Here is a 144,179-nt window from a genome sequence, read left to right as displayed (position 1 = left end):
GAAAAAAGAAAAAAAGAAAAAAAAAAGTGATAGTTTAAATTTGAAGGTTTGGCTGGAGATATAGAGCTAAAAAATAAAAAATAACCAAACCAAGCCTTAAGTCCTATCAAATGGGGTCGGCTACATGAATTCTTCTTCTCCACGCGGCCTTATCAAAGGCTATTTCATTAGTCTTTTTTTCATTTTCATAAGGGATCCGAGCGGCTTTTTTATGTGTTGGCTGTCGGCTACCTAACACACAACCCTCCTCCTTAACGCCTTAGCTCCCCACCCTCACTTCCACTCCTGCTCCCCTCCCTGCCCATGCTCCGCTTCATACAACTGAGGAATAAATTTGGATGAAGAGAATTCAAGCAAGCAGCTAATGATGTTAAGATTTTTTTTCAAAATGACAAAGTGGCACCAAGGTGTTCAAAAATTTTTGAGAGATGACAAGTGGTACATAAGGTATTCAAAACATTTTAAAAAAATGACAAATACCATCCAAAAAATATATTATTACTAGCATTCTTTTTTCTTTTTTCTTTTTTCAGGGTATGCAAGTGAATACCCTGACTTCCTAGTGGTGCCGCTGCTGGGTCTATGGCAAAAAGAATATAGTCAAAAGGAAAGGGAATAGGAAAGGAGGAAATAGCACACTGAAACTCTTAATCTTTCTAGGTTTATGTTGAGGATTGCTATTAAATGCATCCATAATCTGTGGTAAAGCCAAAAGCAATCAAGTGTATGTAAGCTGGCTTAATGCAGCCATGCAGTAATTACCAAATTATAGTTCCGCCATAAGAGGTGCAATCTAAAACATTTTTCCCTTGATGCTGTCTTTGGAGGCATTTCTTCAACTCTTGCCGGTTCTAGTGGGTGTTAGGAGTATGGTAACAAATAAGTGCCAATTGGAGCAGGCATGGCATGTTTCCTAGCTAGCCAAGGAAGCTTGCTCAATACTGCACTTATCTTGTCTAGATGGTAAATTAGGGTAGCCATTGAATGGACAAAGTGAGTTTTAATTTTATTTCATTTATTATTATTTTTTCCTCCTTTTATATATACATTTTTCCATAGGAGGGTTGTTCAGTCTATGATGGAAACTCATGAAAAAGTAAACCTGTTGGATCCATAATTTTACTGCACAGTTAATTGTGAACATTGTTTGTCCATTGTCTCTACTAAGCAGGAATTGCAAAAGAGTTCTCTAAAAGTTATAACTGAGAATGTTTTTCTTTTCAGTAAATTGTAGAAGTGTATCCGAGATCGGGACATATGTTTGAGATTGTGTGCATGTGCATGCATATTGGCATGTATGTGTTTTTGAAGGCCACAAGGCAAATTATAAAAGTTCTTTTGTTTTATTTTGGAGCATCTTCGTTAACTTGGGGCAATTTTCCTTAAGTTAAGCCATTGCTGAGTATTGGTTCCAGCCATGCTGGATGGTAAGGTAGATTCGGTGCATACCTTAACTGTGGCAATTTTTGCATGAAGTGGCTAATGTCAGGGCCAAATGTTTATTCTCATGCTTTCCAGCCATGCTTTTGCACTACACCAAGTATTGCTTACTCGATAAATTTTTGTTGAAATGAAAAAATATATATTTAAATTGCTACTGTAAACCATAACAGAAGGAATTTTTTTTTCCTTGCTTTCAATATTTTGCAAGTATTTTTTGGTGTCTAAATTAGCATTGTTACTTTGTTTCCATGTGGTTTCTGGACCTCTGCTGAGTAAACTGATGACATTGAATAAACTGCCGTTGGTTTGATCACAGGATGTGTGTCCTTCAAAGACAAGCAATCTGATGCTATTGCCTCATTTTTGTGCAGGGCAATGGGGAGGGATGTTGGAGGTATACGCATTGACAAGAAGGCTAATGCTGCCAAATTGAACTCTGATGATGTTTCAGGGATAAGTGGTGAAGAAAAGGACTACGAGGCAGAGGATCATCATACCATGGAGGACTCAGTCACCCAAGAATGTCATGAGAAGCCAGATGCACTAGGTGCCAAAAGTACGAATCATGATGCTGGGATACCTGAAGGGAAAACCTTGAAACCAGAGGATCAAAATTTGAGTGACCAGAATTCGAGCTCACCTGTCAAGGGAAATGTGCAAACGCAGGACACTGTTTTGCAACCCTCTGCTCTTGTGGCAGAGAAGCAAATTTCAATTGAAACTCATCCTATTGGGGCTGAAACTGTTGATGCTGGTGGGAATTCTTCTTCGAACACTAGTGATTTCCACTCCTCCGGCACTGAAGAAAAATCACAGGTAAGTGAATTCGTTAATGGCGTTAGGTAGCGATGCTATCATTGTTTCCCTCCTTTATAAACTATGGTTGGCAAGTTTTGAACTGTTAGGCCCTCATATAACTCCAATGAGCAACTTGATAATTCCACCCATTCAAGGTTGGTTTAAGGTAAAAGAAACTCAGTTTATTTGCAAAGCAGTGTAGCTCCATGATGAGAACCAAACCTGACTAAAAAGTTATATAAGTGAGACATTTATTTGTTCTTATGTTAATGCACGTTGCCAGTTATGGTTTATTAATTCTTAAAGTTGAAGTTAACACAAAACAGGTGAATGGCCATAGGGATTGGATTTGCTTGGTAATCTGATGGATTGGATGAGGATTGAGACTTCTAAATTAATCAAAAATGTGTCACCAAAGGAAAAAAATTATAGTAACTGTCTTACTTAAGTCCTTTGCTGGTATCTTCACGCTTGTCAATTCTGCCTTAGTAAATTAAGTTGTGTTCAAATTCTGATTTCCTTGAACACTTGTTACACTTCTTATGAAGCTTTGGTTTGCTATTCTCATAAGCAAACAAGAAATTTGCATAATAAAGTGCTGTTGTAAACTGGGATGAAAGAGGCAGACACCATTGTCTGATATAATTGTACATTTGGGAAAAAAAAAAATTATCTTGAGAATTTTGCATTTGTACCAGCCAAACTCTCCTCAGGTATCAAGGAAGCCCCTGCAACCTGATATCAAGAAGCATGTCGATGAGGATGATAATTCATCTATCGCGTCCTCGTATCCTCTGTTGCAATTTAGATTTGAACGTATTTTTTATTTTCATATATTTTCTTTGGGTAAATTACGCTAACTTCCCTTCAGATTTGGAGAAAATAGATTGAGCCCCACAAGTTTGACATTACATTGGGCTCCCTTAAGTTTTTAATTCATCTGACACTTAGCCTCTTTTTCATCAATAACTCGTTAGTAATATTGATGGAAAAATGATTTTGTCATCTCTTTTTATTCTAATATACTAAAACATATACCCTGTGATAACCACACATCACCTGCCTTAGTTTTAGTTGTTTTAGCCTTACTAAAAGGGAGGTCAATGTAATTATGCTAAATTTGTGGGTTTATTGTATTTTTTCTAAACCTCAGTGGCGGTCAATTTAATTTACTCCTTTTCTTTTCATCTGTTACCATTTATGATTCCAAGTGTCCTTAGCCTTGCATAGTACTGCAACATCTGTCCGGTCAGCAAAATCTAGGACCACTGTCCCAGTAGCTCCTGTATTTAGATGTGTTGAACGTGCAGAGAAACGTAAAGAGGTATTTCTTATTCAAACATTGAATGGAAGAGTGTTTTGTAAAAGTTTTCTTAGCTTTTTTGATTTGCTGCTTGGGATATTCTTCTCTTCATTAATTATCCATTTTCTAGTTTTACTCGAAGATGGAGGAAAAACAACATGCTCTAGAGGCGGAGAAAACAGAACATGAAGCTCGGACCAAGGTACTTTCAGTAGTGTGAATGTATCGTTTTGTTTCCTTATGCTTCAATTTCATTTCCTTTCATCTATTCTTTTTTTGTTAGGAGCAAGAAAAGAAAGTTGTAAAGCAGCTTAGAAAGAACATGGTGTTCAAAGCAAAACCAATGCCTGGATTTTACCAGGAAGGACCTCCACCTAAGGCTGAACTTAAAAAGGTAATCAGTTTGGGCTTATTTTTGAGTTGTTCATGAGTAATAAAGGAGTTGAGATTATAAGATGTTATTTATTTGGCAAAATGATTCACAGTTCACTTATAATGACATAAACATTGAAATTGGGAAGAAAACTGGAAATTCATGGACACTAAAAGGCGTCATTAGTTATGCGAGGTTGTAATTGATGTGAGTGTCAATTGGGCTGTTCAACCTTTGATTTTTAGTTATGGCCGAGCTCAACACAGTTTTCAGTAGCAGAATCAGTCTTGTTTATTTGTACTCTACTAACTTTAGCTCTTTCCATGGGATTTTACAAGCTTGTCAAGTAGATAGATAATCTTACTCTGGCCTTTATGCTAAAATCTAATGTTTTTATCATGGATGCTGTAAATTAGTGATCACGAGGTTATTACATGTTAGAGAATAAAAAAAAAAGTACTATTATTATCTTATAATTCATTTTATTTATATTACTAGTTAACAATTTGTTTATTCTATTTTATTTATGTGGTTTTAGAGATTTTATTAGTACATACCATAAGAATGGTTTTTTCATGTAGAATGAGGAAGACCAGTAGATGAAACAGTAAGGAAGACTGGAAGAATGATATGATCACTCTTAATGGAAATGCTAGAGGGAGGGGAGAAAATAAATTGACATGAGATGTTATAGAAAAAAAAAATGTGAATTTATTTAATTTAAATGACCATATAACCTTTGATGGAGTAGATTGATAAAAAGTGATTCATGTAGCCTTTGGTTCAACGTGTTTCAGTGGAAGCATCAGAATTTCGATGTTCTACAAATATTTCGTTTCATTCATTTCAATGGAAAAGAAACAAAATTTTGCTCCTTTATCCTAGCTGCACTAGTTAAAATCTTGGTTTTAGCTTTAAGGAGCTTTGTGACTTTTTTAGCTCATCCAAAACAGACCCTAAGGTAATGTTTGGTTCATTGAAATGAAGTGGAATGGAATGATCATTTTATCAAAATATCCATTCTCATGTTTGGTTGACTAAAAACATAATGAAAAATGCATTGCAAATGGAATCATTACTCACCATTGTAAATGAATGATCATTCCATATGAGAGTTTAAGGAATGAGCATCCCATATTGTTCCAATGAACCAAACATAGAATAATTACCTAGTTTGGTATTTCTTATGTTGCACCATTAGTGTACTCTTCTATACAATTCAACAGTGCAAAGTGCAAACATTTCTACGCTTGCTTCTATTGTGCAAGAACAATATGATTTACTTGAATTGGATGCCAGCCTCCTCCGACTCGTGCCAAATCACCAAAATTGAACCGGAGAAAGAGCTGTGGCGATGCAGCTAGCTCATCTTTGGAGAAAAAGGGAGTTTCCACCGGGACAATTAGCCGCCACTTTAGCAGCCACAAAGATCGTGGTAGTACTACCACCACTGACAGCCCTATGAAAAACAAGGACCAGGTCAACGGAAAGAGTGGTAATGATACTAGCAAAATTAAGGATCGTTCTAAAACAGTGAAGGAGACCACGACTGAAACAACCCCTCATGCAAGGGCCGAGCAGACTGCAGACATCACTGTCAATGGCTAGTTTTTTTCTATGTTGAATAGGAGAAGAAGTTGGAGAATTTCTTTGTTGGGCCATTTGGGTGTTGTATGAGGAAACAACTCATTATCTCTTGTTGTTTGCAATGACTTGTTCAAGTAGTACATATCTCATAAATGAATTGTATATTTTCTGTAACTTACACCATTACATGTATATTATCTATAAGAGATACTCTTATAATGTACGCACAAATTGTTTGTTTACATTTTATCTTGTTGTATACATTTGCTTAATACAGTTTGAATTCACAATGTTTGTTAAAAGAGCTGTTGCAATTGCAAGTTATTCACAAGTTCCATGCCTCTCTTCTTTTTATTTTCTTTTCATTTATTTATTTTAAAAACCAAGTTCCACATTCCATGTAGCATATCTTAAGTGTTTGCTTGCTTGGTTACAGTTTACACCAATTTTAAAAATCTCAAACCTTTTAGTTTTAGCAAGCTCACCATACATTCCATGGGAATTACAAATCAATGTAAAAGACCAAAAATAATTACAAATACAGGGGTGCAACTTTTTCTGTGAAAAGTATATATATATACAACAAAAATTGTACCCCACCTTTTGGTAAATAATTTTCCTATTTCCACTATCTTCTATTTTCCCCTAAATTCACTTTTTGATCTGAAGTTCAATGACTTTTTATTTGGATAAAAAAGGATGCTAACAATCTAGACTCTTATGAAACCAGATTTATGAAAATACTTGTTTGTTTTCAAAGATTCTGTTTTTGCAGATACTTCAAAGTAACCATAATAGAGCTGGAATAGTTCATCACCCTGGCTTTAGTTGTGACTTGACCATTAGACAAGTAAGGCTTATTACCCAAGGTCTCACATTGGAAAAAGACCTCAATTTTTAATGAGTACTACATTTAAATTTGTTAGACAATTGTCATGGTAGTTAGGAATAATGTTATAACACTAAAAGTTATATACAAAACATACAAATACACTGGCAAATTTTGGATAGGCCTCATACCAAGTGGTGATAAGGCGAAGACTTGTGAGTACTTAATAAGATTTCAAGTGACGTATTAAATTGTATAACATGATTAGATTGTTTCTGTTATAAAAATTAAGAAAATGTAAAGTAGATAAAGTAATAAATTGAATACAAGATATAGATAGAATTAAGTTCTTCTAAAACTTTTATTTGGCCTTTCAAAAACCTTTGAATATAAATATTTAGAATGTAGGTATGTTATTTTATTCAATAATTTAACTAGACATTTTAATATAGTGTTCATCATTTCTTTACTTCTTTTCTGACATCTATTCTTTCTTTATGCTTCACTGTTCTTTATTTTTTAGACGAATGGATCGCATCATTTTTTATAGAGAAATACATATGATGTGGAATAGTAAGAAATTGTAAAAGCATTTACTGCCGTAAAAGCCTAATTGAGTGATTCTACTTGTAACACTCTGTACTTCTTGAACACATGGGATTGCTTTTGATACTGTTATTATTGTACTTGGAGCCTTTTTGGTTCATTTTGAAATATTGATTGATGTGGTATCATAATGGTAAAGTAAGGTTGGACCAAAAACATTAATTTGGATAATTGTTCCATGAATAGTCTTCACTCTTTTGCCCTTTTCTCTTTCCACACTTTGAATTTGGATGTGAGGCTAGAACCATTTGAAAGCTTGTTTCTGAGGGCTTCGATTTGGACACAAGAACGACCTAAAACGGGGTCTGGACAAGAGAGTTATGCCTGTTTGAATTTTGAGTATTTGTGCTGGAAGCAAGTCTGCTCGAGGGAACTTTTCACTGCTTGAGCAGTCTACGCGAATTTCAGAGATTCTGGGAGCTCTTTTTCACCGCTTGAGCCAGGTTTTGACCGCTCAAGCGATCTGGTCGATATCAGGCACTTTAAAATGAGTTTTTGGCCCAAAATCTTTATTCTTTCTTTCTCTTTTCTCTCCCTCTCCTCCATACTCGAAACCATAGCCCTCAAAACCTTGATTTCATCCATTTTTTACCAGCAATCCACCATGAATCTTGCATTAAAGATGAAGAAAAAGTGAAGATCAACATTTTTAACCGATTGGATTTTGGATTTTGGAAGGAATCCTCTTGATTTAGCTTCTCTACTCTCATCTTGGAGGTAGGATTACTTTTAACTTGGTATCTCTTTACTTTGAGGATGTTTATTGGTTTTATTGTGACATTGGTTTTGTGATTGATGTTTGAGTTTGCAAAGAAGTGGGTTTTGACTTCAAAAATGGAATTTCTCATATATTTTCTCAAAATTTATATTGATGTTCATGGATTATGAAGATTTTAGTTGAAAAATAGCATTTTACATTATGGAGGGAAAAAGTCCCAAATTTAATGGAAACCCTAATTTTTGAAATTGAACAATGATATGCTCAAATGGAATTAACCTTCAATTCTTTAAATTTATGATTGAATTATGAAAATGAGATGTCTTTTTACTTGAGATTCATGAAATTGAAAGCTTTTGAGATTTTTCTTTGGAAATATGAAGATTATGTCTCCATAATAGTTCAATTATTTGGATGGTGATATTTACCTTTGTTCTCATGGATATATAAATTATTGGAATTTGGGAAAATCTTGGAAAAAGTTGTTTAAGGGGGTGGTAAATAGCATGGGAGTCCGGGTAGTGAGTCAGGTTTGGTTTAAGTTGTGTTATATTTGGTACTCGCGCGTGTAGTCAAGATGTCCAATTGTCCTGTCTTGAGCTTATCGCCAGACAAATGAGGAAAAAAGTTTTTGGGTGTCCACTAGTCCTGTTAGATTGTAGTCGGTAAAAGTGAAAAACTGGATGATTTTGGGGGCCCACGTCCTGCCGTATAATAGTCGGTAAATGTGGGGATAGTTTTAATGGGAAATGGCTTGTATATGTGGTTTGGGACTCTCTATAGGGACTTCATGGTTTATTTACCCCCCGATGTTGAAATGTGATTTTCATGAAAATTATAAAATGGTTTTGTGCTTAAACCTTTAACATGAGTTAAACAAGAAAATGATTTGGTTGTGATAATGCCGTATGGATTTTCAAATAATTAGATACTTTGTTAAAAGTATTTCTATTGGGCATCTAGCTCATCACTATCTAACAATTTCAAGAATTGATGATGCGCAATCACCCCTATGAGAATGAGGTGGATTTCTTTGTTTTGTTGGGGCACGAAGGCTCATGGATGTGTTATGTGGAAGCTTCAAGCACATGTGGTTGGGGCCATGTGTCCATTTTGTTGTAACAAGGACTTGCCTTGATGATTGTATGCCATTAAGACATTATTTTTTTATTCTCTAGTTTCTTGAACTATGTAAATGTTATTATTACTAAGACAAGAATATGAAAATTATAATATTTGGTATGTAGTTCAATAGAAAAGAGGACTTTTGAGATTAATGTTATTGTTTGGTTGGGAAGCATCTCGGATTCATTAGGTTATAAGAAATGTTTTAATTTGATCAATTTGGGGGCGTTACATTACTTATACCACTACTTTACTTCTTTACACCCTTTATATTAGATGTTTTGTTTTTCCAATTTTATCCATGTATGAAATTACCTTTAAGGACAAAACACTAAAATTAAATATATTTTATTATCTCCTTACACCCCTTAGTCTTCAATCCCTACTCCTCTTCTTCCTTTCTCAATTTTTCTTTTCTCTTATGCATCTCTTTTTAAAAAGTGAGAATTATAGTGTTTTGATCATAGAAGAAAGCAGTGGATGAAGAAACAGTTGTGAAGAACCATCAAAAAAGTGAAATGGTGTGTGAGACCCCTAACTTTAGTAAACGCTATTACGTCCCTAAATTTTGAGTTATTATAATAAAGGCCTTAGTTCGTTGAGTTATTATAATAGTTGTAGTTACCTTGAAAGTATTTTAGAAGAAGTTATTTGATGGACACCATGTCGGGAAATAATTGATACAAAGTACTTTGTTATTTGGTTAGTCATGGAGATTGTTTTGGAATGACCGTTGTTGGCAAAGAAAATTTCGTAGAGTGAACGAGTGGTATTATAGTTTGTGGTTATATCTTTAGAGTTTGAGTAGGAGGGAGCTGACTAGAGACTTTGGAAGAAATTTCAAGGTAACTATAACTATAAGCATTTGTTGGTATAACCTCGCGTCTTGAGTTGCGTAGACATTTGTGGTGGGTTTGATATGGTAGTTGGTGTCGTTGTTTTGTGACTTGAGCAGTTGTGAGAATTATATTTTATTTTCATTTTGAAAAGTTGGGGTGAATGACTTTTTGAGTTAAATTAATTTTCAGGGGTAGAGTAGCTTTAGTAGTGATTGGACTGAAGTACTGAAGATATGATTTTGTTAGAATGCGGTACTAGACGCATAGTATATTGTTTTGGTGAGAGATGTATATTGAATTTCACTTGGAGAGATTTGATTGTAATATGAGATTGATTTATTTATTAACGATGTAAATGTTTGTCATTGAGTAGGTTCGCATTATAGAAGGTATTGAATTCAGGTTGATTTTGTGGGACATCATAATCTTAGTGTGGTGTGGAGTCGTGTCACAACGTTAGAATTAGTATCATGGCTTTGATTCCAAGGAATGTAGTGTGTTGTGCGAGTATAGGTAGATGATGCAAGTGTAAAAGGTTTGCTTAGGTAGTGATAAGGTGAAGACTTGTGAGTACTTAATAAGATTTCAAGTGATGTATTGAATTGTATAACATGATTAGATTGTTTCTATTATAAAAATTAAGAAAATGTAAAGCACATAAAGTAATAAATTGAACACAAGATATAGATAGAATTAAGTTATTCTGGAACTTTTATTTGGCTTTTTAGAAACCTTTGAATATAAATCTTTAGAATGTAGGTATGTTATTTTATTCAATAATTTAACTAGACATTTTAGTATGATGTTCATCGTTTCTCTACTTCTTTTCTGACATCTACTCTTTCTTTATGCTTCACTTTTCTTTATTTTTCAGACTAATGGATCGCATCATTTTTTATAGAAAAATGCATACGATGTGGAATAGTAAGAAATAGTAAAAGCATTTACTGCCCTAAAAGCCTAATTGAGTAATTTTACTTGCACCGCTACTTTATCTCTTTACACCTTTCATATAAGATTATTTTTTTTTTTCCAAATTTTATCCATGTGTGAAATTACCTTTAAAGACAAAACGCTAAAATTAAATATATTTTATTATCTCCTTACACCCTTTAGCCTTCAATCCCCACTCCTCTTATTCCTTTCTCAATTTTTTTTCTCTCTCTTACGCATCTCTTTTTAAAAAGTGAGAATCATAGTATTTTGATCATAGAAGAAAGCAATGGATGGAGAAAAGGTTGTGAAGAACCATCAAAAAAGTGAAATGGTTAGGTTTTTTATTTGTTTGGTAGGTTTTTGTTTCATTTTTTTAGATTGTTCTTCGACTTTTGTTCGGTGTTTTGAAATCAAAGAAAATGAAATAGTCCGGCATCACATTTTTGAACAAAAAATATATGTCTGGTAACCAGCTGCCAAATAAAAGATACATTTCCGGTAATCCAAGGCCAAATTTTTTTAATTTGTTCGGCTATTCATTATCATGTATCTCCAGTTTCATTTTTTTATATTTTTGCTTGGAATGATTATACTTCTACTCATTGCAACAATGCAAGTACTGCATTATTAGTGAACTCTAGTAATATGAAATCCTTACAAGGGAGGTTTGTTAAGTTTTCTTATGAAAACGATTTTTTCTTATTTTTAATTTGTACTGAGTTTTATTAATAATTTGACGTATAAATGTATTTATTATCTTTAGATTTTTAGTAGTCGTCAAGCATTAATTAAATGGGTTTCTGACGTTGGGAAGAAGACTAGATTTGTCATTTTTATAAAGACATCAGATGCGGAAGGTAATGGTAGAAAATCAGGACTTACACTTGAGGCGCATTTGAATGTAGCGCACTACGTGCAACTAAGAAATGGTTGATGACCTTACCTCTATCTTATCCTACTTTGAACCTGGCTCTAGATTTAATCATTGGATGACTATGCCCGACATGGGCCATTTGATAGCATCATACTACCGAGCTGCTCTTTATCATTTATCCATGCAACAGTGCTTAACGTTTCTACCACTTAGATCAGTACCGATTGTAACACCGGATCGAAAAGATATCTGCATAGGATTTGTAAATGGAAACCATTTCATGCAGGTATAAACTACCGAGCCTGCTTAGATCATTGCCATGTCTTATTTTGTAATTCTATTTATTGATGTCTTTGTTATAGGTTTATCTGTAACCTAGTCATCTAGTACCTCCGATAGCAAATAATTGGATTCGTTTTCATCATCCGTGTGCTAGTAGATGGAAGAAAACATATACTACTCGTATTCATTAATTCCGTATGCTTGTAAGCTCTGATGTAGTAACTACTGAAACTATCGATATAGACGAATTGTGATAACATGTTTGATTGATAGATGCAAACAATGATAGATTTTTATGGATGCTTTTATGGATGTTCTTACACTTGATGTTTTTGTGAATATTTTTATGGATGCATGTTTGATTTATGGATGTTTTTTATGGATGCTTGAAGGAAAAAGTAAAATTTTCAATGTACAGCGACAAGTGGCTAGACAAATCTATTATAGTTTGGCATAATGACGCTAGAGTAATCTAATTTGTATAATGATGTATCACCAAACAGGCACTTCACAAGTGGCTCCGATTAATTTCTTGTTATCATCCAATCGAACGCAACATGTTGGGGAAAAAAAAGTTTGTCTGGTAACATGGCACTGGATTAATTCAAATTCATTAGCATTGTATTACCAAATAGGCCTGGCACAAATTTAAAAATCATTATTTGGAAGAAAAGTGGCTCTGTAAATGTATAGCAATAAAATGCTAGAGAAATCTATTTTTTCTAGCAACATAATACCAGATGAATGTAAATTATTTAGCACTATGTGACTGAATAGGCACTTCACTATGGGCTCCACTCATTGTCTTCCCTACGTCTTTCTGTTTCCCCTTGCTGCGTCTTTCTCTGTTCTCTTATTTTCCCTCCAAAAACTATTGTTGTATAGAGATAAAAGGGTTTTGAAGAGTTTTACTTTAGGGTTAGTTTTGGTAATATAATAGGTGTAATGAGAATCATATTTTTGTTTTTTATGGTGTGATGAGATGGAGGACGTAAAGAGGTAAAATAGTGATGTAAGTAGAATCACTTGCCAAATTTTGTAAAGGCTATTCTAAATCATTAAATGTGGTCATTAATGTTTCATGCATATGAAACACGTATTATTTAAATTGACAATATATTATTTGCATAAAGAAATTTCTCAAAATGAAAATTCATAAAATCTTACTTAAGATAGACTAAAAGCATAAAATGGATTCATAATACCAATTAAAAAAATATGTTATAAAATTTGAATATGAAAACTTGATTAATAGTTTTGTATATTAAAAAGTAAGAATATAGTGATCCCGATTTTGACACGACTCTTGTGATGTTCCGGACTCGTGTTTAATGCTTTTATATTGTTGTCTATCTCTTTCTTCCCTTGTATACCTTTGAAATTGGTCTTTGGGTTGTTGTGGTTGTGTTTGAAACAGGTTGGTTACTTACTTTCAAACCTTGTGTTGCCCAGATTTTTGGTCCTCCGCTCGAGCGGCCATTCTTGCGCTCGAGTGGGAGTTGCAAACACTCAGTACTTTGCACGTCTGCAAAATACTGGATGAATGTTTTTCACGCTCGAGCGGCGTATCCTACGCTCGAGCGGCTTCTCTTGCACTCGAACGGTTTGTTTGTTGTCTGCCAAAGTACTAGAGGTGTGCATTCTACGCTCGAGCAGGACTTTTTGCGCTCAAGCGGAACAAAACTTTGTGTCTGACGCTCGAGCGTCAAATTCTCAGCTCGAGCGGACTGCGTGTATATCAGATCGTAAAAATGACATTTTATATCACTTTTTCATATATCTCTCTCTCTAAAACTCTCCAAAACCCTAAATCTTGAGGTTCTCTCTCTAAAATACTCTTTCTCTCTCTCTCTACATTTTGACCTAGATTCTTTGATCTCTTCACCCTACTTCCTTTGTTAAAAAGGTGGAGCTTCTCAAGATCTTCATTTTTATCCTATTGAAAGTTGGTTTCGACGTTGTTGGGGTTTCACCCTTGCCTTGCTTGGTCTTCTAGCTCACCTTAATATGATCTTTAATCTAGCTATTTGTGGTTATGTATAAATGGTGAGATTTGGGAGTAACTTGGGTAAACCTAGGGTTTGGATTCAAATTGAAAAGAGGGATTTCTATGTTGTGGTCTATAAATGAATATGGGGTTATTTGGGTTAAAATGATAGATTTTAACCTTTGGATTGATATTTGAAAAAGAGGGGAATTTCCCCTAGTATGTGTTAAATAATTAGTTTGTATAAATAATGGAATTGAGATGAGAAATGTGAAATTAGGAGGATGTATAAATGAATGGTGTAGTTGGATTTGTTTAATCACTCACCTATAGAAATTTGATAAATTATCTGTTATAAAGGTTATATATTTGTTTAGTAGGGTTGTTCACGGATCGGTTTCGTGCGGTTCGGATGACGGGTTGGACTCGCCCGATGGGGTGCGGGTTGGGAAAAAATGGAACCGCGTCCGCCGCAGTGCGGGTTGCGGATTGAACGGGTGGGTCATGTGGTTGCGCAGGCGGTTGCGGGCGGTTTGTGAATTATTTTTTATTTTATTTCTTACTTCAATAGGGTGCACAATTGCAAATGAGAGAGGTTTTTTCTTTTGAGAGTTTTTTTCGATAGTTTTTTTTTCTAAACGGATTATTATTATTATTATTATTATTCAAATTATTAAACAGATTATTATTATTATTCAGATTATTATTAAACAGATTATTTTTTTCAACAGTTTTTTTTAAACCGATTATTATTATTATTATTATTATTATTATTATTATTATTATTCAACAATAAAAACATTTTCTTTTATTAAATAATCAACGCAAAATGTTAACCCACCACACAACAACACAACCAAAAGTATATTCTTGTATTAAATAAAATAAGCAAAAAGTTACAAACCCACAACAAAACAAGTCTGCAAACCATAAATAAATGGAGGAGATGAGAGATCTGGGCGATGTAGGTACCTTCGGGTTTTTTTTTTTTTTGCTGTAGATCTTCCAAATCTGCCATCTCTAGATCTGGTTTGGGGCAACGGCGACACTACGATAGGGAGAAGATGAGGGGATGGAGAGATGACGGCGACGGTAGAGGACAGGAGAGGAGAGGAGAGGAGAGCGACGGCAACGGGAAGGAGATGAAAAGAGAGGTAGGCGAGAGAGAGAGAGAGAGTAAGAGACATAGCAGATGAGAGAAAAAGAGAGACAGCTAGGTAGAGAGAGAAAGGACGATAAAAAAATGAATTTGAGTGAGACATACCCAGATTTCTTTTTCTTTTAAACATAAGCTGCGGATCATGCAGGCGGGTTGCGGAGTTGCACGGGTAGGGTCAGGTCTGACCCGAATCCGATTTTGTATGAAAAAATAGACCTGCACCCGCCCTATTTATGCATGCGGGTAGGGTCGGATTTGTGCAAATAGAGTCGGTTTGGGCGGGTTGGGCGGGTCGGATAAACCGTTGCCCACCCCTACAGTTTAGAAATATCTGTATTGGACTATCGGTGGAGGATAGCTATGATTATTGTAGAAATTGCATGAAGATTAGGTGAATTGAAACTAATCATTTAACTATGTCATTGCATATGGCGATGTGTTAAGACATTGAATATGTGTAATTGAATGTCATTGAATATGACGGTGTCTTTAAATACATTGTATATGTATAATGTTTTGAGAGGAGAAAGGAGATGTACTTCATGTTTTGGGAGGAGATAGGGGATGAACTCCATTAAAAACTAAGTTGGCCGGAGTGTCCAGGGTAAAAGTCCTGAAATCTTAAGTATACATGGGTGCCGATCCCGCAAACGAAATTTTCGTAAAATGACAAGATTGAAGTGTTTATATGATTGTTATGTTTATTGAAAACCATTAAGTTGTAGTCTCAGTTGGGTTATTTGGAAAATTATACTTGGCATATGAATTGAAGTGAAACGAATTATCTTGAGATGAATTAATGGAAATGGATTATGATGTGACTATCAATATTGAATGTTCATGAGGAGAATGTACGTTGGTCATAAATATTGAATGTATAATTGACACTTATATCTTAGTTAAACCTCATATATTGTGCTAGACTGTTCCTATTGGGCTTTGGCTCATCCTACTTGGGAAACCATTTTCAGGTACAGGTGATATGCTTCCTCCAAGGATGTAGCTTGGGAGGACTTAGGAGCTGGAAGCTCTCTTTTGTTATTTTATGGTTAAATGTTTATTCAAGCAGAGGGCTTTACATGTATAGAGCTTATGACTCTCTTTTGTTTTAACCAAGTATTACCTTAGAAAGATGTAAGTTCATAGGGCATTTATTTTGTTGTTATTAACTAGTGTTACATGTTGTAGTTTGAAAATGAACATTTATGAAAGTATAATGCATGTGATATCTTTTGTATTATAAACTCTGATATATGAAAGTATACTAATTATGTTATATTCGCATCGCTTATGAGTTGGATTATTTGTATTATTTTTGGGGGTGTTACAAAGAAAAAATAACTTTAAATAAAAAAATTATAGCAGTAAAATGTGGAAAAAATGGTCTCGTTTAGGTTTTTTGCAATGGGCCCAAATAAAATCCTTGTTTTAGCTATCCAAGGTATCCTCCTACATTGCATGTCCATGATTAGGGACTGTGGATGCCTTGTGGAGGCTGCATCCCATCTTGGGACTATCATGCATGTAGAGGAGTCAGGAGAATGAGGGGCTCTAGGAGGAGTCAGGATAAAGATTACCATATAAAGTATTAGAACCAATCATATGAGAATTATGGAATAAAGAGACTCCATTATTTCCAAACTTAAATTTATAACCACAGGAATCAAGTTGTGAAATAGAAATTAGGTTTAGTAAAAATAGGAACATAAATTGTGTTTACTAAATCTAAAATGAAACAAAAGTCTAAAATTAGATGGAGGGTGCCAATAACCTCAGCATCCATTTCTATTCCATTCCCGACCATAATGGTTCGTTCTCCTTTATTTAGTTTCCAACTTGTAAGGTATCCATGCATGGAATTTGTTATGTGAATATTTGCACCAGAGTCAATCCACCAAGAATTTGGTGGAACATCTAACAAAAAGGATTCATAAGACACAAAGCATTGAGTGTTACCTTTCTTGTCCAACCAACCTTTAAAATGTAGACAAACTTTTCTTATGTGACCTTTCTTTCGACAGAAATGGAATCGAATCTTATTTTCTTCATTACCCTTGTGAGTTTTATCATTTGCATTCTTCTTCTTCTTACTTTTGCCTTTCTTGAAAATCTTTTTGGTTGGACCCAAGGTGGTAAGGTGAGCCATATCAGGCTTTTCAGCTTTAAGCCTCTCTTCTTCTTGAACACACATGGTAATTAACTTGCTCATCTTCCACTTTTCTTTTTGTGTATTATAATTGATCTTGAAAGGATCAAATTGAGCAGGAAGAGAAGTCATAATGAAATGAACAAGAAAAACCTTCAGAAATTTCCATGTCCATTCCCTTTAATTGAGAGGCCATGTCATTCATCTTTAAGATATGTTTCCGAACACCACTCAAACCATCATATTTCATTGTCATCATTTTAATCATGAGAGTACTAGCAAGGGATTTGGAAGTTCCAATGAATTGTTCTTTAATAGATTTTATATAGCCCATTGCAATTTCAGAAGCAGGGATTGCTCCTCGAATTACAGGCGTAATTGAGCCTTTCATAATCATTAGACTTAAACGATTAGAGTGTTCACATTTTTCATATAAAGTCGTGTGTTCCTTAGAACTTGTATCATTAGACTTTGTAGGTGCTAGCTCTCCTAATGCATAATCTAAATCCATAATTCCCAAAACAATTCCAACTTGTTTCTTTCATTTCTTAAAATTAGTTCCCCTCAAAACTTCAATACCAGACAAGTAACTATTAATTGCAGTAGGATTTAATGCTGCAAATACATAATATCCATTACATGACTTAATATAATCAAGAAAAACTACTTTTCACTTGTCATGAATAAAAAATAACACCACAAGTTAAATATATCTAACTAGAAAACATAATTAGTTAGATAGAAAATCAAGTTATCCTTCCGTTGGGCCGAATAACAATATATTTTAACAATTTTATAAAAGTAAATGAGATGACTAATAAAAATAAATAACATAAAATAAAATATTCATTAAGACCGTAACGAGATTATCACTATTGGGCAGAAAAAACTCAATGTCTTATATTATTTTATTAACTAAAGCACGTGAGAAGTTTATCACCGTTGGGCAAAAAAACTCATTACTATATTTATTATACTAATCATCTCGGTTGTTCAAACATACATAGTGTTAAACCTCTGTTGGGCTGATCAACAATGTTTCAACTCATAAGGTGTGTAACAAAACATTGTAAGTGCATAAGGCATTATCTTAATTACCACTTGTTCAATAATTTACAATTTTTTTTTAATTTTAATATCAATTAAATAAAAGATTGACCAAAAGTAAAGATAAAATTGGACAAGTGTAAATCAAGGCTATGCACTGGTTATACAAAACATCATCATAAAATGAAATTCATACTTGTACGTTTCATGCATCGGAATTGAAAACCAAGCTTTGATACTAATTGATAGAAAACTTTGTGGAACATAAACTAAAAACCATTAAGGATTCAATTCTATACATGAATACTATATGAATTTCTACTATACAAAATAAGTGTATACGTACCTTGATCCATGATAGTATGAAAACCTCTTTTGAAAAAGAGAAACCTTGAATAGAAGACCTTGATCTTCAAGTTCTTTATTTGTCTAAGATCTTCAAATTACTTCTCTCTCTCTAGGCGATGAGAGCCTTCTTGTGGTGACAACTTGAGTTTTGTGTTAGAGAGTGTGGTTTGGGATCTTACACTATTTATACTAGTAATCTTTCTATCAAAGAATTCATTCAATCAATGAATCTCATTAGATAGATTAATGTATCTTCTACATTCATAATAAATACATATACATAATGAATCTATCACATTCAATGCATTGACACTGTCTCTATTAGTCTTCAATGCACTCACCAATGATTAGTCACCATCTAATTGATGTACATGTATCTTGCTTACTGAGATGAATCTAGTATAATCATGTATAAGCCACATTAAGCCATATTCAGGAAAAATTCTTACAACATGTATATATATAAACTGGTTATATAGAGAATAATAGAATATGGAGGGGTGGGATTGGAAAGAATCAAAGTTGATGGTGAGAGAAGAGGAGATCGCTGGCCGAGATGGATCCGTGTGAGAGTGAGAGTGAGAGTGAGACAAGCGGTGAGGTGGTGGTGGCGACAACCTCCTCTTCGATCGGGAAATGAAGAGAGAGAGAGGATGAAGAGATAAAGAGTGAGAGAGATGAGGGTTTGGTTTGGTCCTTTCCACCGTGTATACCATATATATAATATATATACCTTGGTAGTTTGGTTATTTTGTTGGAGTATGTCTTTATAGATAAAGTATTTTAGAGGGTGGGCCTTCAGATAAAAAAAAAATTTAAATTGGATTTATAGACCAAATGCCTTTATGTAAATTATTTGTTTTGACGTTATTAATGATTTTATAAATAAAAAAAAATTGCAAATAGTTTTATTTTTACAAATTAATTAATTTAGCTGCACTAAAAAAAACTAAAATTTATGTGCAATTCGGGCAACTCGGGCAACTCGAGCAATTCGGGCAACTCGAACAATTCGAGTTTAACTCGAGTCAGGCTTGGGCAGACAATCTTGGATCACAATTTGGGCTTGGACAGCTCTCAGTACAACTCAGGTTAGGTTTTGAACTTTCAACTCGCTTGAGTTGCATCTTTACATATCATTGTGGAGATTTTTTTGGGTAGTGATTCTATTTACACCACTAGTTTATCTCTTTTCACCCTCCATATGAGATGTTGGTTTGTTTGCTTGTTTTTTTTCTTAATTTTACCCATGTGTGAAATTACTTTTAAGGATAAAATACTAAAATTAAATATATTTTATTATTTCGTTACACTCATTGTTCTTCAATCCTTACTTCTCTTCTTTCCTTCTTAGTTTTTTTTTGTTTGTTTGTTAGATATCTCTTTTCAAAAATTAAGAATCAATTATTATGTTTGGTTTTAATTTTCTGAAAAATGTATTTTTTATTTTTCATGTTTTTTATTTTTGGTGAATATTTTTAAAATTTTAAGCAATTTTTTTTTTTTTTAGTTTTTTAGATGCACCTAAATGTATCTAAAAATTAAAATATTTGTAAAAAAATATTTTAAAAAAATCAATAAACAAGAATAAGAAAAATATACTGAATTTTCATATTATTTTTGGTATTTTGTGATTTTTTAAAAGATTTTTTTCACAAATATTATACCTTTTAAGTGTATTTATGTTAAGTGTATCTAAAAATTTAAAAAATTACTCAAAATATTAAAAACATTCAGTAAAAACAAAAAAATACGGAAAACAAAAAAAAAGTAATTTTCTAAAAAGTGAATCCTGAGTTATGAAACCAAACAAGCTGAGTGAATTGGATGAAGAAACGGTGGTGAAGAAACATAAAAAAAGTGAAATAGTGAGTTTTTTTTATTTATTTGTTTGTTAGGTTTTTGTTTTGTTTTTTGAGAGAGTTCTTTGGCTTTTGTTCGGTGTGACAAAATTGAACAAAATAAAATCAGATTCACATTGCTGAACAAAAAATATATGTTCAGTAACCAACTACCAAATAAAAGATATATTTCCAGTAACCGAAGCCCAAACTTTTTTTTTTATTTGTTTACTCATTATTGTGCATTTCCAGTTTCATTTTTTTTTATTTATATTTTTTGTTTTTTTGTTTGGAAGGATTATACTTCTATTCATTGCAGCAATGCAAGTACAATCATCTAGTTGCTCAACATCTTGTAGGGCATTTATTTGCTAGTAGGTTATTTGAGGAGGAAACATCCTTGTTAGTTGACATGTCAAAGAGTATAATGCGACTAAAAGAGATATTGATTACATTGAAACGAAGGGTTGCCTTTAATGCAACAAACAATAAAGACAATTTACAATGCACATAAAGTGACAGGTGGCTGGACAAATTTATTTTAGTTCGGCAACATAACATTAGAGTAATCTAATTTGTATAGCAATATATCACCGAACATGCACTTCACAAATGGGTTCTAACTAATTTATTGTTAAAATAAAGTACAATCATCTAATTGAACGGCAACAAATGGCTAGAAAAAAATTAGTTTGTTTGGTAATACGGAACTGGAATGATTCAATTTCTTTAGCATTATATTACAAAAAACTATTGGTGTAAAGAGACAAAACTAAAGGGCTTTGAAGAGTTTTTAGTTTAGGGTTAGTTTTGATAGTATAAGACCATCTCCAATTCAACACCTTTGCTTTCATCAAATTTAAATTTGATGAAAAAGTAACTTTTTGTTGCTCCAATGGTTTCATCAAACAAATATCAAATCCAAGTTATGTTACAGTTTTTATCAAATTGAGGATGGTGTTGGTTTTCACTAATTTACTATTCAGAGTTGTTGGAGCTGTAGATAGTACAACACTATCGGTCGACCACTTCTGTGAAAAATTGCCTATGACATATTTCAAATTTTAGTGAAAATTATACTAGTCGGTCAACCAGCTGGGCATCTGCCTGGTCGACTGGTGATTTGATGACTGCCCATTGGAGTGTGTGATATCATATGAGGTTTTACTCAATTTTTTAGTCGAATTTAGGGGAAAAAAAAATACAATGTTGGAGATACTCTAATGGGTGTAATGAGAATCACTTTTTTTTAGTGATGTAATATAACGGTTTCGGTTTAGACCTGACCTTTTTCATACTCTTAGATCCGGGATTCCGTACCTTTAATTGTTGTTCATGCCCTTTATCATCTTGTTGCTAGTTGAGTTGAGTTGTTAATTGTGTTTGAAATAGGTTGGGAGTTTGTTTTTTTTAAAAAGAGTTGCTGTCTGTTTCACTTTGGGTTCGCTCGAGCGATTCTTTGGTCGCTTGAGCGGTCTTTGAGATCTCTCAATATTTTTGCAGACCTGTAAAATTTCTGGGAATAGGTAATCTTCGCTTGAGCGGTCTTTTGCAGGTCTGAACTTCTTGGAGGGGATCATTGTGAGCTCGAGCGGTGTTTTTGATTGCTTGAGTGGTGTCACTTATTGTGTCTGACGCTTGACCGGTGGTTTGGTAGCTCAAGCGGTCTGTGCGTATATCAGTTTGGGAAAAAGGAGTTTTTTTCACTTTTTCACACACACACTCTCTCTCTCTTTCTCTCTCTAAAACACTTTAAACCCTAATTTCTTCATCCTCTCACTCTAGTTCTTGCCTTAAAACCCTAAATACTCCCTAATTCATTGATTTCTCCACCATAGTTCCTTGGAGAAAAAGGTAGAGCTTGTTGAAAGCTTTATTTTAGTTGGAGAGGATCACGTTTTCGGTCTTGTCAAACTTTTACTCTTACTCCCTTCCTCTACTACTCGTAAGGTAGGGATTTCTTCAACCTTGATGTGATTCTTAGCTTAGTTGTTTGCTTTTTGAAAAAGTTTACTGATTTAAGGAATTTGGGTTAAACCTAGGGTTTGATTTTAAAATATAAAAGAGGGGTTTTTCAAATAAATTTTTGAAAAAGGTTATGGGAGTGTATACAATGTTGGGTTGTGTTAAAATGTTGGAATTTCCTTACTTAAAAGTGATTTTGAAAGTAAATGGCGTTTTGTTTGAAAATCATTAATGTTTGATTTACGAAAAAAAAGGAAAAGGATGTTGGGTTTGAAAAGATAAGAGAAATGTACCTGTTAATGATGAAAGTGGAGTTAGATATGCATTATTACTCCCATTTTGAAAATTTTGAGATTGTATCTGTAGTTGAAAATTATCTGTTGAATAAAAATATATGTTTTAGGCTATTAGTGAATGATAATTTTGATTGTTGTAGAAATTACATGAGGATTAGATCAATAGAAACTAATTACTCATATATTTCGCATTGAGCATTATTTCATAACTAAATATTGAAAATGTATTATTTTGAGAAAAATGGGTATATACCTTGGTGAATCTGGTTAGGGGATGTGGTTGTGATTATTATGTTGGCCTGTGTGTCATTGGTGAAAGTCTAGAAACCCGACGATTGGGTGTTGATCCTTCCGATTAGTATCGGTAAAATGACTTTGGTAGTGTTTGTATCAACCAACTAGCAGACACATACCTAGAGATTTCCAGTGTTTTGTATTCACTACTATGTTTTCTGATATAAAAGTATATATTTTTTTTCTTGAATTGAGATATAATATTGGCATTGCATTATTTTGAGATGAAAAAGTATAATGCTTGGTAAATGGCACACATATGTATTCATTTTATGACTTCGTTAAGTTTCATACGTTGTGTTTGAGTATCTCTATTGGGCTTTAACTCACCCTTCGCAGAAAATAACTTTCAGGTACTGATGATATGCCTCCCCCAAGGATAAAGCTTGGGAGGACTTGGAGCCAAGAACTTTTTTTGTTTATTTGTGTAATTATTTTTGTACAATCCTTGAGCTTTATTTATATTCAGTTAAACTCACTTTTATTGTATCCAAGTATTGACTTGGAAAGATATAGCCATTAGGACATAAATTTACATGTACCTTCTCTTATTTCAATTTCATTTACGCATATCATATGCTATAAATTCAAGATTTAAGATTTATAAATGTATATACGTATGTCATTTTTTGTACGGCAAATGAATATAAAGGATAGGTTGACATTTTTCAAGCTTGTGGTTTCTATTGAATATCATGAGATGGGTCGTCATTATTATTTTTGGGCGTTACGTGTAATGAGATAGAAGGTGTAAAATGATAAATTAATGGGTTAAAAAAATCACTTTTTTTGGGTCTCAAACATTTTTTCCACTATTAATTAGGTGGTATTTAATAAAACTGAAAATTGAAAATTGAAAACTAAAAATTAAGTATTGAAAATTGAATACTAAATTTTTTAAGTTGAAAACATGATTGACAAAATTTTAAGTGCTAAATTGAAAATAAATTGTTTGATATGTGTAAGATAAACTTTAACATGTATTATTTTTAAATTGTGTATTTTAATTTTTATATTGTAATGATGGTAATGGTGGTGGTGGAGGAGTAGCATAGTGGTGGTAGTTGTAGTGGTGGCGGTGGCGTCGTGGTGGTAGTGATGATAATAGTAGTAAAATGATAGTGATATTCATAGCAATAATAACAATGGTGATGAATGAGATGATAATAGTAGTGACAGTGATGGTGGTGGCGATGGTGCTAGTGATAGTGGTAACAGTGACATAGTGGTGGTGGTAATGATAGCGATAGTGATGGTGGTGGTGTTGGTAGCGACGACATGATGGTGGCGACGGTGATGATAGTGGTAGCGGTGGCATAATGGTAGTAATAATGATAGCAGTAACGATGATGGTGGTAGTGGTAACGATAGCGATAGCAATAGCGATGGAGATGGCGGTGGTATAGTGATAGTGGTGGCAGTGGCATGATGGTTATGGTGGCGGTAGTAGTAACAATAGTGATAGTAAATTTATAATAATATATATCGATATTTATATTTAATATTTTTAAGTTTGGTTAGAATTAAATAAATTTTATATAGCTTATATTTTTTTTAAAAAATTTAACTTATATATGAAGAGATACTTAAAATTTTAAATCATATCAATTATAATTATCAAACAGCCTCATTTGATTTTAGGTAGGAAATGATGTTATCAGCCACCCCGATAATTTTTCTATTAATTCGTTTCCAATATTTTAGGTAAGAGAGTGGATATGGTTGGTTGGCGCACGGCGAGCGGATCCTCTAGAGTTGATTCTCTAGAGTGATCTCCTAAAGTAGCAGATCGAACGGTTCAGAACAAAACTCACCAAAACGACGTCGTTTTGGTGAGTATTTTGAAAAAAAAAAAAAAAAAAAAAATCAGATTTTTTGAAGCAAAGGTTTGCAGATCAACAATGGCGTTGCTTCATCATCATCATCACAACCCAACAACCCAATCAAACTCTCTTTCAACTCCATATCACAGCAATAACTCTCTCTCAAATCCATTCTCTCCATCACCCTCCTCCCCCACTGGTGAGTATTTTGAAAAAAAAAAAAAAAAATTCAAATTTTTTGAAGCTTTTTTTGCAGACAGCATCTTCGTTGACAGGATCTTCGTTGACAATCCGTAACCTTCCGTTGAAACCAGAACAGGCCATTGTTGATCTGCAAAAAAAGCTTCAAAATCTGATTTTTTTTTTTTTTTTTTTTTTTTCAAAATACTGATGAAGCAACGCCATTGTTGATCTGCAAACCTTTGCTTCAAAAAATCTGATTTTTTTTTTTTTTTTTTTTTTTCAAAATACTCACCAAAACGACGTCGTTTTGATGAGTTTTGTTCTGAACCGTTCGATCTGCTACTTTAGGAGATCACTCTAGAGAATCAACTCTAGAGGATCCGCTCGCTGAAGGCCGGCCTATCTATTCTCTCCTCCACTGTCTTCTTTTTTCCCTCCAAAAACCATGAGGAGCACCAGCAGCAGTCGACTGATTGCTTCACCACTCATTCTTCAACCCATCACGTCTCCAAAACACACACCCTCCAAACACATTTTCGTCACAAATACCACTCCCAAAACCCTAACCCTGATTTGCAGAATCGAAAACAGACCCACCACCAACAAAACCACCATGGATAACCCCAAACCCAACAAACCCACTCGCACTAGAAACCCTAGAAAATCATCCTACGGTACCTCTAGGAGGTCTATTATCAAGAAGTCCTTCAGCCAAGAACAGGTAATGTTCACTGGTCCACTCTCCGATGATCCTATCATTGCTATAATTGGCGGAGGGATGTCAGGTCTTGTTTGTGCTCTCAATTTGGAAAAGAGAGGGATTCGCTCTACAGTTTTCGACACGGTTGGTCAGTTCTTCCTTTTTTTTTTTTGTATTGTTCTTGATGTACTCAACTTTTTGAATGTTTTGGCACACGAGATGTGTGTACAATTTAAATTAAGTAAAAATAAAATATTTGTTATATATTGTTTGCTACGTAGTAGTAAGTGTGTTTGTTAAATTAAAATTGAGGACATGCTACGTAAGGAGAAGCAATCAAAATTTTGGACACCAAGTCCAGCCTTTATTTAATATAATAGTATAGATAATATAGATGAATCAATTGACACATAGTATTCCTAAACAGTTAAGTGCACTATACGTGCAGTTGAAAAGATCATGGGGCATTACGAGGTAGTTGTGAATTGATCTGTATGTCAGACTTTGTGGGTCTCTCTATATCAGTCACTCCGTAAATGCTCTTGTGGGTATATATAATTAGTATATATAGAGGTAATTATAAGGGAGTAATTTAGGAATAGGGAAAAACTGTATCAATCCACACCAATTCAAGCCTTTGCTTTATATAACATAAGAGAATAGATAAAGACTTATATGGATTCCAATGGTTTAGGATTCATGAAGGTATTTACACTTCATGAATTAAGATTGGAACAACAAAATTCAAGCATTGCATCATATAACTAACTGAGTTGTATTAGATTGGGTTACAGTTTATTTCCCTATGAAGGATGGTGGTTTCATTACAGAAAGTTATAGCTTTTTAAGTTTTAACCAAGGTTTGTGGGTTTAGTATCGTGGAGTTATGCTCTAAATGAGGACGGTTTATGAAAGAGAGTAGTGAGGATGGATCTTCCGCACCCCTAAAAATTTGAAAAATATCAATTAATTTAAAATTATAGGGGTTTTCACCCCCAAACATACTTTCGCACCCATAGTGATAATCTTGGATCTGTTTGTGGAGGCAAAATTTAGGTTTCATAGGGGTGGCTTAACTTTGAAAGGGTTGGAACAATGCATTGGTTTTTTGTTGAGATATAATCGGATGGTGCAGTTTTGGCATGAAGATGGTGTGAAGATGCCCCCTTAAGAGGAATAATAAAGGAGGCCTACATAGAAGATCATTTGGGTGTGCTCATAATGATGTTGTGTTAGTCTGAATTTGTCAGGATGTTATGAATGGAAGTTAGAATTGGTCGATGCTTTCTTTGATATGTTGTATGAAGCATCTGAATAGGGGAATATGGAGTTCCCCAACCTTTTAGATTCTCATGTTGATTTCGTAGTTATTTTGAAATATTTTTGGTGAGATATTGGTTCTTTATGCTCATACTTTCCTACATACTTCACATGTTCGTTAGTTGTGCCCTCTTGTCACCTTTACTGTTATAACCCTTAGTTGTCAATCAAGGTTTAGAAACATAGACACATTGTTCATGCCAAAATTGTTTCTACCATTTTTCTTCTCTTACCTTGTTTTGTTTCTATAGAAAACTAAAGAAGAGGAAGAGAGCAGAAAGCTTCTCACCTAGAAGAGACAATACCTAAAAGGGGAACATTAACTTTGATTAAGAGTACTGCTGTGAGTATGTCTCTCGAATTCAACTCGGATTGTGCTTATTACGTGTTGGCAACTTGAACGACCCAACAAATGCGCAATTAGTGATGTTTCTTTGCATTTTGCATGGTCTCAAGGTGAAACTAGGGGTTGCTTGATTTGACCTAGTTTGGTATTATTATAGTTGTATATTTAAGGTCTAGGCTTTTATGGTCTTTTGTACATAGATAGTTGTAGTGAGAGAGTCGGCTCATCGTATGTTCTACATTCATAGCGAAATTCCTTTGTAGTTCTTTGCTCATGGAGCCGATCCCATTTGATTGGGACTTAATGCTTCGTTTGGTTTGGTTTCTTTGCTTGTGGATGTGGGCTTATAGCTGAACCACAACAAACTAGGATAAAAGCTCAAAGTTGTTGATTTGGGGTGTTGATATGGCGACTAAATATGATTTTAAGGAATTTGATAGGCAAAGTAGCAGCTTCAGTTCATGCGATCATGCCTGCTATGTTGGTTCGATAGGGGTACACAGACCTTTGCTGGGAAAGGATAAGTTGCTAGAGACGATGTTGACTAAGCAAAAAAGAGGAACTTGCTCTAAAGCACTTAGTGTGATTGAGTTGTGTTTGGTTGATAATGTGCTTCGAGAGGTTGTAGAGACTTCAACTACTTCATTAAACGGGAAACCATCTACATGACCAAATCACTTAGGGGCATGTTGTATTTGAAATCTCTATACGTTTTTGGATGAAGGAACATGCACTTGTTAAGATTCATCTTCATGAATTCAATGAAATTATTATGGATTTGAAAAACGTTGATATTAAAATTGAGGATGAAAGATCAAGCCCTAATTGTTTCTTTTTTCCCCCTTGGCCTCTATCATATGAGCATTTTGTTATTAACTTGCTCTATGGAAAGAATACCATCTCTATGGAGGATATCAAATCAACTCTACACTCAAGAGAATTGAGAAAGAAGGTGTTTGGTGATAGTGAGGACCAATCTAAAGGTGCTAGAGGAAGAACGATAGAGAATGTAACCAACAATAGAGGGAAGTCTAGATCAAAGAAAGTCAAATGTAATTACTATCGTCAACTTGGGCATTTTAAGAAAGAGTGACCAAAACTTATGAAGAATACCAAAGAGAAGGAGTTTGTTGGTGCTGCTGAAGATAATTCCAATGACCCTAAAATTGTTCTCCTAGTGACTTTTCGATGATGTATGCTCGGAAAATGAGTGGATTTTGGATTCGTGGTGTTACTACGACATGTTCCTAAATAATAATTGGTTTAGTTGATTAAGGGTGGCATATTTTTGAGAGGGAATAGCATGCCTTGTAAAACTGTTGGCATTTTGAACAATTTGGGTCAAAATGCATGATGGCAGTGTAAGGACATCATTTGATGTTCGACATGTACCAAAATTTATGGAAAACTACTTCTCTTTGGGTACTATGGACTCCCAACGGTGCAAGTAGACAATTGAAGGTGGAGTTATGAAAGTTTATAAAGGTGTATTAGTGTTGATGAAAGACAAGAAAATGGGCAACCTCCATGTGATTCAAGGTAGCACAATTTTGGGTGTTGTAACAAAATCTTCATCTCCAAATTCATATTCTAAGATTACACAGTTATGGCATATGTAGCATGGGCATATTAGTGAGAAGGGAAAAACAATGTTAAGAAAGTAGGATTTGCTTAGTGGCTAACAAGCAAGAAAGTTGGAATTTTATGAGCATGTGTCTACGGGAAGTAGTGCAGGGTCAAGTTCAAAATGGCTGTTCACAGGACCAAGGGTAACATTGTCATGACCCTATCCTTCCCCAAACAGGATAGTAGCTATGACCGGCTAGTAGCGTCTGACTACCAAAGGCTTAACAAGACGAGACAAGATTGAACTATAATCTTGGGGCTTATGTGGAATAACCTGTTCATTATATTAATCAAAATCCATTTCGAGCATGTGTAGAAGTAAAATGAGAACAAAACAAGCACACTTCTTATTTATTTATCTCGATATTTACATGCCCAAATAACACAACAAAAGAGTACAACCCCAAAGACATCCTCACAAAAATCAAAACATATGAACAAGGTTTGCGTTCCAAGGTTACATTTTCCCAAAAGAAACAAAGAAAAGAAAAAGGTTCTAGTGTGACTCATTCTCGTTTCCTTGCTCTTCATCTTCACCTACATACATATAAGGGAGAGGGGTGAGCTATTGCCCAGTGAATAGCGGTAAATGAATGAACATTGAAAGCTTTAAACATTCCTTCAAAGTAACATATTAACTTGTACAAGACAAAACATAGCTTGACTTGCAAACAAAATACATAGTGATGAACATTTCAAGGATTACAAGGTGCTTAATCGGCCCAGGTACTGGCTAAACGCAATGAAGTGAGCTCGGCCATCATACATGATTGGATATTCCCCCAATAGTGGGCCTGATTGGATATTCCCCCAATCGTGGGCCTAATCCATGAATGTTATCTAAATACATGATAAGAGAGTATAGAATGTTCATTCATAACATAACAGATCAAAGCTTGTAAACATAATCAGGTTTTGCATTGAAAGCATAATTTGATAAACATAGCGTTGCTGAATTATTACTCACAAATGGCTCGGTTAGACAAATGGTTCCTCCTTCCAAAGCTTGACCTATACAAAACAATAGCATACATTGAAAACTTGCCTACTTGAATAAGCTTAACAAGTCGAATGCTTAACTTTGTTTAATGTTTCATAAATTTTTTTCGTCTCTTCATTGTTTTCCTAAGCTTACTTTCATATTTCTTAATTATTTTCTTAGCAAGAAATGAAAGGAAACTAAGTTAGGAAATGAATTAGAATGAAACGGTTAGAAAGAAAGTGAGCAGCCTTCACCAATTTAAATATATCTTTTTCTGTACTTAGAATTTGAATGAGAGACCACCATCATTGGAAACTAGACTTCCGGGGCTTGAATTTAAACTCTAGAATCACCTAAACCGAGTCCGGATGAGAGAGACTGAAACAGCGCTGGCCGTACGTGCACCCATCTTGGCCTCTTGTGCCGTGGCTAGGCCACTCGAGCGGTGGGTCAAGACAGGCAAAATGTATTCTGCACGCTCGTGCGCCCAGTGAAGGCCGCGCAAGCGCCCAGCGAGCAGGAACGAAACCCGGGACTGTTCTTTGAGTTCTAAAGCTTTTTAACTTGATTTTCTTCATTTTCAAGCCCCAAAACATGATGTCTAAGGTCCAAATATATAGATAAATAATGCATAACTTGTGGAAAAATAGGTTTTTACATTGAATTCAAAGTTTCATGAAACAATTCATAGATTTTGTTAAGAAATTCAACACCTCTTCTCCTTACTACAATCCTCTATTTCCATCTTTTCAAACATGGATTAAACTCTCAAAAATCATCAAAACTAAAGGGAAACATGGAATTTTTACTTTCTATGCTTCAAAATTATCAAGAACAAGATCAAATCAATCAAACCTAGAAGTCTCATGCTTGTTCTTTCTCCTAGTTCCATTCTTTTCCATTTCTAGTCCAAATTAATCCTAGTTTCTTCTTAATTTTTGATGCTAGGGAGGTCTATTATGAGTTTTGGGTAGAATCTTACCTGCTTTTAAGGATTGAGTTTTGAGTACAAATCTTGAGCCTCTCTTCTTTCTCTCCTCCTTTCTTTCCTTCACTTTTCCTCTAGGTGGTCCTCAAAATTTCCAGCAGATTTTCCTTAGCCTTGTTTGGTTTTGATGACTTGAAGAAAGACAAAAAGTGTGTAGGACAAATAGGTAAGGCTTAAGCTAATTAGTCTATGTTAAGGCTAACTAAACAAGGTTTAATTCTAATCTTTCTTAACATAATTAACCTAAATTAAAGTTCACTAATCCTACTTAATTAGTACTAATCCAAATTAACAAAACAACAAATAACACCAAAAGAACAAGCACATTAGACCAAAGTCTTTCAGTTCCTCAATTAAGACATAGGAACATCCTATGGTTTTCAAATTCTAGTTTAAACCATTCCATAACTTAAAGCATGAAACAAACAATTCTCTAGACTTCAAGTCTTAACTAACTTCACCTTCTCTAATAATCCCTATCAAGCACTAGTTCAAACAAGTTGACATGTAACACAAGTTTAATATGCATGAATGACATGATATGCTTTATGCATGAATGGTTGGTTGTCACAAAAGTGGACTATATATAATTCACCTTGATCTTTGGTTTCCTCTCAGGTTAAGTGGGTGGTTCCTTAGTTGCATGAAGCGGGGCGGGAGGGAGCGGGGGCGGAGAAGTGAGGGCATATAGAAGTTTCTTAGGTTGGGAGTGCCTATGGGAGCACGTGTATATATTAATTTAATAAATATAATTAAAGATATTCTAACAATTATTTTTGTTGCTTAGTTGTAATATATAAGAATAAATATTAGAAATTCATGTCAATTGCAAATTATCTTTATTAAGTATAAATAAACATTATATAAATAGAAACTACTAAAATAAGTTTGAGTTATTTTTCTTTTGTTTCTATGAGATTTACATGTTTGATCTTACTTGAGAGTGAGTTTCTTACATGTTTCTTACTTGGGAGCTTGGAATCTAGTTTCTTAGTAAAAAAACACCACTTGAGTATAAGGTTCCTGCTACTGAGGGTGGTTCTCGCTATTTTCTGACCTTTATTAATGATTACTCTTGGTTAGGAAGGTTTAGGGGTAATGTTGAAACGCAAGGATGATGTATTGACAACTTTCAAGCAGTGGAAAGTCATGATTGAGTAGCAAATAAGGAGGAAAATTAGAAGGCTAAGAATTTATAATGGTTGTCTTTTTGTTTTGTGACTTTGATCTCTTATGCAAGAATAAGGGTATCGTGAGGGTACAAGGAAAAAATCTGTGTACTTGATCTCAACTTTGTTTCCAAGAAGAAATGAGTTTGCCAAGCTTCCTAGCTACTTCCCAAGCTGCTGTGCTTCCGGCCAGAGGTGGTTGGCTGAAGGGTACATTGTTGTTAAGTCAACGACTGTCGTAAAGAAACAAAAAGAGAATACAAGTGCTGGTATGCATATGAATTTGTGTACCTGACCCCTAGAGGTCGATGTCTATTATAGTGTTAAGTGACTTGCTTGTGTATGATTCCTTTTCCAATTGGGAATGGACATACGAGAGTTTGAATTCCGCATCATTTATGATAGGGGATAATGCTTATCCCTAAGAGTCAATCTTAGAGACACGCTCAACCATGATGCGTCCAATGTTTTAAAAAGCTCCAGGCACACCGAGGCAATAAAATCTCCTATAGCCTAAGCGTGTGGCGTGAGGTGAGGTGTGCGCCTCCCTTTGGAGGGAGGTGCAAGTTGAGAAGATGAGCAAAATTTTAAAATAGGCAACGTTTTCAACATAAACAAATATATATAGAATTCTAAAAATCATAAAGCAAGTTTCACTATTTCAAGTAATCTTTAAACACAACATTCAATCTTCTAAAAATCAGAAATATAATATCCAACGGAAGATATAAAGTATCACCTTCACATCTAACAAAAACCTCAAATTTTAAGATTATCCAACAGAAAAAGGCAATTAGAAAAAACAAAGGAAAATAATATGAAGGTTAATAACAAGCCATTTCTTGCATGCACAAGCATAGTTGAGAAGAGAGAACACAACAAAAGAAAGAAAAAAGAGGACCCAGTGAAGAAGAAGAGAAGAAGAGAACCCAGCGACCCAGCGATGAAAAGAAGAAAACCTAGCGAAGAGGAAGAAGAGAAGAAGAACCTGAAGAAGCTGATGTCTTTTCATTTTTTGATCAATTTTTTTAATCGTTCCCCACCTAGTTTTTTTTGTTTTGTTTTGTTTTTTTGTTTTTGTTTATCACTTTTTGATCTCTTTTCAACACATTTGGTCATATTATATTGAAGGGTTTTAATTCCCTGTGGGTAGGCCTATAAATGGATTAGATTCGGATCAGATCTGTCAAAATCTGGATCCGAATATGATCCGATTAAGGCAAACCCCGAATCCGATCTGAATCTGTTTAGCCCATATCCGATTATAGTTCATCTGAATCCGAATTCGATAATTTTCGATAATCTGATCCAATCCGATCTGTTCCATTTATTGTTGAGCTACAATTTTATATAATTTGATTTTTTTTTTTCTTTCATTTTGTCTTTTCTTTATTCAAATTGATAATATTCGGATCAGATTTTTACATATTCAATCTGTTTAATAAATGGATTAAACGGATTATCGGATTATTGGATTGATAGATCGGATTTTTTGTAAATGGATTCGGATTTTCGGATTGGATTTGGGTCGGATTCGGATTACATCCAATCCATTGACAGCCCTACCTGTGGGTATGCACACAGAAATATCATTTAATCAATAGTTGGAGTAAAAAAGCCCATGAAGCCCATGAAGCCCACGCCTCGCGCATTGCAATAAAGCCCTCACCTCAGTGCCTAAGCTGTGCCTTGCACATGTCTCCTCGCCTCGCTTCAACCTGTTCGAAGCGCAGGGCTGCACCTCATTGCGCCTTGCGCTTAGGCACGTGTGTAAGTGCGCTTTTTAAAACACTGGATGTGGTGTTTGATGAAAAATTCATGCTTCATGGGAGGGTACATCTTGATGATGTAGACAGATGCCGGGGAATTAGTAAGCATGTGGATCTTTAGTGCGAGACTTTTGATAAAGTGCATGACGATACTTCTGATTAGCCTATTGAGGAGAATGCTCAACAGCCTACTGACGAGGAAAATGCACTATAGGAACAACAACACAACCTTACAAGAGACGGGATCAGAAGGAACATTCGACCATATCAGAAATTTGGTTATGCAAACAGTTACTTATGTGTTGTCAGTGGCAAAAACAATTGAGTTTCGTGAGGCTGTCATAGGTCATGAGTTTGCATAATGAATTGTTGATGAGTTAAGGAGACTCATTCTCTTCACAAGAATCATACATAGGAGTTAATAAAACTGCAAAAAGGTAGGAGGATTGTTGGATGCAAATGGGTCTTCAAGTGAAAAGAAGGAATTCTAGGAGCATAAAATGCAAGGTATAAGGCTCGATTAGTTGCAAAGGGCTATAGCTAGAAACTGGGTGGAGACTTCAATGAGGTTGTTGGATCACCATAGTTTTAAGTTGTTTGGAAATAAGCTTGACAATGAATATCAAGCTCTCCAACACCCTTCCTCACATCCAACCCCATCTTGCATGTGGAGATGCAAACATCCACATAGAGAAATGAAATGCAAATGAAGAGATTTAAACCAAAGATCTCTCTTAACCTAAGATATGATACCATGTTAGATCACCAATTGTCCCTAAAGCTAAAGTCGTTAGGAAGGGGCCCTAACAATGCTTATCAAGCTCTTCAACACTGGTATTCTCAATGGTTGTGAAACGTAGCTCTTGTGTGTGTTGTTTTTCATTGTTCAAGTTTTGACTTGGAGGTTGATGTTAAGACTACTTTCCTATATTGTGAGCTTGGGGAGTAAATTTACATGCATTAGCTAGAGATATTTGTCCTTTTAGGTAAGGAAGAACATGTTTGTTGAGGAAATCATTGTATTACCTACAACAGTCTTGTAGCAGTTGGATAAATTCATGGTGAGTTATAGATACTCTAGGAGTGAGCGTGACAATTGAGGAAATCTGTAAGATGTACTTCTCCTTGGGTTGACAACTCGGGAAAGTTTGAATGTAACCAAAGGATACTCAAATGCTGGGTATTTTGCATTATGAAGCATTCAAACACCTTCTAAGGATAATGTTTCTTAGACAAGTATAACTTGACCACTCTCCTGTCCCTGCGAATCTCCATACCTAAAATTTTCTTTGTTGCACCCAAGTCATTCATCTCAATTTCACCATTGAGTTAACTTCTCAATATGTTGATTTCAGACATGTTCATCATAGCAATAAGCATGACGTCAAACATATAGCAAGTATACAAAAGAAATATCTAAGAGTTTCGAGCTTTATGTATGAGATGGTATGTACTTGTCTTGATATTTTACTTCTTGTTAGTGTTGTGGGTAGGCTTATGGGATTCTAGGCAAAGCACACTGGTAGGCTATGAATTGGATGTTTTGGATTTGAGGGGCATGCAGATGTTGGATTGATGTTTTTAGAGGTACTGATATTGATGGTTCTGTTGTTGGATTTGTGGATTCTGATTTTGTTGGTGATTGTGATAGGAGATCTGTGACAGGTTAAGTCTCAGTTCTCTGAAGTTGTAACATTAATTGGAAGGCTACTTTAGATGCCACAGCTATCTTGTCCAGTACTGAGGCAGAATACCAGGCAATGACTGCCGCTGTGAAGGGGGCATTATGGTTGAGAGTTTTTCTTAGTGAGCTAGGTCTTGAGTAGGGTTAGACTAGCATACATTGTGATAGTCAGAGTGCTATACATTTGACAAAAAATCAAAAGTATTATGAGAGGGTCAAGCATATTGATGTCAGGCATAATTTCCATTCAGGATATCATGTCTTAGAGCATCTACAATCCTTAACCTTTTTTCTTGGTCAAATTTAAATTTGATGAGTAAGTGTTGAAAAATCATCTCCAATTCTTTCATCAAATATTTATCAAATCATGAGAAACATTTTTTCATCAAACTGAGAGTTCATCAAATCCTTCATCACATTTGAATTTGATGAAAATTTAAAAGAAAAAGCATTGTTGGAGATGATTTTTTTTTTCTCATCAAATTTGATGAGAAGGGAAATTCGGGAGAAGAGGGGAATTTTTAAAAAGATTTTGATGAAAATTTGATAAAAGGGTTGGAGTAGTTCATATAAAATCCAACTTTTTACTCAAATTTGAAATCAAATTAGATGAAAAAAAGTAGTAAAGGGTTGGAGATGCTCTTATAGACAAAGGTCGAGAAGGGAGAAAACCTGGGGAATTGTTGATTGCGTCTCGAATTCAACTTATATTGTGCTTATTACTCTTCGACGACCCGCATGACCCACCAAATGGGTAAATCATGATAATGTTTTTGTTGATATCAAATCCACTCCTACCAATGCTATTGTGGTGAGACTAATATTGGATACTTGCCTATTATTTTAAGGGAATTGTTTTGTTTTCTATTAGTGGTATGTGTTTTGTTGTGGTTTAATTATATGAATTTGGGTGTTGTGTTAGGCACCCTGCTCAGAGCACTTTTGGTTGGCTGCCATCTACATGACCGAAACAATTTGATAGGCAATATGCTTTAAAGGTTACCATTTGCTGAAATTTTGCATAGGATCTAAAAAATTGTTCTTGTTCTGAAATTTTGCTTTATTGAAATGTATGTTGAAAAGAAAACTTGAAATTTAGTAGCAACTTAGAGTTGTGGGCATTTGTAACGTCCTAATATTTGGTGTACTTAAATTGTTTAGAACTTATTTCAACTAAATGCATATCATATAATTCAAATGGGGGTTAAGAATAATTTCATATGCTAAATTATTTAATGTTGCGCAGTGTGAAGGATATTTTTGCAGGGTTCTTGACTTTGTTTAGTTATTATAGGGGCTCCATGGGTTGGGAGGAAGAATGGGAACTAGAATAATTGATCCACAACCTTTGATATTTGACCATGCGGCTCAGTTCTTTACTGTCAGTGATCCTCAATTTGCTAAGTTGGTCGATGGATGGTCCGAGAAAGGTCAGGTTCAACAGTGGGAGGGTACAATTGGAGAGCTTGAAGTGGGTGGTCGGTTTGTTCCACTTCCTTCTTCTCCCCCAAGATATATAGGTGTTAATGGGATGCGCCCCCTTGCAGATTCTATACTGTCTCAGGTGATTACTCTTGCTTTTGTTATATATTCTTATTTATCACTATATTATTTTGTTTGTGGTGTTAGAGAACCACTAATCCCAAAAACTTAAGATATTCAGAAATGGGCCCATATAAAGTATATCAAGCTTTTCAACATCCTTCCTCATGTGCAACTCAACCTTGCATGTGGAGATGCAAATATTCAAACATGTAGAGAACATTATGCAAATAGGGAAACAAATGCAAACAAAGAGACTTGAACCCAAGACTTTTCCTAACCAGAGCTCTAATAACAAGGAGCAAAATTTTGTTACGTTGGCCGAAACATTTCTGTATCCTAAGAAACTGACACAAAATATTATTGACAAACCAAAATCCTAGTGTTTCTACCGAAACATACTGAAATGTGCCAAAACTCACTAATACTCTATGAAACATTTCAAAATAATGAGTTGTTTCAATACTTAACCAAACCAAACCAAACCAAGCCTTAAGTCCCATCAGTTGTTTCAATACTTATTAGGAAATATTTAACAAGATCTACTTTTGCTACCCATTTTTTGTTTTTAAAAAAATATTTGAAACAAAGAAAAATCTTATTTTTTTTAGAGAATTTGTGGAAGTAGAAAGTAGAAAATGAGAAATAAAGAGTTGAAGAGAAATGGAATGGTTAAGTCACTTATTTTCTTTCTTAGTTTTTTAGATACACATATTTTTATCAACACCATCATTGTTTCCTTTTTTTTCTCTTCCATCCTTGCAACTACTAAGATTTTGCATTTTTTTTAATGTTTTATCTTATGATCACAATCGACATTCCTCACTCTTTCCCACACTTTCATTGTGTGACACATTAACTTGATTCCTCCATAGTAGTTATAATTCTGAACAACTCCTTTATTCTTATATATTGGCACTAAAATACTCTTCCTCCACACCTCTGGCATTTTCCTAGTCAACAAAATCTTGCTAAAAAACCTAGTCAACCAAACAACCCCCTTCTTATCCAAACATTCAATAGGTATATCATCAGGTCTTAAAGCCTTATTCAATTTTATCTTCTTAAGTGCAAACTCTACTTCAAAGTCCCTAATTTTACCCTAGAACTTATAGTCTCGGTTTTCCTTATTGTTGCCTACTTCCTCCCCTTTTGACCTACCTCCATGTTCCTCATTTAACAACTTCTCAAAATAGTTCTTCCACCTCTCTTTAATCTCTTCATCCTTCATCAACACTTTAAAGTCCTCACCCTTGATGCACTTAACTTGATTAAAATTTTTTGTTTCCTTTCTCTTATTTTGGCAAGTTTGCTTATCCTCTTCTCTCCTTCTTTATTATCTTGTCTAGTGTATAGGTCATCATAGGCTTTGGATTTATGCTTGGTAGGTCAACAACGGAAGCGATCTATCTTTTGAGGAGAGTAACAGAAAAGTATAGAGAAAAGAAAAGAGATATTCATATGGTTTTTATCGATCTTGAGAAAGCATATGATAGAGTGCCTCAAGATATAATCTGGTGGATGTTAGAGAAGAAATGGATGGCAAAAGGTTATATTGATGTGATTAGGGATATGTGTGAAGGTATGGTAACCACTATTAGATTGCCTGTCGGAGAGACGAGTGAATTTTCAATTTCTGTAGGGTTATACCAAGGATCAACCTTAAGTCTTTATCTTTTTGCTTTAGTTATGGATGAGTTGACGCGCGATATTGAGGATGATGTGCCATGATGTATGCTTTTTGCAGATGATATTGTGTTAGTGGATGAGACTAGAGAATGCGTTAATACTAAGTTGGAGATTTAAAGAAAAGCACTTGAAGCTAAAGGATTTAGGATAAGCAGAATTAGGACAGAGTATATGGAGTGTAATTTTAGTAACAGTCACAATGGAAGCAGAGAAGTGAAGATTGAGAACCAAGAATTACCTAAGAGTGAACATTTTCGTTATTTAGGATCTATTATCACAACGACTGGGGAGATTGGAGCAGATGTGGTCCACAGAATTAAGGCGGGGTGGCTTAAGTGGAGGAGTTCATCTGGAGCATTATGCGATAAACGAGTACCCATTAGACTAAAAGGGAAATTATATAGAACGGCTATTAGACCGGTGATATTGTATGTGACTGACGGAATGTTGGGCAACTAAGAAACATGTGGAGAAGATGAGTATTGTTGAGATGAGAATGCTAAGGTGGATGTGTGGCAAGATTAGGGAAGACAAAGTTAGGAATGAGTTTATTTGAGAATGGGTAGGAGTAGTATCGATAGAAAATAAGTTGAGAGAGAATAGATTGAGATGGTTTGATCATATACAACGGAGACCAACAATGGCAGCAGTGAAGAGATGCGATACAGTGACGGTAGGTGGTAGTGTTAGGGGAAGGGTAAACCTAGATTGATGTGGACCAGTGTAGTAAATAGAGATATGAATCTTTTTAATTTGACTAACGAAATGGTCTTGGATAGAGTCGAGTAGAAAAGAAGGATTCATGTAGCCGATCCCATTTGATGAGATTTAAGGCTTGGTTTGGTATCCTATGATTGCAAATCCCTTTCACTAGTTAACCCTTTGAAACTTTTGTTATAAACTTCTTATATTCATTGACCTTAGGATATGATACATGGATTCGTATCAGGATGTGACAACACCATTTGTAATAAAGTTTAGCTTTGGACTTCTTAGTAATCCAAGGTTTTTTTTTTTTTGATCAACAACAAAAGATTTGATTGATAAATCAAAAAAGGAACGAGGATAAGGCATTCTCTTATAGAAAGAAAATGAAAGTAAGAAATACATAACCCAAACAAAGACTATCTCAAGCAAAAATCTACATGTCACACACTGACAACCAATCTCTAGCTGACAAAAATAGTGGAACCCCCTTAAAGAGAGAATTCACCGAAGCCCAAAAGGAAGTTATGGGACAAACTTTATCCCACAACTAGTCCACTTCCTGAGATTTATCTTCGAACAACCGCACATTTCTTTCCAACCATAGAATCCAAAAAGTTGAAAAAACGGCACAAGACAATAGCACTTTGGCCCTCTTCGAACCTCCCATAGCACGAAAGTCAATAATTAGTAGCATTTGCGCACTACCTTTGGTGCCACCCACATAACATTCTGCAAAAGAAACAATCCGTGCCATAGACTCAAAGCAAATGGACAGTGCAAAAATAAATGATCCAAGGATTCACCATTTTTCCAACACACAATACACCACTGAAGATTTAGAAAATGATTAGGTCTTTTTTTGCAATGTATCATTTGTCAAGATGCCTCCATAAATCAAGGTCCACATAATTGCTTTCACCTTCAGAGGAACACAAGCTTTTCAAATTCTTAGCAAAAGGGAAACTGAGGAACATGAGAAATATCAATGATTTTTATCAAAAAAGAACTTATAAGAAAAGATACCCGATGAATGAAGAGCCCAAACTCACTTATCCTCCAAAAGAGGATCCAAAGAAAGATGATCAAGTCTTGACAACAAAGAAATCAACTGTGTAGCCTCCCTATCATTAAGATTCCTAGAAAAATTGAAATTTCAAGAAATTAGTGCCAAAAGTAAATCAGCCATTATGAGACCGAGCCACACTATATAAATGTGAAAAATTCGAAGCAAAGGAAGTGTGGCCCATCCAAACATTCTCCTAGAAGCGAACAAGCTCCCCATTACCCACCCTCACTGACAGATAACGAGACCAAGATCTATAGATTTGAGAAACTGATTTCCAAGGAACACAACAGTTACCCCTCATAATCACCTATGAATCGCTACCATTATCTTGAGTACCATACTTGCTTCTAATAACAGAATGCCATAGTGAATCACTCTCAATTAGAAATCTCCATAATCATTTGCCAAGAAGAGCCATGTTCCTACCACAATGTTACCAATGGCCAAATGTTCATTTATCAACTCCTAAAATAAGTTGATATCCGAATGGAAAACATTGTGAACCAAGAATTTTGTGGTGTATGAATTTATGTTACTAGAAAACGCTAATACCCTAGCGAATAACATATTGGTATGCATGTTTCGAAATATGGTACACTTCTGTTTTAAAACGGTAAATTTAGTGATTCAAAACGATCCAAAGGGTTTTTTTTGTTTTTATTTTTATTTTTTTTCAATATATGTCCTTAAATGTTACTTTAGGAGGAAAAAAATCAAATATAATGACTATAATCTAAGGTGAGTTAAGTTTTAACGAGACAAAAATATCAACAAATGGGTCACAATGCTCATAGAAAATATTACATTTTATTGGAGGTCTAATAGTTAAAAAAAAAAAATTACTCTAGAATTACCTTAAGTTCTTAAGTTTAATATATATACAAGTCTACCCCATCGTACCACATTTTAGAGCATGTGGCGTACTATGTTTCCGTTTCCGTTTCCGTTTCCGTTTTCGTTTTCGTTTCACATACCGGAATGATCCATTTTCCAGGTAACATAGGTATGAATAGAACCTCCCTAGCTTTGTTTACCTATTGTCTAATTAATTTGAAGTAGATGAGACTTAGCTATTTTGTAGTTTATTTGGCTTCTTATTGATCTGATGATCTCTTTTCATTTTTAGGTTTAACTGAAATTTAATATGTGGTGTAGACTCGTATGATTGATGTAGTTCGACCTTGCTGGATCAGCAAACTTGAGCCATGTAATGGGATGTGGCACTTGAGTGAAAATGGTAAACCTCGCGGGCAGTTTGATGCCCTTGTCATTGCACATAATGGTGAGTTTTTTGCTTCAATCTTATATATTACAATTTATTTTTGTTGTTGATATTTGTATAGATCTTATTTTGTGTGATGCTTTCTTAAGTTTTTCAAGAGCATGACACTTTCATGATAGGTAGAGTGATTTTCAAGTTAAGATAATAGAAAATGTTCAAATAATAATGAAGAATATACATGAAGTGAAATGATTAGAAATAAGTAGAAATTGATTTTATCTCTTCTGAACACATAAGAAATTTGACAAAAATATGATGCATCATAAATTCCAGAAGTTCATCACATTTGATGGACCGAGTTAGGGGGTTTGGAGATTCCGATCAAGGAGATTACCGTGGTTAAGGAGTTAGGCTATCAAATTGTTAATCTAGCAACGGTGAATGGTTCTAAGAAAAAGAGGTCTTGTGATGGTGATAAAGTAGAACTCAAAGGCACGAGAGGTGGACGAAGGAGGTGCATGCCGTTCACTGGCTTGGGGTTCATGATTGTGAGTCCCCGAGGTTTGCAAGAGGTGGGACATGTGGCCTTGGGTGAGAAAACGATTCAGTCCTCTTTGGGAGGTGGAAGACGGTTTGGAAAAGGGGAATTTGATTTAGGGCTTGCCATGTGATCCAGAAGGTATGGTGCATAACTTAAGAGGTCCTGCGTTGGGTCTTGCTCATGAGTCGGGTCAGAGCAAGAATGGAGGTTGGAAGTTGATTTTCTCTTGGTCTTGTCAAGAGGAGAGGGCCAAGTATGGGCCCAAATGCTTGGGCACAGTCCAAGAGGTGATTCTAACAGATTGCTAGTTGGGTCTAGTTCTTTCTGTTTAGCATTGATTAATAAGGGGTCTTCTACTGAGCCATTGGATTTCAATTTCTCTACTGATAAGAAGGCTGATCACGCTAGGACAATGATAGTTTCAGTTGTTGGGAAGAGTTCTAGTCAGCAAAGGGGATGGCTTCTATGGTGATGCTAGATAGTTTGGAGGTCTAAGCTCTTGGTCAGAGATGGAGGTCCTGTCCAATAAGGGGAATGTACAATTCGGTGTGTGAGAGTATGTTGATGTATCTGATGCCAGTTATGTGGATTCTTGTAATCACTTCTCTGGGGATGGAGCATATTATTCACAATCCACACAGAAAAAAGATTTTTCTTCATCAACAGTCACAGTAGAGGTGGCGGTAAAGGGAGGAATCATCATAGGGGAATGGTGTTTGGTAAGGGAAATGTGGAAGTGGGGGAGGTGGATGCAAAATTGGATGAGATGGTTTAGCATGTCAAGCACTGGAATGGAAAAGAAAGCTTGGGGGTTTTATGTAGATTAGAAGTAAGGAGGAAGGTTTCTAAGTTAAAGGAAGACGGTGTTCATAAAAGTTATTGTGTGGATAATGGGGAGTCAACAAGGATGTCTGATAAGATATCCAATTTGGATGTGGGAGAGGCATGGGTTGATCTAGTGTAAGGTAATTCTATGTTCAATATCAGTCATGTGGAGGGAGTAACACTTGTTTAACAACTAAGAAACATTGATACTTCTAAAAAGGTGGTGTGTCTGTGTTGGACACTCGTCGGACGTTGAGACTCGTTGGATTCTTCCTGACACATTTTAGACATTTCTAGCTTGGGGTGTTGATGTAGAGGTTAGGGGGCTGGTTTTTGAGTTAGGGGAAGACGGTGTTCATAAACATTCTTGTGTGGATAATGGGTAGTCAATAATGATGTCTCAGAAGGTATCCAACTTGGATGTTGGGGAGGCATGGTTTAAAGTAATTCTATTTTCAATATCACTCATGGGGAGGGAGCAAAGTTTAACAACTTAGAAGCACATATACTTCTAAAAGGTGGTGGGTTTTTGTCTGACACCAACATTCGTTGGACACTTCCCAACATGTTTTGGACATGTCCAAACGTGTCTTATTATTTTTAACAAAATTTAAATCTAGACACGTGTCAATTACTTAGACATACATGAAACAAATGTTGATTTATATCCAATTATAAAAAAAATGTCGATTTATATCTAATAATTTCTACTTTAAACTTTAAAAATTGTATGATTTTGTAATTTGAGTGTGTTTCACACATGTTATGTTCAATTTTTAAAAATTGCCTTGTCAGCCTTTCCATCTTTGTGTTAGTGCTTCTTAGGTCAGCTAGGAGGAAGGATTGATGGATATTAGTTGTGTAGGGAAATGGAGGGGAGTCAGAGTTGTGAAATGGCGCTAGGAATTGGGGAGGATGTTGTTTCAAGGGGTTCTCATTTTGAAGTTTCATTTGAACTTGACAATAATGATTCCTTATTTCTCAAGAAAACAAAGGAGTAGGTAATTGTTAGATGTTTTTAGAGGGTGTTTGGGAATTGACTTTCGTAGTGGCTTTTTGGCTTTCTACGAAAAGACGTGCAGAAAAGAAGAGACAATGATTTGACAGCTTGTAGTGACTTTTTGGTTAAAAACTCACCTTCCCAAACAAGGCTTTGCTCACTAGTAATAAGGGTGGTAGCTTGAGCCAATATGGAATCAAACAAGCGGCTAGGATGGTGATGAATTGAAAAGAGAGGGCTATAAGGTGGAAGATAAGTTTGATCGTTGTGGTAGTTTGAAGTTAATGGACCAAATTTGTACAAGGATAAGAAAGAGAAGGGAAAGGGGAAAAAGTTCTCTTGGAAGGGAGCTGAAGGAGAAGTGTCTTGAACTTAAATTTGTTGTGGTTATTGGAAAGGCTTGAGGAGAAAAGTGGAAGTCAACGACAGAAGATACAAAACACCTTTTGTGAAATTGGCACAAGTTTGAATTTTATTTGAGGGTAGCTGATGTAATTGGTAATATATTTGGGGTTTTGTTCTATGATTGTACCTTTTTCTTAGGGATTCATATTGTTTCTTGTTTTATTTTATTTGGAGGTTGTGCCCCTTAAGCACATTCTCTAATGCAATTTCTTTGCTTCTGTTAAAAAAAAAAAAAAACACTTTACCCTTTTTGAATATGACCACTGAAGACTCACTGCAATGCCTTGGGTTGGGTCAACTCTGTTGAGATTGTTTGTAAGCATGAAAGAAAAAACACAACCAAAGAGTCTAGGAACAAGAGAGAAAATAAGAGGAGCGCCGGGAAGAGACTCAAAAGGAGTCTTAAACTGAAGGATGCTAGAGGGCATCTAGTTCATGAGATAAGCAACAGTAAGGATGGTATTACCCCAAAAGGATTTGGTAACATTTATAGTGAACAAAAAAGAATAATAGTGAACAAAAAAGAATAAGCAACCTCAAAAAGCTGGTGATTTTTCCTGCGTAGCAGCTCCATTATGTTTAGGAGTACTAACACAAGAAGTTTGATAAAGAATGTCAGGCTTATTGAGCTAGACTCTAAAACATATTCCAGTTCCATTCTCACTTCAAATGATTTTGATTTTGGCATCAAATTGATTAGCAACCATTTTATGAAAAGTTCTGAAGTGAAGTAAACCCAATACGAGGACAACAAGTAATAAAGGTGACTTTGGCAAGTCTTGAGGTGTGCCTTGCAGAGATCTTCTAGACTATTGTATTGTCATGTCTTTTATGCATGTATGTGGATTTCAAGAGGAGCAACATAAGGATTTCAAGGGGAATGATATATTACCCACTCATACCCATGCAGTGTCTTCTAAAAATATTTCAAGCACTTTAAAGTGTCTCTTTTACCGGCTAATATAATATAGGGCAAATTACACAAATAGTCCCTATAGTTTGGGGCTTGTGTCACTTTGGTTCCTGACTTTTCAATTGTGACACATTTGACCCTGAATTTTGAATTTTGTTTCAAATAAGGACAATTGAATATATAATTAGATTTTTCAAGGGTAAAATTGTCAATTTGATAAAATATAAATTAATTTGACAAAAATAAATGTCAAACAAATATTTTTGAATTTTTAAAAATTATTTCTACCTGCTAAAAATAAAATTATGTAAAATTGATAAATCTTTTAGAGATTTATTTATTTTTTTTACCAAATTAATTTTTATTATGTGTTTGGATGATGATCATGTAAAATTAATTTAAAAAAATTAATCATGTAATTTTTATTAATTTTACATAATTTTATCATTGGTGGATAAAAATAATTTTAAAAAAATTAAATATATTTTTTTGACATTTATTTTTGTCAAATTAGTTTGTATTTTATCAAATTGACGATTTTACCCTTGAAAAATATAATGATATTTTCAATTGTCCTTATTTTGAACAAGATTCAAAATTCAAGGTCAAATGTGTCACAATTGAAAAGTCAGGGACTAAAGTGACACAAGTCCCAAACTATAAAGTTCCTATAATATAAAGTTCCTCATGCACCTTGAGTCCATGAGTTTTTCCTGGTGTTGATAATTCCCAGACCCAGTCCATTCCTCATTACTAGATTCCTTTTCTCAATCAATCCCGAAATAAAATGAGTTTGCATATCGAAATTTCTCAAAGATTGCTAGGCCAAGAGTATCTGGAAAGAAGCAAATAAGCCTCAAGAAGTTCATGAATCTTTTAAATGTTTAGCCTTGTATGGCAAAAAGGAGTGATGCTTACATCTATGATAATCATCTACCTTGGATTTGGGTCACAAAGACAAGCCAAGTTTGTTATTACAGAGGCTTCCTGTCCTGTTCTTTAAGCACTCAAACTGACACATTATTGAATTTTGAGTTGCATAAAAAGCTGAATACGGAGCATAACCCAAAAACATGGGTTTAAAGAACTTATACATACCGAGTTCTACAACTTTGGACAAGTTCTGTATGCAGTTGTACATATCATATTAATCTTTACATGTTTTTATGATTTTTTGTCTTGATTTGTTTTCAAGACTTGGCTTAAATATTAGCAACTTCATTTATTTTTCAGTATTTAGGTAAATAACATGCTTCATGGGCAGAAGAAGCCCAAACAAACTTTTCTCCTATTGAATATTTTTTGGGAATGCTTGGGAGCAAAAATGATCTTAACTCTTAGGTTTTGGAGGAGTGGCTACTCATAAGGCTCATTAGGGCAGGAGTCACTCGATGTGGGAAAAGCAACAAAATTTTCTTTCTTTCGATCTTTTTAGGGAAAATAGTGATGGCAACAGGTTGGGGTTTTTAAGTTTGCGTGTGGATTCTTTATTTTAAACTCCACACGTCACCCTAACGCTAGTAGTTTTGACTTACCTTTTGACTCTGCCCTACCCGATCAATGCTCTCCCAAACCTTTTCTACTTGAATCAGGTTGGGTAAAAACAATCAGGTTGGGTAATCACATAAACCTGCACATGATGATGCCCAGGCCCTAGAAGTCCAAACCCACATGCTTTCTCTGAAAATGTTTTGGGGAATGATGGAAATTTATAGGGCTCACTAGGATGGGACACAAACCAGATGTTTCTTTCTTTTGATCTTTAGAAACTGACTCTCACACACTGGGGCCTGAGAATCCCAAAACCACACTTTCTTCATAAAGGCGTAACTTTAGGAGTGATGAAGACTTTTGAGGTAGAAACATCAAATTGATGGATGTTACCTTATCAACAGTATATCAATCACTTCTACTTGAGTTATGCAACCACTAATTTTTGTACATCGTTGTATACTTAATGACCTTGTTTCATATTTATCTAGGACTCATTCTTTATGTATATATTTTTCTGTATAATCACCACTAGGAAAGTGTGCGAATCGGTTGCTTGCTTCATCAGGCTTACCACTTATTGCAAGACAAATGAAGGTACATCAAGAACCTTTTGTTTGTGTATATGAATTGTGGTATTTATTTATTTATGTCCTCATGTGTGTTTAGGATCAAAGATTTATTTTGGGAATTTGACAGTGTTGCAGGTGAATACTATACTGTTCCGGGATAATTATTATTTAGTGAGTTGTAGGATTTGAGAAGGGGGGGGGGGGGGGGAGAAAGTTTTTAGTTTAAAATGTGATAAAGAGTCAGGTAAAAGATTAAAATATAAAAAGTGATTAATATATTATTTCTACTTCAAATCATTGAGTATAAAAGAGTAACATATTTTATAAAAACTAATTGTATATTTATATTATTTTTTTGGTACATTATGTACCATGAAATATTACAAAAAGTGGTATGTTTTTAAAAGTACTAGTATATTTTGTAAAAAATGATAAAACGTAGTTCATAAGTAACTAATTTATTTAGGAATAATTGAATTTTTCATTATTTTATTAAATGATTCCTATAAATCTAGAATATTTGATAAATTAATAATATTTATATCGATACTTCTGGAACGATACACCGAACCAATGACAAAAATGATACACTGGCCAGTATGATATTTTTTTTTTGGGATAAATGATACACTGACCAGTATGATATTAACAAACATTGGTATTTTGAAGAATTATTCATTGGGCTTCAAAAAAGGAAGGCTGATTTTATTTAATTTAGCATATCTAAGTTTTAAAGCTTTCTAGTAAATGATTATGTGTGGCATCAGGTTGGGATTGTGTCTTTTCCCCCCTTCTTTTTCTATTGTAATGCATTTATTTTAGTGGATATAGGTTTTCTTTAGATACAAGAAGTTTCTGTATCACTTGAGGGGTCAAACAAGGTTAAAATCTATATAAATCTGCTATATTTATTTATTTATCAAAAAAAAAAAAAAAAAATTCTATATAAATCTTCTGTATTAGAAGATTTGTGAATGGTTTGGAGAGAGCAGAAGTCAGGTTATATTTTCCCTTTGAGTTTTTATATTCTACCTTCTGAAGGTTTCTTTTAGAACCCAAAGCTCGTGGATTTGAAGTAGCAGATTTCTGAATGTCAGATTCTTTGCATGTTTCTGGTAGTTTACTTGGGCCAGCTTTCCATTGTAGTTGGCGGAGACATCGACTGGCAACATCAATTTTGGTGTCACAGCATCAAGATGTGTTGAATATGTTTTTTCTTTTCCCTCTCTTCAACATGGTGACTAATGTTAACATGACGCAAAAATTCAAAATCAAGATTGAAAGATTGAACCCATCTTGAATGTGGGGTAGTAGATCTACGAAAAAAACATGGTAATTTTTTGTTTTCACAAGTGAGCTGTGTACACTTTTGAGAGAAGTTCTTCGTGAAGATTATATTGAAACTTATCATGCAGAGCAACAAGGTACTATTAAATAAACACCTTTTGTGATTTATGTACTTGAGAACAATATAAATGAACAAAATGAACATAACACCATACCTAGGGATGTCAAGACACTAGATGTGAGCTCAATTGATTTCCATCTTCTAGAGAAGTCAATGACCCTTTTATGTCAATGAGTGCATAAGCTATTGACTTGATTTGTCACGCCCCCAAACCGCCCCCAGTGGTTCGGCGCCGTGATGGCCAGTAACCCGAGGTTACCGAAGGCCGACTTACAAAGAATCACACACAATCAGAGTATGAATTAAGGGGCTCACAAGTGCGGAAGCATAGTATATACAAAAATGTCTAAATAGTCCATGAGAGCCGTGCATAAGTCCAATGGAATGACATACATTTCTACAAGCCTGAAAGCTTAAATACAATAAGGAAATGATATACAAAATACATCTTGACCAAAAGGCTTCTCAAGCCGACATATACAAGTTACACTTGACATAAAGCTAAGAAGCATAATCTTCAAGACGTCACAAAATGCAAGTCCAAAACACGTCGGCACAGCATTCACAACACATCGGCAACACATCTAGGCCTCAATGCCTTCTTGTTCGTCACCTACATATATATAGAGAGGGTGAGCTTGGATACTCAGTGAATGATATTAGAAATAAAGGTTTTGCATGATTGATATCCAAGATTTCTTTCAAAACAATACATAGCATACTTTACAATCAAGGGAAAAATCAAGTTCATTGCCGGCCTTTCAAGTTCCTTGGATGTTAATAACATCTACATATTACAAGTGCGATGACATATCAAGACAAGAGTGCAGTTGCATTATAGTCCCCTGCAACTAAGGACTTTCAAGACAAGAGTGCAGTTGCATTATAGTCCCCTGCAACTAAGGACTTTCAAGACATGTCATCAAAACAAGATAATATTTGATATACAAGTAGGGACAGTCATTCATGCTAGATCAAATACTTTTCATCAAAACAAGCAAAACGAGATTTATCAAAACAAGTATAACATAGCTTTATCAATAACACCACTCACCTAGCTTTTCAACGTCGGGATCGAGACAAGTCCAAGTCCTACAAACACATGGCAAGGCCTATTGAATGCACTTTCAAACAAGCTTTATATGTATACAAATGATTTTGGAAAACATGCTCGGCACTAACCAGGTCTAGGCCGAGGTTCCACACCCCCTTGCCGAGGTGTGTCCCTGAGGGCCACATGCAAGAGAAAGAGGCCGGGAAGTTCTGGGTATCCCCCTGCTGATGAACATGAAGAACATGGGTGCGAAAACATGAAAAATATGAATGTTCAATCGCAAATCTGTTATCACAAATCTGGGATTTTCATGCTACGAGTTGAAAATATGGACCTGGGTACCCATAGTTGAAAATCATGCAAGAACAAACACAAAACATGAGTCTAGGCAAAAAGCTTTCGGATCAAAACATGACTTTCTTGAAGAACACATGAATGTCATTTTCTCTTTTCTAAAACCGAATTTCAAAACGATGCATGGCTTACAAATCATATTCAATCATGCAATGCAATATTATAAACATATAGAACGACAAGAGCGGAGCAAGAATCTAACCTTAGAACACGAATCTAACGGTTCGATCTCAAGGAATCAAGCTTGAAGACTTACTTCTCACTCTAAAACTCCTTCTTCTTCCTAGAGCTTCTCTCTCTAAAAGGCAAGGTTAAGATACCAAATGATGAGTGCTCTCACTCGGTTCTGGCTTAATCCCTCTGCTGGGACACGTGGCAGCGACTGGTTGGGTTTTCCCTGCAAAGGTGACTGACAGACCAGACAAAGCATGGTGGAAGGGTGTTTAACAAGTAAAGCGGTATGGGCTATCTGACGAGGCAATGACATCGGCTAATAACAAGGCGTATCTAACAAGCTACTCGGTACGGCACTCCGGCAAGGGTGACATCGGCTAACGAAGGGCTTTGGCAACTAAGGTGACAGTGACCTCGGCTAGGAAGGACAACGCTTGACTAAGCTGTGCCACATCTTGGCCTAGATGCGCCACACCTCGGCCTAGGTCATACCACTCCAGGACGAGATCACTTGGGTGCAAGATAACATCTCGGCTAATGTGGCAAGGTAAGGACGGGGTCAACAAGGGGTTCCAAGACACTTCTAGACTGAGGATGACCTCGGCTTGGAATGGCGTCGGCTAATCACAACCTGGGCAAGCACATAACACTTAAACAAATCACAAAGGTATCAAATCAAGGCATGGATCTCACTCACTTAAGCGGGACAAGTCACGAACATACACATGCAAGCTTAATAAACCATAATCATACATATGCTCATAAACATGATTAAGACATAAAATGTGGGTTCTTACATGATTACCCCAAAAAAATTGACAAATCAATTTACAAGACAAATCAACCAATCTATTGACTAATGTTGAACATGATTCAAGAATTCAAAATCATGGTTAAAAGATTGAACATCTTGAATGTTGGGTTGTACATCCACAAAAAGAACATGGTACTTGCTTGTGAAGAATCAAAGTTATTCTTCATGTACTTACAAAGTTTTGTGTGTGAAGATTATAGCTAAACTCTCATGCAGAGTAGCAAGGTGCTATCAAAGAAACACCTTTTGTGCTTTGTGTACGTAAAAACAATATAAATGAACATGATGAAGATAACACCATACCTAGTGATGCCAATGTGACAAAGGAGAGAGCAAAAAGAGATATACGTATATTGAATAAATAGTGGAAAGGCATCGGTACAATAAAATTAGGTAAAAGCTAAAACCCTAAAGTTCTAATTACAATCTACCCTTAAGTGTAATATAAAATAACAAGAATATGAAATAAACATCTTATCTTTAACATCCCTCCTCAAACTAAGGATGCGACTGCAGAAAGTATTGAAAGTTTGCCAAGAAAAAAACGAAAGCGAGCAGTAATGTGAGTTTTGTAAAGAAATTGGCCAACTGGAGAGAAGAGGGAAAAAAGGGAAGAGTAATAGTGCCAGCTTGAAGATGCTGTCGAAGAAAGTGACAATCTATCTCAATATGCTTCCTACGCTCATGGAAAACTAAGTTATAACCAATCTAAACAACACTCTGATTGTCACAATATAAAGGAGTCGGGGAAGAGAGTGAAATACCCATATCAAAAAGAAGCCAACAAAGCCAAACTATCTCAGAAGTAGCTGAGCCATAGCACGATATTCACAATCAACGGTGGAGCAACCAACAGACTGTTTTTTACTTTTCCAAGAGATGAGAGAATTGCCTAGAAAAACACAAAGGCCGGAGGTAGATCTGTGATCGGAGATATCATTGGCCCAATTAGCACCAACAACAAAACAGAGCAACAAAAGGAAAGATGAAGAGAGCAGTGAGAACTGAAGCACTTACTGAAGTTGAATGGTCTAGGGATTGAACCTGCTCTAGTCTAATGGTTCAGGGAATGAACCTTCTTCAGTCAAATGGTTCAAAGAAGAACCCACAAACAATGGTCTGCAACAAACGAGAGAGAGACCTCTGTGAGACGAGAAGATGGACTCTTGCGAAGAGAGAGAGCACTTGTGAAGGCTTGCAAAGAGGATGTGATGGCCTGTGAATGCAGAAGACGAAGTGTAAAAGCTAGGTCAGCGGCCGTTTGTATGTCTCTGATATCATGTTATATGGTCTTGGGTATAACTCAACCCCAAAAGCTAGCTATTGAGGTGAGGGTGCCCTTATGCTTATGTGCTTAACATTACTTTAGTACTTGAGCGATGTGAGACTTCGCTTTACACCCTCGCTCATGCCCAGTTGTGGCGTGCAGTCCAGGGACACACACCCTACCCATTTCCAAGTACTCCTGCTCTAATACCATGTAACAAAGAAGAGAGCAAAAATATATACATATATTGAATAAATAATGCAAAGGCAACATTACAATATAAATAGGTAAAAGCCAATAACTCTAAAGTCCTATTTATAGAGACAAAAATTAATCTACCCTTAAGTGTAATCTAAAATAACAAGAATATAAAATACCCATCTTATCTTTCACAGTCAAGAAATGTGAGGTTGATTGATTTTTATCTTCTAGAAAAGTCAATGAATTTTCATATCAAAGAGTGTGTGATCTATTGACTTTATTATGCCCAAAAAATTGGGGCTTTTCCCAAATTAAGCCCCTATACTAATTTATTTCCCAAACTAAGTGTAGTTTGGTCGAATTTCCCAAACTAAGTTGAACACGCTTTCAGCATGTTTCTGGCCCAAGCAGTGGAATTATGAATGCGTGGTTAGAAAACACTCCTTTACTTAAGAAAGCGCTGTTACTATTAGCGCTTTTAGGTAATGATCGCGCGATTTGGAAACACGCTTTTAACAGAAAGCCGTTATGAAATGGCCCACCCCCCCTTATTTGCAACTATGCTTTCTACCTCCTCTCTTTCTTTTCCCCCAAAACCCTAACCAGAGGCAACCTTCCTCCCTCTCTGTCGCTCTCTGCGCTCTCTCTCTCTGGGTCGCTTATAGTCACTCTCTCTCTCTCTGTCGCTCTCTGCTTTCTCTCTCTCTGGGTTGCTCACAATGACTCTCCCTCTCTGTCGCTCGCTGCACCTTCCTCCCTTTCTTTGAGCTCGTCTCTCTCGTAGGTATGTTGGCACTCTCTCTCTCTCTCTCAGTTTGAATTTTATTTATGTTGATTTTGTTTGTGAAAATGCGAATGTGTGTAGAATAGTGGGGGAGGAAGTTTGGAAGATACCAATGTGGGTTGCGGCTAGGGTTCTGTGAATTCAAATTGGGGTTTTGAGAGGGTTAGGGATAGGGTTCTGTGAATTCAATCCAGTGGTACATAGCTTTTGCCAAAGTGATAATCAATTTTTTCCAAAGGAATGAGAATTCAATCCAGTGGTACCCTATTTTTTTGAGATGTATTGTAAAAATTTTCTCAATTATTTATATATTATATTTTTTTTTTCAAATGTTTGCATCGCTTATAATGTATTTTGAATAATGATATTGCTATGTGATATTATCATTTCTTCCAATATTTTATACTTCAATATTTTGCTTGATTATAACAAAGGCCTAGAGAGATTCAAGTGCCATTTTTTGGGGTATTGTCCCAGCAAATACTAGAGTTTTTCTTAACTCACAAATGAACATAAATTAAGAGATCAAATCCCTTAATTACGGACATACATTGTCTTAGCCCGTAAGTAGCATTTGATTTTTCCTTTTGATAACTTTGAAAGTTTGGAAATAATTAGGCTTATTAATTTAATTGTCTGTGCTGTTTAAGTTGTTGAATCGTAAATTTCATAGGTTTACGTGTATTTAAATTATTCTTTTTGGGGTGCTGTAGGACATCAAATCTTGTCTTGACTCATTAATTATTTAGGTTTACTTAAAAAATTCTTTTTAAGTAATCATTATTATTTATTAAGACATGCACAAAATGGATGAACAAATCAAATGACATTAACATTTGATATGTTATCACATGTAATCTAAATTAATTTTTTGAGAAATCGATACACAAATTTTGAAAATTGTACAAACAAACTTGTTAGTCACCAGGAAGATTGGTGAATCAGTGAAATGAAATCTAAAAATTCCATAAACCAAACATTATGTAGAAAACAAAAATCAAATTAATAAAATATAACAATCTGTATATATAATTTCACTTTCACTAAACCTGAAACACACTTGTGTATATATAATTTAGACACACACATCACACTTATATTGCAATAACAAAGTATTAATCACAAACTAATCAATCCAATGTTATTGTAATAAAACCAATGCATTTGATTTGAAGAATAAACCAAAAAATAAAAAAAACAAAAACCACACTCACAAACATCTAAACACATAAAAAGAAGATCAAATTGACTCATTTCAGTAAACCCAAAACATGCGTAAGAATAATGAGTTAATATTGTTCATTAATAATATTATTTAATGAGTTAATTAACAATATGAAATAATATTAACTAATTAATATTATTGTTAATATTATTAATATTGTTAATTAACGTGTAAGAATAATGAGTTAATTTTTAACTCATTTAATGAGTTAGCAATATTATTTAGGACATCATTAAAAGAACAATATTATTTAATGAGTTAATTAACAATATTATTTAATGAGTTCATTAATTAATGAGTTAATTAACAATATTAACTCATTTAATGAGTTCACAATATTATTTAGGACATTATTAAAAGAACAATATTATTTAATGAGTTAATTAACAATATTATTTAATGAGTTAATTAAAAAATTAATCATTAATTAACAATGTTAATTTTATTAACTCTTGTATTAACTCATTAATTAATTATTTAGGACATCAACAATTATTACTTAAAAAATTATTCTTTTATTAATTATTTAGGTTGACTTGTATTATTGTTGGATTACAATTAATGATTACTTAAATAAAATTCTTGACTCACAAGTAATTGTAATTGAATGAGTTAAAATCCATATAATTCTTTTAGAAGTAAAATCCAATATAAGTATATTGTTGATATTTTAAGTATTTTGTTTCATTGAAGCGAGTGTATGGAGAGTGTTCTAATTATCTTCTACTGGGGGAAAACATAATTAGGGATCCCGATGAAGGTGTCATATGATGCTGAGCCGAAAGGGATATATGGGGTGCAACTTGACACCACGCTTAACAATTTGGAGGAGATGTTCATCTCCAAGGTGGCAAGTTATGGCGAAAGTGTCCGATTGAACTTCAAATGTAGATATCCTTATCGCAAGTGGCAAGCAATCAGCAGATACAAGACATTACCGATCAATGACGAAGAGACGTTGAACACCGTATTAAGTATCGGTGCAAGTTTCCAACCACCAAATTATTTGGAAGTGTACATTGATAAAGAGGTTGTACGCAATGTCCCGAATATGAGACAGATGGATTCTCGTCCTTTCACTACATTGCTTACACAAGGGATTGACACGACAGCGTTTCGGTCTCCTATGTATGCATCAGATCAACGTTATTCAGTGGTCTACACACAACAGACATTTGAGATCCATGGTGTGGAATCAAGTTCGCGTGGTGGATATGATTATGAATTTCACAATGACACAGAAGATGTTCCCACCTGCAGCCATCATACCACTCCAGTTGAAGTTGATGGGAGTATGGCGAAAACGGTGAATTATGTGCAGTTTGCGGACACTATTGCTGACAATGAGTTGTATGGTCCTGATGTCACCCTAGACGACGATGAAAATGAAATGCTTGATGAAGAAAATTTATTGGCCGGATCAAACGATGATGATAAAGAAGATTATGCGACGGCTACGTTGGCCCTGAAAATGTCCGCATCCCACCTAGAGCTGAAATCCCTTTCTATGAGAACATTCACACGTGTGGTGATTTAGACATGAGTAGCCGTGATGTCGGACCCCATAACTGGATCTGGAACGCTGAAAATGCAGAGTTAGACTAAGGGATGGTTTTCGTCGATAAGAAGCAACTTGTACATGATGTGAAATTGTACCACGCAAGAAATAATCGAGAGCATTAGGTCGTAACCTCCAAGCAAGACCTTTGGGGGTTTGCTTGCAAGCACGATTGCAGTTGGTGGTTCCGTGCATCTCTTAATAAGAAACACGGTCTTTTTGAAATAAAGTAGTACAGGAGTCTGCACCATTGTTTATACCTAAGGATGAACAGGGACCACATTAATATTGACTCCAGCTACATTGCTTCTTATCTTTTGGAACAAGTTGCGGTGAGTAGAAAAAATATATATATATATATATATATTTGTTTGTTTATAGTGTTCACACCCAAATAATCCAACTCATATTTGATTGTCGTATGCAGAATGAACCTCATATGCCAATTAAGAATGTCTTCGAAGATATCAAAAAGACCACGAACTACAGTATATCATACAAGAAGGCGTGGCATGTAAGGTCAAAGGCAATTAGAATGGTATTTGGGGATTGGGATGAATCGTATAGGCAGTTGCCTAAATTCATGCATGCATTATAGACATCTAATCTTGCCACCATCGTTAAATGGAAAGCATAAATATACCGGAGGTACAACCATCATGCCCGTCTTCCACTTTGTTTTCTGGTCTTTCAAACCCGTCATCGATGGATTCAGATATTGTAGGCCTGTTATAACCATAGATGGTACATTCTTATACGGCAAATACACTGGTATGTTGCTTGTAGCAACGATCGTCACTGCCAATGGCAAAGTATTACCGCTTGCATTCGCTGCGGTCGACACGAAGAGTTTAGAGTCTTGGTCGTTCTTCATTTCAAATATCAGGGAACATATTGTCATGAACCGACAAGGAGTGACTTTGATATCTGATCGAGCTGAGAGTATTTTAGCTGCTGTGAGGCGGCATTGGCTGAATCCCTCGCTCCAATTTGTTGGATATCATTGGCACTGCCTTCGACATGTTTGTCGTAACTTCAACACAAAGTTTAAAAATAAGGAGCTGAAACAACTTCTATGGAAAGCAGGGAGTGCTCATCAACGACTAAAGTGTAATGCCTACTTAGAACAAATACAGGCCATTAACCAAGATGCCGTCAATTGGGTCCGCAAGATGAATCCTGTGGAGTGGGCCCTTGCATATGACGGTGGATATCGGTGGGGGGTATTGACCAGCAATGACGTAGAGTGCTTCAACAGTGTCTTGAAAGGTGCAAGGAACCTACCTATTTCAGCTATGGTTGAGTTTACATTTCGACTGCTCGTAAAATATTTTGACGAGATGGGAGCCCAAGCAGAAATAGATGCACGGAATGAGTTCTAATACCCTAGAGAGATGCAAAAAATGATCGAGGAGGGCATCGCAAGGGGAAATACTTTCCAGTTGATGTCGTACGATAGGTTAAGTTGTAATGTAAACTAAATTGTGCATATTATGTTGTGAAGTTAGTTACACCTACAAGCATGACAATTAGTTTGTATCAATAATGTCGGATGGGCCCCGCGGCGTCTTTGAGGTGCAAACATCTTTTCGCCATGGACGAGGTTGATGCTCGCTGTTATGTCTAAATGTGGTGACAATCCATTCAAGTACGTTGATCCAGTATGTAAGCTTCCTGTATACATGAGGGTTTGGGAAACTAAATTCAACCCAATACCGCATCTAGATTATTAGGATGATCCGCCGTGGACCTTAATGCCTAATGCATTTCGTCTGCGAGAAGTAAAACGGGGTCGTAAATCTATGTCCCGTATTCCGAATGAGGTGGATATATCAGATAGGCGTTTGACCGCTCGTTGCAGTGAGTGCCAGCAGTCAGGTCATGATTGGCGGACATGTCCAGTGAGGCTTGGTCGATGAAGATTATGTAATGCTTACCAGAGTGTCGTGAATTGTGAAATTGTAAAATGGTCACCCTTTTTAATTGTGAGATTGTAATTAGACAGCCCATGTGAATTCTTAGCTTGTAATGCAAATAACCCCATGTTAAACTATTAATTAATTATATTTGCTAATGTTTTAGAGGTTAGACCAATTGAACATTTTTCAAACCCTAAAGCCAGTTTCTTAATTTGAACTCTAAATAGATCTTTTTTAATTTTTAATTTTTTATATATTTTAATTGTTTTATTATAAAAAAATTTTACAACTAATATACTAAACAAATAAATTAAACTGAATATGTATGTAAAACAATTTAACTCTTGCACATAGACCTAAGTTTTTTATTGTGTATTTGATTGAAAATGTGTATTAAAAAATTCTATACTTAATCAAGTAGTTCTTCTACCATTTGAAAATTTAATATTTATATTTAATATTTTCAAATACTCCAAGCATTTTTCACATTTAAAATTTATGAATAAATGTATGTAATTTAAAAATTTTATATTTTATTGAAACTTTTAGCATTACAAAATCAATAATTAAGTTTTGTCAAATATGCTATAAATCTAATCATTAACCTATTTTTTAAACAATTTTCTCATTCAAAATTTTGGCAAATATTTATGTAGGAAAACTATCCACATGTTACTGCACTATGTTCATGGTCATTATTAAGCTTATGTAACTTAGGCCCTAAAATAATTTTGAAAAAGATTTCTATATTAGTTATAGCACAGATAACGTGACCATTTGAAAGGTTTTTTATAAATTTTGAGATTTATATATATTTATATTTTTAAAAATCATAAATTATAGAATAATTAGAATTTTTTTATTTTTTATTTTTTATGATTATAATTAGATTTTAGTGAATTGCTTCCATATTAGTGGCACACAAATTTATAATTTTAAAATAGCTGAGCATATTTTTCTTTTAGAAGTCGTAATTTATGGAATAATTATAGTTTATTAGTTATAGTTAAATTAGGGTTAGCCAATAGACTTTTTTAAAATAAAAAATAGTTAGATTTTAGTGAATTGCTTCCATATATAAGTCATAGAACTTGATCAAGCTTATGTACTTGCCACTGCTGAGAGACATCGACGAGATCGGCGAGTACAGCTAGGGTGGCGCGGCTTTGGCATGCTTGTATAGGATGCTGTGTCGAGCGGCTTAGGTGGGTGCGAAGGAGCTCGGCGGACCACTTGTATTGCTACAGGTTAGTAAGAATTTAGTATATATCAATTCATGTTGTATGACATATATCAGTTTTGTAATTGGGTCCAAACTATTGCAAATTTGGGCGTGGGAGAGATTCATTCGCTTTGCCCTGTCTAGGCAGCAAGTGGTTGCGGCTTGGGAGCTTCCCATGGGGCAGGGAGAGCAGCAGTTGCCATCCGGACCTTAAGGTAGTTGGTGGAGGGTTGACTTCGGCCACGAGATCGTATCGACGACTACATGGGTCTCTATGAACAACAACTACATGGGCAATTGTTGAAGTCATATATCATATAGATCTGGGTGGCAACTGTTGCTCTCCCTGCCCCATGGGAAGCTCCCCAGGCGCAACCACTTGCTGCCTAGACGGGCAATGCGAATGAATCTCTCCCACGCCCAAATTTGCAATAGTTTGGACCCAATTACAATACTGATATATGTCATGCAACATGAATTGATATGTACTAAAATTCTTACTAACCTGTAGCAATACAAGTGGTCCTCCGATCTCCTTTGCACCCACCTGAGCCGCTTGACACAGCATCCTATACAAGCATGCCAAAGCCGCGCCACCCCAGCTTTACTCGCCAATCTCGTCGATGTCTCTCAGCAGTGGCAAGTACATAAGCTTGATCAGGTTCTATGACTTATATATGGAAACAATTCACTAAAATCTAATTATTTTTTATTTTAAAAGTCTATTGGTTAACTCTAATTTAACTATAACTATTAAACTCTAATTATTCCATAAATTACGATTTCTAAAAGAAAAATAGGCTCAGCTATTTTAAAATTATAAATTTGTGTGCCACTAATATGGAAGCAATTCACTAAAATCTAATTATAATCATAAAAAAAAAAAAAAAACTCTAATTATTCTATAATTTATGATTTTTAAAAATATATATATGAATCTCAAAATTTATAAAAACCTTTCAAATGGTCACGTTATCTATGCTATAATTAATATAGAAATCTTTTTCAAAATTATTTTAGGGCCTAAGTTACATAAGCTTAATAATGACCATGAACATAGTGCAGTAACATGTGGATAGTTTTCCTACATAAATATTTGCCAAAACTTTGAATAAGAAAATTTTGTTTAAAAAATAGGTTGATGATTAGATTTATAGCATATTTGACAAAACTTAATTATTGATTTTGTAATGCTAAAAGTTTCAATAAAGTATAAATTTTTTAAATTACATACATTTATTCATAAATTTTAAATGTGAAAAATGCTAGGAGTATATGAAAATATTAAATTTTCAAATGGTAGAAGAATTATTTGATTAAGTATAGAATTTTTTAATACACATTTTCAATCAAATACACAATAAAAAACTTAGGCCTATGTACTAGAGTTAAATTGTTTTACATACATATTCAGTTTAATTTACTTGTTTAGTATATTGTAATTTTTTTTTTATAATAAAACAATTAAAATATATAAAAAATTAAAAATTAAAAATGATCATTTAGAGTTCAAATTAAGAAAATGACTTTAGGGTTTGCAAAATGTTCAATTGGTCTAACCTCTAAAACATTAGTAAATATAATTAATTAATAGTTTAACATGGGGTTATTTGCATTACAAGCTAAGAATTCACATGGACTGTCCAATTACAATCTCACAATTAAAAGGGCGCCCATTTTACAATTTCACAATTCACGACACTTTGGTAAGCATTATATAATCTTCATCGACCAAGCGTCCCTAGACATGTCCGCCTATCATGACCTGTCTGCTGGCACTCACTGCAACGAGCGTTCAAACACCTATCTGATATATCCATCTCATTCGGAATTAGGGGTGCAACTCGGGCGGGTTCGGTCGGGTTGGGGGTTTTCCCAAGCCTAAGCCCAGCTCGAATTGTATTTGGCAGTGTCCAAGCCCGCCCAAGCCCGACCATGAACCCGAGCATTGCTGCCGAAGCCCGGACCAAGCTTTGTATTTTGAACTCGGGTTAGTCCGAATTGCCCGAAATTCACAAGTCCAAAAACCTGTAGGTAGACCAAATAAAACTCTCTGCTTGTGTCCACCAGACAATTGAGTCCCATGCTCACCTACCATGGTGTCCAGTCCCTAAATCCAATATTTAAAATACAAAGGTAAAATAAAGAATTAACAAGCTTATGAAAGTTAATAGATAGAATACATAAGAAAGAATGTAATCAAAAGGGCAAAAAAACTTCAAACCTGAGGCAATTATATATATAAGATATAGTTGGGTTAATTTAATTTAATTTATTAAACCTCTTTTATTTAATTTATATATATTATATAATTTATATAATATATTAAATTCAATTCGGGTTCGGGTTCGAGTTGCTCGGGTTGGCCATTGATTCTGCCCAAGTCCGGCCTGAATTACAATTCGGGGCATCAAAAATCTGCCCAGGCCCGTCCAGATTACAAGATATAGTTGCCCAAGCCCTAAAAAAACTCGGGCTGGGCTCAGGTTGCTCGGGTTGAGCCTGCCCGAATTGCACCCCTATTCGGAATATGGGACATAGATTTACTACCCCGTTTTACTTCTCACAGACGAAATGCATTAGGCATTAAGGTCTACTGCGGATCATCCTAATAATCTAGATGCGGTATTGGGTTGAATTTAGTTTCCCAAACCCTCATGTATACAGGAAGCCTATATACTGGATCAACGTACTTGAATGGATTGTCACCACATTCAGACATAACAGCGAGCATATGGCAACATGGATAGTGTCTTATCTCGTACTTGCCATAACTGTACGTGGGTTGATTCATGCGCACAATCTGTGTATTGCGACCTCGTCCATGGCGAAAAGATGTTTGCACCTCAAAGACGCCGCGGGGCCCATTCGACATTATTGATACAAATTAATTGTCATGCTTGTAGGTGTAACTAACTTCACAACATAATATGTACAATTTAGTTTACATTACAACTTAACCTATCGTACGACATCAACTGGAAAGTATTTCCCCTTGCGATGCCCTCCTCGATCATTTTTTGCATCTCTCTAGGGTATTAGAACTCATTCCGTGCATCTATTTCTGCTTGGGCTCCCATCTCGTCAAAATATTTTACGAGCCGTCGAAATGTAAACTCAACCATAGCTGAGATAGGTAGGTTCCTTGCACCTTTCAAGACACTGTTGAAGCACTCTACGTCATTGCTGGTCAATACCCCCCACCGATATCCACCGTCATATGCAAGGGCCCACTTCACAGGATTCATCTTGCGGACCCAATTGACGGCATCTTGGTTAATGGCCTGTATTTGTTCTAAGTAGGTATTACACTTTAGTCGTTGATGAGCACTCCCTGCTTTCCATAGAAGTTGTTTCAGCTCCTTATTTTTAAACTTTGTGTTGAAGTTACGACAAACATGTCGAAGGCAGTGCCAATGATATCCAACAAATTGGAGCGAGGGATTCAGCCAATGCCGCCTCACAGCAGCTAAAATACTCTCAGCTCGATCAGATATCAAAGTCACTCCCTGTCGGTTCATGACAATATGTTCCCTGATATTTGAAATGAAGAACGACCAAGACTCTAAACTCTTCGTGTCGACCGCAGCGAATGCAAGCGGTAATACTTTGCCATTGGCAGTGACGATCGTTGCTACAAGCAACATACCAGTGTATTTGCCGTATAAGAATGTACCATCTATGGTTATAACAGGCCTACAATATCTGAATCCATCGATGACGGGTTTGAAAGACCAGAAAACAAAGTGGAAGACGGGCATGATGGTTGTACCTCCGGTATATTTATGCTTTCCATTTAACAATGGTGGCAAGATTAGATGTCTATAATGCATGCATGAATTTAGGCAACTGCCTATACGATTCATCCCAATCCCCAAATACCATTCTAATTGCCTTTGACCTTACATGCCACGCCTTCTTGTATGATATACTGTAGTTCGTGGTCTTTTTGATATCTTCGAAGACATTCTTAATTGGCATATGAGGTTCATTTTGTATACGACAATCAAATATGAGTTGGATTATTTGGGTGTGAACACTATAAACAAACAAATATATATATATATATATATTTTTTATACTCACCGCAACTTGTCCCAAAAGATGAGAAGCAATGTAACTGAAGTCAATATTAATGTGGTCCCTGTTCATCCTTAGGTATAAACAATGGTGCAGACCCCTATACTACTTTATTTCAAAAAGACCGTGTTTCTTATTAAGAGATGCACGGAACCACCAACTGCAATCGTGCTTGCAAGCAAACCCCCAAAGGTCTTGCTTGGAGGTTACGACCTTATGCTTTCGATTATTTCTTGCGTGGTACAGTTTCACAGCATGTACAAGTCGTTTCTTATCGACGAAAACCATCCCTTAGTCCAACTCTGCATATTCAGCGTTCCAGATCCGGCTATGGGTTTCGACATCACGACTACTCATGTCAAAATCACCACACGTGTGAATGTTCTCATAGAAAGGGATTTCAGCTCTAGGTGGGATGCGGACATTTTCAGGGCCAACGGAGCCATCAGCATCATCTTCTTTATCATCATCATCTGATCTGGCTAATAAATTTTCTTCATCAAACATTTCATTTTCATCGTCGTCTAGGGTGACATCAGCACCATACAAGTCATTGTCAGCAATAGTGTCCGCAAACTGCACATTGGTCACCGTTTCCGCCATACTCCCATCAACTTCAACTGGAGTGGTATGATGACTGCAGGTGGGAACATCTTCTGTGTTATTGTGAAATTCATAATCATATCCACCATGCGAACTTGATTCCACACCATGGATCTCAAATGTCTGTTGTGTGTAGACCACTGAATAACGTTGATCTGATGCATACATAGGAGACCGAAACGCTGTCGTGTCAATCCCTTGTGTAAGCAATGTAGTGAAAGGACGAGAATCCATCTGTCTCATATTCGGGACATTGCATACAACCTCTTTATCAATGTACACTTCCAAATAATTTGGTGGTTGGAAACTTGCACTGATACTTAATACGGTGTTCAACGTCTCATCGTCATTGATCGGTAATGTCTTGTATCTGCTGATTGCTTGCCACTGGCGATAAGGATACCTACATTTGAAGTTCAATCGGACACTTTCGCCATAACTTGGCACCTTGGAGATGAACATCTCCTCCAAATTGTTAAGCGTGGTGTCAAGTTGCACCCCATATATCCCTTTCAGCTCAGCATCATATGACACCTTCATCGGGATCCCAAATTATGTTTTCCCCCAGTAGAAGATAATTAGAACACTCTCCATACACTCGCTTCTATGAAACAAAAAACTTAAAACATCAACAATATACTTATATTGGATTTTACTTCTAAAAGAATTATATGGATTTTAACTCATTCAATTACAATTACTTGTGAGTCAAGAATTTTATTTGAGTATTCATTAATTGTAATCCAACAATAATACAAGTCAACCTAAATAATTAATAAAAAAATATTTTTTTAAGTAATAATTGTTGATGTCCTAAATAATTAATTAATGAGTTAATACAAGAGTTAATAAAATTAATATTGTTAATTAATGTTTAATTTGTTAATTAACTCATTAAATAATATTGTTAATTAACTCATTAAATAATATTGTTCTTTTAATGATGTCCTAAATAATATTGTGAACTCATTAAATGAGTTAAAAATTAATGAGTTAATATTGTTAATTAAGTCATTAATTAATGAACTCATTAAATAATATTGTTAATTAACTCATTAATTAAATTAACAACAATATTGTTAATTAACTCATTAAATAATATTTTAACTCGTTATTGATTTAATCAGTAGAGTGGTGTTTGGTTGAATAAGTTGTAAAATAACTTTTTGCTGTGTAATGTTCATGTTGCCTTTTTTTTCCTTGTATTTTTTTTATATTCATATTAATTATTTGTTTCTATATTTCTTTTCTTTATTAGTAATTGTTTTTTTTTTCTTTTATTCATTTTATTTTATTTTCATTTTCTCCTTATTTTTTTATTTTATTTTATTTTTTTTTAATTTTGTTTAATTTATTAATTCATTACAATTAATACCAATTAATATTCATGTTCTAATTTATATTAATGTTGTGATTTCATTACATTCTATTTTTTTATATTCATTTAATTATTTATTTGTATATTTCTTTTCTTTATTTTTATTATTTATTTTTTTCTTTTTCTTTTTCTTTTTCTTTTTCTCCGCATTTTCTTTTCTCTCCTTTCTTTTTTTCCTTCTTCTCTTCTTTTCTTCTCTTAATTGTTTTTTTTTCTCTTTTTTCCTTATTTCTTTTTTTTTTTCTTTTTTTCTCTTAATTTTTTTTCTTTTTCTTCATTTTATTTTATTTTCTTTTCTTCTCTTCTTACATATTAATTATTTCCTTTCTTTTTTCTTATCTTTTTTTAATTTTTTAATTTTTTTTTCCTTCTGTGCTCTCCTCTTTCACCCACGATGGTTGAAACCCTAGAAATGGCTTGATTTCTGGCGATGAGCTCAAGTCCAATAATCGCACCAACACCCGAACAACCCCTTGAGCCACCGTGATCAACACGAAAGAGAGAGCTCTGGTTCTGGTTCTGGTTCGTGAGAGAGAGAGAGAGAGAGAAGAGATCACGACGGAGTAGATCGCGATCGCGGCGGCGCTAGGGTTTCAGATCGATTGATCAATCGATCGATCGATCGATCGAGAGAAGACAGATCGTGACGGAGCATATCGCGATTGTGGTGGTGCTAGGGTTTTAGATTGATCGCGGTAGTTAGGTTTTACCCCTCAATTGAGAGAGAGAGAGAGATGTTGATTAGCTCCTTGTTGTGTTGGGTTACATGGTGAAGGCTCAGACATGGATGATGTGCTGTGTTGACCCCTCATCGTCGCTCTTTCCACCTCTGGAAATCGCTTCTCTCCACTGGAAATCACCTCTCTTCTTTCGTGAGAGGGAGAGAATGAGTGTGTTTTGTTTATATACCTGGTACACTTGTAATAACTTGAAGGTGTGAAGGGCATTTAAGTCTTTGATATTCAGCTTGCCGCTTAAGCTGTAAAAATAAGCACCTCCTCCCCCACTCAACCAAAAAGCTCATTTTCCACTTATAAAAAGCTATAATCTACATCCATTAAGCTACACCAAACACTTAGAAACAGTTTAATTTAAGCCAAAAGCTGAGTTAAGATGTTTTTAAGCTGTGCCAAACAGGCACATTAATAGTTCCCTTGGTGCTTTATATACCAAACTAAGGTTTCATATTCCATCGACGTAGGATGCAGGTTATCACCTCAACTTTTTCCCATCGTTGGAGGAATTGATGCGTTCAAGACCAAAGATTTATTGAATGAAAAAGATATTCATTGGGCTTGAAAATAGTTTCATTTAATTTAGTTTAGTATATCTACGATTTTTTGTTTTGTTTTGTTTTGTTTTGCTTTTTGCCTTTTGCTTTCTAGTATTATGGTTGTCCTTAGGATTGGTTGAGTTTATTCCTTAATCATTTGGCAGTGTGTTTATTTTAGTGGGTATTAGTTAGAAGCAGTTTCCATATTATATGGATGTGCTGGAGAATAGAAGATTTGGAGAGGTAACAATTCAGTTTTATATTTTCTCTTTGAATCCTTCTAATCTATCGTTTATAGGGTTTCTTTTAGACACCAAAGCATGTTGATTTGAGCCCTATATATGTGGGAAATTGCAGATTTCTGAAAAAGAAGTCGGATTCTTTGCATGTTTTCAGCCTTGATCTGAGTTTATTCTAGTATGCTTTTGGTTATGGTTGGTGGAGATGCCTAGGGGCTGCACCAAACAAGCTATTATTACATATGGTTTATTTGTGTTGTTGATTGCTTCATGTTTGTGTCTTCTCTTTTCTTTCTCTTATTCAACCATTTGCAGAGGCTGGAACTGAGTTCTATATGGGCTCTTCTTGCTGCATTTGAGGATCCTCTTCCCAACCCTGCCAATGCAGTTACATTTCCTTTTGAAGGAGCTTTTGTAAAAGGAGTTGACTCTGTCTCTTGGATGGCTAATAATGCAAAGAAATTATTGTGTTCCCAGAACACTGGCCCTCACTGTTGGACCTTTTTCAGTACAGCAACTTTTGGAAAGAGGAATAAGGTTCCACAGGTTAGTCAAATTCTTATTTATCAATTTTTATGCAAATATGCATGCTTGTGCGTGCACACACGCAGAGGCTTCGACCAAACCAAATATTGGATTAAAGTTTTTGGGTTCTCTTTGGGTTGACAACTAGCATGAAACCTCTAGTCAAACCAACGTGGGTGCCTTGGCGAAGCGACCTTGGCGAACACTAGTTGGTAGGGAGGGAATTTACCTATGCGCAGAGAGTTTAGATGACATGCACTAACCCTTGCCAATTTGTTGAGACTGGTGAAGAGTCTAGAAGTAGGCAGGTGGCTTATTTTTGGGGTTTGAGTTACTTGTTAGATACTTATGAATGATTCATTTTTGTGCATTACAGGAAAATATTCCAACTGCCACGGCAGAGAGGGTGAAGGAGGCAATGCTGGAGGGTGTTGAGAATGCACTAGGACTATCCAAAAGCTCACTTAAGAGACCATTTTATACCCGATTGCAATTGTGGTACGATTTCAGCTTCTTAGATATGCCTAACCGTTAGGGTGAAAGTAATGAAGTTTGGATTCATTCGGAATCTGTTGTATATTTGTGGTTGAGAGTGACTAGGGATTAGTAAGTAATCAAGGCACAGTATTAATGTAGGGAAGCTGTAAAATCAAAATTTACTAATAGTTTCTCACGCGTCTCTTTGGTCTTCTTCTTTCCAAATCCATGGGTTGCCTTTCTTTCATTTGATGGACTACTATGCATATAATCTGGTTTCTGAGAACATGGGTTCTGTTTGAAGACTCTCTCTCGATTGATGGAATAAATAATATCAATTTATAGTGTTTTGATGAATTTAAGCAATTATGGTCAATGTCATGAGCACAACTGGGGCAATCGTATTCCCAGGATTTTTCCTCTTCTACAACGATATTTTGAAATATGGAAGGCTAAGTTATGTAAAGCTGTTCTATAATCAGTCATTTTTGCCTTTACAGTGATTTAAGGGGTTATTATTCAGTTATTTCTTTGGTTAGGGCTGCTTTCCATGCAATTTTGATTTTTCTATTTTTTTTCTCTTTTCTTTTCTGATGTTGAAAAACAAACAATTGAGAGAGATTTTTGGGTCACTGATCTCACTCCTGCTGGCTGCTGCAGTTGGCTTAGGATTGGTTAACTCTAAATTAAGCCTTTTCCCTAGTTTCTTTGTTTTTTCATGAATAATTATCTTGATTATGAACCTACAAAAATAACAATTTTGCAGAAAGATGAACAATGATTTTGAGTCAGATGAAGAACAGTGCATATTAAGACTTCATTTGTGTATTGTGGTGCTGTTGGATATGTTATGAGTGGTTGAATTGTAATGCTGCTATACACTGATCATTTTATTAGTTTTAAGGGACAGAAATTAGACATATTTCTACCTGCCTTTTTGCTTTGAACATAGTGTCCGCATCCTACATTGCAAGAAAAAGGGTACTAGTGAATAAATGATATAGAGTCAGATAATGCACATTAGAAGTAATAGTTGTTTATTATTTGAGAACATTTATTTATTATTTTTATATGGCTATTTTCTAGTACTTTACATTTTTACTCTTTTTATTTTTATTTTTATATTTTGGCATTCAATAAGATTAGTTTGACATTCCCTAAATATGTAGGGGTGCTGCTCTTCCCACTAATACTCCAGGTATCCCCTGCATCTTTGATCCTCATGGAAGGGCTGGCATATGTGGTGATTGGCTATTGGGTTCAAGTTTAGAGGCAGCAGCCATAAGTGGCATAGCTCTTGCTAATCATGCAAGTTCCTTTTATCCCTCTTTCTACTCTTTTTTCTTGTTGGTTTATATGTTTATATAAATTACAGGAAGCATGAAACTTTGAAATCATAATGTCTATTTCTATAAAGCATCTCCATCACGAATACTCCATTTTAGTCACTGTACCCATTACAAACATGCCTCAGACATGCCGGAACATGGACTTGTCCAATTTTGTTTTGCTGGATACGTTGGGCGCACTGGACATCAAGGCGTGTCTTGTGTCTGGACACGCCACAGGACACATTTGGGGTTTTATTTTAGAAAGGTGATTAGTGGTCAAAGTAGAATAATTGGGAACAAAAGGGTGGAGCTTCAAAAATAAAAACAAAAGCTTTCCCCTAGTTTGTTCAATCTTCAATGTCTTAATCTCTGCCCTAAATTTCATTTGAGGGATAGAGAGCATATCTCATTGAAAAATTAGTTTTCCCTCTCATCTTTCTAGTGTTATTATCAGCTTTCATTTACATTGGTTGTGGAATTTTCTGTGTTTTGATAAATGTTTGACACCATATTATTGCTTAAAATATAGTGGGAATTTATTTATTTTTGTTGGAAAACCACTTCATTATTTAACTTGAATGATTTTGACTTATGTCATGTAATGAGTATTTTGTATGTTTGATGTTTAAATTATAGATCAAGTGGTTTTTTCATGTTGAATTAGTGTGAATTTTCATTATTCTTGGTTTTTGTAGATAAAACCTAACAAGATAACAACATGAAATGTGTATTTTTATTTTCTTTTTGTTGGATCTCTACCATGTCTGTTCTTTTTGTCGTATCTCCACCATGGCCATGTGTCACTGTCCCAATTTAGGTTTTTTCCTTTTACTTCCATTTCTGGTGGAAGTTTCTATAATTATGTAACTATTGAATTGAACATGGTCTTGCAATGCAGATTGCAGATTACTTCCAAAGTGGTGGAGCTCGTCCAGATGAATTTGCTGTTGGTTTACATAATGAATTTCAACCACTTATCGGACATGATATTGGACAATTTCCTGGCCTAGAATCTGAGGAACAAACAGTTATGGCTCAGTCTATTCAACTTAGCACTTGAGGTAGAAATATATACACATTTTTTGTTTCCTGAACTTGAATGTGATTTTTTTTCATTATGCCATGTAAATGATCCATCATGTTCTGATTTATGTTATCTCATGCTAACTTTTAGTTTGATTTTGAAGCTTGATTAGGTGGTTGTTGAAGTTCTATAAACATATAATTGCGACAGCTGTTTCAAAGGGAGACCTCAGGATTAGGCAGTGGAATCATCTGAAGGAATGTTTTATGGTGAGTTTTCTTATGATAATTTGTATGCTTTGAGATAAATGTCGAGACATGTGCCTTTCGCAGCATCATGCTTAAAATGGATTAGATTTGTCATTGGCAGCTGCCTGTCTTGAGCCTACCTGCTCCCTGCTTTTGTAATCTATTCCCACACTTAAGGGTGAGTTTCAGGAGGCATCTCTAATGTTTTTAACAGTATAACTGGGCTTCCTCCATGTTGTCCCTGAAATATTTACATCTCGTGTGTGGGCTGTAGTCCATTTGAGAGTAATGTACCCTTGATAAAAAAACTGTAGATAAGGATTGTTAAATGGAGGATAAAGTGTAATGTTAGGTTGAGTTTGAGTTAACGAATGGACATTGAAAGGGGAGGTTATTGTTATGCTATGTGTTATTTTCCCTTATGGGTATTTTTGTACTTCGAGCACTTTTAATATAAGTATGATTGTATGATGGAGAAAACCCTAAGTTACTCGCTTCTCTTTTTCTCACACCATTCTCTCTATTCATCTCAACTGGTGGCTTCTATTTACATCACAATTATAGCTCATTACACCTCCCATTTTTTTTTATTACAATATTGTCCTTCTGCAAAATTACTTCAGGGACTAATAACATAACAAAATGTTAATAGAATTTTCATTTATTCGCCTTTTCAACCGTCACCACCCCTTCTCCGCCACCAACCACTAGCATTTCCCCTCTCTCTCCCTCCCCACCCTTGTGCAACTCCCACACATCCACCATTAGAAAAGGCAACTCACAATCCATAGCATCACTAGCCCAAACAGCATCAGAAAACAACAAACTTTGATGCAAAGAGCCCTAAAGACAATGCAAAATCCGAAGACCAACCAGTTGGAGTAGAAAGAAATTGATTGACTATATGTACTGCAGAAGCAATATCAAGGCGAGTAAGGGTAAGATAGACAAGACTATCCACTAGAACACGATACAATGTGGGATCAAATAAAAGGAACACCATCAACAGAAGTATAATGCACATTAAGTTCAAGAGAAGTATTCACAATGACATTAGTTGGTACCCCTTAGGAGAAGAAGCCATCTCAATTCCCAAAAAATAACGAGGCAAGCTAAGGTCCTTCATCTCAAAATGATGGTGCAATTGAGTCTTGTGCACAAAAATATCGTTAAGATCATCATCAGTGATGATTGTGTCATCAATATATAACAGAAGATAGTCTATCCCGCATAATAGAATGAATACAATGAGCCGAATTATAATCATCGGTACGACTGCCCAAGTCAACCACAGTAGAAATTTTTTCAAACCAAGCTCGAGGAGTTTGTTTGAGACCATATAAAGCTTTATGAGAAGTTTGCTAACTTCACCCAAATTATATGGAAACCTAAGAGAAACCATAAAAATTTTGTCAGCTAAATCACCATTAAGAAAGGCATTCTTGACATCCATCTAGAAAAGATGACAGTGACGCACAACTACAACGATCAAAGTATGGGGAGAGTAGTCATCTTGGCAATAGGAACAAAGGTTTTCTCATAATCAATTTCGTGTTTTTGAGTAAACCTTTTAGCCACAAGTCTGGCTCTGTATCTTTCCACAGAGCCATCCGCTTTGATTTTAATCTTGTACACCCATCAACAACCGACATGTTTACCAAAGGGTAAAGAGACAAGATTGCAAGTACCATTCTTGTGCAAAGTAGAAAGCTCCTCATTCATAACCTATTGTCAAAGAGAGTTAGAAAGAACCTCCTTATAGGAGGTTGGCTCAGAAAGAGAATGAATAGATGACAAAAAGGAACAAAATTCAGAGGTATAATAGGAGTTAAAGAAACCAAAACGATAAGGACACTTACGAGGCTATTGAATACTGAGAATCGGGAGGAGCCTCATTGTCCATAGGCAATGGAGACAGCCGGAGGAGGTAGGGAAGTTATACCTCTAGGCAAATCATGCATTTTTTCGACAAGCATAAGTATGAACAATATGAGGAACATCAAAAAAGAGCAGACAAGGAGAAGAGGGAATTTTTAAAAGAGAGAAATCACGAACATAAGGATCATAAGGAATATCATCAAGAAAGTATCTAGATAAATAATATCAGGTTTAGAGGCAGAAGCAGAGTGAATGGAGAAGAAGGGTATATGTTCTAGAAAGACAGATACTCTCCTCTTTTTCCCCTCAAAAAATTGGTTAATCTAATAGGTTAGTCAAAGCATAATTTAACCTATATAAGCACAAAGAAAATAATGCATTGAGGATTCGTACTCTAAATATAGTAAAAATTAACTGTGGGTAAATGTCAGAGGTCTTTCCCTTTAAAAACAAGTCATTTTAGGAAAACTGTAGTTTTATTAGGCATACTTTTTTTAATTAGTTGTTCTTGCTATGTGCATGTATGTTATGCTATTTGTATGATTTTATTTTTAGAAACAAGTGGCAACCAAGAGTCGTGTAGAGTTGCTCTTTTTCTCATAACCTAATTAGTAATTAGTGAGAATGGGCTTGAATTTGATCCATGAGTTGGTTTGTGGTATCAAACGCAATTGATTGGCTGAATGGAATTGGCCTTTTTAGTAGATTTTTAATGTTGTTTGGTCTCCGTGTATGTTCTCAATTACACATTATACTTTTTATATTCTATACATTTTTTTGTAAAATTTACACTTTTACCCCCCTACTTTATGTAAATTTTCTATATTTTATATTTTATGTACATTTTTATATTTTAATTCTGTACAATTATTATTTCTCATTTATGTAATTGCAAGTTAAAATTCCAAAATTTCATGTATTATGTTATTTTCATATGTGAAGCATGCACCAAGTTATGGTCGTCTGTCAAAATTTCGCAAGGATCCATTATTGTTGTGCGGTTTAATTTCTCAAAACTTTAATGCACTATTTGTTAGGTTTATATCATATCTCACCAACACAAATGGAAGTACACTCACGCACATACCAAAAAGAAAAATAATCACACATATTTATATGGTTAAGTCCAAATTGCCTACATCTATAAGAGAGAATTTTCACTATAAATAAAATAGAAAATATATGTGCGAGGCCAAAGTACGCAAAATCCACACCATCACGCAAACCCCATGTTCAAGGGTAATTTGAGCCCTTGCTCACCCTCATTTTGGTGCTCTCAATATTTTTTTTCATCCCTTACATCTCTATTTTTTCTCCACCACCCTTTTAATTTCTCTCAGAGAAATCCAATAGTCTACATGACTACTTATAATAGTCTACCCATGAAAATCTTAGGGGTTGTTTGTGATGACCTAAATAAGTGCACTTTTTATCTTTTTACGAAAAGATGTACAGAAAAGTAAAGAGGTGATGTAATGAAAAAAAGATAAAAAGATAGATTATATTGGATTTGTCAAACTTGGCCTTAGTTCTATACAATTAAATTATCAAATCCTACATATATTAAGTTTTTCAGTAAATTTTGAATTCTAATATTTTAACCCAAATACATGTATAAACCAACTTAATAACTAGTAAGATTTACCTTTATCACATGAGTGGACTAATCCTAACACTATCTTTTACTTTTCTTTTAGAAGGTTTTCTTGGAGTTGATCACAATCAACTCAAGGCAAATAATGATCTATATTGCTCACAGTAATTAGAAAATAATCAACAAAAGTCTCGATTTTAGTTCGTAGCTATTATGATTGCAAACTTCCCCAAGGTATGGGCCACATTAAAAAAACCTCTACAAAGTAAATCCTAAATACTTGTAAACACTCGCAAATTATATGTATCAACTAAGATTAGATGCAATAAGAAGAGATGTCATACTTCAGACATTTGAGTTTACAGTTCATCGCAAAAAACCTTGCGCCCAAAATATGTCCAACTGTCCATATTTTATGAAAACAATGAGGGAAAAATGTAGGACACAATCTAAACACGTCTCAAAAGTTTCCTATATATCCCCCCACAACATATCCCAATTAAAACCAAACCAAACAAAACAAACTCCAGCAATTCTAAATAAAGATCTAATATCCCAAACCTTTTAAACAAACTAATTACAAGGAAACAAGGTGGTGTTGGTGGTTGAAGAGGATGGCGATGACGATGAAGGGGAAGGAGGAGGAGGTGAAGTCAATCCTGCACGCTCTTTTTCCTCCATAACCCATAAAATATCATTATCAACCAAGTTGGTTGCAGTGTCAATGAACAGGCTATCGAGGTTGAACTCAAAATTTTCATTGGATGGTCCATCAAAGATGAATTCAATATTATCCTCAAAACCTGTGTCATTAAACAAGTCTGGTAGCTCACCTACTTTCTCGAGGGGAATGTCAGGAACTGGAAGCATATTGAATCCAGTATCCAAGCAGAGACTCCAAGGGTGATCATGCTCGTTGGTGGAATCCGTCACCACCATGTGATCAGCCGAGTCAATGGCAGGAGGGAACTCTAAGTTTAGAGGTTGGGGTTGGGGTACCATCAATATTTTCTCCTTTTCATCTTCTCGGTGGAGGCGGCGGTGGTGTTGATGTTGAAGTTGTTGTTGATCTCCCCACTCTTCTATGGAGGAATTGGGATTTGGTTGTTGGGGTTGTTCATCTAAAAGAGCTTTGTTCTTCTTCAAGCGGCCTGCATAGATGCTGATGTCAAAGTTGGTAACTGCATTTGGACCTCTGTACTCTATGGCTGCCATGTCATATGCTGCTGCTGCTTCTTCTTGGGTGCCTTCAACAACCATTGAAATTGAAAGATTAAAAACAAACAACTACAAAAAAATAATAATAAAATAACTATATACATACTTTCCCTTAGAAACCAATTTCTCCGAGCATTTGGAGAGAGGGGGGTTGGGAGGGGGTGGGAAAGAAAAGAACAGAAAAGAAAAAGAGCAAATGGGTATCTTCTTTATGTTGAAGTTGACAATGGTAGAAGAAATCTAATAATTTTTTAATTAATAGAAACGACAAATAATATAAAATATATATTAAGCTAGTAAAATATATTTTTGAAAAGAAAACTCACGAACTGCAGCATTGTTTTTATATTTTACAGTTGTTAAAAAGTGGAGCAGTTGGTATCTAAATCTCATACCCTTGTTTTTTTAATTTTTTTAATTTTTTTTTTATAGCAACAGTAGTACTACTAAAGTGTTACATGGTAGAGTGAGTTAGACACATGCAAAATAATGTGACATTTTATGATCTTTTCAATTCAAGCCAAAACATTCATTAGAATCGTAAAAATGTCACTATCACATCATTTTGTACGAGTTATATATATAAAAACATTATATGTAAATCATTTTTTCATACAAATATGTTTGGTTTGAAACTTTGCCCAAAACATAAATACTTGTCGCCTTATAGTGGCTCATGGGGGACCCACTAAGAAAATAAATTTATTTTTGTCTTATTCGTTTTTTCTTTTAAAAGTTTGTCTTTTTTGTTCTTTCTTTTTAAATTAAAAGAAAGAAAACACGGTAATGACAATACAAGGGGTGTCATGCTAGTTTGAAGACTACTTGCTATGATTTTAAATAGAAAATAATGATATTTTTCACCCAAAATGAGAAAAAAACAAAGAAAACAGGGAAAGGCCATGATACACTCCCAAAACATTATCTAGGCATGGTGATCCTATTGCCAAAACAATTTTGATTTGTACACCATGTTTTGTACAACATGTTTTGAACTAATCAAAATTGTTTTGGCAATAGGATCACCATAGTGTGTGTAGGTGAGAGAGAGAGAGATTCATTCAATAGTAAATAATCCGGTACTACTTAAATGCTTTTCATTTATGAACTGTTGAAGTTAATATGAGAAACTTATTGATACATCAAATACAAGGTAGCAATTTTACACTTTAATTATAATTTTAACAATTTAAAATCTTCCAACTTCTTAATTTTTTTTTTTTATTTATTAGCAAAACGAAAGACTTAATTGATGATAAGCCCATACAAAATATGAAAAGCTCCAACCTCCTATTCCAACTTTTTAACTACGTCAAACAACCCCAAATAGTATAGTATGCATTGTAAACACGATGGCATCATTGAATTGGAAGGACTCCACAGCTCAATGGGCATTCGATGGATTGTATCGTTGAAAAAAGTTTATGAAAATTTGTGGGATCACTAGTTAGAAATACAAGAAATCCTTTGTCAAATCTCGTATCGGCCACCACACAATCAAAGCTAAAAACACTCACTATAGTGGCAGTGTTTGGGACAAGGGGCATGGGAGAAATATGACGGGATCCTATGGGCTATAGAAACTATTTGTTAGTTAATTTTACCTGTAAATAGACTCTTGGGAGCTGTTTCATTTGGGCATACAGTTTCATTTGGATAGACAGAGGGAGATATTTTCCTTTGATTGGATGTAGGGAGCATAGAAAAACATGTGCATCCCTACGGCTCCTCAGCAATTTTATTTTATTTATTTATTTTTTTGTACCATTCGTTTGGTGACTAGATATAAAATTCGATGATATATTACATCCTCTACAAATACAGGATTTGTAATACCACCCCACGGTATTGCATATCCCCCCGCCACATGACAGGTCATCCTTCATACAACTGTCGAAATAATCTCTCCCCTTTGTCAAAAAGGCCCTAGTGCAAATATATGGACAAAGGGGTTCAACAAATGGACATAAAAGTGTCACAATAACCACTCACGACATTGTAATAGCAAAAAGGGCAAAAAAAAAATAGGAAAAAAAAAGGTGTAATTGTGGGTACCACTTTAATATTATCATATATACATAATATGAGTAGAAGCAAGTGGAGGAGCTCTTACTGTAAGTTCCCAAATATAAATATTTGTTTCCGAAAACCCGCCCAATTCGTGCCTCCCATCGCCCATTGTGATGGTGCCTGTCAAATGTGATAAAAGCTTTATAATCTTTCCGAGGAAAAGATACTAATACTAAAAGTGCCTTTTATATATAGAACCAACTGTATACAATTTTGTATTAGATGTGTGTGTGTGTTTTCTTGGAAATTTTCACAACAATAACTTTAAGGACACAAGACTAACCACAAAACCAACCATAGAAAAAAATAGTGGGCCCCATAAGAGCATAATTGGAGTAATTAATTAGCATTTTGTGAGACCCATTTTCTATTCCATCCATGTACCTTGTAAATGGAATACAAAATGGGTCTACACCATTGATCTCCGTGGAACTAATGGTTTAGATGATATGTGTAGTTTAGGATATAATTAGAACAAGTGATGTGTGGATTGAGAACAAAAATATAAAATCAATTTCCTAAGTATATGCATTGAAAAATTATGTACACAGAGATAAAAGAGTTTGTGAAAATAGAATTTTTCCAAGGTTTTGGTGGTGGGTTACCTTGCCACACCACGGTACTTAGAAACACCCCTGGAAAATCCACTGCTTTGGCGTCGTAGGGAAGCTAAATACTCTTCCTTGGACTGCTTTTGCATTTCCCCAAGTTCCTTGGTGTATGTATCAATCTGTATTTTAAGCAAATATTTTATAATAAAAAAATAAATAAATTGTTAGCTGAAAATAATTCATGCATAACTAAAATTAATTACAAACTTCAAGGAAGTGGAAGAAAAATAGTACCGGAAAATTTAATACAGTGTTGGCCCCCCAATACTTAAGGGCCGCGAGGTCGTAGGTATGAGCAGCTGCTTCCTCATTATCATATGCTCCTACATTCAAAAGAGAAATAAATTAAGTGACAACAAATCACAATACTGATATTGAAAATTTTAAAAGATTGTTCAAAGGGAATGGCTCTCATACACAATATATGCATTGGTTGAGGCAACGAAACATTATTATACAGCAATGGCGTTTTAAAATAAGAAAAATATTATACATAATAAATACAAGGTAGGTCCCACATAAATGTAATAAGATGTTATGTTTATACATAGGATCACCTTAATAATAAATACAACAATGATTCATCCCCTTTGACCCCCTCTCTCTCTCATTGGTCCCATTTTCTTTTTCTTTTTCTTTTTTTTCTGCTCCTCCAATCACCACCCGCCACGTGACAAAGGAGGGTGAGGGGGTGACCCCCAATAGGGGGTCCCAAGCATTATTCTAATAAATAATAAGCCCCTTCCTGTTGTCAAAGAATAAATAATAACAAAGTAGGTAATCTTTAGTTTTGTATTAATTATGCAACAGTCAAAAACTACTTAACAATACGACACCCAAATTTTAGAAAAAAATCTTCTGCGACCAAGTGTGAGAAAATTATTCAAAAAGTACCAAAAAAATAATAAATTGTGTGACTCATATTACATCAAATTTAAATCTATATGCCGATTCATTTTTGGGTACTTTTTTTGGAGTAGAAGTAGTAGCTTTTCCGAAAACCATAATTTAAATAATAATAATAATAATAATAATAAAAGAACGGGATAATTGATAATAATAAAAAAAAAATTAAGGTTAATTACACTCACTTTACCCCCTCAAAATTCGTAGATTTTGACCCTTGGCTATGTAAATGTATAGCTTTTATATTTTCAAGTCATCTCCAAACTGGTGTATTTGTGCGATTTTTGTAATTGATGAGTGAATATGTACGAATTTATAACGAGAAAAACGTGATGTTTATTAATAGTTGAGTGAATTTTGATGTAATTAACCAAAAATTAATCTACAAATCAGAAGGAGAAGAAGAAAAAGAAAAAGAAAATAAGAAAGAATTGAAGAGAGAGAAGAGAGGAAGAAGTTACCCAAATAAACTAAAATGGCAGCGACAAAAGCGTAAAAGAACGTTGCAATGACAAGGATCCATCATCAACATCAACCATCAACCATCAACCATCATCCATCCATCCATCCATCAAAGAATAAAAACACAGGAGTCAGTCAGTCAGAAACCCACCCACAAGCATGCCATGCAATGCAACAGATGCTGTTCTGCACTTTCACTTATTATTATATTTAATAACAAACATAGATTGCAGCAGATCTCTTTGATTTTATCATTTATTTATTTTCAAATACAAATCTATGCTGAAAAGTTTACAAATTAAATTAATATAAATAAATTAATTAATTAAAGATTGATGATATAGATATGGATATAGATATTCACTTTGTCTTCCTTTCTTGTTTTGAATGCTATTCCATGAACTCTTATCCCACAGATGAGCTTCAAACCTCCCTGTCCATCTGTGCCTGTCCACAATCAAAATCTCAATCTCAATGCCATTTTTCATTCATTTGATTATCAATTATCAACCCAAATTCTCATGCATGCAAACAAATGAAGAGAGAGAGAGAGAGAGAGAGAGTTATTGCTATGAATTATTAATTACCTGGTGACTCCTCTGTAAATGGAGCTTCTTCTGGGAGAGTTGGGATTAATAATCTTCTGGGACTTGTTTTGGTTGAGATTTTTATTGATTGCTCCTCCGGGTCTGGATCTGGGACGCTTGGCCTTGGGCTTGCGCTGGGCTGATTGATCATCATCATGATGAGCAGGATGAAGATCAGACTCAACGCTTGAAGTTGAAGATGAAGACCAACAAGAAGAAGGTGACCTCTTCATTTTGACCTCTGCTCTGCTCTCTAAGCTACTTTAGCTAGCTTTCTCTCTCCTCTTCCTCACTTCACAACAAAATACAAAATGTGGGTAGAGAGAGAGAGAGAGAGAGAGAGAGAGAGAGAGGTTATGATATGGAGGGGTGGCAGGTCTAAAAGACTCTTATGGGCTTGTTTTCTGGTTACCTAAAGTGGTTTACCAAAACATGGAGAGAGAGAGAGAGAGAGAGAGAGAGAGAGGGAGAGAAGAAACTTCAGAAAGTGAAGCTTGCTTTTAGTTTCAGAAGGGGTGCGAAGCTTTTATGATGTAATAAAAAAAATAAAAAAAAAAATGGTTCAGCTAACGAGTGTTTTAAAGGTATCATGAAATATATATATATATATATATATAAAATTGCGTAGAATTCTAGAATTTTTATTTTATTTTATTATATATTTTTATTTACGCTGTGGTTAGTTAAAAGATTTAGGGAGGGATTGGGAAAAAGAAGGAAAAAAGTAGGTGAAATGTGAATAAAATATATCTATATTTTATTTAGTTTCTTACAAATTTTTTTTTTTCAAATTCATTTCCAAATCTTCCAATTAAACACAACATTAATTTAATATTTTTACTATTTTTACAATGAGTAATGCTTGAAATTTTAGAAAAATTATTAAAAATTCTATATAGTATTTACATGGGCCTGAGACCCACATATATGTGAGTATTGTAAATTTTTTGACAAACTTTTTGAATTATGTAGCATTTTTGTTACCTAATGTTGCAAAAATCTCAATACTAAACAATGAAAAAACTATCAATGTAATGTATACTTTATACAAAAAAATATAATTTTTATCACAAAATGTATAACTGTTATCACAGAAAGTATAATTTTTACTACAAAAAATATTATTTCAAGGGCGCACATTATAATTTCGTAATTTGTAACTTTTACTATAAATTTTTTTTCCTTCTTCTGATGTGCTCCTTTTTAAGGTGTACATTAAACAATACCCATAAAAACTCGTTAGTATTTGTCATAAAGGAGCAATACTACATATTATCATATTTCTTACTTTTTTTCCCACTCCTAGACATACAGTAATTGGGACGACATTAATAAAGATATATAGGACCAACTTGTATTTGGAGTAAGAAAAATGAGTAAAAAAATATAATTATATGTAACATATTCTATCATAAAAACGTGAAAAAAGTTACATATAATATTTTATTATTATCTCTTTTTCTCACACCAAGACATAAGTGGGCAAGTCTCATATGTATTTATAAATATGAAACCCATTACTTTGTGTTTAGGAGTGAGTAAATGAAATAAGAAATTGAATTACATATAACATAGTCAAGGACGGAGCTACATAGGGTAAGGGGGCACGTGCCCCCCGTCTCTCATATTTTGAAAATTACACTTTTATCTGTAATTATAAAAAGTTTTTCATTTAATTCCCTTTTAATTTTCAAATATGGTTTAAAATGTTTATATCTCATCTTTCTTTTTAATAAATTCCTTATAATTTATCATTATAAATCTTTAATTTTATCAAAATATTCTCTTATAATTATTTCTATCTCTCTCATTTCTCTATTGTTTTTCTCCATTTCTATTTTATTTTATTTTTTTGTATGCATGTTATTATATTTTAAATTATGATTATCATCATATTTAGTAACTAAAATAGCAAATAAAAAAGCATTAGCTAATTACAACATGTCTAAGACACATAATTTTGATATCACATTGATCTTTGATCATTCTTGTAGGGCAGCAAATATTCCGCGGAGCTCGTACTTCTTTCGTCCAAGTTCCTTGTCTACCCGATCGACTTGCGAGCCCAACGGCGGTGAGCTACCCGGCGGTGTGTGGTCGGAAAACCCCTTCGACGGTCAAGTTAGCACACACTCAGAGAGAGAGAGAGAGAGAGATACTCAATGAATGTAAGTCTATCTCACCAAAAATGACGTTACATGCTCAGCATGGGGGCGCAGTCACGCTTATATACTTTCTGCGCTCAACTCTGCACCCATTAGTCTCTTGACACGTGGTGTTGCTCTCCCATCTGTCAGTACAAATCCAGCAATCACCACCTAACCCAACTGTCAGGCTACATTAACGGGAACTCGGCAGCCCGGCGGAGTCACCTCGGCCTTCCACAACTGTGCTGCGTAACGTGCCCGAGTGCTCCACTCGCCGAGCTCCATAGCAGCCGAGCTCGGTAGCACTCTGGCAGGATCGAGTTCCAGACAGGTTACACTAGCATTCAGAAGACTTTTCCCACCGAGCTATTCGTGCTCCCACAAAACCCGGTAGCAGACGTTCATCTCGGCTAGGTAGACCTCGGGGATAGGCCTCGGTCGAGCAAGTCCAAATCTGGGGAAGCTCGGTCCAAACACGGGACCTGGACCTCAGACCTAGGCCTGGACCGAGCAAGATCATCTCAAAGGAAGCCCCAGTTAACTTGGCCTAAACAGGGGTGAGCCTCGACCGAGCAAATCCCACTCTGATCAGGCTAGCTCGGCCCAAACATGCTCGGCCATCTTCTGTCCGGCTCCTTCCACGGCCCAAAGCCAGATTATAAATCTCCCTCTCAATTGCCCCTTAATTCCGTCCGCGCAAACATGACTGGGATTACATGATCCGGCCGAGGTAGATTCTCCCTCGGTTCTTAGTTCACAAGATGTTAACCGTGCTAATCCCCATGCTCGGTTGACGCCTCAACTTGCCATCTTGTCTCTTCAGTACTGACGCCGCCGCCATTATGAACACGCGTCGTCCATTTATTGGCCTCGAGTAGCCAACCCAGACGTCCCTTCACATTCGAAATTTTGGCGGTTCTTTTCGCCTATAAACACGTCATATCTCCCATTTGTTCCCTTCTTACTGCTTCACCTCTGCTCCAGACGAACCAAAGCTGCTGTGCCAACCTCACTACTCAAACATTGTTCTTGCCTTGGATTGAAGCTCGAAGAATCAACTTTTGCCTCTATACTGGTAAGCTCTACGAAACTCCTCATTGCTTTTTCTTTAGGTATTTCACATTCTAGGGCACGAAATCCATAGATTTTAGGATTTAACCCCCCAAAACCTCTTCTGCCCCTGCTCTATTTGCTGTTCTTTAACACTAGTGATGAACACACGAGGATCTGGAGCGGACCAAGCTCCAGGCCTTCTTTTGATCTCAAAAAACACCTAAACCGAGCAAATTGCGAGTTTGCAAAAACTCCTGTAGGAATCGAGGTAGGCAGAGGGCTTGACCGCTCGACCGGGCTAACATCTAGTCTGCTTTAGCGGCCGAGCTTCTGGATTTACCTTCGCGACCGAGGTGGTCTGGCACTCCATCTGACCGAGCTAAAGTCAAGCTCGTTTTGCGTGACCGCGCTCCCACTTACACTTACCCTCCTTTTCTTGCAGAGTCCAAGGGAACCACGCACCAACACCGAGGCTCTCAAAGACCGAGCAGCCATCAAACAAGAGTTTGTGCCAAATCAACACAGCCGTGCTAAAACCAGCCGACTGCACACATGGGGCGTTACCGTTTCCTGGTCGACACACCGGTCGCTCTAGCCGCGTTTCGGAAGGAATACGGTATCCTGGACGACGTTCATCTAGAGCTCGGTGCCGAGAATACAACCCCTTGGGACAGATTAGACCAATGCCCCTTCACCGTGCTTTCTATTATAGAAGGTGGGCTCCGCTTCCCGGTTAACCCCCTAATGTGCGAGTTCTTGTGGCGCACCGGGCTAGCACCAACCCAAGTATCAACCAACACTTACTGCATAATAAACGGAATTGCTGAGCTAAACAACTGGCTAGGAACCAATCTAGGATTAGTCGAGATACTTCGTCAGTATACCCTCGGGCATACAGGCGACGGCCTTGCTTATTATTTAAAGATCAGATCGGGCAAGGAAAAGATAGTGACTGGCACCCCGGACAAAGACATGCATGACGATGACTTTTTCTGGGTGTCCGGTAATTATGAATCAGCCGACATGCCGGGCTGGTATATCAGTAAGAACTTCGATTCAACATGTAAGCAGTGCTAACTGCTTGGTCAAATTACTTTCTTTCTATATTCTGTACTTAATATCTTTTCTTCTTCTCTCTGCAGCAATCGAAGCTTTGCAAGCCAACTACCATTATCCCAACGAAGCATCCATCAGAACCGTGCTTCGGTATCCTAACCGGGACTGCCACGACCTCCTCGGTTACGTGCCGACCTATAGATACTCCGCTCCTTGCCGGAGTAGAGTGACCGACTTTCTTCGCGCGCCATCTCCACCTCCTGACCCCACACTTCCGGACGTGCCCCTTATCCGGTTGACCGAGACAGAGGAGATGGCCAAAAGAAACCGCATCAAGAATCTCATCACCGCCATATCCACCGAGCTACCGAGCATCCCACCTCGCGCTTCAAGAGCCGGGCAAACATCTGAGGTCGTTATTGCCTTGGCATCAACCCCCCCATCACAGGCCAGCAAGGACACCCGCCGAGCTGGTAAAAGGCCTCGAACCGCCGATCCCTCAACTGAGCTCGTCGCGGAGCTGAACACTGAGCAACCCACGGTCACAACCGAGCTACCACCGCCCTGGAAGCCCCAGTTGAAGCACTGGGGTAAGGAGATCCCGGCAACCGCCTCGGTCAAAGGCGACAAGGAACACCTCCTAGCCTTCAACCTGACAAAAGCCCTCATACTGCCGAGCGACGTGGTTGGCAGCGACCACATGCCCGACACCCGGCTGGTGAAATCCTTGGTCAAGTCTATGACCTGGGTAAGAGTTTTGCATGCTTTATTCAAATTTTTCCAAGTGTTTGCTTGGTTCCCTCTCTAATCAAACTCTCTTCTTGCAGGCCATCCAAAAACAACACCTTGTACTGGATCGGATTCACAGACTCCGGCAGAAGGCAACCGACGTTGCCAACTAGGTTGAGCACCTTCAAACCGAGCTGGGGCGATCAAAAGCTTCTTTGGAGATCGCAAACTCCGATTACTCCAAATTGCTCGGACAGCTTGGAGCCGTCGAGCAAGAGAGGGACGCCCTCTGGGCCGAGCTGGAGGCGTTGAAACAATCAAGGAAGGATGAGCTGGATGAGGCGAACAACGAAGGTTTCAAGGAGGCCGAGGAAAACTACACGAAGCAAGTCCATACCACCCAAGATATTTTCTTCAAGGCTGGCTGGAAGGCTGCTTGCGAACAGCTCGGCCAAGGATCTGGAACCGATGTGTTTGCCTCTCCCCTAGCTGCCTTCCTGCCGACATACATGGTGCTATACACCAACGACATCTTCAGTGCATTGCAGGCTGAGGCCGAGGAAGACAACGAGGGGGAAGCCGAGGAAAATACCGAGGGAGATAACCGCCTAAAGTAGACCGGCCAGTTGGAGACCGGAGTCCAGGAGAAAAACAACCACGGTCGACTTGGAGGCTACTGCTACCGGGTATGAATTTGCTGACCTGTCCTCCTTAGTTTAGTTTTATGTCTTTTTCTTCATTTTTAAGAGTGTAACCGGGCTGCCAGCCCTACCGTATGTAATTCTGTTCCTCATCAATGAAAAGTTCTGATTTCGTTAAGTGTTTGCACTGTGTTTAAACTAAACAACTTCAGCCGGGGTAAAGCACCTTGGCTTAGCAAATCATCAACTCGTCGTTGAGCAAATTATCAACTCATATAGTCGAGATAAACCATCTCGGTTGAAACCACAGTTGGGTAAAACATCAACTCATTTAACCAGAGCAAAATCATCTCGGTTGAAATCACAGAGTTGTTGAGCAAATCATCAACTCATTTAACCGGAGTAAAACATCTCGGTTGAAATCATGGAGTTGAGAAAATCATCAACTCGTTTAACCGGAGTAAAACATCTCGGTTGAAATCGTAGAGTTGAGAAAATCATCAACTCGTTTAACCGGAGTAAAACATCTCAGTTGAAATCGTAGAGTTGAGCAAATCATCAACTCATTTAACTGGAGTAAAACATCTCGGTTGAAATTGTAGAGTTGAGCAAATCATCAACTCGTTTAACCGAAGTAAAACATCTCGGTTAAAATCACGGAGTTGAGCAAATCATCAATTCATTTAACCGGAGTAAAACATCTCGATTGAAATCTCAGAGTAAGCATCTAAAACAATAGAATGCTACAGCAAAGATAAGTCACTTCTATTATATTTGACAAAAAGCGTGTTACATTCAGAAGTATAGCGTGTTACATTCACAAAAAATTACATAAGAACGTAAAATGCTAAAAATAGTACAGTTTGAGGTTGGTCGCATTCCATGGCCGGGGTATGCTTTTTCCTTCCAAATCTTCCAAGTGGTATGCCCTTTTGCCCCCCAGACCGGTTATCTTGTAAGGCCCTTTCCAGTTTGCCCCCAGCTTGCCTTCCCCCGGCACCAGTGTGTTGCCTATCACCTTCCCCGACTTTGAACGGTCTGGGGTGCACCGTTTTGTTGTATTTTCTAGAAAGCTCTTGTTGGTATGCGGCCACATGGATTAGAGCCTTGTCTCGACGCTCTTCCACTAGGTCTAATTCCAGGGCGATGGCTTTAGAGTTCAGCTCGGGATCAAAACTTTCACTGCGGAGGGTGGGCATGCCAACTTCCAATGGGATGACCGCCTCCATGCCATATGCCAAGGCAAAAGGAGTTTCCCCGGTAGATCGCCTCGGGGTCGTCCGGTATGCCCAAAGGACACTTGGGAGTTCCTCGGCCCATTTTCCTTTGGCTTTCTCAAGTCTTTTCTTCAAGCCATCAAGAATGGTCTTGTTTGATGCTTCGGCTTGGCCGTTGGACTGCGGGTATGCCGTGGTAGAGTTGTAGAATTCGATCTTCAATTCTTCACAAAATCCTCTGAATAAGCGCCCGTCAATTGCCAGAAATCAGAATCTTGGGGACGCCAAACCGCGTTACCACATTCTTCCAGACAAACTGTTTGACGTCTTGCTCCTTGATAGTTGCTAAGGGCTCAGCTTCAACCCATTTGGTGAAGTAGTCCGTAGCCGCGATGAAGAACTTTTGGTTGCCTGGTGCCGTTGGGAGTGGTCCCACTATGTCCAGCCCCCACATCGTGAAAGGCCAAGGGCTTGTGAGGAGAAGAAGTTCTCTGGCCGGCTAGTGAATTTGGTAGGCGAACTTCTGGCACTTCTTACATTTGCGAACATATTTCTGAGCATCCGCTTGCATGCACGGCCACCAATACCCTTGTGAGATAGCTCGGTAGGCCAAAGATCGGCCCCTGATGTGACTGCTGCATATGCCTTCGTGAATTTTGTACAGGAAAGCTTCCACGCTGTTTGGGTGTACACACTTGAGATAAGGACCAGTGAAAGACTTATTGTATAAAGCGCCAGATAGAGAGAGCCAAAACCGCTCTGACTTCACCCGGACTTTATGCGCTTCCTTTTTATTGGTCGGAAGGGTCTGCTCTTTTAGGAAGAGAATAATAGGGTCCATCCAAGAAGGGCTAGGCTCGGTGCAGAGTACTTCTGTCTGCTCGGGTTCCTCTATGCTAGGCCTTGGAAGGAATTCAATCAGGAGAGGACTGGGAGATGTTCGGTCGACCATGGAAGCTAGACCGGCTAACTCATCCGCGCGGCCATTTTCTTCCCGTCCAATTTGTTGGATCCTTATCACTTGGAATCGCTTACCAGAGCTTGGTACTTTTCCATTCTGTCATCTTTAGCTTCGTAAACCCCAGACACTTGGTTGACAACAAGTTGGGAATCGCTGTAAACCATCAGCTCGGATACGCGCACCTGGAGCGCGCTCTTAAGTTCGGCTAGTAGCGCCTCGTATTCGGCCTAATTGTTTGATGCAGGGAATCTGAGGGTGATAGAGTGTTCGATGGTCAGACCATCTGGCGAGACCAAAATGATGCCCAGCCTGGCATCGTGACGGTTTGAGGCTCTATCCACAAAAAGTTTCCACATTTCGCCGACGAAGAGTTTCCAACACTCTAAGGAATCTTGGGAGGCTTGAAAGTTGCTGGGATCATGGTTGCTCGGCCGTTCAGTTTCAGGTTCAATGCTGATTGGTTCCACTTCCTCCCCCTTCAGTGACGCGGTACCGGACACAACAGGTTGGTCTGTTATGCCTAAGTCCGTTGTCGCGCCGTCGGGATGATGTATCATGCTGGATGGAGGTTCTATGGCGAGGCGCGCAAGTTCCACGTCGCCAACATCGCCCTGCTGTGCAATTTCGATTGAATCTTCGTTTGCTTCCTCGGCTACCATGGTGAGATCCACCGGACATACTTGGTGAATCCCAGGCGAGAACTCAGCAACAAAATCTGCCAATGCTTGAGCTTTTATGGCCGTTCGGGGTTGAAACTTAACGTCGAATTGTCCCAACTCGACTGCCCACTTTAGAATTCAATCGGAGAAATCCGCCTGCTCGAACAAAGCTTTTAGGGGAAATTCGGTCAACACAATAATTGTATGGGCATGAAAGTAGTGCGCCAATTTCCTAGAGGCCATCATCAACGCCAAAGCGAGTTTTTCCAGTGGCAAGTACCTCAACTCTGCTAGTAGCAAGGTTTTGCTCACATAAAAGATAGGGAAATGCTTTATACCCTCTGACCGGACAAGTACCGCGCTAACAGTGTGCTGAGGAACTGCCAGATAAAGGTAGAGTTCTTCGTCGGGCTTGGGTGTCACTAACAAAGGAGCAGAAGACAAATACGCCTTGAGCTCGGCCAAAGCCCTGTCGCATTCCTCATCCCATGAAAACTTGGATTTCAAGGCTTGAAAGAAATGGTGGCAGCGATCTAATGACCGACTTATGAATCTGTTAAGCGCGGCTGCCATACCGGCAAGATGCTGCACGTCCTTTGCTGAGTTGGGCTACTTCAATTCTTGTACGGCTCTGATTTGTGTGGGGTCTGCCTCGATTCCTCGGTTTGTGACTAGGAAGCCCAAGAATTTCCCTGATCCCACGCCGAAGGCACACTTTGACGCATTCAGGCGTAGCTTGTGTTGTTTAAGAATGGCGAACATCTCGGCTAGGTCGGATAAGTGGTCAGCCTGTTGCTTACTCTTGACCACCATGTCATCGATGTAGGCCTCCATCGTCCGGCTAAACAGAGGAGCAAACATCTTGGTTACCATCCTTTGGAAAGTTGCCCCGGCGTTCTTCAAACCAAAAGGCATGACTTGATAGTAGAATAGTCCTCTTGGGGTAGTGAAAGAGGTTATCTCGCGGTTGGGGCCATGCATGGCGATCTGATGATAACCGCGGTAGGCATCCAAGAAACTGAGCCTTTCATGTCCGGCCGTTAAATCCACCAGCTGGTCTATTCTGGGCAGAGGAAAACTGCCTTTAAGGTAAGCTCGGTTGACCGTCTTGTAGTCGACACAAACTCGCCACTTCCCATTCTTCTTGGGTACTACGACTGTGTTTGAAATCCACCGAAGATAGTGCATTTCCTGAATAGCCCGTGCTTCAAGCAAGTTCCGTACCTCCTCCGCAACTACCTTGGCGTGATGAAGAGCCGATCTCCTTGTTCTCTGAATGACTGGCCGTGCATCAGGGAAAACATTGAGTTAGTGGCAAATAAAACTTGGATCGATGCCAGGCATGTTGTAGGGCGACCATGCAAAGACTTCGATATTTGCCATCAAGAACTCTACCATCTCGGTCCTTTCTTGAGCGGTCAGGCTTGATCCGAGCAAAAAGAACTAGTTTGGACTTTTTGTGTTGATCCGTACTTCGACCAATTCTTCAACAACTTTGTCCTCGCGCTGGTGCGCACGTCGTCAAGGACACTCTGGTCTTCTAGGCTTTCAATCATTTGCATGAAGCCTTTGGCAGCTTGGTTCCCGTTCACCGCCACGAAGCATTGCTTCGACATGACTTGATCGCCCCAAATTTCCTCAATTTCCTCCATAGCTGAGGGAAATCTCATGACCTGGTGGTAGGTCGATGCTACAGCCTACATAGCGTGAAGCTAGCCCCTACTGAGGATTAGATTGTACATAGACGGCACCTGTAATACCAAGAACTCCACCTGCTTGACCATGGATCCGGCTTTGACCGGTAAAATTATTTTTCCCAAAGGCCACTCCGGTTGCGAGTTGAAACCTACCAATGGCGAAGTTGCCGGAGCCAAGTCTGTGTCTTAGAGTTTGAGTTGTTTGAACGTGTTGTAGTACATAATTTCAACTGAGCTTCCCTAGTCAATCAAGATGCGCTTGACATCGAACTCTTTGACGCGGAGGGTGACCACTAGGGCGTCATTGTGCGGTGTTTGAATGGGCTCTAGGTCCCTTGTGGAGAAACAAATCACGTCTTTTTCCTTGGTCTTCCCCCTTTTGATCGCGGGCTGGACTGACAAAACTTCCCTCATGTGTTCTGCCTTTTTGATCATTCCTCGGAGCTCGCATACACGCGCCAGCTCCACTATGCCGTGGATTACATTAACCACTCCTTGAGGGGGCACCTCCAAGTCCTCCGGTCCATACGGATCAGCTGGGACGGGATGTGTGGCCTTAACACCCCCATCAATGCAAAGATCTAAGTGCCCGGTTGCGACTAACTCCTCCAAGTGTTGCTTCAGAGGCAAACAATCCTCTATCCGGTGTCCTTGCTCCTGGTGAAATGTGTAATGGTACCACGGATTGAAGCCCTTTTGCGTGTCACCTAATTTAGCAGGAAACCGAATGTAATCCTCGTCACGGATTTCATTAAGTATGTGATAGATTGGAATCTTAAAGACCATGGTGATGCCCATCCGAGCTTTCAATCTTCTGTTAGCATCAGCTACGTTGTCGCGGGGGTATTCAGCTTGGTCATTTCGACAACCCCTTTCCCGGTTTCGATGATTTGACCCACGGTCAGATTCCTCGGCATGATCATTTGGACAGTTAGTCTCCTGTCCGACCGCGTGTACCTTGCCAGCCGACCTCTTGTCTGTTACCACCGGAGTTGTCTTTGCGGTGGACGCCGCCGCATCATTCTCTACTCGGATGTGCTCATTGATGCGCTGCATTAGTTGGCCTATGGATATCGGCTGGTTCATGGTAAGCGAGTCCCGCAGCCTATGTCCGACCGGGAGACCGCGTTTATATTGGGTGATTGCTAGGTTGATCGGGCAATCTAAAATCTCATTGAAGGTTTCCCAGTATCTGGAATTGTATGCCTTAAGTGTGTCGCTCGACTCCATTTTGACACTCAGAAGATGGTCCACCTCCTTTGGCGTTTTAGTGTTGGTCTTGAAACGAGTCACAAAGGCTTCTGCCAACTGCTGCTACCTCTTGATACTTCCCTCCGGTAGCCTCTCAAACCATTTCAAGCCCAGCTCGCCCAAACTCGATGGGAAGATAAGGCACATAAGAGCGTCATTGTGCCTATGTTTGGCCATAACCTGCCGGAAGTGGCTTACATGCATATATGGATTGGTCTTTCCGTCATAGAGTGTAAACTTGGGCTGGTGAAAGCCCGCGGGGAGTGGTGTGATTTCTATCTCAAGGGAGAAGGGGGTGGCGTTCAGCCTCGCCAAATCGGTGTCTAGAGAGAGAGGCACGGTGGGCGGGGTGGCGGCATTACGATCTCCTCACTGGCATGACCCCCGTAAGATAGCCGCTGGAGCGCTGGCACCCTTTCGGCCTCGCGTCGGCGAGCTTGCTCCTTTAGGACATCCCTCAAGTCCTCAGAATGGACGGAGTAAGAATATCCCGAAGTGGTTGCCGGACGTGAGGGACGGTAGGTACTATCTTGCGCACTAGACTTCTCTGCAGGCTTGTCTAGGTCTCCACCTCTATGGCCCTGTTTGGTACAGCTTAATTTCAGCTTATTTCAGCTTTCAGCTTAATTTAAGTTATTTTGATGTGTTTGGTTTAGCTTATAGCTTATAGCTTATAGCTTTGTGGAAGTCAGAAAACAGCTTATTCTTTGAGTGGGGCAGGAGATGCTTTAAGAATAAGCTGGAAATCAGCTTAAGCTGAAAGTTATAAGCTATAAGCTGTTTAGGCATAAGCTATAAGCACTTTCCCACAGCTCTACCAAACAGGGCCAATAGCTTCTGGTGATAGATAGAGAGGGAGTGCGCCGTTGGCTCTGGCTGCCTGAACGGCGGGGTTGGGTGCGCTCATTGTGGTCTCCCACTCCAGCAACACCCTTCCTCTTGACCTGGCTTTTGAGAGCCTCCATCTCTGCCACCATCCTCTGGATGACACCGTCTTGGTTCCTTAACTTGTGCTCCAAACATCTGGCGTGCGATTCTCTTCGCTGTCGGTGTTCGTCTAGGCTCCGTGAATGACCAAAACTTCTAGCGCGCTTATCTCGCGCATCTCTTGAATGTCTTCCTGGGGAAGTCTCCAGGTCCGCCATGTTCTGAACGGCGAGGAGTCCGTCTCTCCGTCTGGCTGATTTCGGGGTAACACCGTCGATGGCGAACAACGTTATTTCGTCGTTGTTCGCCATGGAAGGCGATCAGAGGAGTTTGGAAGGCAAGGTTTTGTCTATTAAGTTTTCCATAGACGGCACCAATTGTACGGGGAGCAAATATTCCGCAGAGTCCGTACTCCTTTCGTCCAAGCTCCTTGTCTACCTGTGACAACCCTCACTACTGTTTACTGATAACGCTACTGATTAGTGCTAATCTATGATTAAGCATGTTGATTGACTGACTGACTGAATTACTAAACTGATAGATTGATTGTGCTATTTTGAATGCATTTCTATCTGTTTGACTGGTAACTTATCTGTTCATGTTTTATGCTTTGAATTGCAAATTGAAGGCCTTATCCGCAGCCGAATCTGAAATTGATTGATATTTTGTGCTAATCAAGATTTATATGATTTTATGATATATTTAATTGAAATGCGATTTGGTATGATTAAATTAGATTAAATATTGATAAATTACAAGAGCTGGCCTTATTTACAACTTTGCCACTTAGTGGCCCATTTCATAAAACACATAGAGTTTATTTCTAGCACTCTTCTTGAGCCATTTTAGAGAGCAAAATCGATTGAGAGAGAGAGGGGTAGAGAAACTTGGCTTCATCTAGAGAATTGCTTAGAGAATTGGAAGATTTGAAGGACAAGTGCCTAATTGAGTTTCTAGACTTGTAATTGAGAACCCAAGGTAGGATATTCAACCTCTCATTAATGTATTCAAGTTAGTTCTTGCATGGTTCTTGATTTATGGAAGAATTGAGTCTTGATTTAGTCTAATAATGTTGAATTGGAGCTTAATCCATGCATGCATGTGCATGGCCTTGCATTTTGAGGTTGTTCTTCATGAAATTCCACATGCATGTTCATATCTTGAGCTTAGTCCATGAATTCATCTTATTATAGAAAGAATTGGCTCATTTGTTCATCTTTTGGAAGCTTGAAGTTGATTTAATTCATACATGTTATGTTTTACATCATGTTCATGGAATTTGTTTAAATTTGTGTTCAATTGAACTACCTTTGGGCCTTGATTTTATAAATTGAGCTTTGAATCATGTTATACTATGAATTTTAAAGTGTTTTTCAGAAAATTAGCCCAAAAGGATCGAATTTGGTATATTGAAACTTGATTTTGAGCTTGAGGTTCAAATATGGAAATTCCAGATTTTGAACTCCCGCTCGATCGAGCGGGAGTGGCGCTCGAGCGGGAAATTTGCGCATCCAGAACTTTTGTTGTGTTTATAGTCCGCTCGAGCGGGGTTTTTCACGGTCGAGCGAGGACTTGTGTCACACGCTCGAGCGGGTGTCGAGCGCCCATCGAGCGTGATTTTCACACATCCAGTACTTTTGCAGTCCTCTCGAGCGGGAAAGTTTAAGCTCGAGCGGAGCCTTTTGTTTGCATGTCCGCTCAAGCGGGGAAACCCACGCTCGAGCGGGACCTCTGTTTTCTGAAAATTCTGAAAATGTTTTTAAAGTGCATCTTTACATCCTCGTTCCATTCTAGGCATTCTTAGGCCTAGTTTAAAGCATTTTAATGAGGATATTGATGTAGAACCACACCGAGTCAAGATAGGGATTAAGTTATTATTTCCCAATTGTGTAGCTTAGTGTGTGTTCACTCTGTAACTGTGTAGGGTTGGCATCCGATGACGCGCACTAGCTTATCTGTAACCCAGAACTCTGTGAGTAACAATGTTGTAAAGATATGTTCAATTGAGATTATTTTCTGAACAAATGACTGTACTGTTTAATGAAATGACACTGTTTACTGAATGAATGTTTGTCCTATTTGTGAACTGTATTCGTGGCATCCATAGTAATATACTGTTACTGAACTGTTACTACTACTATTACAGAGATCTCTGTCGGTTCCCATGTTTGGAACCACTACCGTTTACTGATATGATGGCCATCATTGACTGTTCGGTCTGTTAAGACCTACTGTATTGTTTTGCTATTGGGTGTACCACATATGACTATTATAGTTTCTGAATTACTATATGGCATGAATTATGAGCCACAAACTGCATGACTGATATACTGATAAATGACTGCTTTCAATACTGAAAGGACATTCATTCTTAACCTCTTTACGCATATGCTATTCACTGGGCTTTAGCTCACTGCTCATGTATATATGTAGGTGTACAGGCACTGGATCGTTGCTAGAAGTGTCAGGGTAAACTCCAGTTTTGTCAAGCCAACCACTGTGCCTCACTGAGAGGTTCCAAGTCCTTCAAGTTAGGGCTTTTGGGGTGTTTTAGTTTTTCCCTTTTTGTATCTGTTTTTTAATTACTGTATAGATTGAATGATATCGTACTGTACTATTATGGTAGGGATCCAGTCCCTAACCTGAATATCTATATATGACGTATGTATGTACTGTTTTATTCTGAATGTGTATATGATATGAAAAGTCTTTTTGCATACAGACCGTCACAGCTCATTGGACATCTTTTATTACTGTTTTGGCTTCCACCAGCCCTTGTACTCTGTATTACTGTCTCACCGTTAAGTAGGCCTTCGGTAATCTCGGATTACTGGCCGGTTACGGTGCCAAACCCATAGGGGTGGGTTTGGGTCGTGACACTACCCGATCGACCTGCGAGCACAACGGCGATGAGCTACCCGGCGGTATATGGCCGGAAAACCCCTCCGATGGTCAAGTTAGCACACACTCAGAGAGAGAGAGAGAGAGAGAGAAACTCAATGAATGTAAGTCTATCTCACCAAAAATGATGTTCCATGCCCAGCATGGGGCGCAGTCACGCTTATATACTTTCTGCGCTCAACTCTACACCCATTAGTCTCTTGATACATGGTGCTGCTCTCCCATCTGTCAGCACAAATCCAGCAATCACCACCTAACCCAACCGTTAGGCTACATTAGCGGGAACTCGGCAGCTCGGCGGAATCACCTCGGCCTTCCATGACCGTGCTGTGTAACATGCCCGAGTGCTCCACTCGCCGAGCTCCATAGCAGCCGAGCTCGGTAGCACTCTGGCAGGACCGAGTTCCAAATAGGTTACGCTGGCATTCAGAAGACTTTTCCCACCAAGCTAATCGTGCTCCCACGAAACCCGGTAGCAGACGCTCATCTCAGCTAGGTAGACCTCGAGGATAGGCCTCGGCCGAGCAAGTCCAAATCCGGGGAAGCTCGGTCCAAACACGGGACCTGGACCTCAGACCTAGGCCTGGACCGAGTAAGATCATCTCAAAGGAAGCCCTAGTTAGCTCGGCCTAAACAGGGGTGAGCCTCGACCGAGCAAATCCCACTCTGATCAGGCTCCAGTTAGCTTGGCCCAAACATGCTCGGCCATCTTCTGTCTGGCTCCTTCTACGGCCCAAAGCCAGATTACAAATCTCCCTCTCAATTCTATTACTAAATATGAAAATTTAATTTGGTCAAACTTTTTAATTGATATCGCTAAGGATTAATGGTGCTCCTGTAAATCAAAATCATGACTCCACCATAGCTCTAAAAATATAGAATCAACAAAGAACCACCCGGTCCGAACATGGTTTAACCATGAGTTAAAGTTAAGAGTGGTAGGTTAATTAAACTCAAGAGAGTTAATTTTAAGTAATACCCACCCAACACATGGCTTAAGTCGTAGCCATGGTACCAATATGTTCACTCTCTATTTTGGCACTTTTACGTTTTCAAGAATCTTTCTTTCTCTCTATATGGACATACATTATATATAGATATATATATGAGAATAGAAGGTAATAAATATAATTAAAAAATGTCTGAGCTGCCTAATTTGTCAGTTACTTTGTGGGGTTGAGTTCGAACAACACTTCCAAACTGAGCGTTAGGGACTCGTGTGAACACGTTATATGAAGTGTAGTAACAATAGCAAATGACTGCACTGTGTGCTTAATTACGGGTTAACCCCTCCAAGGATCCACCTGTTATCGAAGTTGTAAAAGCTCTAAACAAACAAACTCACGTTAAGAAGACAAGTAGCCTTGGCAGACCTGGAAGAGTCCCTCCCTCTATGCATTTCGAAGTTATCAAAATGTTGTATTTGTTTTTATTTAGGGGGAGGTCCACTTTCTTTTTTTGATGGCTCGATATCGAGCTCAAAAGACTAACTAATTCGTAGGATCAATCTCACCATTCACTAGTGGGAGATCCATTTAAAACCAAGGTATAACCCTATATGGATTGGCCCTAAGAAATTATTTGTACTTAGGAGGTTTTGAACTTGAAACCATGAAGGGAGCACACTCCCAACCATCAAGCGTTAATCACCAGGCCAATCCCTTGGAGTTAGGAGCTCAACTCTCTTATTGGACTGGAGGGTCTAGTTTGGTGTAATATGTACTTACTTTGTGTTTATTTCAATGATATGAATTGCTCAATTTTGACTGCCTTTCTAGTATATTATTAATGTAAAATATCAAGATGATCGGATATCGATAACCACATGTTTAGATCACATTCATCTTGAAAAAAATAGACGATCTATTTTAAAATCATAATTATCATCCATTTTTTTTAAAGAAAAATGTGATATAGACATAAAGCTATGGGTATCCGATCAACCAAAGTTTTTGCATGGATGATATACTAGGAAGGTACTAAAAATTGAACGGTTTGGATTACCAACATGGACTTGAGGTGGCTCCAAATTGCCTTAAATTGGACTCTAGTCCAATAGTGCAATTAATGGACTAGAGAACAAAAATAGCGCTCGAGATTGGGACGCCCTCTTTTTGCTCTGAAGGTTGGGCTTAAGTAGTATTTCTCTCTTTCTGAGTTGTGTTGAGTGAGATGCGAAAATTGCAGTGTTAGGCCAATAGGTCAAATCCTCTGCTTTTACGATTAAGTAAATATTATCACTTGTTGTTGGGACTGTTGGGGAATTTTCAAAATGGTTTTTAAAATGTATAGTTTAATTTTTGGGTGTTTTCAAAACCTTAATTGTTTTTCTTTGGAAAGCTTGAAATAAGCTTGGGGACTTTGTCCTACATCGGAAAGAGAAGAAAACGTGGAGCACTTAATAAAGTGTTACATGGAATATTCTTTTAAATATGAAATTATGAGGTGAAAGCTAGTGTGCATGCACCCACATCGCAAGGATGGTGCAAAGCACCATCCGCACACGCACACGCACAAGAGTGCATGCGTGCGTGGTGTGGGCAGTAGGCTGTATGGCCTTTGATGATGCACTTTGCACTTTGCATGGATGCATCAGCGTAAGGCGCCATGAGGGCGCTTTCTTATTTGCATCAGATAGGTTAGAGTGATAATGTAGAATACAGTCAGCTTCATGTGGCAATGATGTGGCGTTCGTTGGCGATGAGTTAACCAATCGATCGAAAAGTTGCGTGTTCGATTTGGAGCGGTTTGATCATAGCCATTGATTGGAGATGTGCGCGATCGTACGGATGAGATGGAACCCGATCGTGATCATATGTGATCAGTTAAGGCAACTATTCGGTGTGAGAATGATCTGCACCATAGATCGTCGATCCGATGGTTAGATCTGATCAGATACGATCAAGGGACATGACTATTCGATCAGATGTATCAAGGCTTATAAATAGGCTACGAATTCAGCCATTTCAATCTATCCAAAATCCTGAAAAACATTCTTGTAATTCTCTCTCTCCCTCTTGATTTAAAGTTTTTGATCAAGAGTTTCTTAAGCAAGTTTATGCTTTTCTTATTGGTAATCAAATTCTACAGACTTAATTATCGGTGTCTTGGTTTTCTTGATTATATCAAGAGTATTTTGATCTATTGTCGTCAGTGCAGATGCATATAGACTTGATCTTTATATTAGGCTTCATTGTATCATGGAGGCGAATTTGATGTAACCCTCTACACGCCTTTTGGTAGGTGCAAATATTGTCTTTAGGAAAGTGACTAAGTAATGCAACTTGAAGCATCCAATTTTTGTTTTACATAGATAAGTTCATCACCAAGTTTTAAAGACGTAAAGACCACCAACTGAAGAATTCAAGACGAATTGTTCCAACAATCTAAAGACAATATTTAGATATGGTGATGTCTATTCAGAAAATGACTCAAGATTTTATGAAGCTTGATCGATTTGATGGAGGAAATTTCGACGCTGGAAAAAGAAGCATTTTTTGCTCACCACTCTCAAAGAGGTCTATGTGCTAACTACCCCCAGTGGAGCAAGAAGATGAGACTATGGAGCAAACCCATACTAGGACCAAATGGGAGAATGACGACTACATTTTCCAAGGACACATTCTAAATGCACTGTCAAGCTCTCTGTTCGATGTGTATCAACATCTGGAAATGACAAAGCAACTCTAGGACATATTACAGTCAAAGTACCTCACCGAGGATGCCACTAGTAAGAAATTTCTTGTTAGTAATTTTATGCATTTTACTATGACTGATACAAAGCCCATTATGGAACAATTCCATAAGATCTAACATATTCTGAATCAGTTTCGACAAAATAATATGAACATGGATGAATCTATTGTAGTTCTGTCTATAATAGAGAAATTGCTATCTTCTTGGAAGGATTTTAAGAAAACTCTGAAACATAAAAAGGAAGATCTAACTTTAGAGGAATTGGCTCAACACTTCCAAGTTGAGGAAGAGTTAAGACTTCTTGAAAGTAAAGAAAACCAATTGGTTCAGACTTCCAAGATTCACATGGTGGATGATGGCAAGAGGTTTAACAAAAAGAAGCTTAAGTGCGACCCCCAACCTGAGAAAGATACTAAGATGCCGAAAGGCGCTTGCTGGCATTGTGGCAAGCCAGGGCACTTCAGAAATGAATGTCGGCCATACATAGATTAGCTGTCTGTCGCATTTCACATGCCATCTGTCGCATTTCACATGCCATCCATAGATTAGTCGAGCCTATGCTAGTGACATTCTGTATGCGATGCATTAGCCATTTTAACATGAGCTAGGATCATGCATGATTACTAACTAGTTCATTGTTTTGGCACGGAGTACAAGGTGAGCATTTATGCTTTAGCATCCTTGCATGTGTGTGAGTGTTGCCATGACAGCATAATTACTATGAGGCTAGTTGCTTATGTGATATAACTGCCTGAGTGCCTGTGGATGGAGGTTGAATTACCTAAATTGGAATAATGCACTAAAACTGTGAGTTTTAAGCCCACTAGATAGTGGCAAAACCATCTTTTCTAAAGCTCACTTGAGGGTGGCAAAATCTGCATTTTAGCCTACTTGCGAGTAGCAAACCATTTTTGAAATGTTTTGTTCCAATTTAGGCGATTTGGTCTATACTTGTTTGCTATACGCATAACATAGTAATTCTAGGCTAATAACCGGAATAAGAGCATATAGTGTTTTCAAAACAAGATATCATGGTTAGTAGAGGCCGATCTTTGATCGGGCGAGCGGGGGTGCTCATAGCTGACCTTCCCCAATCGTACCCAAGTTCCCGAGCCGAGGCAATTTTGGTGATGACGGACACGTGGCCTTTGGCACCGAGTCAGGGTTTCTTAAATTTCTCCAAAATAAAATATTTAGGTGGCGACTCTGCATCTGGCAAAGCAGTCCATGTTTGGTACTTCTTTTCTAAAAATCTGTTTTCTCAAAACGATTTGTCAGATTTGGAATCTTTGGTTCAGATTAAGAACCATGACAAAATCAAGTCCGAACTGTAGCACGAAGGCCTCACGCGGGCTCGTCTACCGTTTCTGGTGACTCCGCTGGGGAGTTTAGAGAACTTGACTCGAACTCATGATATCTTGTTTTGACTACACCTATGTGTTTCTTTGCATTGCATGTGCATTGGTGCGCCTAGGACACCGTGTTTGCCATCTACTATTCCAGAACGGTTTGCCGGAGGCTTGCTTTGTCAAAGCATGCCATAAGGCTGACTGGTTACGGGCTTTGCCAGTATGGGAGCACAAACCCCAGTTTTATCGGGGCACCCTTTTTGACCATTCGACCTAGTGCATATTCGGAATCCATAGTGACCATTCCAAACTAGGACAGGTTGCTTACCCGATGTTAGGTTGTTTGAAACCGCTGCGTGCGTAGTGAAACCCTAGCTCCTGACAAAATAGGACAGGGAAACCCTACCCCAACTTAGGGGTGTTTTGGCTCTCTTTGCTTGCTATGTGCTTTTAGAGTGTATCTCTACAGGAACGCGCATATCAGTTTGCAAGTTTGAGTATCGGGCCTGAGGGCACCAGTATCAGTTTGGGGAATCAGTTATATCTGCGGGTATCAGATTCAGTTTTTTGGGACAGTGATTTTGGGGAACAGTGATCAGTAATAGAGTACAGTTATTCAACTATACTTGTGTCTGTTCTGATTGGGCCGAAATGCTGCGTGTTTTCTTTTTCAGTTCAGAGACTTAGTACAAAATAGCCAGTGTTCTCCATTGCTGAGGCAAGACAGATATCTGATCCGTCAGTCACCGTTCAATTCCGCGGACTTATGATGACGCAGAGTTCAGAGGAAATTGTGGTTATGGCAGCCGCGTTAGACCAAGGGATCATCTTGCAGAATGAGACCAATGTTGATGTACTGCATCCGCCCAGGTCGCCTGCTGCGCGCCCGATCTGGGAACCCCAGATATTTCAAGCTCGTGAACCTACCACATTTGAGTTAATGGGAATGATCGGCGACCTCCAGAGATCCGTGGCTGATCTGGCCTATGGAATGTCGGCTTCGCCACCAGTTGCACCATGTACCGGGAATTTCATACCACAGGAGCACCCGCTACTGGGGCAGATTGTGATCGAGCTCAGCCAACCAGAGGTTGCCTCTAGCTACAGCAACGACGTGCCAGCAACAACCGGGCTTCGCTCTGATGTAGTAACCCAAACCCTCAATCAGGCTGAGGCTAAAGGTAAGAACAAAGTGGGAACAGATGCTGATCCCGTTGGACAACTGTTGTGCGCAGTCGAGGCTTTGAAAGCCGGGGGGATGAATAAATAACAAGTATTCGCAGTCATGACTAAAGCTGTGGATGATGCTTTCCCCACTTTAACTGAAGGCAGTTCAAGCCAGGCGAAAAATCGGGATGGGCCCCGTCATGCCAAGACAGTTCTTGTCATTCCCAACCCTGCACCAGGAAAAGATCAGAAAGCCAAGGCAGTGCCTGCCGACCCTTTAGCTAGTGCATCTAGCAAGAACCCTTTGACTTCAAAGTACCTGCCTTGAGGGCGCAGAGTCTTTCACGCCCTCTACATGCCTTTGTCTAGGGCATTTCAAATTTTGGCTAAAAAGAGGCATCTTAAACCTCTCGAGCCTCGGCCTTTCCCGAAGAATCTCCCCCTCTCACATGATGCTACCTTGTACTGCGCGTACCACCAACAGTCCGGCCATAGCACCGATGGTTGTTTTCGCCTTCGTCATGAAGTGCAGGATTTGATCGACAATGAGGTCATCCTCCCACCTACCTCAGCAAAGTCTGTCACTACTGAGCTATTGGACTTCAAGGATACTGTAAGTATGTGATCAGGGGTTGGACCACCTGCGGGCGGCGCTCGGTGCATTTTGGATGTGGCGTCTGGCATGCACTTTTGAACATCTGCGAATGCCCTTTTTTGTAGTTTCTGACTTAGGTGTTGAGTCAGTTCGGTGGTCTTGTTTTGAGTCTGTCTCTTTATTTTGAGTTAGTCTTTTTGTTTAAAGGGTCTGTCTTGTTGTGTCTAGTCAGTCCCATTGTATAGAATGTCAGGTGATTGCGGAGTTGTTGCCTCGAACACCGTTTTGTTTTGTAATTACCCTTTTGCTTCCTTTTGAGTTTGTCTCTACTATAGAGCCAGTTGCAACGAGAAAATCTGAATGAAACGACTGCGGCTATCATATTTCCATGCTTATTGCTATTATGAGCTAGTTATGCCAGAGGATTTGAATGGAATAGCAGTACATTCCACCTGCTCTCTTGTGCCTTGAAAATCATTGCATTGACCTAAGTTTTTCAAAACCTTTTTGAACACTGCAGTGAAAACGAAGAGGAAGGAATTCCTTGGGATTTGCAAAAACTTTGATCAAATTAAGAGAAAGAGAGGCGTGCTAAGCCCTTAATGATTGAAATCATGCTTGTCAGCGTGAGTACTGAGAAGAACCCTGGCTTGATCCAGACTGGTTCCACACTATCTTCGGCGCGAGCGATTTGTCGTTTCTTTAAAAACTTTCAAAAACAAAATGTTTTCTGCAGTTCTGTGAAGACTTGTGTGGAATCGCTCTTGAGATTGTGCAGCTTAGGATCGCTCTCAGCCTCAAGACTTGAGCCTTTGCTTTAAAACCTGGAACCATAATTCGGAGTGTTCAACGATCGACCATCAAGAGAGGCCTGTGTGGCCAGATTGGAAGCAGCCCTCGAACAAGAGGCACCAAAGGTAGATCAAGAAGATCAGATCTCGCCGGAAGAAGCTTGTGGAGCTAGCACAGAAACATCCCTCCAACTAGGGGCAAAAATGTCCGATCTGCTCGAAGAGCCAAAGATGGGTCCTTCAGCAAATCAATACAACAATCATTTTCCCAGATTCAGATGACTTCAGGATCTCAAAACCATTTGGCATGGGCTTGTTACACTTTTACCCTTTGAGAGGCTCGCTGGGCCGAAAACCCGGAAGGGCGACCCAGGCAAAGTTAGAGCAAGGAGAAAAAATGCAAAAATGAAAAGAGAAAAAAGAAAAAAAAAAGAGAGAGAAGAAAAAAGAAGAAAAGAAAAGAATCGAAAAAGGAAAGAAGAACAAAGCTCGCAAGGTCGAAAACCCGCAACGGGCGCCTTGGCAAAAGTTAGAGCCTAAAAAGTGAAGGTTAATACCCGAGTGTACCTTAACCGGAACTACGTAAGGCTTGATTCCCATGTTTGGGATACGTAGGCAACTTCATCCTGAAGTCCAGCCCCTAACGCTTTCATAGCGACTAAGTCCATGTAATGGTTTTGATCATCCTTGATTCCCATGTTTGGGATATCTAGGCAGCTTCATCCTGAAGTCCTGCCACCACGCACTTTCAAAGTGACTGTGTCCATATATTGGTTTTGACCATCTTCGTCTTCTCCGTGTCCGAGAGTTCGGTCGTGATTATCACTAATGAGGACTGTTTACAAAATGCTGCGGCGTTATCCAGACAAGGGGCAACTTTCCGTTGCCACGAGTTGCCATGAGTCGCCACTCAAACCGGGGGCAACTTTCCTTTGTCGTGTAGCGTCCTTCAAACAAGGGGCAATTTTCCATTGCCTCCGATCTGAGGTTGCGCATCTCGAGAGTAAGTTCCACGCTCGTTGGGCGGCGGCTGTTTGCCAAAAATAGTTTTTGAGAATTTTTTTACTGAGGTTGACTAATTTTCTCGAAAATTGTATTATTTTCCAAAACTGGACTATTTTCTTGGACCCAAAAAAGGAAAATTTTCAGTGCTCATAGCCTGACTTGCATGGTTTTCAAATCAAAAATCGCACAAGTATGTTAATCTTACTCTCATATTGGTCAAAATTGTTTTAGTAGAAAACCAAAACAAAAATGGTCAAAATGATGAACTAGGGGCACAGTTGAGCCAGGCTCCCTGTCTTTCCCCCGATTGACAATACTTGACAGAAGGGCGTTCTATTCACCAGAGAAAGACACAACTGAAGTTGTCAGTAAAGGGCTGAAAGCTCTCAACAACCTCCAAGCAACGAGGTATCAAGCCAAGTGCGAAGCACAATTTGGAATGGATCAAGATACTCCATCCGGAACATCGACTAGACGTCCCGGGAGGAAATAGCCGTGAGCTAAGAGTGTTGGGCGTGAACCCGCAATTTTCATTTCTCCATTAACCACCCTGGGGAGGGATATAAAATGAGAGAATAAAGAATAGAGAGGTGTAAGTCGAGAAAAAGTGAGGAAAAGGGTTTTTGAGAGAAAAATCGAGCCTGAGGGCCGAGTGATGTGAGAATCACAAATAAGAAAAGGTGGGAAACATACCCGAATAAACTGGCTCCTCGCGGATTTAGAAGTCTCTCGTTTTTGTAGTACGTCCGTGTGTCGTGTCTTTTGTTTTGTCTGTCTCAACTCTGGTTATGAGTCGGTCCCATGCGCGTCTCGATGGGTTTAGGCTGTGTGCCTTTTGTTTTCTTTGTTGAGTCTTTTTCACCGTACTCAGTCGTAGGCTCAATACCCCGGTTTGAAAAACCCTTTTTCAATTTCAAAAACTAATCGTTTTGTGCTCAGAGTGCTGTGCCATTCTCCACATTTGTACAAAAAACGTGATTTGGTTCTTTCACGCAACTGCAGGGTCCACCCCCGATAAGTGTGACCAGAAAAACCTGGGCCTCTCTGAAGCTTTCGGGTTGCGAATTGCATCTGAGTGTGTTTCAACTTCAACTGATCCCACCTTCGTATTCCGTCTTTTCAGGTTGGACTGTTTGTTCAGGATTTGCTGTATGCAGATTAATCCTCGACAGAGTATGAGCCGAGTGTTCCGACTGAGCAGTGGTTGTTTGAGTTGTCTTGCTGTTGGCCAACCCATTACCTGGTTATTGCGATACAAGTGTTTGATTTTTAGACAAAGGATTAATCTCATTTACATTTAGGTGTAATATGATGCAATGCGATGCAGAGTATGAAATGTACAGATGTAACAATTTTTCAGATAAAAAGTTTTATTTCATTTCATCATCTTTTTCAAGTACAAAGCTTTGGAAACAAAAAACCTGCCTGCGGCAGTACAAGGTACTCTACCTACCAGCAACAAAAACAAAAGTACAAAAAAGAAGAAAAAAAAAATAGCAAAAATCTGGATCAATGTCAAAAGGCCTTGGGTCTAGGGGTCCGTCCTCGTCCTCTTCCTGGACGAAGGTCCAGGAGCATCATCATCAGCATCGTCATCTGAGTCTGAGCCCGAGCCGTCTCCGGTCTCCTCCTCGGACGACTCTGCCTCCGCCTCAGCCTCAGCCTCGGACTCGTCATCATCATCAGGGACGGGTGCCCATGAGCTACTCCCAACATGAGTGCTCCCCGCCTTGGTGCGGGGGTATACTCTGCCCTCTCCATCTCCCCCTCGAACAGGAATGGATGGTCCAACTGGAGCACCTCCTACAGTAGGAATCTGGAAGGGATGCTGAAAAGTACAAACGGCAAACGCATCGATATGCTACAGAATACAGTATATGAATACAGTGTGTGAAATACTGTAGGCAGTGTATCAGTGCAGAATGCAATGTATGAGTACAGTGTGTGAATACTGTAGGTAGTATGCCAGTACAGGATACAAGGTATGAGTACAGTGTGTGAATACCGTAGTCAGTATGTCAGTACATGATGCAAGGTATGAGTACAGTGTGTGAATGCCACGAGTAATGCTGTGAATAGTCTGTGGGCTGCAATATGTCAGATGCCGTGAGGGCAGTGTATCCAGTGTTGTGTTGTGCATCAGATATGTGAAACAGTTTATGTATGGTTTGAGACCGCGGTCAGAAGAACATACCGGAATGCTGTAAATCGCCAGAAGGTCGAGGCTCTGCTGGAGCATCCCCATCACGGAGGCGGTCAGCTCTAGGGACTGGCGAGTGTACTCAGAAGAGGCCTGCAAAAGCGTTAGAAGCATCAGTATTCTGCTGAGTATCAAACGAAATGAAATGAAATGACTGTGTAGAATGCAAAATGTAGTAGTACATACCGGAGGCAAGCCATAAAACCCGACTAGCTCGTGGTCTGCCGGAGGGGGAGCAATGGGAATCTGGTAAGTCGCCCCACCCCGCCCTCGGCATGTCATTGTCACAGGCAGTGCTGGCCAACTAGCCCCCTGTCCCCTCCGAGCTCCGCTCCTGCCACGAGCCCGAGCCACCCTCGATGTCCCTGCTCCTGCTCCGGCTCCAGCCACAGGCGTCGCAGGTCCCCCCATTCTCAGCTCGGCAGCCACTACTCAAAGGCCGCATGATATGCGTCCTCACATACTCTGAGTAGTTGCCTATGCCTCTGAAGCGGATCGCATCCCAGCCGATCGTGTAGTCAGCCATCTGCTCGGAAGTGAACCTCTCGGTGTCCCTCATATGCTCAGGAGGGTGAACCGGGACTATTTGCTCCAGTAAACCTAGGGTCTGGCGTAGGAAACGCTCACCCAAGTACCAAGCCCGATAGACCGGACCCTCTAGCAAAATCCTAAAGCGAGCGGTTTCTTCCGTACTGGCAAATTGCTCCCGCATCTCGGCTGGCAATGGAGCCCAAGGCTGCCAGGTGATCTGAAAACGAAATACAGTTTGTTATCTATTGTTATAGAAAATACAGTGTAAAGCGAAGCTTAAAGGAACTACAAGTTGAACATACCTCTACGGGGGTGATGGTGTCGAAGTAGCAGCGGAAGAAGATAAACGTCTCCTGGGGCCTCCACATGCACCTCACGTCAAAGCGGCGCGAGAACGGAACGACGAGAGGGGTCTTCATGTCTGGGACTGGGGCGAGTCTCGGAAAGTAGGCATAGACCCATAACTGCAGAGCAAATACCAGTATGCTTATCAGATAAAGCAGAATACATAATAAAGCAGAAATTACAGAACCATGTATTGTGCAGTGTATTGTGCAGAGTGTACAGTGTGTGCAGTGTACAGTCAGTGTAAAGCAAAGTATGTGTGCCGTGTGTGCAGTATACAGTCAGCGTGAAGTAGATCACAGTGTGTGCAGTGTACAGAGTACAGAAAATATAGAACAAAAATGAAAAACAGAAGAAGAAAATGTACCTCCCAAGCTCGCCAGTAACCCCCGAGCAACTGTCCGCTGCAACGGGAGGCTGAGCTCATATATCCATATAGAGTGCCCAAGGCAGTGCCACCCCAGTCGTAGCGCAAGATCCTGGTGACGTCCACAAGGGCGCTGAGCAGACAGAGGGCACGGTGTTCGCCGAGTCGGCGAAAATGGTCGTCCCTAGCAGAAACATGAGGTCTGCTCGCAGTGAGGCACGAGAGTCCCCTGCAGAATACGCCAAACTCGGCCTGGTCCACGATGTGACGGACCACATCGGGTAGCTCCATGTACCAGTCTTTGGCGGTAATGTTTCCATACCTCCGGAAGGCATGGGAATCTCCCTGTATTCAAGAACAAAATAGTCGCGAAGCAATATAAAATGTACAGTTTTGAAAAGCATTCAGAATTGATAATGGTACACCGTGTGTGCACGTGTTCAGATTCAAACAAACATTGGGTGCTGGTGTGCTTACAGTGAACGACAACATGCGATGTGTCAGTGTGTTCGGGTGGTTCAAGGCCGATACAGCGTGTGTGCACGTTTTTAGATTCAAACAAACATCGGGTGCTGGTGTGCTTACAGTGAACTACAACATGTGATGTGTCAGTGTGTTTGGGTGGTTCAGGGCCAATACAGCGTGTGTGCACGTTTTCAGATTCAAACAAACATCGGGTGCCGATGTGCTTACAGAGAACTACAACATGTGATGTGTCAGCATTTCCGAGTGGTCCAGTACAGATGCAGTGTATGTGCACATTTTCAAACCAGTATCGGGTATCAGTGTGTTCACAGATGAATTACAGTGTGTAATGTATCAGTGTATTTGAGCTAAGCAGTTAAAGAATAGAATCAACTATGGCAGTTAAAATGTTCTACATTGCGAAAAACAGAGGGAAGAATGTACCTCGGAAGCGCCGAAGGACATGTGAGACGTCGGCTCGTGCAAAAGAAGCTCCAGTGGCACGCCTCTGTTGAAACTCCTGAACTGGCGAAAACCGTCAGGAGGCAGCACGTGAATCGCCAGCCGGTAGGTCGCCGGGTCGAATGGGCGGACTCTCAAGGGGAGGAGCTCAGCCTCTGGGTCCATCTCGTGATCCGGGGGAGTCCCGCCCCGTGGAATATCATCTGCCATGTCAAAAGTGGTGTGAAGATGGCCAGAAGAGAGAAAATCGGGCTAGAATGCGAAAGGTCAACGGAAAGTCAACCCCGAGAGGGTGGAAAATGGCCAGAAAAGCCGGAATGTGGAAAAAGCACAGAAATCAAGGAAAACTTGGGAGAAACAAACCCCAAGAGGCAGAAATCGAAAAAACTACACCGAAATGAAGTTTCGTTCGGATGAAAATGTTCGAAATGCGAAGAACTTCACGAATCAAACGTCGAAAAGGGCGCGAGAATCAAGAAAAACAGAGAATGGAGGCTCGGGAAATACTCTAGAGAGAGGGGGGAAGGAATTTCGGCCAAGAGAAAGTGAAAAGAATAGGGCTAGAAGCCCTATTTTATAAAACCCATACCGAAATGACCAAACTGTCTCGACGCAGCAAGATTTGGCCGGTCAGCCAAACTTTTGGCCGGTCGACTAAATATTTGGCCGATGTAATGTTTCTATGGCTGGTGGGCAGCCAGTGACCTCCTCTGATGGCCGGTGAGCCTCCTACACCTTTTTTTGGGTTGGATATGCGGTTTGGGACCTTCATTGCTCAAGACAGTGCAAGACAGTGCACTTCCGAAGCTCAACCGGTCTCCGTTTTGACCTCAGACTGTGTCTTCTATACGCAACACTTGAATATGTACAGGGTGTATCCTTTTTGTATCCTTTTGTCTCCCACGAGATTCGAAAGTTGCCCCAAATGAGTTGCTTTACAATACTTTGCCGTGAACGTGCGTTGGTCATACGTCATTTCATACACATTGTTATGCACACATCTCGCATTGTTATGCACACATCTCGCATTGTCATGCACACTACTTGCATTGTTATGCACCTCTACTCGGTCTGGCGAGACCTTAAATACGCATGGTCTAGGAGACCCTAAATCCTCGAAAGGTGCAAAACCTTTGATTTTCGCATGCCTACATGCATCGTAACAAGCACGACTTACATTGATGTGCACTGCTCACATGCATTTCCATGCATTTCAGGCGACTTGCGTTGTCGCGCATTCCATGCAACATGCATTTCAAATAAAAAAAAAACAAACAAACATGCATATGTCATGCATCATTTTAAGTATTGCATATGTCATGCATACATTGTGAATAATGCACATGTCAGGCATTTCATTGTAATATATTGTATATGTCATGCATTTCACTGTAAATATATCCATTCCACTGCATATTGTAGATATTGCATTATAGCATGCATGCATTCATTGCATCACTTCTATCTAGGGTTTGCGCCTTTCCTTGTTGAGCTTGGTCTGGTATGTGCCCATGTTTCTCACGTCTATACACTCATAGTTCTATATGACCGTTCTATGTTAGACGTGGTTTGTTTGTGTCCATGCTCTTCTTAGGCAAGATACGGTTTGGCCGTAGGCCTTAATCCATTGTATCTATTCCATTGCATATTGTAGATATTGCATTGTAGCTTGTATGCATTCATTGCATCACTTCCATCTATGGCTTGTGCCTTTCCTTATTGAGCTTGGTCTGGTACGTGCCAATGCTTTTCACGTCTATACACTCATAGTTCTGTATGACCATTCTATGTTAGACGTGGTTTGTGTGTGTCCATGCCTTTCCTAGGCAAGATTTGGTTTGGTTGCAGGCCATATCCATTGTATATATTACATTGCAGTATAATTTTTGCATCCAGCATTAGGATCATTGGTCTTTCTTCAGCGGGTCATTTTCCCACTTATGTCATTCCATCCAATTACTTGTTCATAGTTCTGTATGACCTTTTCTATGTTAGACAGACCTGTCACCTCCATCAATCTATTTGACATTTGTGTGGTTTTGAACCGCTCATGATTTGATCATATTTTAATCGCATTGCATTATCATTCGCATTGTTTATACATAGTTTGTATATATTGCATATCATTTTGCATTCATTTTGCATTGTCATGCATGTTGCTAACGATATCGTACCTGTTAAGTTGCTTTCTTTTGCAGGCACGATATTGTATGTGCGGTTCATTTGAAGCTGGTGCAACCAGACGAACCAGACAGGTATTGTATCCTCCGAGTGAGACGTATCGAGAATTGCATAATTCTCTTACATCCTTTCTGCATTGTAATGTAGTTTGGTTTCTGCTAGCTTAAAATTGTTGCATGTTATGCTTCGTTACAGCTTTCTTTGCATGATCATAAGTTATGCTCAGTTTCTTGCATTGTCAGTTGCATTTGGCCCCTGCCTTCGGGTGCATATCTTTATTGTCCTGCACGCTTTGTCCAAGTCTTCGGCCTTGTCAAAAATGGGTCGTCCCTAGGCTTTGACATTCACTCCCGTCATTGTTATGACTTTTGAGTTTTGTCAAAGAGGGGCACCTGTAGATATCCCATTTTTGACCGTCCTCAAGACTTGGACGTCACCGCTTGAACACTCGGTGATCATCCATGTTTGTGTTCGTCCTGAGTTCCCGGAGGTCTCAGCCATGCGCGCCTTGCCTCAGGATCTCTCGACTCGACTGTTTTGTGTCTGGTTTTGCACCAAACACTTGTGTTTTTCCTGTGAGGGGCAGGGGATGGCTTGTTGGCCACCCCCACACATCACCGGCCATGGCTTGAGGCCACCGGCCATTGGTTTGTTGCCACCGGCCAAATGTTTGGCCGGCCAGCACTTTTTGTGGCCGGCCGACCATCTATTTTGGTCAAATTGCATTTTTGGCCGGCCAACCACTGTTCATCTGCTTTTGCAAATATTTTTGTGCCAGCTGTGATAGCTGGCACCCACCTTTGCTCCCCTATGTATGGAGGGATTTCAACCTTGTTAGCTTGCCTTGGAAGCTTTACAAGATTAAATCTTTTATAAGAGGAGGCCTTTTCTCCCTCTTTTAGGGTTAGACAACATTTTTCCAGAGCTTTGAGTTCTAGGGTTAGGGTTTGCATATCCTCCATCCCTACATATCTCTCTCTCTCTTGTGTATTAGTGTGTGTTTTGTCTTACATTTGCACACAAACACCTAGTCTTACACTTTTTCTTGGTTACTGAGGGACCAGAGGTTTGTTCTTGGTGTTCTTGGGTGGTTTTGAGCTCAAAGAAGCAGCTGGTCCACCATTTGTGAAGAGGGTCTTCAAGGGTAACATTCTTGCCTTTTTTACCCCATTTTTGCATAGATTTTTTGACTACCTTGCAATTATTTTTAGACTTGGTGTATAACATATAAAAGTTTTGTTTTTGCCTACTCTAAATGGTTGATTAAGAGTGTTTTGAGCTTTGAGGTTGTTTGACCCCTCTTAGGCCTTGTTAGTCTCCATTTTTGTGCATTTTTGGTGACCTCCGGGACCATTGTGTTTGGGCCTCCTCACCACTGAAATCTTAAGGGATTTTAGTGGTGAAGATGGTGCCTTGAGGTCCTAAGAAGGAGAGGGCCACCCCTTCTCCTTGTTGTCCTTGAAAAGGTCCATTTTTGCTTCATGTGTGAGCACCTAGTTTAGGTTCATGTTGACCATGCCTTAACTATTATTTGGTAGTATTTTGTCATGTATTACCTCTGTCTCATGTTGGTTTGGACACACCTTGCATGCCTTGCATACATGTCTTGTAATGCCATATTTTTGCCCTGACATGCTTTAGGTTTAGACCCTTGCTCTAGCATGATTTAGGCATAGCTTTGTGAAGCTTTTGTGCTTGTTTTAGCATGTTGAAGTTCTGTTTTTGGTTGCTTTGGTCGACCATGGCATGCTTAGTATAGTCTCTTTGCATTCTTGGCTTGTGAGCCTCAAGTGCATGGATCATGAGCATGCATTACTTGCATCTTTTCAGTGGTTTGGAACCATTTATCATGTTATTTCAGTCCCTATAACATGCCTATATGTTTGCATTTGATGCTCCTTCAATGTGTTAAAAGGTTGTTGCCTTAGGCTCCATGAATGTTCCTCTTTGCATGCTTGCATATTTAGACCACTTGGATGCCATCTAGGTGCATCCCTAGCTTTGCTTAGGTCTGCATTGGACTTGTTTTAAGCCCCCTTAGCCTTGTGAGGCTTGGTTGACTTAGCCTTGGTTTAAGCCTCCTTGGCTTCTTGGACCATTGTTGCATGCTTTGCTTGTTTTGATTAGTTGGTTTGGCACCTCTCTTTCATGCAATTTCAGAGTTTATGATGCATGCCACATATCCATGTTCAGCCTCTTTTAAGTGTGCTTAGAAGTTGCTATTTGTGCCTAAGTGATGGACCATGTTTACATGCATGCTTATATGTGCATTTGGCCTCATTTCCTTAGTTATTGGCCATTGTTTTAGGCTTGTTTGTGGGCAGCTTAAATTAGTTTAAGTCCATCCTTCATGTGTTATAGCATGCTTGCCTTGTGCATCGTTGCATACTTGGCCTATTACATGTTATTGCTTGCTTGAAATCATGATGCATTTGGCATGTACTTCATTGGTTAAGTTGCTTTGCATTGTTCCTATGCTTAGTCCACTTTACATGTTGTTGCATATTTGCCACTAGCATAGTTGTCACATGCCTTGCATGGTCATTTTGCATACTTAGCCTCCATGTCTAGGTTGCATTCCATTTGCATGCACGCTTCACCTCTTGAGTTGAGTATGATAGAGGTAGAGCCCTTTTGTTTGATTATGTGCATTGCATTCCATATCAAAACGCATACTTGGTTTCTTGGGCCATCACGCATTGAAATGCACGATTGGTGGTCCGAGAATCGAGACCCATCCTCCTTTGAGTCATGAATATGATAAGGAGTGTGGTTGGTGCATACATTGCTTGAAATGCATTGCCATGCTATGTTTTGCCCTCTGCTGCTGTCAAAAATAGATTTTGCAGGAAGCTTTGGCCAGTTGGCCATCTCTAGTGCCGACCAGCCATCCATCAATGGCCGATAACTTGAACAAGTGGCCGGTGATCATTCCCTTTGGCCGGTGACCAATTCTATTAGCCGGTGGTGTTCCACAGCACTCAGAGAAGCAACCCTGGGACTTGTACAGTCTTCAGAGGAGGATAACAGTCAAAGCAAAGGCAACTTGTGCATGGCAGTGGCTTTCCGAGCGGAGCCGAACACGCATTGCATTGGGCCCTCTTCCCGAGGCTATTTACTGTTTTATTAGATTAGTTAATTTGTTAGCTAGTTTAATTGATCTGTAATATTTAATTAGCTTGTAGGTTAATTAATTGTATTATTCTTTCGGTCCCTCCGAGCGAGGGCAAATTTGTAATAAGTGTGGGTGCGTGCGTGCATGTCTTCCAACCCCCACTTCTTTCTCCCTTTTACTTACCTGCTTTTGATGGTTAGCATTAGGACATATTTCAATTAGCATCCTTATGCTATGCATGCGTGCATCCATTCATTTGTATCGCATGCACCGGGCTCGGCGCATCATGCTAATTGCATAAGTATTTCAAATCTAACTTGAATACATGTCATCTGTCGCATTTCACATGCCATCCATAGATTAGACAAGCCTATTCTAGTGACATTCTGTATGCGATGCATTAGCCATTTTAACATGAGCTAGGATCATGCATGATTACTAACTAGTTCATTGTTTTGGCACGGAGTACTAGGTGAGCATTTATGCTTTAGCATCCTTGCATGTGTGTGAGTGTTGCCATGACAGCATAATTACCATGAGGCTAGCTGCTTATGTGATATAACTGCCTGAGTGCCTGTGGATGGAGGTTGAATTACCTAAATTGGAATAATGCACTAAAACTGTGAGTTTTAAGCCCACTAGATAGTGGCAAAATCATCTTTTCTAAAGCTCATTTGAGGGTGGCAAAATCTGCATTTTAGCCTACTTGCGAGTAGCAAACCATTTTTCAAATGTTTTGTTCCAATTTAGGCGATTTGGTCTATACTTGTTTGCTATGCGCATAACATAGTAATTCTAGGCTAATAACAGGAATAAGAGCATATAGTGTTTTCAAAACAAGATATCATGGTTAGTAGAGGCCGATCTTTGATCGGGCGAGCGGGGATGCTCATAGCTGACCTTCCCCAATCGTACCCAAGTTCCCGAGCCGAGGCAACTTTGGTGATGACGGACACGTGGCCTTTGGCACCGAGTCAGGGTTTTCTAAATTTCTCCAAAATAAAATATTTAGGTGGCGACTCTGCATCTGGCAAAGCAGTCCATGTTTGGCACTTCTTTTCTAAAAATTTGTTTTCTCAAAACGATTTGTCAGATTTGGAATCTTTGGTTCAGATTAAGAACCGTGACAAAATCGAGTCCGAACTGTAGCACGAAGGCCTCACGCGGGCGCGTCTACAATTAGCATATCATCGACATACAACAGTAGGATAACGAAGTTTCCATCCGAAAGCCTGCGAAAATATACACATTGGTCTGCCACCGTTCTTGTGTACTCGTGATCCACCATAAATGAATCAAACTTCTTATACCATTGTCTCGGCGCCTGTTTCAGGCCGTATAGACTCTTCTTCAGTTTGCAAACTAGATTCTGTTTTCCTTTAACTTCAAATCCTTTTGGTTGCTCCATGTAGATCTCTTCCTCCAACTCACCATGGAGAAAGGCAGTCTTGACATCCATTTGTTCTACTTCCAGATTTAAGCGAGCGGCTAATCCTAGAGCTACTCGAATAGAAGTCATCTTCACAACTGGTGAGAAGATCTCATCAAAATCAATTCCTTTCTTCTGCCCAAAGCCTTTGACCACCAAATGAGCTTTATGCTGCAATAGTTTATCGTTTTCATCTTTCTTTAACTTATACACCCATTTGTTTTTCAAGGCTCTCCTGTCTCTTGGAAGTGGAACAAGCTCATAAGTATGGTTTTTCTGCAAAGAACTCATCTCCTCCTTTATGGCTTGTATCCAACAGTCTTTCTCTATATGACTCTTGGCTTCCGAAAAACTCTCGGGCTCTCCCTCATCAGTAATCAGAATATACTGAGAAGCGGGATATTTGGTTGATGGCACGGTAGCTCTTCCAGTTCTCCGCAACTAAATCCCAGTTGCCTCTGTTTGAGGGGGTTGCTCCCCCTGCTCAACACCCTCTTCATCCGGGTTTTCATCTCTTTCCTCCTGATCCTCAATTTCTGGCATAGGATCCTGCAACTTTGGCACTTCTTGTTGCACATCATCACATCTAGCATTTTGTAATGGCTTGGGAGATGGAAACAAGTCTAGAGTGATGACATCTTTGAACTTTGCAGATTTCTCAAAATCTGCTACTATCTGGTCTTCTTGGAACACAACATCTCTGCTCCTAAACATCTTCTTGTTCACTGGGTCCCACACCTTGTACCCAAATGCTGCATATGAATAGCCCACAAATATGCATGGAGTGGACTTGTCATCAAGCTTTTGTCTGTTTTCCTTAGAGATGTGTGCAAAGGCCTTACACCCGAAGACTCTCAAGTGAGAATATGATACCTTTCTTCTGGACTAGACTTCCTAAGGTATCGCAAAATTCAACGGGACTGAAGGCGACCTATTGATGAGATAACAGGCTGTACGGGCGGCTTCAGCCCAGAATGACTTTGGCAACTTTGCCATTTTGAGCATACATCTGACTCTTTCCATAATAGTGCGGTTCATTCTTTCTGCCACACCATTGTGTTGTGGGGTGCCAGGAACTGTTGTCTCGTGCCGGATACCTCTGCTGGCACAGTATGCTGCAAAAGCATTGGAAGTGTACTCGCCTCCATTGTCTGTGCGAAGACACTTCAACTTCTTCCCAGTCTCTCTTTCTACCATTGCATGGAACTCCTGAAGGTGCTGAAATACCTCATCCTTTGTCTTCAGGAAATACACCCACAACTTCCTTGATGCATCATCAATGAAAGTCAGAAAATACTTGCGGCCACCATGTTACTCCACTTCGATTGGGCCACAAACATCCGAGTATACCATATTGAGCACTTCTGTTTTCCTCTTGCTCGTTGAACTGAATGATACTCGATGTTGCTTGCCATAAAGGCAATGATCACACGGCTTCAAAGCACTCACTTTGCATAAGGGTATTCTGGATTACTTTGCCAATAGATGCAATCCCTTCTCACTCATGTGAGCCAGTCTTCTGTGCCATAAGTCCGGTGACTCCTTGTCTTCTGCTGGATTAAGACTTTCCAGACAGATCTTCGTTTGAGTCTTATACAGTGTTGAAGACATCTCTCCTCTAGCGATTGTCAAAGCTCCTCCTATCAGCTTCAAATGGCCATTTCCGAATGTACTTGTATAGCCCTGTCGGTCTAGGGCACTTCCGGAGATAAGATTGAGGCGCAAATCTGGAACATGCCTCACATCTTTGAGAACCAGCTTGTTCCCAACATTAGTTTGAATACTAATGTCTCCAATACCCACAATCTGCGAATAGCTAGAATTCCCCATTCAAACAGTGCCAAAATCTCCAGCGTTGTACAAGTTGAAGAGTTCTTTGTGGGAAGTGGCGTGCTAGGATGCAGCTGTGTCTATCACCCATTCTGTGTAGCTGTGGTCAGCCACGTGAAGGCAATCTTCCTCTTCACCAACTGCAAGAAGTATTTCATCAGTTGTTGTGGCTATTGTGTTCTCATCTCCTATTGACTTACTGCTTTGGCCTTTCTCTTTCAGACTTGGGCAGTTTCTCTTTATGTGACCCTCCTAGCCACAGTGATAGCAAGTGAAGCTGGAGTTACCTCGACCTTTGTTGTCTCTGGATTTACTCCCGCTGTTCCAGCTGCCTCTACTCTTGCTTCTTCCTCTACCTCTTCCTTTACCTCTGTCTCTGCCTCTATCTTCTGTGACAAGAGCATGGGACTGATTATGGGGCTGATTACCTCCCATGTCTTTCCTTCTTGTTTCTTCATTATACATGGCGTCTGTGACCATACTCATGGTCAGTTTCCCTTCTGGTGCAGAGGTGCTGAGAGAAACCACCAATGTCTCCCAGCTGTCTGATAAAGAATTAAGCAGTAGTATGGCTTGCATTTCATCGTCCAATCGTATCTTGACGGTTGCAAGCTGATTCACCAAATTTTTGAATTCACTGGTGCGCTCGGCAATAGACACACCATTCTTCAACTTCAAATTTACTAGCCTTCTCATCACCAAGGCTTTGTTTTGGGCGGTCTTTGACTGGTACATGTCGTTTAACATTGTCCAAAGAGTATAGGCATCTGTCTCTTCGGCAACATGATGGAACACACTGTGGTCTATCCATTGTCTGATACAAGCGATAGTCTTGCGGTTCATCTTTATCCAGTCATCATCTTTCATTCCTTCAGGTTTAACCCCCTTTGTAAAAATGGGGTCAAAAAAGTCTTTTAAAAACAGGATGTCTTCCATCCGTGACTTCCAAATTGCATAATTAGAAGGAGTTAACTTGAACATAGATTCTGAAGTTGATGTGGACGCCTCCGTCGTATTCTGTCTTTTTACAGAAAAATTTGAATGAAAAATCTAACTGAACGGATGTGTCCGAAATACTCACAATAGTCAAAAAACACTATTGGATCATAAAAAACGGACTCAAAATGGATCTAATTAAGCCAACACAGTTTACACGGTTCAGATCTGCAGAATCTGGTGTGCTTGCGAAGCATCGAATGATTTTCGCGGCTTCGCTGAGTCAACAGTTCAGTCAAAAAGCGGGTCAACGCCACTCGCGGCTGGTCAACGGTGCGGCTCACAACTTGGTCAGCAGCTTGGTCAGCCTGATGACGTGGCTGCCACGTGTCTGCCACGCGTCTTCCTGCCACGTGGAGCTGACGTGGTGCAAACGTGGCGATGACGTGGCGATGACGTGGCGCTAACATGGCGATGACGTGTCGATGACGTGGCACCACGTAGTTGTCTTCCCCTTACGCAGCGCATGATGGCGCATGCGTGCGTCTAAGAAGACGCGCCGACTGCTGTTCGGCGCGTGGGGCTTACTCTCTTTATTTGGGAGGCGCGTTCGGTCGCGTGTGAGCTCTTCTGGAGCTCTGCTTTGCAGTTCTTGACTCCTCTCGTTGAGACCTTGCTCCGGGTATGCTCAAAACCAGATTTCAAGCAATTTGATTTCTGGGCAGTTTCGAAAAATAGACTATTTTTGTTCCGAAACGCAACCGATTCGGCTTCGATACCACTTGTTAGGACTATTAGACACCAGAAATCAATTCCACACAATAACAGAAGAATATTTACGTGGTTCAGCAATTGCCTACGTCCACGGAGAGCGATATATTTTCCGGAGAAAGATTACAGAACTCTCTCACATAACGCTCTCACATACACTCTCACACTTGGTGTTCTCTCTATGTTGCTGCCTATTTTCTCTCCTCTCAGCCTCTCTATTTATACACATAGATGGTAGGTGAGGAGAGGCAGCCTTCATCATCTCCTTTCGGTGCTCGTCGAAATCCGTCCACCTTTGCGGCTTGCCAACCGACAAGCCGCATTCCTTGACAAGCAATGCCATGCTTTCACATGGAGAAGTTGAATGGTCTTCTTATGAGCTGGAGCTAACAATAATTGGAGTAATTAATTAGCATTTTGTGAGACCCATTTTCTATTCCATCCACATACCTTGTAAATGGAATACAAAATGGGTTTACACCATTGATCTGCGTGGAACTAATGGTTTAGATGGTATGTGTAGCTTAGGATATAATTAGAACAAGTGATGTGTGGATTGAGAACAAAATTATAAAATCAATTTCATAAGTGTGTGCATTGAAAAATTATGTACACAGAGATAAAGAGTTTGTGGAAATAGAATTTCCCCAAAGTTTGGTGGTGGGTTACATTGCCACACCACGGTACTTAGAAACGCCCTGGAAAATCCGCTGCTTTGGCGCCGTAGGGAAGCCAAATACTCTTCCTTGGACTGCTTTTGCATTTCCCCAAGTTCCTTGGTGTGTGTATCAATCTGTATTTTAAGCAAATATTTTATAATAAATAAATAAATAAATTGTTAGCTGAAAATAATTCATGCATAACTAAAATTAAGTACAAACTTGCTTAGCAAAATTGAAATAGATAGAAGTGTGACAACGAAAAGAAAAATAGTACCGGAAAATTCAATGCAATATCGGCCCCCCAATACTTAAGGGCCGCAAGATCGTAGGTATGAGCAGTTGAAGGAGTTAACTTGAACAAATATTCTGAAGTTGATGTGGACGCCTCCATCGTATTCTGTCTTTTACAGAAAAATTCGAATGAAAAATCTGACCGTACGGATGTGTCCGAAATACTTGAAATAGTTAAAAAACACTATTGGATCATCAAAAATGGATTCAGAATGGCTCTGATTAAGCCAAAACAGTTTACACGGTTCAAATCTGCGGAATCTGGTGCGCTTGCGAAGCACCGGATGATTTTCGTGGTTTGGCTGAGTTAACGGCTCAGTCAAAAAGCTGGTCAACGCCGCTTGGAAGCGGCGAGGCTGGTCAACGGCGTGGCTCGCAGCTTGGTCAGCCTGATGACGTGGCCGCCGCGTGTCTGCCAGCCACGTGCGCTGACGTAGCGCTGACGTGGCACTGACGTGTCGATGACGTGGTGCCACGTGGTCGTCTTTCCCCTTACGCCGCTCGTGATGGCGCGTAGGTCCGTCTGAGATGACGTGCCAGCTGCTGTTCGGCGCGTGGGGCTTACTCGCTTTATATGAGAGGCGCGTTCGGGTGCGTGTGAGCTCTTCTGGAGCACTGCTTTGTAGTTTTGGACTCCTCTCGTTGAGACCTTGCTCCTGGTATGCTCAAAACCAGATTTCAAGCAACTTGATTTCTGGGCAGTTTCGAAAAACACTCTGTTTTTGTTCCGAAACGCAACCGATTCGGCTTCAATACCACTTGTTAGGACTATTGGACATAAGAAATCAATTCCACACAATAACAAAAGAATATTTACGTGGTTCGGCAATTGTCTACGCCCACGGAGAGCGATATATTATCCGGAGAAAGATTACAGAACTCTCTCACATAATGCTCTCACATACACTCTCACACTTGGTGTTCTCTCTGTGTTGCTGCCTATTTTCTCATCTCTCAGCCTCTCCATTTATACACATAGATGGTAGGTGAGGAGAGGCAGCCTTCATCTTCTCCTTTCGGTGCTCGTCGAAATCCGTCCACCGTTGCGGCTTGCCAACCGACAAGTCGCATTCCTTGACAAGCAATGCCATGCTTTCACATGGAGAAGTTGAATGGTCTTCTTATGAGCTGGAGCTAACAATAATTGGTGTAATTAATTAGCATTTTGTGAGACCCATTTTCTATTCCATCCACATACCTTGTAAATGGAATAAAAAATGGGTCTACACCATTGATCTGCGTGGAACTAATGGTTTAGATGGTATGTGTAGCTTAGGATATAATTAGAACAAGTGATGTGTGGATTGAGAACAAAATTATAAAATCAATTTCATAAGTGTGTGCATTGAAAAATTATGTACATGGAGATAAAGAGTTTGTGGAAATAGAATTTCCCCAAAGTTTGGTGGTGGATTACCTTGCCACACCACGGTACTTAGAAATGCCACTGGAAAATCTGCTGCTTCGGCGCCGTAGGGAAGCCAAATAGTCTTCCTTGGATTGCTTTTGCCTTTCCCCAAGTTCTTTGGTGTATGTATCAATCTGTATTTTAAGCAAATATTTTATAATAAAAAAATAAATAAATTGTTCGTTGAAAATAATTCATGCATAACTAAAATTAATTACAAACTTGCTTAGCAAAATTTAAAAACATAGAAGTGTGGCAATGAAGAAGAAAATAGTACCGAAAAATTCAATGCAGTATCAGCGCCCCAAGACTTAAGGGCCGCAAGATCGTAGGTATGAGCAACTGAAGGAGTTAACTTGAACATAGATTCTGAAGTTGAGGTGGACGCCTCCATCGTATTCTGTCTTTTTATAGAAAAATTCGAACGAAAAATCTGACCGTACGTGAGTGTCCGGAATACTCCAAATAGTCAAAAAATAGGATTGGTTTATCAAAAACGGACTCAGAATGGCCCTGATTAAGCCAAAATAGATTACACGGTTCAGATCTACGGAATCCAGTGCGCTTGCGAAGCACTGGATAATTTCGCGGTTTGGCTGAGTCAACGGCTCAGTTAAAAAGCTGGCGAACGCCGGTTGGAAGCGTCACGGCTGGTCAACTGCGCGGCTCACTGCTCGGTCAGCGGCTTGGTCAGCCTGATGACGTGGCTGCCATGTGTCTGCCTGCCGCGTGGCGCTGACATGGTGCTGACGTGGCACTGGCGTGGCGATGACGTGGTGCTGACGTGGGGATAACGTGCCGATGACGTGGTGCCACGTGGTCGTCTTCCCCCTTACGCAGCACGTGATGGCGCGTGCGTGCGTCTGAGATGACACGCCGACTGCTGTTCGGCCCGTCATGGCGCGTGGTGTGTGTGGGTAGGGGTGAAATCGGTTCGGTTCGGTCGGTTTTTTCGCGAGTTTTGCACCGAACCGGTCATTTCGGTTTTACATATTTGTGAACCGAGCCGCCTTAAAAAATGACATAAACCGACTCGGTTCGGTTTATTACGGTGTGGTGCGGTTTTTCGATTTTTCATTTTTTTTTTTTTTTTTTTTTTGCTGGTTGGGCCTCACATTTTGGGCCTATATTTTTATCCATTTTGCATAAAATTTGGGTCTCAAGCCATGTAATTCCTGTATAAGTTTGGGACCTCACATTTTGGGCATATATTTTTATCCATTTATATAAAATTTCGGCCTCAAGCCATGTAATTCCTGCATAGATTTGGGCCTCACATTTTGGGCCTATATTCTTATTCATTTGCATAAAATGTGGGCCTAAAGCTATGTAATTCTTGCATAAGTTTGAGGCCCCTGCCCTGTTATTAACATATACCAACAAAAAAATGAAAAATAACATATATCCAATTATAAAGTTTAAGCCTTGTATCCAAATCCAAGTCTAAGCCATCAACCAACCATATATCTAATCCAACCATAAAACTATGTGTCTAAATCTAAACCTTAATAAATATTACAGACCATTACATAAAATAGAAATCATATAAAGTTTAAGCTTTGTATCCAAATCCAAGTCTAAGCCATCAACCAACCATATAGCTAATCCAACCATAAAACTATGTGTCTAAATCTAAACCTTAATAAATATTACAGACCATTACATAAAATATAAACCATCTAAGGCAAGTCTAAGCCATCAACCAACCATATATCCAATCCAATCATAAAACGATGTGTCTAAATCTAAGCCTTAATACATATTACAGACCATTAATCAATCTCAAAACTCAAAAACATAAAATAGAAACCATCTAAGGCAAGCAGCATCAACATGAACTTTCCAACTAAGCAAGCAAAAGAGACCTATAAAAAAATAAAATCATTATCAACATAATTCAATTTAACATAAAAAAAAAAATTACATCAACTATTCAATTTCTTACCCTTGCTTTCAAGCATCAATCAATAACAGTTACATCCTTATTGCTTGTTCCTTCCATAAATACTAAAAAAAGACCCAATGCACAACAGGTTAAAGTGTTAAACATATAATTTTCATTTAAAAAAAAAAGAAAAGAAAATAAGAAATACTTGTGACTTAAGAAAAAAAATACCTGAATCAAGCTCCTCCAATTCTTCCAATTGATCTGTAAGACTAATTTGAGATGGGGAACGAAACCAATTTTGCGCACAGATGAGAGCTTCCACCATAGAGGGTGATAGAGAGCTGCGAAATGGATCAAGAACACGTCCTCCCGTGCTAAAAGCGGATTCTGAGGCAATTGTGGACACGGGGATAGCTAGAACATCACGAGCCATATGAGAGAGGATGCGATACTTAGTGGAATTAGTCTTCCACCAACCCAATATATCAAAATTATCATCATCTTCTTCACAACCCTCCACCAAATACCTCTCCAATTCGGACTTGTTAACCATATGATTTTCTTCTTCCAAATGCATCTTAAACTTGGATTTCATTTTTGTTCGGACATCTGTGTCATGATCTTTATCCAAATTCATTTCCCTTGATGGCTGCCCCATATTTTGTGGTTGCATACTTTCATTTTGAACACTCAAAACATACCACTCATATAACCTTGTCAATCCTCTCTTTAGTTTGTTTACCAAACCATCAACATGTTGAGTTTCATAAGTTTCTTCCAAGCACCATTGCATATATTTAAGTTTGTAACGAGGATCAACAACAATAGCAACAAACAATAGCAAATTGATCTTGTCAAACTCACCCCAATACTTGTCAAACTTTGAACTCATGCCATGTGCCAATAATTTCAAACTTAGATCATCATGCACACACAATTCGGTTATTGCACTTTTTATCAACATTATCTCCGAAAAAAATGCATTGCAAGTAACCTACAAAGAACCCGAAAAACGCAATGTGGCATTGTAAAACAATTTTAAAAACTTGACATACAACCTCGCTTTCATCCAATCATAACTTGTCGGTGGCCCAATTGCTTTTCTTCTCTCTTTTCCTTTTCCACTATTAGTTGGACCAACTCTAAATCCCTCACCAAGTTCACCCTCCTCACCAATCTCACCACCAACTTCACCCTCCTCACTATTTTCACCAACCTCATTCTCTCTAAGAGTCAACTGGAAGTGTGTGTCCTCATCTTCTAACCGCTCAAAAGCCTTTTGAAATGGTAAAGCCCGTTCTAACATGAAATATGTAGAGTTCCATCGGGTAGCTACATCCAAACAAGGTTGACCATGACACTCAATGCCCTCCGTTTCAGTACACGATTTGAATTTAGCCATCCTAGATGGAGAGGATCTCACATACTTCACAATATTCCGAATCCTTGTTATGGAGTCATCAATTTCTTTTAATCCCTCACAAACAATTAGATTCAATATGTGAGCACAACACCTCACATGTAAAAACTCATGCTCTAATATGGTACTCTTCCTAGTTTTCCTCTTTCGCTTCAAAAAATTAATGAGACCATTATTTGAGCTTGCGTTATCAACGGTAACTGTGAGAAACTTATCTATCCCCCATTCTACCAAACATTGCTCAATCACCTTGCCAAGTGTCTCACCTTTATGGTTAGGAACTACACAAAAGTTAAGAATTTTTTTGTGAAGTTTCCAATCACAATCAATAAAATGTGCGGTGAGACACATATAATTCAGATTTTGCACGGATGTCCAAGTGTCTGTGGTAAGGCATAGTCGTTGATCTCTAAGTGCATTCTTCAAAACCTTCTTCTCACTAAAATATAGTGACATACAATCCTTGGCAACGGTAATCCTAGAGGGGATTTTTAACCATTTTGGTTGCACCACACGCATGAATTGTCTAAATCCCTCACCCTCCACAAATTTAAAAGACAGTTCATCTATTATTATCATCTTTGCTAGGGCCTTTCTACATGCATCAACACTGAAGCTTACAGCTACAAGATTACCACTTGTTTCTCCATCACCATCCTTTTTTGGTTTAAAACCTAGGGTACTTTGCTTTGCATCTTCCCTTAAAGGATACTTCTTACACCTTGATTCTATATGAGTTAGCATTGATTTTGTCCCATTAATCTTCGGATCACATGCATAAGTTACACCACAATAATTACAAGAGGCCTTAGGTCTTTTACCAGATTCACAATCCAATTTCGTAAAATGATCCCAAACCAAAGACCGTGGTCTTTTACCCACATTATCAGATTTATTTTTTGTGCTTGTTTCCTTAGCTTCTTGTACCATAGGTTCTTCAGTTTCATTGGGCACTTCAAGCATATTTTCATCCATCTATACATAATAACAACAAGAATTTGCAAACCATTACATTTATATATATATATATATTTATTTATTATTTCTTTATATATCATTAGCACAACAATTTAAAAAAAAAAAAAAAAAAGAATGTCAAAACACAGACAGTCTGTTACTACATTTTAAATATAGGCAAATGAGTGTCTCTGAAGTCAAAATGCTACTCAAGTGAATCAAGCATGGGAATCACGCCCTCAACCCTTGTTAAGAAAATGTCATCATGGCATATTATTTATTTTTAGTTCAGATTCTTAAGGATTTTCATTGCTTAATACATTAGCAAAACAGATTGGAATGAAAATATCATTCTAATGGATAGAGTTGCAACATATTATTAAAAACCAATATTAATAGTCTATAAATTTTAAATGAATTTAAATTCTATAAATTTTTCTTAATTATTTTTTAATTTAAAATAAAGATAAATTAAGGGTGACTATTTGTAACAGACATACCCATTCCATAACAAAACCAGATTACATTTATCTTGTCAACCAACAAATAGACCATGTTAACAGCAAGTTTAAGAACACAAAAGACTAGAAAAGCGTTTTTATGACTCTTCGCTGATAACCTTATTTGTAAAGGAATCTTGAAAATTTTATAATTTTTTTACTAGAAAAGCATTTTTATAACTTAAAAGATTTATTCAAAAAAAATTCAAGGTACTAAAATTGGGAAGCATGAATTTAAAGCTAAAAAAATAGCGAAGAATTTAAAGATTATTAGCCAAGTCTCATATCAAAACTTTTTTTTGTCATTTTAAATTCCATTTCTTATTTGTAAAAGCTAGAATGTTTGGTGTATGGCTATAACCGTATTTTGTGCCTAAACTAAGAAAAGGGGGAAAATAAAATAAAAGAAAAAAGACGAAAAAAGAAAAGAGAGTTCACAAATGTTTCTTACAAAAACAAACCAACTTTACAAAAGACTTACCGTATTTCTACAATTCTTGTTTCACTTCAAAAACAAAACCAAAGCAAACAATAAACAGCTGGAATTGCAAGGAAAACTGAGAACCCACCAAGATCAATAAAAGGGATTTTGAAAATTAGGGCACAATCAATAAAAGGGTTTTCGAAAATCACCTTAGGGTTTTGATTAAGCTTCTGCTTGTTGATTTTGCTACAAACCCACCAAGATCTTCATCATCTGCTTCGTTGATGAGTGAAGAAAGTGCGAAAGAGAGAGTGACAGTCCGTGTCTCTCGTTCGAAACAGAGAGCTCTCGTTTGATTCTTGAGAGAGAGAGAGAGTGAGAGAGAGAGTGATGGCGAGAGAGGGCCGTGAGAGAGAGAGAGTGACAGTCTAAGAAAAATGGAGAAAAAATGGAGAAACTGAGAGAGCTTCTTCTCAGGAAGAAAACAAAGAGACAAATAGAGAGAGCTTCTATGGTGTGGTGTGTGGTGGGTTGGTGTGAAGTGACTCGTGGTGTATATGTGTGGTCTGTGTTGTTTTTTTTTTTTTTAACATAGTGAGACACGCGGACGGCTCAGATGATGCGACGTGGACGGCTAGGATTTTAGACTACTAATATTATATGAATCGGTTTGGTTCGGTTCGGTGCGGTTCGGTTCAAAAAAAACAAAACCATAAACCGAACCGAATGTACAGAAAAATAATAAAACCGAACCGAACCGGTCAAAAATAAATTGAACACCGACCGAAAACCGTACGGTTCGGTCGGTTCATTCGGTTCTCCCGGTTATTCTTTCACCCCTATGTGTGGGGCTTACTCGCTTTATTTGGGAGGCGCGTTCGGGCACGTGTGAGCTCTTCTGGAGCTCTGCTTTGCAGTTCTGGAATCCTCTCGTTGAGACCTTGCTCCTGGTATACTCAAAACCAGATTTCAAACAACTTGATTTCTGGGCTATTTCGAAAAACACTCTGTTTTTGTTCCGAAACGCGACCGATTCGGCTTCGACACCACTTGTTAGGGCTATTGGACACCAGAAATCAATTCCACACAATAACACAAGAATATTTACGTGGTTGGGCAATTGCCTACGTCCACGGAGAGCGATATATTATCTGGAGAAAGATTAAAGAACTCTCTCACATAACGCTCTCACATACACTCTCACACTTGGTGTTCTCTCTGTGTTGCTGCCTATTTTCTCTTATCTCAGCCTCTCCATTTATACACATAGATGGCTGGTGAGGAGAGGCAGCCTTTATCTTCTCCTTTCGGTGCTCGTCGAAATCAGTCCACCTTTGCGGCTTGCCAACCGACAAGCTGCATTCCTTGACAAGATATTCCATGCTTTCACATGGAGAAGTTGAATGGTCTTCTTATGAGCTGGAGCTAACAATAATTGGAGTAATTAATTAGCATTTTGTGAGACCTATTTTCTATTCCATCCACGTACCTTGTAAATGGAATACAAAATGGGTCTACACCATTGATCTCCGTGGAACTAATGGTTTAGATGGTATGTGTAGCTTAGGATATAATTAGAACAAGTGATGTGTGGATTGAGAACAAAATTATAAAATCAATTTCATAAGTTTGTGCATTGAAAAATTATGTACACAAAAATAAAGAGTTTGTGGAAATAGAATTTCCCCAAAGTTTGGTGGTGGGTTACCTTGCCACACCACGGTACTTAGAAATGCCCCTGGAAAATCTGCTACTTTGGCGCCGTAGGGAACCCAAATACTCTTCCTTGGACTGGTTTTGCATTTCCCCAAGTTCCTTGGTATATGTATCAATCTGTATTTTAAGCAAATATTTTATTATAAAAAAATAAACAAGTTGTTAAATAATTCATGCATAACTAAAATAAATTACAAACTTGCTTAGCAAAATTTAAAAAGATAGAAGTGTGACAAGGAAGAAGAAAAATAGTACTGGAAAATTCAATGCAGTATCGGCGCCCCAATACTTAAGGGCCGCAAGATCGTAGTTATGAGCAGCTGAAGGAGTTAGCTTGAACATAGATTCTGAAGTTGATGTGGATGCCTCCATCGTATTCTGTCTTTTTACTGAAAAAACCGAATGAAAAACCTGACCGTACGGAAGTGTCCGGAATGCTCCAAATAGTCAAAAAACCCTATTGGATCATCAAAAACGGACTCAGAATCGCATTGATTAAGCCAAAACAGTTTACACGGTTCAGATTTGCGGAATCTGGTGCGCTTGCGAAGCACCGGATGATTTTCGCGGTTTGGCTGAGTCAACGGCTCAGTCAAAAAGCCGGTCAACGTCGTTTGGAAGCGGCGCGGCAGGTCAACGGCGCGGCTCACAGCTCGATCAACGGCTTGGTCAGCCTGATGACGTGGCTGCCACGTGTCTGCCTCGCGTCTGCCTGCCACATGGCGTTGACGTGGTGCTGACGTGGCGATGTCGTGTAGATGACGTGGCACCACGTATTCGTCTTCCCCCTTACGCCGCGGGTGATAGCGCGTTCGTCCGCCTGAGATGACGCGCTGGCTGCTGTTCGGCGCGTGGTGCGCGTGGGGCTTACTCGCTTTATTTGGGAGGTGCGTTCGGGCGCGTGTGAGCTCTTGTGGAGCTCTGCTCTGCAGTTATGGACTCCTCTCGTTGAGACCTTGCTCCTGGTATGCTCAAAAACAAATTTCAAGCAACTTGATTTCTGGGAAGTTTCGAAAAACACTCTGTTTTTGTTTTGAAACGCAACCGATTCGGCTTCGATACCACTTGTTAGGACTATTGGACACCAGAAATCAATTCCACACAATAACACAAGAATATTTACGTTGTTCGGCAATGGCCTACGTCCACAAATTGCGATATGTTATCCTGAGAAAGATTACAGAACTCTCTCACATAACGCTCTCACATACACTCTCACACTTGGTGTTCTCTCTGTGTTGCTGCCTATTTTCTCCTCTCTCAGCCTCTTCATTTATACACATAGATGGTAGGTAAGGAGAGGCAGCCTTCATCTTCTCCTTTCGGTGCTCGTCGAAATCCGTCAACCTTTGCGGCCTGCGAACCGACAAGCCGCATTCCTTGACAAGCAATGCCATGCTTTCACATGGAGAAGTTGAATGGTCTTCTTATGAGTTGGAGCTAACAATAATTGGAGTAATTAATTAGCATTTTTTGAGACCCATTTTCTATTCCATCCACATACCTTGTAAATGGAATACAAAGTGGGTCTACACCATTGATCTCCGTGGAACTAATGATTTAGATGGTATGTGTAGCTTAGGATATAATTAGAACAAGTGATGTGTGGATTGAGAACAAAATTATAAAATCAATTTCATAAGTGTGTGCATTGAAAAATTATGTACACAGAGATAAAGAGTTTGTGGAAATAGAATTTCCCCAAAGTTTGGTGGTGGGTTACCTTGCAACACCACGGTACGTAGAAACGCCCCTGGAAAATTCGCTGCTTCGGCGCCGTAGGGAAGCCAAATACTTTTCCTTGGACTGCTTTTGCATTTCCCCAAGTTCCTTGGTGTATGTATCAATCGGTATTTTAAGCAAATAATTTATAATTAAAAAATAATTAAATTGTTAGCAGAAAAAAATTCATGCATAACTAAAATTAATTACAAACTTGCTTAGCAAAATTTAAAAGATAGATGTGTGACAAGGAAGAAGAAAAATAGCACCGGAAAATTCAAAGCAGTATCGGGCCCCCAATACTTAAGGGCCGCAAGATCGTAGGCATGAGCAGCTGAAGGAGTTAACTTGAACGTTGATTCTGAAGTTGATGTGGATGCCTCCATTGTATTCTGTCTTTTTATCGAAAAATCCGAACAAAAAATCTGACCGTACGGGAGTGTCCGGAATACTCGAAATCGTGAAAAAACACTATTGGATCATCAAAAACGGACTCAGAATGGCCCAGATTAAGCCAAAAAAGTTTTCACGGTTCAGATCTGCAGAATCCGGTGCGCTTGCGAAGCACCGGATAATTTCTGCGGTTTGGCTGAGTCAACGGCTCAGTCAAAAAGTTGGTCAACGCCGCATGGAAGCGGCGCCGCTGGTCAACGGCGCGGCTCACAGCTCGGTCAGCGGCTTGGTTAGCCTGATGACGTGGCTACCACGTGTCTTCCACGCGTCTGCTCGCCACGTGGCGATGACGTGACGATGACGTGGTGCTGACGTGTCGATGACGTAGCGCCACGTGGTCATCTTCCACCTTCCGCCGCGCGTGATGGCGCGTGCGTGCGTCTGAGATGACGCGCCGGCTGCTGTTCGACGCGTGACGGCGCGTGGTGTGTGTGGGGCTTACTCGCTTTATTTGGGAGGCGCGTTCGGGCCCGTGTGAGCTCTTCTGGAGCTCTGATTTGCAGTTATGGAATCCTCTCGTTGAGACCTTGCTCCTGGTATGCTCAAAACCAGATTTCAAGCAACTTGATTTCTGGGCAGTTTCGAAAAACACTATGTTTTTGTTCTGAAATGCAACCGATTCGGCTTCGATACCACTTGTTAGGACTATTGGGCACCAGAAATCAATTCTGCACAATAACACAAGAATATGTACGTGGTTTGGCAATTACCTACGTCCACGGAGAGCGATTTATTATCCGGAGAAAGATTACAGAACTCTCTCACATAACGCTCTCACATACACTCTCACACGTAGTGTTCTCTCTGTGTTGTTGCCTATTTTCTATTCTCGCAGTCTCTCAATTTATACACAGAGATGGTAGGTGAGGAGAGCCACCCTTCATCTTTTCCTTTCGGTGTTTGCCCCGTCCACCTCTGCGGCTTGCCAACCGACAAGCCGAATTCCTTGACAAGCAATTCCATGCTTTCACATGGAGAAGTTGAATGGTCTTCTTCTGAGCTAGAGCTAACAATAATTGGAGTAATTAATTAGCATTTTGTGAGACCCACTTTCTATTCCATCCACATACCTGGTAAATGGAATACAAAATGGGTCAACACCATTGATCTCCGTGGAACTAATGGCTTAGATGATATGTGTAGCTTAGGATATAATTAGAACAAGTGATGTGTGGATTGAGAACAAAATTATAAAATCAATTTCAAAAGTGTGTGCATTGAAAAATTATGTACATAGAGATAAAGAGTTTGTGGAAATAGAATTTCCCCAAAGTTTGGTGGTGGGTTACCTTGCAACACCACGGTACTTAGAAACGCCCCTGGAAAATCCGCTGCTTTGGCGCCGTAGGGAAGCCAAATACTCTTCCTTGGACTACTTTTGCATTTCCCCAATTTCCTTGGTGTATGTATCAATCTGTATTTTAAGCAAATATTTTATAATAAAAAAATAAATAAATTGTTAGCTGAAAATAATTCATGTATAACTGAAATTAATTACAAACATGCTTAGCAAAATTTAAAAAGATAGAGGTGTGACAAGGAAGAAGAAAAATAGTACTGGAAAATTCAATGCAGTATCGGCGCCCCAATACTTAAGGGCCGCAAGATCGTAGTTATGAGCAGCTGAAGGGGTTAACTTGAACATGGATTCTGAAGTTGATGTGGACGCCTCCATCGTATTCTGTCTTTTTACTGAAAAAACAGAATGAAAAATCTGACCGCACGGAAGTGTCCGGAATACTCCAAATAGTCAAAAAACACTATTGGATCATCAAAAACGGACTCAGAATCGCTCTGATTAAGCCAAAACAGTTTACACGGTTCAGATCTGCGGAATTTGGTGCGGTTGCGAAGCGCCGGATGATTTCCGCGGTTTGGCTGAGTCAACGGCTCAGTCAAAAAGCCGGTCAACGTCGCTTGGAAGCGGCGCGGCTGGTCAACGGCGCGACTCACAGCTCAGTTAGCGGCTTGGTCAGCCTGATGACGTGGCTGCCGCGTGTCTGCCACGCGTCTGCCTGCCACGTGGCGATGACGTGGCGTTGTCGTGGCGCTAACGTGTCGATGACGTGGAGCCACGTGGTCGTTTTCCCCTTTATGCCGGGCGTGATGGCGTGTGCGTGCGTCTGAGATAATGCGCTGGCTGCTGTTCGGCACGTGGTGCGCGTGGGGCTTACTCGCTTTATTTGGGAAGGGCGTTCGGGCGCGTGTGAGCTCTTCTAGAGCTCTGCTTTGCAGTTCTAGACTTCTCTCGTTGAGACCTTGCTCCTGGTATGCTCAAAACCAAATTTCAAGCAACTTGATTTCTGAGCAGTTTCGAAAAACACTCTGTTTTGTTTCAAAACGCAACCGATTCGGCTTCGATAACACTTGTTAGGACTATTGGACACCAGAAATCAATTCCACACAATAACACAAGAATATTTACGTGGTTCGGCAATAGCCCACGTCCACGGATTGTGATATATTATCCGGAGAAAGATTACAGAACTCTCTCACATAACGCTCTCACATACACTCTCACACTTGGTGTTCTCTCTGTGTTGCTGCCTATTTTCTCTTCTCTCAGCCGCTCCACTTATACACATAGATGGTAGGTGAGGAGAGACAGCCTTCATCTTCTCCTTTCGGTGCTCGTCGAAATCCGTCCACCTTTGCGGCCTACCAACCGAAAAGCCGCATTCCTTGACAAGCAATGCTATGCTTTCATATGGAGAAGTTGAATGGTCTTCTTATGAGCTGGAGCTAACAATAATTGGAGTAATTAATTAGCATTTTGTGAGACCCATTTTCTATTCCATCCACATACCTTGTAAATGGAATAAAAAATGGGTCTACACCATTGATCTCCGTGGAACTAATGGTTTAGATGGTACGTGTAGCTTAGGATATAATTAGAACAAGTGATGTGTGGATTGAGAACAAAATTATAAAATCAATTTCATAAGTGTGTGCATTGAAAAATTATGTACATAGAGATAAAGAGTTTGTGGAAATAGAATTTCCCCAAAGTTTGGTGGTGGGTTACCTTGCCACACCACGGTACTTAGAAACGCCCCTGGAAAATCTGCTGCTTTGGTGCCGTAGGGAAGCCAAATACTCTTCCTTGGACTACTTTTGCATTTCCCCTTGTCCCTTGGTGTATGTATCAATCTGTATTTTAAGCAAATATTTTATAATAAAAAAATAAATTGTTAGTTGAAAATAATTCATGCATAACTAAAATTAATTACAAACTTGCTTAGCAAAATTTGAAAAGATAGAAGTGCGACAAGGAAGAAGAAAAATAGTACTGGAAAATTCAATGCAGTATCGGCCCCTAATAGTTAAGGGCTGCAGGATCGTAGGTATGAGCAACTGAAGGAGTTAACTTGAACATAGATTCTGAAGTTGATGTGGACGACCCCATCGTATTCTGTCTTTTTACAGAAAAATCCGAATGAAAAATCTGACCATGCAAATGTGTCCGGAATACTTCAAATAGTCAAAAACAATATAGGATCATCAAAAACGGAATTAGAATAGCTCTGATTAATCTAAAACAGTTTACACAGTTCAGATCTGCGGAATCTGGTGCGCTTGCGAAGCACCAGATGATTTTCGCGGTTTGGCTGTGTCAACGGCTCAGCCAAAAAGCTGGTCAACGCCGCTTGGAAACGGTGCGGCTGGTCAACGGCACGGCTCAAAGCTCGGTCAGCGGCTTGGTCAGCCAGCGGACGTGGCTGCCACGCGTCTGCCTGGCACGTGGGGCTGACCTGGCGCTGACGTGGTGCTAACATGGCGCTAACGTGTCGATGACGTGCTGCCACGTGGTCGTCTTCCCCCTTACGCCGCGCGTGATGGCGCGTGCGTGCGTCTGAGATGACGTGCCGGCTGCTGTTCGGCGCGTGATGGCGCGTGGTGTGCGTGGTGCTTACTCGCTTTATTTGGGAGGCGCGTTCGGGCGTTTGGAGTTCTGCTTTGCAGTTCTGTACTCCTCTCGTTGAGACCTCACTCCTGGTATGCTCAAAACCAGATTTCAAGCAACTTGATTTCTGGGAAGTTTCGAAAAACACTCTGTTTTTGTTCCGAAACGCAACTGATTCGGCTTTGAGACCACTTGTTAGGACTATTGGATACCAAAAATCAATCCAAACAATAACAGAAGAATATTTAGGTGGTTCGGCAATTGCCTACGTCCACGGAGAGCGATATATTATCCGGAGAAAGATTACAGAACTCTCTCACACAACGCTCTCACACTTGGTGTTCTCTCTGTGTTGCTGCCTATTTTCTCTCCTCTCAGCCTCACCATTTATACACATAGATGGTAGGTGAGGAGAGGTAGCCTTCATCTTCTCCTTTCGGTGCTCGTCGAAATCCGTCCACCTTTGCGGCTTGCCAACCGACAAGCCGCATTCCTTGACAAGCAATGCCATGCTTTCACATGGAGAAGTTGAATGGTCTTCTTATGAGCTGGAGCTAACAATAATTGGAGTAATTAATTAGCATTTTGTGAGACCCATTTTCTATTCAATCCACATACCTTGTAAATGGAATACAAAATGGGTCTACACCATTGATCTCCGTGGAACTAATGATTTAGATGGTATGTGTAGCTTAGGATATAATTAGAACAAGTGATGTGTGGATTGAGAACAAAATTATAAAATCAATTTCATAAGTGTGTGCATTGAAAAATTATGTACACAGAGATAAAGAGTTTGTGGAAATAGAATTTCCCCAAAGTTTGGTGGTGGGTTACCTTGCAACACCACGGTACTTAGAAACGCCCCTGGAAAATTCGCTGCTTCGGCGCCGTAGGGAAGCCAAATACTCTTCCTTGGACTGCTTTTACATTTCCCCAAGTTCCTTGGTGTATGTATCAATCGGTATTTTAAGCAAATAATTTATAATTAAAAAATAATTAAATTGTTAGCTGAAAAAAATTCATGCATAACTAAAATTAATTACAAACTTGCTTAGAAAAATTTAAAAGATAGATGTGTGACAAGGAAGAAGAAAAGTAGTACCGAAAAATTCAAAGCAGTATCGGCCTCCCAATACTTAAGGGCCGCAAGATCGTAGGCATGAGCAGTTAAAGGAGTTAACTTGAACGTTGATTCTGAAGTTAATGTGGATGCCTCCATCGTATTCTGTCTTTTTATCGAAAATCTGAATGTAAAATCTGACCGGACGGATGTGTCCGGAATACAAGAAATAGTCAAAAAACACTATTGGATCATCAAAAACGGACTCAGAATGGCTCTGATTAAGCCAAAACAGTTTACACGGTTCAGATCTGCGGAATCTGGTGTGCTTGCGAAGCACCTGATGATTTCCGCGGTTTGGCTGAGTTAACGGCTCCGTCAAAAAGCTGGTCAACGCTGCTTGGAAGCGGTGTGGCTGGTCAATGGCGCGGCTCACAGCTCGGTCAGCGGCTTGGTCAGCCTGATGATGTGGCTGCCACGCGTCTGCCACGCGTCTATCGGCCACGTGGTGCCAACATGGCGATGACGTGGAGCCACGTGGTCGTCTTCCCCCTTACGCCGCGCGTGGTGGCGCGTACGTGCATCTGAGATGACGCGCTGGCTGCGGTTCGGCGCGTGACGGCGCGTGGTGTGCGTGGTGCTTACTCGCTTTATTTGGGAGGCGCGTTCGGGCATGTGTGAGCTCTTCTGGAGCTCTGCTTTGCAGTTCTGTACTCCTCTCGTTGAGACCTCGCTCCAGGTATGCACAAAACCAAATTTCAAGCAACTTGATTTGTGGGCAGTTTCGAAAAACACTCTGTTTTTGTTCCGAAATGCAACCGATTCGGCTTTGAAACCACTTGTTAGGACTATTGGATACGAAAAATCAATCCACACAATAACAGAAGAATATTTACGTGGTTCGGCAATTGCCTACGTCCACGGAGAGCGATATATTATCCGGAGAAAGATTACAGAACTCTCTCACATAACGCTCTCATATACACTCTCACACTTGGTGTTCTCTCTGTGTTGCTGCCAATTTTCTGTCCTCTCAGCCTCTCCATTTATACACATAGATGGTAGGTGAGGAGAGGCAGCCTTTATCTTCTCCTTTCGGTGCTCGTCGAAATCCGTTCACCATTGCGGCTTGCCAACCGACAAGCCGCATTCCTTGACAAGCAATGCCATGCTTTCACATGGAGAAGTTGAATGGTCTTCTTATGAGCTGGAGCTAACAATAATTGGAGTAATTAATTAGCATTTTGTGAGACCTATTTTCTATTCCATCCACGTACCTTGTAAATGGAGTACAAAATGGGTCTACACCATTGATCTCCGTGGAACTAATGGTTTAGATGGTATGTGTAGCTTAGGATATAATTAGAACAAGTGATGTGTGGATTGAGAACAAAATTATAAAATCAATTTCATAAGTGTGTGCATTGAAAAATTATGTACACAGAGATAAAGAGTTTGTGGAAATAGAATTTCCCCAAAGTTTGGTGGTGGGTTACCTTGCCACACCACGGTACCTAGAAATGCCCCTGGAAATCCGCTGCTTTGGCACCGTAGGGAAGCCAAATACTCTTCCTTGGACTGCTTTTGCATTTTCCCAAGTTCCTTGGTGTATGTATCAATTTGTATTTTAAGCAAATATTTTATAATAAAAAAATAAAGTGTTAGTTGAAAATAATTCATGCATAACTAAAATAAATTAAAAACTTGCTTAGCAAAATTTAAAAAGATAGAAGTGTGACAAGGAAGAAGAAAAATAGTACCGGAAAATTCAATGCAGTATCGGCCCCCCAATACTTAAGGGCCGCAAGATCGTAGGTATGAGCAGCTGAAGGAGTTAACTTCAACGTAGATTCTGAAGTTGATGTGGACGACTCCATCGTATTCTGTCCTTTTACAGAAAAATCCGAATGAAAAATCTGACCATACAGATGTGTCCGAAATAGTCCAAATAGTCAAAAAACACTATTGGACCATCAAAAATAGACTCGGAATGGCTCTGATTAAGCCAAAACAGTTTACACGGTTCAGATCTGCGGAATCTGGTGTGCTTGCGAAGCACCGGATGATTTTCGCGGTTTGGCTGAGTCAACGGCTCAGTCAAAAAGCTGGTCAACGCCGCTTCGAAGTGGCGCGGCTGGTCAACGGCGCGGCTCACAGCTCGGTCAGCGGCTTGGTCAGCCTGATGATGTGGCTGCCACGTGCCTGCTTGCCGCGTGGCACTGACGTGTCGATGACGTGTCGCTAACGTGACGCCACATTGTCGTCTTCCCCCTTACGCTGCCCGTGATGGCGCGTGTGTGCGTCTGAGATGACGCGCCGACTGCTGTTCGGCTCGTGACGGCGCATGGTGTGCGTGGGGCTTACTCGCTTTTTTTGGGAGGCGCGTTTGGGCGTGTGTGAGCTCTTCTAGAGCTCTGCTTTGCAGTTCTGGACTTCTCTCGTTGAGACCTTGCTCCTGGTATGCTCAAAACCAGATTTCAAGCAACTTGATTTCTGGGCAGTTTCGTAAAACACTCTGTTTTTGTTCCGAAACGCAACCGATTCGGCTTCGATACCACTTGTTAGGACTATTGGACACCAGAAATCAATTCCACACAATAACAGAAGAATATTTACGTGGTTCGGCAATTGCCTACGTCCACGGAGAGCGATATATTATCCGTAGAAAGATTACAGAACTCTCTCACATAACGCTCTCACATACACTCTCACAATTGGTGTTCTCTCTGTGTTGCTGCCTATTTTCTCTCCTCTCGCCCTCTCCATTTATACACATAGATGGTAGGTGAGGAGATACAGCCTTCATCTTCTCCTTTCGGTGCTCGTCAAAATCCGTCCACCTTTGCGGCTTGCCAACCGACAAACCGCATTCCTTTACAAGCAATGCCATGCTTTCACATGGAGAAGTTGAATGGTCTTCTTATGAGCTGGAGCTAACAATAATTGGAGTAATTAATTAGCATTTTGTGAGACCCATTTTCTATTCCATCCACATACCATGTAAATGGAATACAAAATGGGTCTACACCATTGATCACTGTGGAACTAATGGTTTAGATGGTATGTGTAGTTTAGGATATAATTTGAAGAAGTGATGTGTGGATTGAGAACAAAATTATAAAATCAATTTCATAAGTATGTGCATTGAAAAATGTTGTACACAGAGAGAAAGAGTTTGTGGAAATATAATTTCCCCAAAGTTTGGTGGTCGGTTACCTTGCCACACCACGGTACTTAGAAACGCCCCTGGAAAATTCGCTTCTTTGGTGTCGTATGGAAGCCAAATACTCTTCCTTGGACTGTTTTTGCATTTCCCCAAGTTCCTTGGTGTGTGTATCAATCTTTATTTTAACTAAATATTTTATAATGAAAAAATAAATTGTTAGTTAAAAATAATTCGTTCATAACTAAAATTAATTACAAACTTGCTTAGCAAAATTTTAAAAAATAGAAGTGTGACATGGAAGAAGAAAAATAATACCAGAAAATTCAATGCAGTATCGACCCCACAATACTTAAGGGCCGCAAGATCGTAGGTATGATCAGCTGAAGGAGTTAACTTGAACATAGATTCTGAAGTTGATGTGGACAACTCCATCGTATTCTATCTATTTACAGAAAAATCCGAATGAAAAATCTGGCCATACAGATGTGTCCAGAATACTCCAAATAGTCTAAAAACACTATTGGATCATCAAAAACGGACTTGGAATGGCTCTGATTAAGCTAAAACAGTTTACACGGTTCAGATCTGCGGAATCTGGTGCGCTTGAGAAGCACCGGATGATTTCCGCAGTTTGGCTGAGTCAACGGCTTGGTCAGAAAGCTGGTCAACGCCGCTTGGAAGTGGCACGGCTGGTCAACGTCGCGGCTCAGAGCTCGGTTAGCGGCTTGGTCAACCTGATGACGTGGCTGCCACGTGTCTGCTACGCGTCTGCCTGCGACGTGGCTCTGACGTGTCGATGACGTTTCGCTGACGTGGTGCCACGTGGTCGTCATCCCTCTTACGCCGCACGTGATAGCATGTGCGTGCGTCTGAGATGACGCACCGGCTGCTGTTCGGCTCGTGACGGCGCATGGTGTGCGTAGGTCTTACTCGCTTTATTTGGGAGGCGCGTTCGGGCGCGTGTGAGCTCTTCTGGAGCTCTGCTTTGCAGTTCTGGACTCCTCTCGTTGAGACCTTGCTCCTGGTATGCTCAAAACCAGATTTCAAGCAACTTGATTTCTGGGCAGTTTCGAAAAAAACACTGTTTTTGTTACGAAACGCAATCGATTCGGCTTCGATACCACTTGTTAGGACTATTGGACACTAGAAATCAATTCCACACAATAATAAAAGAATAGTTACGTGGTTCAGCAATTGCCTACGTCCACGGAGAGCGATATATTATCCGGAGAAAGATTATATGAATCTCTCACATAACGCTCTCACATACACTCTCACACTTGGTGTTCTCTCTGTGTTGCTGCCTATTTTCTCTCCTCTCAGCCTCTCCATTTATACACATAGATGGTAGGAGAGGAGAGGCAGCCTTTAGCTTCTCCCTTGGGTGCTCGTTGAAATCCGTCCACCTTTGCGGCTTGCCATCCGACAAGCCGCATTCCTTGACAAGCAATGCCATGCTTTCACATGGAGAAGTTAAATGGTCTTCTTATGAGCTGGAGCTAACAATAATTGGAGTAATTAATTAGCATTTTGTGAGACCCATTTTCTATTCCATCCACATACCTTGTAAATGGAATACAAAATGGGTCTACACCATTGATCTCCGTGGAACTAATGGTTTAGATGGTCTGTGTAGCTTAGGATATAATTAGAACAAGTGATGTGTGGCTCGAGAACAAAATTATAAAATCAATTTCATAAGTGTGTGCATTGAAAAATTATGTACAGAGAGATAAAGAGTTTGTGGAAATAGAATTTCTCCAAAGTTTGGTGGTGGGTTACCTTGCCATACCACGGTACTTAGAAACGCCCCTGGAAAATCCGCTGCTTTGGCGCCGTAGGGAAGCCCAATACTCTTCCTTGGACTGCTTTTGCATTTCCCCAAGTTCCTTGGTGTATTTATCAATCTGTATTTTGAGATAATATTTTATAATAAAAAAATAAATAAATTGTTAGCTGAAAATAATTCATACATAACTAAAATTAATTACAAACTTGCTTAGCAAAATTTAAAAACATAGAAGTGTGACAAGGAAGAAGAAAAATAGTACCGGAAAATTCAATGCAGTGTCGGCCCCCCAATACTTAAGGGCCGCAAGATCGTAGGTATGAGCAGCTGAAGGAGTTAACTGGAACATAGATTTTGAAGTTGATGTGGATGCCTCCATCGTATTCTGTCTTTTTACAGAAAATTCCAAAAGAAAAATCTGACCGTACGGATGTGTCCGGAATACTCCAAATAGTCAAAAAACACTATTGGATTATCAAAAACGGACTCAGAATGGCTCAGATTAAGCCAAAATAGTTTACACGGTTCTGATCTGCGGAATCTGGTGCGCTTGTGAAGCACCGGATGATTTTTGCGGTTTGGTTGTGTCAACGGCTCAGTCAAAAAGCTAGTCAATGCCGCTTTGAAGCAGTGCGGCTGGTCAACGGCGCGGCTCATAGCTCGGTCAGCGGCTTGGTCAGCCTGATGACATGGCTGCCACGTGTCTGCCTGCCACGTGGCGCTGAAGTGGGGATGACATGTCGATGACGTGGCGCGTGCGTGCGTCTGAGATGACGCTCCGGCTGCTGTTCGGCGCGTGACGGCGCGTGGTGTGCGCGGGGTATACTCAATTTATTTGGGTGGCGTGTTCAGGCGCGTGTGAGCTTTTTTGGAGCTCTGCTTTGCAATTCTGGACTCCTCTCGTTGAGACCTTGCTCTTGGTATGCTCAAAACCAGATTTCAAGCAACTTGATTTCTGGGCAGTTTTGAAAAACACTCTGTTTTTTGTTCCGAAACGCAACCGATTCGGCTTCGATACCACTTGTTAGGACTATTGGACACCAGAAATCAATTTCACACAATAACACAAGAATATTTCCGTGGTTCGGCAATTGCCTACGTCCACGAAGAGCGATATATTATCCGGAGAAATATTACAGAACTCTCTCACATAACGCTCTCACATACACTCTCACACTTGGTGTTCTCTATGTGTTGCGGCCTATGTTCTCTCCTCTCAACCTCTCCATTTATACACATAGATGGTAGGTGGGGAGTGCCATCGTTCATCTTCTCCTTTCGGTGGTTGTCGAAATTCGTCCACCTTTGCGGCTTGCCAACCGACAAGCCGCATTCCTTGACAATCAATGCCATGCTTTCACATGGAGAAGTTGAATGGTCTTCTTCTGAGTTGGAGCTAACAATAATTGGAGTAATTAATTAGCATTTTGTGAGACCCATTTTCTATTCCATCCACATACCTTGTAAATGGAATACAAAATGGGTCTACACCATTGATCTCCGTGGAACTAATGGTTTAGATGGTATGTGTAGCATAGGATATATTTAGAACAAGTGATGTGTGGATTGAGAACAAAATTATAAAATCAATTTCATAAGTGTGTGCATTGAAAAATTATGTACACAGAGATAAAGAGTTTGTGGAAATAGAATTTCCCCAAAGTTTGGTGGTGGGTTACCTTGCCACACCATGGTACTTAGAAACGCCCCTGGAAAATCAGCTGCTTTGGGGCCGTAGGGAAGCCAAATACTCTTCCTTGGACTGCTTTTGCATTTCCCCAAGTTCGTTGGTGTATGTATCAATCTGTATTTTAAACAAATATTTTATAATAAAAAAATAAATAAGTTGTTAGCTGAAAATAATTCATGCATAACTAAAATTAATTAAAAACTTGCTTAGCAAAATTAAAAAAGATAGAAGTGTGACAAGGAAGAAGAAAAATAGTACCGGAAAATTCAATGTAGTATCGGCGCCCCAATACTTAAGGGCCGCAAGATTGTAGGTTTGAGCAGCTGAAGGAGTTGACTTGAACATAGATTCTGAAGTTGATGTGGACGCCTCCATCGTATTTTATCTTTTTACAGAAAAATCTGAATGAAAAATCTGACTGTACGGATGTGTCCGGAATACTCCAGACAGTCAAAAAACACTATTGGATCCTCAAAAACGGACTCAGAATGGCTCTGATTAAGAAAAAACAGTTTACACGGTTCAGATCTGCAGAATCTGGTTCGCTTGCGAAGCACCGGATGATTTTCGCAGTTTGGCTGAGTCAACGGCTCGGTCAAAAAGCTGGTTAACGCCGCTTGGAGGTGGCGCGGCTGGTCAGCGGCGAGGCTCACAGCTCGGTCAGCGGCTTGGTCAGCCTGATGACGTGGCTGTCACGTGTCTGCAACGCTCTGCCTACGACGTGGCACTGACGTAGCGCTGACATGTCGATGACGTGGCGCCACGTGGTCGTCATTCCCCTTACGCCGCGCGTGATGGCGCCTGCGTGCGTCAGAGATGACGCGCCGGCTGCAATTCGGCGCATGACGGCGCATGGTGTGCGTGGGGCTTACTCGCATTATTTGAGAGGCACGTTCGGGCGCGTGTGCGCTCTTCTGGAGCTGTGCTTTGCAGTTCTTGACACCTCTCGTTGAGACCTTGCTCCTGGTATGCTCAAAACCAGATTTCAAGCAACTTGATTTCTGGGCAGCTTCGAAAAACACTCTGTTTTTGTTACGAAACGTAACCAATTCAGCTTCGATACCACTTGTTAGGACTATTGGACACACCGGAAATCAATTACACACAATAACAGCAGAATAGTTACGTGGTTCGGCAATTGCCTACGTTCACGGAGAGCGATATATTATCCGGAAAAAGATTACAGGAATCTCTCACATAACGCTCTCACATACACTCTCACACTTGGTGTTCTCTCTGTGTTGCTGCCTATTTTCTCCCCTCTCAGCCTCTCTATTTATACACATACATGGTAGGTGAGGAGAGGCAGCCTTCATCTTCTCCCTTCGGTGCTCGTCGAAATCCGTTCACCTTTGCGGCATGCCAACCGACAAGCCGCATACGTTGACAAGCAATGCCATGCTTTCACATGGAGAAGTTAAATGGTCTTCTTATGAGCTGGAGCTAACAATAATTGGAGTAATTAATTAGCATTTTGTGAGACCCATTTTCTATTCCATCCACATACCTTGTAAATGGAATACAAAATGGGTCTACACCATTGATCTCCGTGGAACTAACGGTTTAGATGGTATGTGTAGCTTAGGATATAATTAGAACAAGTGATATGTGGATTGAGAACAAAATTATAAAATCAATTTCATAAGTGTGTGCATTGAAAAATTATGTACACAGAGATAAAGAGTTTGTGGAAATAGAATTTCCCCAAAGTTTGGTGGTGGGTTACCTTGCCACACCACGGTACTTAGAAACGCCCCTGGAAAATCCACTGCTTTGGCGCCGTAGGGAAGCCAAATACTCTTCCTTGGACTGCTTTTGCATTTCCCCAAGCTCCTTGGTGTATGTATCAATCTGTATTTTAAGAAAATATTTTATAATAAAAAAATAAATAAATTGTTAGCTGAAAATAATTCATGCGTAACTAAAATTAATTACAAACTTGCTTAGCAAAATTTAAAAAGATAGAAGTGTGACAAGGAAGAAGAAAAATAGTACTGAAAAATTCAATGTAGCGTCGGCCCCCCAATACTTAAGGGCCGCAAGATCGTAGGTATGAGCAGCTGAAGGAGTTAACTTGAACATAGATTCTGAAGTTGATGTGGACGCCTCCATCGTATTCTGTCTTTTTACAGAAAAATTGGAATGAAAAATCTGATCGTACGGATGTGTCCAAAATACTCCTAATAGTCAAAAAACACTATTGGCTCATCAAAAACGGACTCAGAATGGCTCTGATTAAGCCAAAACAATTAACACGGTTCAGATCTGCGGAATCTGGTGCGCTTTCGAAGCACAGGATGATTTCCGCAGTTTGGCTGAGTCAACGGCTCAATCAAAAAGATAGTTAACGCCGGTTAGAAGCGGCGCGACTGGTCAACGGCGCGGCTCACAGCTCGGTCAGCGGCTTGGTCAGCCTGATGATGTGGCTGCTACGTGTCTTCCACGCCTCTGCTTGCCACGTGGCGCTGACGTGGCGATGACGTGTCGATGACATGGTGCTACGTGGTTGTCTCCCCCTTACGCACTGCGTGATGGCGCGTGTGTGCATCTGAAATGACGCGCTGGCTGCTGTTCGGCGCGTGACGGCGCGAGGTGTGTGTGTGGCTTACTCGTTTTATTTGGGTGGTGCGTTCGGGCGCGTGTGAGCTCTTCTGGAGCTCTGCTTTGCGGTTCTGGACTCCTATCAGTGAGACCTTGCTCCTAGTATGCTCAAAACCAGATTTCAAGCAACTTGATTTTTGGGCAGTTTCGAAAAACACTCTGTTTTTGTTCCGAAACGCAACCGATTCGGCTTCGATACCACTTGTT

General features: G+C 38.9%; 3 protein-coding genes across 8 annotated transcripts in view; 2 read left to right on the top strand and 1 right to left on the bottom strand.

Annotated features, from left to right (window-relative positions):
- LOC114298282 (protein WVD2-like 2) overlaps positions 1–5,806 on the top strand; it is an 8,601-nt gene extending 2,795 nt beyond the window's left edge. Inside the window, exons 2-7 of one of the 2 annotated variants that reach the window (XM_028242813.2) lie at positions 1,815–2,259; positions 2,940–3,028; positions 3,472–3,565; positions 3,675–3,746; positions 3,828–3,938; positions 5,217–5,806. In XM_028242813.2, the coding sequence (XP_028098614.2) occupies positions 1,819–2,259; positions 2,940–3,028; positions 3,472–3,565; positions 3,675–3,746; positions 3,828–3,938; positions 5,217–5,525 (1,116 nt within the window). In that variant the 5' untranslated portion in view covers positions 1,815–1,818 and the 3' untranslated portion in view covers positions 5,526–5,806. The remainder of the gene's footprint in view (positions 1–1,814; positions 2,260–2,939; positions 3,029–3,471; positions 3,566–3,674; positions 3,747–3,827; positions 3,939–5,216) is intronic. The other variant, XM_028242823.2, reaches the window with a different exon arrangement.
- Positions 5,807–25,190: 19,384 nt separating this feature from the next.
- On the top strand, positions 25,191–70,998 carry LOC114302293 (FAD/NAD(P)-binding oxidoreductase family protein). Of its 5 annotated transcripts, none has more exons than XR_014361555.1 (10): positions 25,191–25,646; positions 36,681–36,950; positions 41,547–41,673; positions 47,324–47,385; positions 67,229–67,459; positions 67,815–67,936; positions 69,085–69,223; positions 70,145–70,307; positions 70,434–70,539; positions 70,640–70,998. XR_014361555.1 is itself a non-coding variant. In XM_082915453.1 (9 exons), the coding sequence occupies exons 1-8, from the start codon at positions 25,248–25,250 to the stop codon at positions 70,304–70,306; spliced, it is 1,512 nt and encodes a 503-aa protein (XP_082771579.1). In that variant the 5' UTR covers positions 25,191–25,247; the 3' UTR covers position 70,307; positions 70,434–70,998. The 5 variants fall into 5 exon arrangements, 2 of the variants coding, with proteins under 2 accessions (XP_082771579.1, XP_082771580.1); XR_014361556.1 differs by having other exon boundaries at positions 70,625–70,998; XR_014361557.1 differs by having other exon boundaries at positions 25,198–25,650; positions 70,625–70,998.
- A 3,308-nt stretch (positions 70,999–74,306) lies between these two features.
- On the bottom strand, positions 74,307–80,340 carry WRI1 (Integrase-type DNA-binding superfamily protein). The gene is made up of 7 exons (XM_028247307.2): positions 79,845–80,340; positions 79,622–79,704; positions 79,257–79,265; positions 78,124–78,212; positions 77,884–78,008; positions 77,322–77,398; positions 74,307–75,237 (listed from the first exon to the last, which is right to left on the bottom strand). The coding sequence occupies exons 1-7, from the start codon at positions 80,075–80,077 to the stop codon at positions 74,564–74,566; spliced, it is 1,290 nt and encodes a 429-aa protein (XP_028103108.2). The 5' UTR covers positions 80,078–80,340; the 3' UTR covers positions 74,307–74,563.
- Positions 80,341–144,179: the final 63,839 nt, after the last annotated feature.

This window comes from Camellia sinensis, chromosome 2, assembly GCF_055761805.1.
Source record: "Camellia sinensis isolate YWXY chromosome 2, ASM5576180v1, whole genome shotgun sequence".
NCBI lineage: Eukaryota > Viridiplantae > Streptophyta > Magnoliopsida > Ericales > Theaceae > Camellia > Camellia sinensis.
The sequence above is the reverse complement of the archived record's forward strand: the minus strand, read 5'-3'. Positions and strand labels throughout refer to the sequence as shown.

Bases quoted from the DNA above. Each gene is read 5' to 3' on its own strand.
- LOC114302293 (XM_082915453.1), top strand. From the start codon at position 25,248: ATGAGGAGCACCAGCAGCAGTCGACTGATTGCTTCACCACTCATTCTT. The intron at 41,674-47,323 runs GTGAGTTTTTTG...AATCACCACTAG, and splicing joins CCTTGTCATTGCACATAATG to GAAAGTGTGCGAATCGGTTG. The intron at 67,460-67,814 runs GTTAGTCAAATT...TGTGCATTACAG, and splicing joins AGAGGAATAAGGTTCCACAG to GAAAATATTCCAACTGCCAC.
- WRI1 (XM_028247307.2), bottom strand. From the start codon at position 80,077: ATGAAGAGGTCACCTTCTTCTTGTTGGTCTTCATCTTCAACTTCAAGC. The intron at 78,009-78,123 runs GTACTATTTTTC...CTTAAAATACAG, and splicing joins ACACTGTATTAAATTTTCCG to ATTGATACATACACCAAGGA. The intron at 77,399-77,883 runs GTAACCCACCAC...CACATTTGACAG, and splicing joins AAGTACCGTGGTGTGGCAAG to GCACCATCACAATGGGCGAT.